Below are 144,179 nucleotides of genomic sequence, written 5' to 3'. Positions count from 1 at the left end.
AAATAAATGTAAACAAGGAAAGATGCTCCTTTTTGGCCTTATCATGTAATGTCTTCATTGTATTTTTACCTTGTATTTTGCAGTATCATAGCTAAATTTCTCTTTGTGTCAAATGTACTCCCACTCCCCCACTAATCCAATGGATTTCCCACAAATCCCAAACATTTCCCTTCACTCCAGACCAGTCTTTCAATTTATCTTTCCAGATGCCATGCTCAATTCTATTATTACTATTATTATTATTATTATTATTATTATTATTATTATTATTATTACTAGAGGCCCGGTGCATAAAATTCTTGCATGGGTAGGGTCCCTAGGCCTGGACAGCGATCAGGGCCAATCTGTGGGGTGACCAGCAGGGTGATCAGGGGCCCCCTGCTGGCACCCACCTTGGCTGGCCTAGGGCCTGCAGGCTGAGGGCAGCTCCTGCATTGAGCATCTGCCCCCTGGTGGTCAGTGCACATCATAGCTACCGGTCATTACACTGGTTTGTTGATTTGCATATTAGAAAAGCTGAAAAGTTCAGTATTACCCCCACTCATTCTTTTTCCTTGTTCTGATCCTTTTTAACTCCTCTATCATAAACAACTTTTTGGCAATTGAACCTTACTGATATCTCTCACATCTTCATTACAAAATAACACATGAAGTCACCCCTGGCAATTCAGCTCTTAATTCACTAGTATTAGTGTCCTTTTCCCAACTACACTGTGGACCTACTAAGAGCAAACACTTTGGTTCTCTCAAAACATAGCAACGTGAACTACCAAAACTTATGCATTGATTGATCCTTCACAATTGTATCTTCTATAAATCCTAGCTACAGAAATTTGTCCCACAATATACTTTAGTTGAAAAAAACAAAAAAAAAAGTAGCAGAATAGTATGTAGAATATAATTTAATATGTGTTTTTAAATATGATATGCTTTTACATGTCTCTGTAGGCTGGGAAAATTCTAAAGAAATGCACCCAAACTGTTTACACTGAAGAGCAAATAAGCAAGTAGGGCTTTTGCAAAATTGGGAGAAGTGGTGGGGGTTATAAGATACTTGAACTTTCCTTTGAAAAGATATTGTAATGTTTGTTTTTATTTTGATATAAGGAGCATTATTATTTTTATAATTTCAAAAACTTATAAATAAAAAGATAGGATTACTAGGTATTGTGTGAGTCACTTGGTTTTTATGACTATCCCATGTTTCTAGATGTGTTCCTCTGTAGTTCTTAACCACAGGGTCAGATCTGGCTCTGTGGAGGCCTCTGGAATTGACAGTTCAGCCAATTCAGTCACTACAACTCTGCACTGAGAAGCTTACCAGATCAGAGCAAACTTACCTCTTCAAAGAAAAAGTACCATATGAAGATAAATGTATTGATAACTCATAAAATTTGAATCACTTCTGTTTACTTCTTTGAATCAATACCTTATAATGCGGGGGGGGGGGGGATATAAAATTGATCCATGATACATCCTTCATCAGGTGATTTTTTGTACAATAGCCTGGGGCAATCCTTCTGAGAGACTGGCCCTGTGAATAGTCAGCCTAGGTGAGAAAAGGTCTGACTGGTACCATCTCCAGAGTCATTTGAGGTTTGTTCTATGGCGGTGGTTCTCCAACTTTGCTTAGTGTGTGTCAGAATCACCTCAGGGCTTGTTAAAACACAGACTGCTGGCCCCACTCCCAGAGTTTCTGTTACAGTAGAGGGGCCCAAGAACTTGCATTTCTTATAAGTCCACAGACGATAGTGTAGCTACCGTCAGAACCACCATCATCTGACCACTTCCCTGTGGGCACTGAGGCTAATTTTTGTCCCTTACTTTGCAAGTAGCAAGGAGTCTTTCCCAACTTGAAGCATATATTTTTTTATTCCAATGAAATTAATTTCAAGGAAACCAACCAATTAACATTTCAGTATTTACAGTAAAATCTTGGGAGCTTTGTAGTTCCTGAGATGCATTTCTTTTCTTTACCTGTTAAATTTCTCTGCCTTACCATAATGAAGATTTCCAAATTATTATTTAGGTCCTCATCATCTTCAGTTTCTTATGAATTAAACAAAAAAACAAAAATTCTTGAAATCATATAAGTAGGTTAAAAGAAAAAAGACAACTCCTAAAAACAAATCATTTGCATCCCCATCCTCACCTACTTGCAAGCACAGTTGTCTCTTGTGAATGCAAATGTTTCAAACCAATTTTCTGCACAGCTTTTAAAGACTGGCAGGTTTTATGATCCGTGATAGAACAATTCTATTATTCCAAATTAGTTGCAGCCCATTGGTTTGATGAAATAATTGGCAGTAACATGAAAATTGTGTATTCTGGCTATGTTCTTCAGAAGATTTTATTTACTGGAATATTTGCTGAGCTGGCAGTCACAAGATGCCGGGTGTCTGTGAGCTAAAAACACACCAGTTGCTCAGAACAGCCTTCCCTGGCCTCAGCTAAACAGAAACGTCTCTTTGGGGACTCATAAAGAAGACACTGATAAACAACATACTTAAGAACATCATTTCAATAAAAACTACAATCATTTCTCATGACTGCTTCTCCTCGCCTGCCTCAATGCTTACTGTGGGCGTGGTGCCAAAAGCAGTTCAGTAAAAGCAATTCCACAAGGGGCCAAAAGCAATTTGGTCAAAGTATGCACATGCTTGGTAGACTGGCAAATATTAGAAAAATTGGAGAAATGGATGGAATGCATATCCTTTGGGCATATCCTTTGCTCTCCAAATATTATTTCTTGAGACAATAACCTATGAGGCGGGTCAGAGAGCTGAAAAGGAAGAGGATAGGCCGTGATAAATACAGAGCGAGAGTGTATGGTGGCCTTCCCTCTGGTGCTGCTGGTTGTGGGTGTCGCTTGCCTTGTCACTGGAGGTGTTGCAGTGGGTGGCAGCTTGGAGTGAGAAAAGAACTCATTTCTTCCTCAACTTGTCATCATTTTGCAAATGTGCAGGGAACCCTGGCCTTGTTTGCAGGTCTTTTGGCACCAGCTGTGTCCATTCTCTCCTGGAGAACTGTTAAGTTTTCAGCCATCTTGGTGGTATTTTGGCTGATTAAATGGCCAATTTTCTGTTGACTTTATGCTAAACCCACGCCCTGCTCCTCAGGAAGTGTTTTTGCTGTGTAAACTGCATTAACTGCAAAGGCATCTTGCGATGATTGTCCAGAACACTTCCAAATCCTTTGCATTAACCTTTACAGAGGGTCCTGAAGACCTGCTCCACACACATTTGAATATGATCATATGTTTTCTGAGGAACATAAAGAGGAAAGAAGGAAATGTTATATCCACCACTGTTCACATACATTTAAAAAAATTAAATGCTGTGTATGTTGTGGAGAGTTGGAAGAATGTCCAAGAAGGACTATGTGTCTTTGTAAATCAAATATAAATAGATCCAGAAATATCAGTAAAGAGGGCCCAAGAACAAGATGCTACCAAGTGGCATTCCCTCAAAATGGAATGATCTTTTTGCCACCCTCTTCATCCCTTCCTCTCAACCACAAGCCCCCAAACAGGGAAATGGAGCTCTCAGTAAATAGGAACCTGCAGTTATCAAGAATGCCAACCTAGCCCAGCGGCGTGACTCAGTGGTTGAAGATCGACCTATGAACCAGGAGGTTCCAGTCCCCAGTGGAGGGCCCGCAGGAGCTGGCTGATCCATGATTCTCACTCATCATTGAAGTTTCTACCTCTCTCTCCCTCTTCCTCTCCCTTCCTCTCTGAAATTTAAAAAATAAAATAAAAAGAATGCCAACCTAGTCCTTTTATAGGCACATAAACAAAGGACTCAAATGCCCAAACTGGTTGCTAATGTCTTAAATATTTATTTTCCTTTGGGAAAGCTAACTAGAGAGGCTCTTTAGGATTCAATTCTTTTATCAATTTCTACTTTCTCAATAGCTACCCTTTCTTTCCAAGATAATAAAGAAATAGAAATTCCTTACTCATTTATTTGGGCAATATAAGAATCTAACTTGAGTTTGATAGTTTTCGGTTGGATTATTACTGTAGGCCAGGAAAAAAAAAAAATAATAAAGAAGAAGCAACCTACTGCTTTGGAAAGACCAAAGTAAAAGAGTAGATTTTTGTCTTTTAAAAACATAGTTCTGTGAGTACCATTTTCATTTGAAATGAAATATGCATGTTTCACACCTACTTAGTTATGAAAAATAGACACCAAAATGAGTTTTTAAACAACATTAGAAAACTTCATTCAGAAAAGGCAAACAAAAGTTAACTTCTGATTTAACTGATCATGTCAGTCTCACTACATATTGTGTGGTAAAAAATGTCAAGCAAAATAATAGAACATTTCGTATTGTTCTACTTTTTGGAGCGCATTTCTCTTAAACATTTCAAATAAAATCTTGTTAACTAGAAATTCTGTGTTAGTAGAATTAGGAAACTTACCCCATTCTTATTTGCAATTTACACAAACCTGGTACAAAACACAAGCTTTCGGGTTAAACTGCCTATGATTTATTCCTGGCTGTGCCATTCTTTTGCTGCTGGGGCAAATGAACAAAATTCTTTGGGTCTCAATAAATAAAGATTTTAATAGTGACTACCTCATAGAGGAGTCAGTGAAAGAATTAAATGTGTTAACTCATGGAAAGATATTAAAACAATGCCTACCACTTGCTCAAGAGTTTTTAAAGTAGTACTCTTTTATTTCACAAAGAAGTGCTGTATGAAATGCATATTACTTAGGCACTGCATTTGTTTGTGCTAAATACTTCCAATGAATATTTTAACCCCTCTATCTTCTTATTTTAGCCACAAAGTTTATTAAACTATCATACTTAAATCAGATGAAAAGGTATTTATCAAAACACCGTAAGTCTTAGTCTAATGGCAGCAAATCTGCATTCCCCAGAGGCCCTGACCTTCGTTCTTGGTCCCCAAATGTGTCCAAAATGAAGCTTTCATCCTTAACAAAGAAGAAGCCATATACATTTGTATAAACAGAGAAGGTATACAAATGGGCAAGCCTTTCAATAATTGTGTTCACAATTACAAAACATCCTTAAATTGGCCTCTAATCCCCCATGACCCCATCTGGTTAAGCAGAAAAGAAATGCAAAAATAAGATGAACCCCAAATGAAAACTGAAAGGAAAAGACAAGGGCTCTATTTATTACTTTCACTGCCTGGTTGTTAGACATTCATCCCAGTATTATTGCTGTTCCCCTGCTCTCCCCCCTCAACAGGGGTAAGAAAAAGTTACCACAGGTGGAAAATTGCTTCTGGCATTAATCCTTCTAGCTCAGATCAAGAATATGGCCATCAGTAATCTCTTCTGGAATAGCCATCATTATTCATTTCAGTACCATGATGGAAATGCAAGGGGGCGGAGGAGTCTTTTCAGTCTCTTTGAAGAAAAAACAAAAAACAAAAACAAAAAAAACACCCTCATAGAAGAAATAAAATGAATGAGCATCTCTGCATACTAAAATCCCAATTTCATGTGACTAGATTAGAAAGCAGAAGCAAGGCCTCTTTTTCTTCATTCCCTTGGGGGTTTTGCCAGAAGACAGACTCCTAAGTTATCAAACTCAGAATTTTCTTCAATTCCTTCTTTTTCCAGTGTGCTCCTTGTGGTTAACTCCATTACTAACTTATAGCGATAAACACCTGGAGTCTATCAAAAACAAAGAGAGGCTTATTCAGTGGGTACAGCCCTGCCTGCTGAACACCCTGAGCAGAAACAAACTACATAATATAAGACTTGAGCAGGAATATGTTTTTTATGATGTGCCAGCATCGGGGGGATCAAAGGCTAAAGCCAAATAAATAGCAACTGGGCAGCAGCAGAAGAAACATATTTAGACTTTGAAATAATCAAAAACAAACCCAAAGAACACCACCGCCCTCCACATTCAGCAGTCAGACTTCCCTCTTTTTGTACATGGCTTAAACCTGTCAAGAGTTTTTGAAGCTCATCACTGAAACTGAAGAAGAATTCTGTCTTTTACTGAGGCTGTGACAATAACCATAAAGAGTGGGCATGGATAGATAAACCCTTCCCCCACCCCCACCTCACCTCCAGCCCCCTTCGCTTCCTCTATTGGCCTGTGATTGAATTTACCTTGGCCACGTTATGGAATTTGCCGGCTGACATTAACCCATGTATTGAGCTTGACTCCTCCTTATCTAAAACATCTCTAGACAAACTGAAACAAGCTGTCTACCAACCACTGATTGGCAGGGCAAATTTTTCCAGGTGGGACAACTAGCTTCCCTCAAATGACTTGCTAGCCTTCTTTTAGTCTGGCAGAATGATCGAAAGAATACTGGAGCGACCATTGTTTGCTGCCATGTTTGGTATCTGCAATGTATTTACATAAACAATTTTGAAAAGATTAGCTGTATTGAAAAAAAGTTGAGGATGGGGGGCCTCGAGCCAAGAGGAGGCGGTAGATATGAGAGCAGAGAATTGACAGGCTCAACCCCGAGGGCAAAAAGCTACATCTGTATTTGATTTGTCAGGGATTTACATTAGTGAAACTTTAACTCTGCAGATGATACATAAGATTACACTTACAGAACAAGCTTATGCAAATACAGCTTAAACGCCATGGTATGTGGCCCAGACAGTAAATTTGGCAGATTTCATTGAGTCTGGTGGCTGGATCTAATAAATTCATTTACATGAAGGATTAGAACATCTGGAAAAGTAGCATGGTGGTTTATTGAAACATAAATAACATTAATTGAAAGGTTACAGGTATGCAAAACACTTCATGCAGGCGATGCAAAATGTTATAAAGCTGCTTCCCTATTCAACGAAGGCAAAAGAGGAAATACCTTGCTAACCTAAACAGAAAAGGTAATTTCCAGGACCTGATTTAAATGCCACTTTACATAGTAAGCGTGAGAGAGGCTGTGCCTTTCTTCATCCTGCCTTAGTAGTGAAGCCTCTTCCCAATCTGCATTATGCTGGCCTCCTGATACCCATCTCAGGCACTAATTAGCAGCAACAAGGTAGTGCCATAATTAGATTTATTTTCAGTTACAAATCCTCAAACTGTCATGCCATTTTGCAGGCAGAAAAGCATGGCCGAGGTCTCCAGCCATTTCTTCAATGAGTTTATTTTTATTTTAGTGCTGTAATGTATACTCGCTGGTAATGTGGATTGCCGGTTAATGTCTCGTGGAGTTGGTTACCATAAGCATAATAACAAATTACCCAGAGGAAAGTGAGCAAAGATTGATATCATATGATTTAAAAGCTGAGAGGAAAGCTGGGGTGGTTTACAATCATTTGAGTACCTCAACATTAATTTATAACTTGGTAACCCATTCAAATTCCCCTTCGTCATTTATCCTCAAATAAAGAGATGACTTAAGCTGCTCAGTCACCCCAAATGCCTCCTGCCTATCGCCATGGCAAGCCATTTCTTTTTAAAGGATCGTTTTCATTATGTCATTATCAAAATGCTGACTCTGGGAAGTCATGTAAATGAGGAAACAGGAAGTCTGGTGTTCTCTCAGGTATGGAGACTGTGTGGAGCCCCCTTCAGAAACTCAATGTGAATTTGACAAAGTAAAGAGTGCTTTGACCAAAACTGAAAAAGGACCCTTGACAAGTTTTTTATATATATGGAAAATACGATTTAATGGAGTTGTTGATATACTTCAGAGAATAACAATATTAAGAAAAAACTACCTTAGATGGTCTTGCTTCCCATGATAAGAAAGTAGACCATGATTTTTTCTTTCAAAGCAGATAATAGAATCAGAAAATAAATCTTTACTGATGATTCACACTTCAACCCTCACTGTCATAAGTACACAGAATATATAAAATTGTAACACTCTTCTTGATAGAATTTCTGTCAGAAATTAAACATAACAGGTAACTGAAATTGGTCAAGTGTAATTGCAACAGTAAGTTTTTTTCCCCTGTATAAATATTTTTTAAATGACTGAAAAAGCCCTCCGTGATGGCCAATTGATATTTGACAAAGGAGGCAAGAGCATACCATGGAGTAAAGACAGTCTCCTCAATAAATGGTGTTGGGAAAATTGGGCAAGTACCTGCAAAAAAATGAAACTAGACCACCAACTTACACCACACACAAGAATAAACTCAAGATGTACGCCGTAAAAATCCGGGAAGAAAACATAGACAGTAAAATCTCAGACATCTCACGCAGCAGAAATCTTGCTGATACATCTCCTAGGGCAGTGGTCGGCAAACTCATTAGTCAACACAGCCAAATATCAACAGTACAACGATTGAAATTTCTTTTGAGAGCCAAATTTTTTAAACTTAAACTACATAGGTAGGTACATTGTTATTAACTTGATTAGGGTACTCCTAAGCTGGCCTTTGCTAAAAACGTCCTCAATCTGAGGGGTCGACCTCAGCGAACATACTCCCACTTCTTCTAACGCCATTTCTTCAAAATAGACGCGCCCAGGCCGAAAACCGACTTCTGCGCATGGGCCACGAAGTTTCAGTCGCACTGTACGTGCACGCCCGCACGTGGTATTTTGTGGAAGAGCCACATTCAAGGGGCCAAAGAACCTCATGTGGCTCGCGAGCCGCAGTTTGCCGACCACTATCCTAGGGCAAGAGAAACAAGGAAAAAATGAACAAATGGGACTACATCAAACTAAAAAACTTCTGCACAGCAAAAGAAATCAACAAAATCAAGAGGTGAACATATTCGCCAATGATACATCTGATAAGGTGTTAATTTCCAAAATATATAAAGAACTCATACAACTCAACAAAAGGAAGGCAAACAATCCAATTAAAAATGGGCAGAAGACCTGAATAAACACTTCTCCAAAGAGGACATACAGATAGCCAATAGACATTTGAAAAAATGTTCAATGCCACTAATTATCAGAGAGATGAAAATTAAAACCACAATAAGGTATCACCTCACACCTGCCAGAATGGCTACTATCAATAAATCAACAAATGACAAGTACGGGCGAGCATGTGGAGAAAAGGAAACTCTAGTACATTGCTGGGAAGACAGGCTGGTGCAGCCACTGTGGAAAACTGTGCTGCTTCCTCAAAAAATTAAAAAATGGAACTGTCACTTGACCCAGAGATAATACCACTTCCAGAAATATGTCTTAAGAATCCTGAAACATGGAAACTAAAGAGAAAATAAACAAATGGGACTACATCAAAATAAAAAGCTTCTGCACAGCAAAAGAAACCATCAACAAAACAACAAGAAAGCCCACTGCATGGGAGAACATATTTGCCAATGTTATCACCGATAAGGGTTTAATCTCCAACATTTATAGGGAACTCATACAACTTAATAAAAGGAAGATAATCCAATCAAAAAATGGGCAAAGGACCTAAATAGACACTTTTCAAAAGAGGACATTCAGAAAGCCAAGAGACATATGAAAACATGCTCCAAGTCACTAATCATCCGAGAGATGCAAATCAAAACAACAATGAGGTATCATCTCACACCTGTCAGAATGGCTATCATTAACAAATCAACAAACGACAAGTGCTGGAGAGGATGCAGAGAAAAGGGAACACTCATGCACTGCTGGTGGGAATGCAGACTGGTGCAGCCACTATGGAAGACAGTATGGAGTTTCCTCAAAAAGTTAAAAATGGAACTCCCATTTGACCCAGTGATCCCACTTCTAGGAATATATCCCAAGAAACCAGAAACACCAATCAGAAAGGATATATGCATCCCTATGTTCATAGCAGCACAATTTACCATAGCGAAGATCTGGAAACAGCCTAAGTGCCCATCAGTAGATGAATGGATTAGAAAACTGTGGTACATCTACACAATGGAATACTATGCTGCTGTAAAAAAGAAGGAATTCTTACCATTTGCAACAGCATAGATGGAACTGGAGAGCATTATGCTAAGTGAAATAAGCCAGTCAATGAAAGAAAAATACCACATGATCTCACTCATTTATGGATAATAAAGACCATTATAAACTGATGAACAAAAATAGATACAGAGGCAGAGCAGCATCGAACAGACTGTCAAACTACAGTGGGAAGGCTGGGGAGGGTTGGGGGGCAGGATGGGGGGGGGGTGTAAGAGATTAACCGAAGGACTTGTATGCATGCATATAAGCATAACCAATGGACATAAGACACTGGGGGGTAGGGGAGGCCAGGGGAATGTCAAGGGGTGGGGGGGAATAAATAAGTAAATAAATAAAATAAATATTAATAATATAGAATCCTGAAACATCAATCACAAAGAATATATGCACCCCTATGTTCACAGTAGTGCTATTTACAATAGCTAAGATCTGAAAACAGTCCAAGTGCCCATCAGTAAATGTGTGGATAAAAAAGGTATGGTACATTCACACAATGAAATATTATGCAGCTATAAAAAAAGAATGATCTCTTACCATTTGCCACAGCATGGATGGACCTGGAGATTATTTTGCTAAGTAAAATAAGACAGTCAGAGAAAGACAAATATTATATGATCTCACTTATATGTGGAATCTAATGAGCAAAATAAACTGATGAACAAAATAGGTTCAGAGGTATGGATACATGGAACAGACTGACAGATCTTAGGGGAGGAGAAGGATGGGAAGAGATTAACCAAAGAATTTATATGCATATATGCATATCCCATGAACACAAACAATAGTGTGGTAAAGTCCTGGGTTGGGTTGGGGTGGGGACTGGGTGGAGAGGGGCAGAGTAGGGGGTGGGGGCGGAAATACTGTCAACAATTTTTTTAAAAAGCAAAGATTTTTCTTACATAGCAAAATACAATAGACACATTGAAAAAAAAATTAAGTCGTGGTTATGAGTTACCATGGCTCTCCAAAACCCAGAGAATTTGATAATTTCAAATTTTTATACAGAAATTTCATTTGACCACACAGTGATAGAATATGAAATATTCATCAGGGACTATATTTCATCCAATAGGATGTCTCACTGCTGCTCTTCATGTAGAACAACTAGCCAACAGTCCTGCTGAGATGCCCAGGAAACACATCTTTATGTATACTGATACTGACCACTCTGAAAATTTAAGGAAAAAATGGTACTGCTAAAAAGAGAGGTCAGGGCCTCCTGACAAAAAGTGCAATCTTCATAAAACTGACAAGGTCTCAGTGGACATAGTAACATGTTATAATCAGCAGGACCAGTTAACAGACTACCCATCGAATTAAATCCTCAGGATAATCCAGAACAGTAGTTTCCTTATATACTTTCCAAAAAAAACTAACATTAGATCTCAGAGACCAAGCATGGGTGGACAGTTCATCAGGGTTTTTTGCATATTTTTGACACCTGAAGGTAAGATTTTATAGGAAGTACTCTTTGACTTCCATTAAATCATTTCATTCACCTGCTTCAAGTCTTCCATTGACTTTCCTTTGCCTACTAGTGGAAGTTCAAACTCCTTGGTTCTTTACGGTGCCCCAGATGGGCATGGCACACACTTATGGGACCAGTGTTTTGTTATGTTAGTCTGAAATGTAGAGTGCTTTAGTTTTCTGGATCCAGGTCAGTAAGAAAAAAAAAACAGTGACAACAGAAAGAGTGCCTCACCAATCATATTGCTCCCCATTGGGTCAGTTCATTAAACTTTATCATACAACAAACCATGGATTTTTCACAACTATGGACATTTGAACATGTTTGTTCCTCTCTCTCCAATTAGCAGGTTCCCGCCTATTCATCAGATTCAGCTCAAATATCACCTGCTCTATGCATCTTTCCCCACCTTTCCAAGGCAAAGTTTATTCCTCTCCACTGCGTTCCCAATAGCACTTGTGCACCTCTTTCATGAAGTATATTTTTCATTTAAAATATCAATGGCCAGGATCTCCAGGGCCAAGCACAATTCATAGAAGGTACTTAATAAACTGTTGAACAATTGAATCTAGAGGTGTCTGAAATGACAGTTCCATCAGAAGCAGGTAACAAGACAAATGTATCAATTAAAGTAATTCCTTAAAGATGGATGGAAATCAGCTAAGCAGAAAAGGATTCCCAGTGGATATGGTTGGAAAAAAAAAAAAAAAAAAAAAAAAGTTAAAAAATGAGCTGGAAAAGTCTCAGAAGAAAAATCATTTTTATGCCAAATCATTATTTACTTGTGGTTCTAACCTTGAGAATATGTTAGCTGAATAAGTATATTCAGACTTGTGGAGGGAAATCTACGTTTTTCATTGTCTGGGATAAGCCAAGCAGTATACCAACTACTCCTATCCCCAATCACTCATTTAGCCCTCCAGCTTGTCTACAAAATGTGTTCATTGTCTAGCTTTCCATACTATTCACTGTACTTCTGAATCACCTGTGTCCACCACATTCATGGGAAATATTGGGTGGCAGTGACTACTTGGCTTTTCCACACTTCCATGGCCCAGCAGGGATATTGGGGGGCAGATACATTCTGGGCTTTGGTAATGGTTTACTTTCGCTGCTACCACACTTTACCTCTCCTGTCAATCAATTCCAGTGATTTGCTTCACCCTTTCTTACCTCAGCCTGCCCCAGCATTGTCTCTATTATGAAGGTAGGTCATACGCTGGACCTAAGAGAGCTGCTTCTAGCTAAAGCAGTGGTTCTCAACCTTCCTAATGCCGCGACCCTTTAATACAGTTCCTCATGTTGTGGTGACCCCCAACCATAAAATTATTTTTGTTGCTCCTTCATAAGTGTAATTTTGCTACTGTTATGAATCGTAATGTAAATATCTGATATGCAGGATGTATTTTCATTGTTACAAATTGAACATAATTAAAGCATAGTGATTAATCACAAAAACAATATGTAATTATATATGTGTTTTCCAATGGTCTTAGGCCACCCCTGTGAAAGGGTCGTTGGACCCCCAAAGGGGTCGCGACCCACAGATTGAGAACTGCTGTTCTAAAGAGAGCTGATTCTATCTAACGGTCCAAATAGCAATAACATATATTCTAGTTGTTTTTTTTCTTCATAAAATAGTTCTATAGCTTGACATCTGTCTAAAGACTCTGTGAGTGACCGCAAAGGAGGTTAGTAGGTCAGTTTTTAAAATTTGACCTCTAAATTCTTTACATCGTTCTATTGAGAAATGGAGTCTTTGTTCCTCCTTTTGAATCTAGGCTATGGGTCATGTCCCTAGGAAACCTAACCAGTTATCAAGCTGACAGCCAACACCAAGTTGCCAGCTAACCAAGATTCTTTGGTTGAATGAACTTTCGTCAAACTCCTGAACCTTCTCCTAGGCCAATCTCATACTTCCTGTAAAATCAATTTTAGCAAGAACTCTGCTAAGTCAGGTTAATCAGAAACCCATCCCTCCCCACCTTTAATATCTGATCATGTTCGATATCTGATTGGATTCTTCATCACCCATCATCTTCCAGGTCATGTCTGTTCACTCTGGCCTATATTCAGCAAGAAATCCTGTTAGGTCGATTTATTCAGAACCCTCCTTGACTCTGATGTTTGCCCTTAGCAATTTCCCACCCTGTTCCTTGGCTATAAATTCTCACTTGTCCATGTTGTATTCAGAGTTTAACTAAATCTCTCTCCTCAATTATAAAATCCTGTTGCAGTGATTCCTATACTTATCACTATAGTCCTGAATAAAGTCTCCCTTACCATCTTTAAAAGTGTCATTAAAAAAAATTTTTCTTCCCCCGCCGCGCGTAGGACCGGTCAGGTGCGGAGAGCCCTTGGTCCTGGGAAACGGAGTGCGGCGGAAAGGGGGCCGCCCCCACGCCCTTCATGCAACGCAGGTTTGTTTGTGGGGAACCTGGCGCTAAACCATTCCTAGGCGACCTGCTTCTGGGTCGGGGTTTCATAGGTAGCAGAGCAGCGCCCTCGCTGCGATGTATTGAAAGTCAGCCCTCGACACAAGGGCTTGTAAAGATAGAATAAAAATTTTAAAATAAAAAAAGATTAAAAATTTTTTTTTTCTTTAACAATACCAATATGAGTGAGTCATCTTGAAAGCAAACCTTCAAACCCCAGGTGAGCTTCTGCCTCACCCAAATGGCAGATTTAGGAACAAAATAAATGATTATTGTTTGGGGGTGGTTTGGCACACAATACATAACCAATAGAGCAAGTAACTGACTAAGGAATGACAAGGGATTTTTAGCCAAATCAATTTTTACCTAAGCCATTGTGGGCTTTTGTGTTATGATTGTGTGCCTGTGGCTGTTATTTGTCCAAGAACAATGTATCTTTGATCCCATTTTGCATATCTAAATTTGGGTTAGAAAAAGAATTGTGTGTAGATTAGACATTCATCCATTTTATTTTTTGTGAGTTACTTCCGAGACTACTTTTTTCCTGAGTCAAAATGGCAGAGAAGAGCAGTCCTAAAATACAAAGGTCAAAGCTTTCTGCTTCACATCATGAGATATCCAGAGCAAGGCCACCACCAGTGGGAAACGTGAGTTTTCTTGAACATGTCTGGTTGAATAGCCTGGTACAACTGAAGTAAGAATGAGTAATAATTCCTTCAGCAGCCATTCACCTCATTTGTCTGACATTTAATTTTCAAATACTTTCTCATTGTTTAAGAGCACCCAAAAACTTCCAATCTAACAAAAATATGAGACCAATAATCTCTCTTATGAAATTTGCTTCATCCTATAATTTCTATAAGAAATTGTGTTACATACATGCACTCCATAAAGACTTGTTTTTGCTCCCTAAATGTATGGTGATTTCTGGGACTATTTCCACTGCCAATTGGTGTATGAGGTGTGAATCCATGGAACCAGGAAAAATGCAAAAGGAAGTTCACAAATTTCACCATTTGGCATGGTTCGTACTGTAGTAAAATGCATTGGAAATCCGTTTGTCCTTCCTTCTGATCATCTGCTAGCAAGCATTGTGCTGTCTGAGACTTTCACTCTCTCAATTATCCATCTGTCACTGGAAAAATTTCTCTAATGTATTTCTTATCTTTGAGACATAACAAGAGAATATAATTTATGGAGAAATTGGTAGCATGATGGATGAAACTTCGGGAACTAGCTGACTGTTTAATAAAAAAAATGAAAAATAAAAACGCTTGGATCTTCCTTGCTAGATTTGAAACTTAACATGAGTTGGCCTTCAAGGAAATCTAAGTACCATTTTTTGGTATGCTTGAATTTTTACCTATATCAATTGCTCAGAAAATTTGATATTTTCTAATTGCTTACTATTGTAGAGGTTTTGTTTTTTGGTGTGTTTTTTTTAAATCCTAGAATAAAGAGAAACAAGTTTCTGAGGCTTTCATATAATACCTTTTCAAATTTAATCCATATTTAAATCATTTCTTATATATATATTTTTTAAATTTGTTTATGGTATCAAATGCTATTTCTTCATAAGCTTTTTTTAAAATATATTTTATTGCTTTCAGAGAGGAAGGGAGAGGGAGAGATAGAAACATCAATGATAAGAGAGAATCATTGATTGGCTGTCTCCTGCACAGACCCTGCTGGGGATCAAGCCTGCAACTCCAGCATGTGCCCTTGAGCGAATTGAACCGGGCCCCTTTAGTCCTCAGGCCTATGCTCTATCCACTGAGCCAAACCAGCTAGGGCTCTTCATAAGCTTTTTCAAATATATTGCAAGTATCATATTTTAATCCACCTGAAACTATCCATCTGTAACTCTATTTGGAATAACTTCTTGAACTGGTCAAAGGTGTGAAATTGAGACAACCAAAATTAAATATACTAAATAAAAATAAGTATTTCCAAATACTCATTTCCAAGTATACTTATTTCAATAAGTATTTCCAAGCAACTAAAAGACTTTCTTTTTTTAATGAACCAACCTGATGAAACAAAAGGCCTTTACTTCTATTCTCCAGATCAAGATTTTTGACCTGTGATGTAATGCTTGCTAACACAATGATAAGACCTGTGGTTTAGCCAATAATTATGGTATTATTATGGGAGCCTTAAAATGTTATATAAAATATGAATCTAGAGGGCAGGGAGGATGATCACTTAGATACAAAATCTGGGATGTAAACCAAACTTGGACATTAAGAATTCATTGCTTTTCAAAAACAAACAAATAAATAAATAAATAAAAAGAAAGAATTCATTGCTCTTCTATTTTCATCCCAAGAAACATTTGAACAATAATGCTTGTTTAGCAAACTTGTGCATTAATTCGATGTTATTTGAGTTTTACATGGTTCTACTATTCTATTTAATGCCATTTCATACACAGATCATAAGCAATTTATGTAAATAAAATTAAATTTATTCATTTTAAATTATTCATATTGGGTTCAAAATTATTAAAAATAATTAGATGATCATTCATTTTATCCAGATAAATATACCTGTGCTTTTAAAAATATTTTATTTTAATGTGAAAGATAAATGAGATTACATTAATCTCATTAGATGATAATGAATGTATTGTTCACCAACTAAGTCAACTAATTTCTGAGACATTTGTGATTTCTTTCCTGGTCAGCCTGTCATACCAAAGAGGGATTATCGTGACTGCAATTTGTTTCAGATTTACTCTGTCAGATCATTTGTTGAAGACTTGAGACCACCCCTACCTGAGGAGCTTTATGTTGAGAGGGGGAAAAAAAGTTTATTATTTTTTAAGCCATCTCATTTTTCTGTTTGAAACAAATAAGAGCAGTGGATATGATTTTAATAGACTTTAGTGTATTTTAATATACATTCATGTATTCTTGTTTTATACGTTTTTGATCCCAAGGAGTTCTGATTCCACTGTCTATATTGAAAAGGAAAGTCGAGTAAAATCCGACATACTTTAGTTCTCATTCCAAGCAGTGAAGAAAAAAATGTGAACTGATAACTGGGAAGAAATAATAAAGGAATAAAGTTTGTGGTGAAAATTCTCAAATTTTATGACTGAATCTGCTACTCAAGCATTTTGAAAATTTCCCTACTTTTAATTAAAATGTCATTTGATTTCTGAAAGTTTTATACAAAAGCACTACTTAAGTGTTTATCATGTAATGTGTTCTTCAAGTATATTTTGCCTCCTTTCATCTGATTAATAATGTCTTTCAAAATTTTAATCTGCTATAGTCCAAGTTATTGCATATTATCAATTTATGAGCTAGTATACAAGGCTTCTATACTATTCTGTAACTTCAGATATATTTGGAATTTATAAATTCCATTGAAATTCATTAATTAATTAAAATATAATGTGATTCATAACTACTGTTCATTAATGGAGGAAACTGACAAGAGGATGGGAAAGCTACCTGCATTTTACTCCCCCATTTACAACATATAAACAAGATGCAGGGCCTACAGCAGGTCACTTAACTTCTCAAAGCTTTGATTGACTCATTTGCAAAAGTGGGATATAATTTATCAGCCTCAGAGTAGAAACGAGACCAACTTTTTATATATATATGTATATATATTTCTTTATTGATTTCAGAGAGGAAGGGGGAAGGAGAGATGGAAACATCAATGATGAGAGAGAATCACCGATCCGCTGCCTCCTGCACGCCCCCTACTGGGGACCAAGCCCGCAACCCAGGCATGTGCCCTTGGCTGGAATCGAACCCAGGACCCCCCAGTCCGCAGGCTGACGCTCTATCCACTGAGCCAAGTCGGCTAGGGCAGAGACCAACTTTTTCATGGAGTTCATTTAAAGCTCTCAGGATTATTATTTTATAAATATACCTATGCTTATCACAACCATCATGAAGAAAATTAGATCATAACAGCACAAATTGAGTTTAATAAGTCTTCTCCACTAAATTTAAGAATCATTTCAAATTATTCAAACAATAGATATTGGTAAAGCTAATACCCTTTACTAAAAAATATAGTAAATAAATAGCAAACTATTGTAATTTACTCATAAATTAGGTTCCTGTTCATGTGTTCAATTACAACTATTTTTGCTTTAAAATATACATTTAAATCAGAAATAAAAAAAATTTAACAAGATCTGAGGAATCTTCATTTAATCTTAGGGTACTTTAATAATCATAATGAAATCTATCTATAATAGAAATTTTTTAAAAATTGCAAAGTATTCTTTTAGAGTGGCATTTTCAGGATCAACTTTGCAAGAAGCTTTTTAAGAATCTCCAGCCTGTAAAATAAATATGAAAGATATTCTCTCAAGTTAGGCCTAAACTCACCCATAGAATGTAGTAGAGTTTACCTTTACCTTTAATCTTCCAGTTACCTATTTCTGCATCTGGTAGGACAGAACTATAGAGTATGCTTTAAGTTGTAGGATTTTCTCCTACTTAGTACATTATACTTACAAAATAACCAGGAAAATCTGTACTTTCCCAGCCAACTAAATTTTTTTTAAATAATTTTAGGATTTGCCCTCACTCACATACACATTCATTCAGCAAACACACACACGTGTGTGAACACACACATTTTAGTTGTACTAAACTTAATGTGAAATTTTAGATTAGAGTCTCATTTATTGGCAATTCTGGGAAAGGGTTTTAACTTAATCCCCAGTTAATGAAACCCTTGCTAGTGAATTTCCTTTGTCAACACTGCATTTAATGTATAGTGCTTAGTACCTGCTAGATCACCAAAACCAACAAAGCAATCAGGCTCAATCGGAATGCAAAGGTTGGAAGGAGTTTTGTAAAATTTTTTGAAAAGATTATGCTTAGAAATTACATGGGCTGGCTCTATTTTAAAAACTTTTTTTCAGCTTCTGTGTTTTGCTGTTAAAAGTGATGAACAATTATGCTTCAAACATAACAAAGCATTTCTTAGGATCAAGGCCTGATTGATATACTGTTCCTTGAAAAAAAGTAAGCAGGTCAGACACTGACTCAGAAATATCTAGCACGGCCACTGGTCCTTCTTTTTGCTTTTGCAAGACTGAAAGATGTAGAAATCACTAGAAAAATATTACAGCAAACACCTACTCAGAAGATTTTGGAAATGTATATATGATAATCAAACATTAAGGTACCAAGCATTGAGCTATCTGTGATTCATACACTATTTTAGATTACTAATTTGCAAAAAGATGGGCTGCGCCCTAACTGGTTTGGCTGAGTGGATACAGCGTCGGCCTGCGGACTGAAAGGTCCCAGGTTCGATTCCGGTCAAAGGCATGTACCTGGGTTGTGGGCACATCCCCAGTAGAGGGTGTGCAGGAGGCAGCTGATCGATGTTTCTCTCTCATTGATGTTTCTAACTCTCTATCCCTCTCCCTTCCTCTCTGTAAAAAATCAATAAAATATGTTTTTTTAAAAAATATGGGCTGCAATAACAGCAGTAAATATAAAATACACATCACAATTTCTCTTTGGAGTTCCAGGAGGCACTTCCGGATATGGCATTGTCTTCCAACATGCTATAACCGCTCCCCTCTCCCAACCCCCAGCCCGTGGCTAAAGGAGAATTCCCACAAACAATGGTAACAATCACAAGGTGGAAAGGGGCATTATAAAGATCATTGAAACAACAACACTTGCTGTTAGTGTGAAAAATTCATGAAGAAGTTGAAATTTAATTTTATTAAATAATATAAAATGTAGCTTTTTAATAATAAAGTACAATGAGAATTCTGCCCTGACCCCTTCACCTTTGGTGTTTCTTCAAGAGAATAAATCCCGAATTATTACACAGGATCACTTTAAAATAGTAAATATAGATTCCTATCCTATATAATAAAAGCATACTATGCAAATCGACCGAACAGTGGAACAACTGGTCGCTATGACACACACTGCCCACCAGGGGGCTGATGCTCAACACAGGAGCTGCCCCCTGGTGGTCAGTGCACTCTCCCAGGGGGAGCTCCACTTACCCAGAAGCCGGGCTCACAATTGGCAAGCACAGCAACGGTGGCAGGAGCCTCTCCCACCTCCACTGCAGGTGAGTGGTAAGGAGTGAGGGGTCCCAGACTGCAAGAGCCCCGGACTGTGAGACGGATGTCTGACTACTAGGGGATCAGGCCTAAGCCAGCAGGCGGACATCCCCCGAGGGGTCCCGGACTGTGAGACTGCACAGGCTGGGCTGAGGGATCCTCCCTCTCCCCACCACCATGCACGAATCTCGTACACCAGGTTCAGAATAAAGCAAGAACCTAGCGTGGGACCCAAAGTTTATAGCAAAACAGTAAAATACTATCTCAATGTAAGGTTGGTCTGCTAAAAAGACATTTCTTCTTGTGTTTCCATAAGTAATTTTCTTAATTAAATGTGCGATAATAAAATGCAGATAGTATCTAGTTCAGCCAAGTGCTCTTCAGAAATTCTTGAGTCTTGTCAGTTTGATTGTTAACATTGTTATCATAAGAAAGGCTAAGCAGCCGAAACCGGTTTGGCTCAGTGGATAGAGCGTCGGCTTGCGGACTGAAGGGTCCCGGGTTCGATTCCGGTCAAGGGCATGTACCTGGGTTGTGGGCACATCCCCAGTAGGGGATGTGCAGGAGGCAGCTGATCGATGTTTCTCTCTCATCGATGTTTCTAACTCTCTATCTCTCTCCCTTCCTCTTTGTAAAAAATCAATAAAATATATTTAAAAAAAAAAAAGAAAGAAAGAAAGGCTAAGCAACTGAATAATTATGACCTTCATCAAAACCCTCTATATAATTTCACAGATGTAATGACTTAGAATGAACTTCTTCAAAGCTTGGCTGCCTGTGCACAAAATCTAAAGCATGCAAAGAACAAAAACTCCAAATGGAGGCCTAACCCAGGTGTAAAAGAAAAATATCTTCCAGTTCTTCACAGGAATTGGCTTACCCTTTTATGCAATGGTGTGAGGTTTGATAAGCTTATTCTGCCCTTTTAGAAATAAGACCGAATGTTTGTCTCCATGACCTCTGATCCTGGAATTTTCAGGCTGTTACTTGAGCTTGTGAAAAAACTCATCTCTTTTATTTCCTCTAGCGATAATACTTGTCAATGGAAACATTTTCTACATTCTTTATTCTCCATAAAGAGATGCCATAGTAAATATGACTTTTGCCCTGTTATAGAATACCAAGAAAAAGGACATGCACATATTTAAAGCCTATATTTCAATGATAGTATTAGCTTTTAAAGAAAACTATTCATCAAAAGAGAAAGTGGAAGGAGGAGAGAAAGAGTATACAGCCCTATCACCTGGTATATGTGTGTAAATAGTCTGTCATCACCTGTGTTGTCTGAAGGCGAAACGGTCTGAGACGTGTCAGGAGATTTGGCCCAATGTGATTAGAATATCCTTTCCTTTCATGCAGTTAAGTATGGAATCAAAACTCTTTCTTGACCTTGAATTGGGAAAAGGGGAATGCGGTGCACCCCTTCTTTACAAGAATAGCTTGGAATGTATAACAATGCGCTGATTTAAATCACTTCAATGGGTGCTGGTCTATTAAGAGCCTCTGAAGACCCTTGAGCTCTTGTGTCAGTAAAATCTCTATAAAGAGTAATGAGGTCAATTCTCTCGTATTTTGAAGGCCATGAGTAAAGATTTATAGAACGAGATGGAGCAAAGGGAGCCTAAGCCTGGATGCAGTGATTTTCAAGTGTTTACAGCACTTCTGTTTCAGTGACAGAGCAAAGCTAACCTTACAGTCTCTTTAAAATATGAGACTCAAGCTCATTATTACCACAGTGGGTATTCTCTCCATTCTTTTACTGCTCCCTGAATCCATTCCTTCAGTTTATAGGTAAGTTTGCAATATTTTAAAAAGAAAGGAAAAAGTCAGAAATAGACCAATTAGAGCAGCAATTTAAACAGGTTGCACAAACACCATTTGGATGCAAGTATGTACTTACTCCTAGAAGAAAAGTAGAGAAACTGAGCATTTTAAAAATCATTAATTGGTTGGAGACCTGAAGGCAGAAATAAATGAATTAATAAGGTTCACACACTTAGCTCTGATTTAAAAGTATAAATTCAACATAGCAAATTACAGGATTCAGTATCCATAATTTTAAAACATAACAACTATTTTTTTTAAAAAAAAAAAGCACTCTTTATAGTGAGGCTAGAGAGAAAAGTTTCCCATAGGCTCTCACAAGCAAGACGGTATATAATGTAACAAACAGCATCCTTAATGTGGATATAGCAACAAATTTAAAAAGGCAACTTTTTAATAAAGCTGATGGCCTTACACCCCAGTACAATTTCATAAAAGCAGTAGGAATGGCTTAGGGAGAAGAGAGAGGTGGTAATAAATATCTTGCAGAACTGTGGCTCTCTGTAGATAACCTTGGGATACAATTTAGAATACCTATGACTGAGTAGTTAACACCTATTTCAAGCAATATTTCATACATATTCAACTACCTTTCAAAAAGTATTGCATGATGTAAGTATATAGATTAAAATTCCTATCAAGTGCCAAGAGTTATCAAGCAAGATAAATATATAACTTTAATAAAAGATAATTCTAGAGGAGTACTAGGCTTTCAATGAAAATATCAATGTGATATTTTTATATAATAGAGGGAGAAATACAAAATATATCCAAAGGTTTATTTAACAAACAAAGCTTGTATAACAATTCAAAACATGGACAATGGAAAATGAGGATAATATAGACTTACCAAACATTAAAATCCATTACAAATCCGCAACCATTACATTTATATAAAACTGGCAAAAGATCAATGGAACAAAGAAATAGTCCTGAAACAGATACTAGTTATTTTGTATAAAAATTTAACAAATGCTGAAAAAGGTCATAGAAATAAGACTTTAGAAATAGAAATAAGTGAGAAATTGAAAAAATATTTATAAATTTGCTAGAAGAAAATAAACTATTTAGAAAGAAAAATAATCTGTGATATTCAGCAGTCACCATAACCCAAATAAATTCCAACTGGACATAAAAATTTTTTGTTAAAAGTAAAAAACTCATAGAAAATATAGGTGAAACCTATTTAATCTCTTCTTAGGAAAAGATTTTTTTAGACAATTATATTTACACATATCTATATATATAAAAGCCTAAGTGACTGTTATGACCAGTTAACTGGTCGCTGTAACGTGCACTGACCACCAGGGGGCAGATGTTCAATGCAGGAGTCCCTTTCCCCCCTGGCCGGCCGGCCCCAATTGGCCCTGATTGGGACTGGGTTAGAGGGCCCAATCAGCCCTGATTGCCAGCCAGGCCAAGGGACTACACCCATGCACAAATTCATGCACTGGGCCTCTAGTAATATATATAATTGTCATAATTTAGTATATATATAATACACTAAAAAGACATAAAATAGATTCAGCATATGAGATTTGCTTGGATTTGGGATTTAAAAAACAAATCAAAGGAAATAAAAGATATTTATTTCAAGTCTGTTTCAAGATGCAGTTTGAACTAGATATAGATGTTATGGATTTGTTGTTAATTGTCTTAAATATATTAATAGTATTGTAGTTATGTAAGAGAGTATCTTTATTGTTAAGACATACACAATGAAGAGTTTAGCAGTCAAATATCTGATGCTTATTTTCAAAGAGTTCAACCATAATAAATAAATATCTCTCTCATACACACACACACACACACACACACACACACACAATGTAACCAGGAAATGTAACAAAATATTATTAGCTGGTCAATATAAGTGAAGAGTCCACAAGACTCATTGGATTATTCTTTCATTTTTTCCTATAAGTTTGACATTTTAAAATAAAAAGTTGAAAGGGAACATTTCTAGTCAGAGCAATCAATTTAATGAGGTACAAATGTGAAGCATCTATATGTAAAATATATGGCAAGTGGTAATACACTTAAATAAAAGGTTCATAAAGGCTCTTAAGAAAAACATGCCAACCCCCCAAAGGAAAAATGAACAAAAGATGAAAATAGATGCTCCTCAGAAGAAATCCAAATGACTAAAAATATATGAGGGGAAAAAAATCAGCTCTCACTAGTTATCAAAGAAAGTAACATACTATCTTCCTCTATAAAAGTAATAGAGGGTTTTTTGTTTATTTATTTTCTTTTTAATGATCATAATTAATACCACAAGGGTGCAAATAGAGATATCTTTTCATTGTAGGACTTATAAAGCAGAACAGGTACTTTGGATAGAAAGTTGAAAATGGTTTCAAGAACATGAAAAGAATTTACAGTTATAATAAACTAAAATAAAAAACAACCTCAATGTCCACTCTTAGGGTAAAGGTAAACAAAACTTTTTACTATATAGCACATCAATTTAGGAGAACATTATGACACTATTAAAGATGTTTATGAAGAGTTTAATGACACATGAAACTTCATATAATAAAATATTAAGTGGGAAACATAGGGTACTAAGCCACATACGCAGTAAGAAAATAACTGATTAAAAAGTACAGAAAAAAACACAATGGAATATGACAAAATATGAACAATTGGTGCCTGTAGGTAATGTGATGATTTGTGGCTTTTTTTCCTATTTTTTATACTATTCCATAGTCCCCAAACTTTTCTCAGTGGGCCGTATACGCTGCTAGTGCAATACAAATAAGTCTCACTCAGAGATGCTTGAGAAAGACATGAAAAAGGAGAAAGAGGAGTCTCTCCAGAGAACTCGGGTAATAACAATAATGATAAAACACTGTAGTCCATTCAAGACGAATTTGGTAATATGAATATATTTACATTAAAATAATTAAACACAAACCATTTGGGATGAACCATATATATAAATACCCCAGGGACCAAGCATAACTTCTTTAAAAATTTCCAAGCGAGTTCTCTTTTTCTATGTTTTTATAAGGCTCTAAATATTTCCTGGAGTTTTTTAGTCTGTTTGTTTGTTCTGATTAATTTCTTTTTTTAAGTATATTTTTATTGATTTCAGAGAGGAAGGGAAAGGGAGAGAGAGATAGAAACATCAATGATGAGAGAGAATCATTGATTGGCTGCCTCCTGCATGCCCCCTACTGGGCATCGAGCCCGCAACCCCAGTATGTGTCCTTGACCAGAATCAAACCCTGGACCCTTCAGTTCACAAGCTGATGCTCTATCCATTGAGCCAAACCAGCCATGGCTGATTAATTTTTTTTTTTTTAATTTCAGATAAAAGAAGTTGAAAGTTAAGTGAGTGAGTGTTGCTGAGGTATGAGGATCAGGATGTGTGGTATTATTATTTCAAATAAAGTGCTCTGAACACCTACTTCTCTACTGCATAACTCCATACTTGTAATCTCTGAGCTAAATTAAATTTTGTAAATCATAATCAAGTCAGTCACTTTAAAATATAATTGTTTTACATCAAAAAAACAATATACTGGGAAAAACAGAAATGATTTGCTTAAAATTTTATAGATTTATTTTTAATCTCCAAATAAGTTTGAACTGGAAAAGCCAATTACTTTCCTTGCAAATTATGTCCCCAGGTTTCTTAACACTCTTTTAAAGAATCTGACTCTACCCAGTTTCAAAGTGAATGTCCCCACAGGACCTACTGAATGGGCAGCAAGACACATGACCAAAAATCCAGTCCATACATGATTGGACCAGAAGGACACCTAACCCAAGTGAGGGCTCTAAGATTCTCTTTTCTGGGAATTTACATTTAAAACAGGGAGGTTGACTTTGTTTTCTGAGAATACTCTATTTGTCAATTTACTACATTAGTGGTTGAGACTCCCAACTGAAGACTTTGTTTGTTAATGAGCCGACCAATAGAACCAGTCCATGGGGAAAACCAAGAAAATGAAGTAGAAACACAAAGCAACATAAATAAATGCATGGTGCATAGAAAAAGTAGTTGATTAAGGAGTCATGCTTTCTGAGGCTTTCTAGATCTCTGTTCCAGCACCTCTCTCAAGCCTAGCTAGCTATACATCCTATTTTTTTGTTTCATAAGATATACCTGATATCTTATTAATAACTCTCCCTTTGTTTAAATAAGCTTTAATATTATGTTGCTGCTTGCAACCAAAGCGCTCCTGGGTAAAATAAGTACTTTTCCTTTATAAATTACATTGAAGAATGGATAAGACATGTATTTTTTATCTACTTTTACTAGATCAAGAACTGAGTCAAATAATTTAGCATGACATGAACAGTCGCTAAAGCCCTGTGACTAGAATTTATATATTCTGATTCTAGTTCCTCTGCTGTTAACTCTTCTAACAGTGCTGTCTTAGTAGCCATAGAACACATCAGCAGAGGTCTGTGTACAAGGTGGTGTAACTGGATGATTGTCACATCTGGGTTCTGCCATGGTAGCACCATGGGAGGAGGCCATGGGCAAACAGTTGAGTTGAAGCATCAATATCACTTACTTGCAGTTCTACTGTACCATCAAATTTATAGAAAAACCCAAGGAAATTGTGTTTTGCTTTAGCTGTTAACCAAAATTTATCGTAGCTTCTATTTTCACTACAGCTATAGTTTCAGTGTTGAAATGCTTCTTTTCATCAAGAGAAAAGCCAAAGGGTGGGGGCAGCCAGATATAGGTCAATGGGGGGGGGGGGGGCAGGAGACTAATGTAATACTTTAAACAATAAAGAATTTCAATTTAAAAAAAAGAGAGAGAAGCCAAAGAAAACACTAATTCTAGTGCTAAGAATATTCTGTAAGCCCTATCAAGTATCTTCAATTCTACTCAATATGGAACAAAGTTGAAGTCAGCTAGAACCTACTACATGTGCTTAAACCTAAGTGTTTTTGTATAAATAAAGAAATACAGCTAACTTACTAGTAATTATTATAATAGCTATTATCGTTGCGTGCCTACATTGTGCCAGGCACTAGTCAAGATGCTTTGCATACTTCATTCATTCTTCCAACAAATATTTATTTTATTGAGTGTACTATATGATACTCACTGAGAATATAGTAATGAACAAAACAAAGTCCCTGTTCTCAAAGAATTTCTTAGGTTTTGTTTAATAATCATAATGAACTCACTGTTGTTACCATTTTTTAAAGAGAAAAATGCAGAAGAGAAGTTAAATAATTTACCCAAGGCCACACAACTGATGAGGAGTAGCCTAGACTTCTTAAAATCTCAGGCTTTTTGCATTTGTGGAAAGTGAGACATATTTATAGCCAGGAGAACACTGTTGAGAAGCTGATAATCCATGTCAAGACCTTCTCACATATATTAGTTCCTTGATGTATTTACTACAAGTTTACTTTCCATAAAATAAACTTTCAAACCAATATTTTCTAAAATACTTAAACAACCTTTGAAATTTATTATTGGATTATCACTGGATTGAAATATAAAATATTCTATGGACAATATAAACCATTTCCTAAATGTTCAATATAAGATGAATGCCAGTAATTTTATTATATCAAATTAGGCTGATTTTGTTTTTAATTTCATTTTTTCATATATATATTCAGTGCCTATTATGTGCCAGACTAGTTCTAGTACTGGAATATATCAATGAAAAAATCCCTTATTCTTATGGTATTCACATAGCAAGTGCAATGAAGAAAAATAAAGCAGGAAAGAAGGCTGAAGGTGTAAAGAGTTAGGACTTATAATTTTAAGTTGATAAATTAAGGAAGACCCCATTGAAAAGCTAAAATCTGAACAGATTCCTAAAGGAATTGAGAGAGTGAGCCACATGAAGATCCAAGCAAAGGACACATCAAGTTTAATATCCCTAACTTACTAAGTTTTCTATTTCACACATTACATAAAACAAATACTTGATAATTACAAAGGTCACAGATTATTTTCGTTTTGAATGTTTTTAACCAGAACCTTCCAGTGGAAGGTTCAAACATATATGTGTTTATATATATACATATCAATGTACATAGATACATATGTACATAGATATTAAAGCACAAGAATTCTATTTGAGGCTTTGTAAATATCTATACTAACAAAAGGGTAATATGCTCTTTATACCGGGTCAACCGCCATCTTCCAGACATCCAACTTCCTTCTGGACAAAGCCATGGTGGTGGGGGCTGAGGCAGAGGCATTTAGGGGAAATCAGGCCAGCAGAGGAGGGCAGTTGGGGGCGAGATCAGGCTGGCAGGGGAGCAGTTAGGGGCAATCAGGCAGGCAGGCAGAGGCAGTTAGGGGTGATCAGGCAGGCAGGCAGGTGAGCGGTTAGGAGCCAGCTGTCCCAGATTTCGAGAGGGATGTTCCCAATTGGAGAGGGTGCACCCCCCATGCACAAATTTCATCCACCGGGCCATTAGTATATAATAATCTTAACTTTTTAAATTAGAAAACAAATCTTGTAGCTTTAGAAAGCCAATACTTCAGGATCATATATTGTAACCTTCAAGTGTATACACTTGTCAATTAATCATTAATCTATTCACTCAGCACCTATCCTTATGTGCACTTTCATGAAATTGATGCTAAAGTGAGATTCACCATGCTATATTTTGACAATAGCAGGCATACATCAATTATTCTATATAAAAACAGAAAATGCTGCTGTAACATTTATCAAACATACATTCTTAAAAGATAATTACTAAAATTTATTCCCATTAAATAGAAGAGGTTTAATTGCAAGGATCACATAGATAGAATTTCTGGGAGTCAACTCAAGTCTGTGTGATTCCAGAAGCCAGCTGAAAACCATTACCTCACATTGTTATCTGTAACATAGTATTCCTCACTCATTCTACCAAATCAAGATATAAGTTTGACATACAGTGGGGCCTTGACTTACGAGTTTAATTCGTTCCGAGACCGAGCTTGTTAAGGAGCTCATTAAGGAGCTCGTTAACTCAAATTACTCTGTCAACTCAATGCAAAAAATCGGCAAAGAGACAGCTGGTATCTCAAAAAACTCGTTAGTCGGGATACTCGTAAGTCAAGGCCCCACTGTATTTCTCTACCTGGCAAAGTTTATCCGCAAGAGTACTACAGTTTAAATCTATTATTTCCTTATAGTAAATGTTACTCTATACAAATGTGTGGTTATGCAGAATATATTATAGACTACAAAAAAGTTAATAGATATAGTATTTTCATATGTTCATTAATTGAGGCCTTGAGATATGGATAGAGATGGTTTGATGCAACGGAGGGAAATTCTTGGTAAAATGTATTTCGAATTTTGAAGAATTAGATGGATCCACATAAGCAGAAGGGACAGGATGAGCTATTGAAACATGGGGGATAGATGGATAGATGTGAATAAAAATGTGAAATGGAAAAGAGAGGACTCAATGAAGGGCATAGGACTGGAGTTTCCTTGGTCAAAGAAATGGCAGATTTGGCTGAAAGAGTCTGAGCAGCATAGCTTCATAACCATAGAGACATATCTAATGCCATCATGTGTTTAACAGTTACTTAAGTAACACCTTTGTAAGATGGTTTTTGAGACATAAATTGCTCATACATTTTTAATTAAGTTTTATTTATGTAAGGCAATTCAGTCTATAACCTTGCTACTCAATGTATGTTCTAGCACAGTGGTTCTCAACCTTGGCTGCACATTAGAATCACCTGGGAATCTTTTTAAAATCCTGATTCTGGACCTCATCCTCCAGAAATTCTGTTTCTTTGTTACTAATGTTGTGGCCCCACCCCATAACAAAGAAACAGAATTTCCGGAGGATGAAGTCCAGAAATCAGGATTTTAAAAAGGTTTCCAGGTGATTCTAATGTGCAGTCGAAGTTGAGAACCACTGGTCTGGCAGAAACCAGCAATATATAAGAGTCACCTGGAAGTTTGTTAAGACTACAGAGTATCTATCTGGTCACACCATGGACCTAACTAAATCGGAATCAACAGGCGATTCCAAGAAGCTCTGTGTCCTGATGCTGATTTGGTTACTTCCTTAGCATGCAACTCTAGACAAATCCTTTAATCTCTACACCTAAATTGCTCATCTCTAAGGTGGGGAGGATCCGTGCCATACTAATTCAGGGGACTGATAGAAGGATCAAATGCAATGAGCTATGTGAAAGCACTCTGAGACCTAAAAAGCACTATTAGAAATCTCCCCTAAAATGGGCACCTGTGTCCAGGGGACATCCAAGAGGCCTGGGCTGGTGCCTGGAATGTCTTGGCCACTTCCCTCACAGTTGCTTCAGCCATCCCCGTGTACCCACAAAGCCTCAAGGAAACGTTTCATTTGGTAAAACAAATGCTCAGGTTTATGAAAGTGCCATGACGCTGAGCTATCTCCCAGGAGATTCATGGTGGGGACGCCAGTTGCTCTTCAAATCAAGCCAAGAGATTTGCCATAGGGTCAGCGCACCTGCTACTCCTCCTCCACTCCCTCACTACTCCCTCCACAATTCTCTCTCCTCAGCAGAGGACTGTGGGAAGGCTGAAGAAAGAAGGCAGGACAGGAGCTGGGATTTTCCGAGCCCTAGCATGGCAGGTACAGTGTTTACAGGCTCCAGGGGCTCCCCAAGAGGGAAGGCAAACTGTCACATGGGATCTTTCAGTCCCCTGAGAACCGTCACCTTGGAACTTTGTAGCCCAGCAAGCCTTCTCCAAATAAAGTTTAAAATTATTAAAAGTTAATATAGTACTTGTTTAAAATTGTGTTGCAAGCCCGACTGGTGTGGCTCAGTGGTTGAGCATCGACCTATGAACCAGGAGGTCACGGTTCGATTACCAGTCAGGGCACATACCAGAGTTGTGGGCTCCATCCCCAGTGTGGGGCATGCAGGAGGCAGCTAATCAATGATTCTCTCTCATCATTGATGTTTCTCTCTCTCGCCCTCTTCCTCCCTCTCTGAAATCAATAAAAATATATTTTTTAAAAAAATTGTGTTGCACAGGACCCTTCCCCTGGAGGTGATGAAGGAAACAAGTCCTAATCCCAAGTAAGTTTGAGGGCTGCACACCATCCCTCCTCCCGGAGGACTTTGCCTGATCATGTATTTTCCAAACCTAGTTGACTTGCAAAACATTTCTTGCAGTATTGCCTTAGTAATGGTCTGCAGTTTGAGCAATAATTGCACTAAAAACATACTTTGAAAATTACTGTCTTTTTTGTTACATAGTTGATACAATCCCAATAAGCACAGTAAACCGTAGTTCCGTGCCTTTCCGTGGAGAGAGCTATTCTAGACCAGGGGCTTTGTGACAACAGGAACTGTGTTCTCTCCCCTCCGGCATTTCGCACAGTACAAGACATGTAGCTGTTAGGTTAGATGGCTCAGGAGGCGGCATAAGAAATAAAGAGTCGAGTGAATCAGAAAAAAAAGGAAGGAAGGAAAGTTTATTCTGCGTCCCCGGGAGACCCACGTACCCCCAAGGACAGGGCACGTGGATTCACACCAACAGGGAGGAGGGCGCTTTTTTTATACTGCGGTTGGGTGAGGGGCGGGGACATGAGCTGAGGTATTCAGTTGAGGAAGTTTCAGCTGCAGGGGGTCAGCCAGGTATTCAGGAATGAGTCAGTATCTGTGTGGGAGTCGTTGTGGATTCAGGGAGAAGCCTGTATCTGTGTCTGGCACACTGATCTGTTAGAAATGCCAGGTAGAGTCCATTGTCTCGTCACATGTCTGCATGTATCCGATCCTGGGCTCTCTCCGACCTAACATCCCGGCCTTTTGGTGATAAGGAACGGCAACTCGTTCTGACTGCTTCCAGCTGGCTAAGGGCGACAAGGGGGGCATTTAAAGGCCAGGGTTAGGCAGAGGCAGATCGGAGGGCAGCCGAGCATAGGGATGGAGCAGGAGCTGATCCACAGTCACCCATGACATCTCTGCGATCCGGGGAGCAGATGAACTTGAGGAGGCAGGGGGCTAGGAGAAAGAAGACACAGATGAGAATCAGGGGCCCTACCATGGGTAGGACCCAGGTAGCTAGGGGTTTTGGAACCCGCCGGAAGGAGAGCTGTCCTGGAAGTGTCCTGCATGTAGTTCTTCACTCAGCTTAGTCAGGGTCTGTACATTTTGCTCCGCTACTCCGGACTCGTTGATGTAGTAGCAGCATTCTTCCTGAAGGAATATGCCAGTTCCTCCTTTTTCTGCAGTCAGAAGGTCTGAGACGAGCTGGTTCTGCAGGGCTACTTGGGCTACTGATGTCATTTGCCGCTGTAGGGAGGCTAAAAGAGGCGGTAGAAGACTCCAGGGCTAACTGGAGCTTGTCACTAAAGTACTGAGCAGTGACCAGACTGTTCCCGAGGGCCCCCCAGTGAGGCCTACCGAGGCAGCGATACTCACCCCTAACATGACAGGGAGGAAGGCGGCCTGGCGGGTCCGGGGTGGGATGGAGGGAGCAACCAGGCGAGCTCCGACTCTCCATACAAGGTTAATTGGGGAACTACTGTGACCACGAAGCAAGGCCCGGGGTCAGAGAAGTTCACGCAGTTACTTAAGGTGCCATTGCACCAAAAGAAGGTACCCGGGCTGGCCTTGGTGAGGCTGGATGCAGTGTAGTTCTGGGTGCAGTTCCACGTGACTCGCCCTCCGGTTACCGGATTACTGGTCTGGTAGCATATCCGTGGAGGCAGGGTGGGCTCTGGAGTTTCAGGTTCCCAAAGGGAAATGCCAGCCATGGGAGGCTGACATTCACCTTTCCCTTGGGTTCTTGGAGAAGTCGTGAGTGGACGGCAGCCAGCAAAGACCTTCGGAGAGAGGCGCATAGAAAGCAGTGGGAGACATTGGGCAGGGTGTGGGTCTCGTTGAGGAATAGTAGGGTGTGTTGAATAAGTCGGAGCCAAGAAGACAGGACTTCTACCCAGGGGGAGTCAGGCAGCTTCCCTTTAAGGGACTGTTCGGCTTGTAGGATGCTGTTGGAGACCCGAACTTGGGCCTTTTGGGTCAGAACATACGCACAGTACAAGACATGTAGCCAATTCCCAGGGGATATTTGTTACATTTTTTAAAATAAAAATAAAACCCATTTTTTGCATGAGGAAAGATATTCTCACTCTACATCACAAGAACGCAGAGTCCTTAAACAGGTTTTGTGTAATGGATACGTACATCCAAATAATTTATTTGGGTTGATTATTTGTTACTGTAAGCAATAAGTAAAGAAAGGCCATTCTAAAAAGAAATTTATACATAAGAATACTATCAATTTCATATTTTCCTCCATCAAAGTTTCTCAACATTTTGAAAATATCATGATTCAATATTTCTAAAAAACCAGAAATTACTCTTTTAAAAGGCAGGAGCCAGTGTTGTTCTCTATAAAATCCTGTAAAAAGTAAGTTGTGAACCAGATAGTCTACAGGGAATTGGAATCAACATTCAAACTTTATGGTCCTTGGTTATCAAACTGCTGGTGAAGCAGAAAAGTACATCCAAGGGGGCTCGGTTGTTCTAAATCACAGCTGGTTGTTTGGCATCGCATCCCAGGCCTCTACACTGAGTCCTGAGAGAGGCCCTTTGAGTCTGCAAAGCTACCAGAAAAACAGGAAGGGAGGGGGGAAGGGGAAGGAAAAATGCACATTCTAAACTAAAAACAGAAACATGGATGCTGATGCTAACAAGGTTTCCTCAAGGAGAGAGCCCTAGGTAAGCATGGGTAACTTTGAAGTGACCCACAAACAGTTCCCTTTAAAGAACATTCTTCATCTCACCCAGATTGTATTTCCCATAATGGGAAATAAAAGCCCTCTAGGGTTCTGCTCAAGTGAGTGATTTGCCACAGTCACAAGACCAAGTGGCTAAATATTCCTCGCAAGCTTGTGTATTTATTGAATCCTGCTTTTAGAGATTTTTCAAACCTTGGCCTCCGAAGGATGAGAGAAATATAACATGAAAGCAAAAGGCCAGTTTTCTTGGGCTCAGTACGGGATTTAGCATAAATTGCTCTATTAACAAAATGCCCCTGTTATAGCCCCAAGGAAAAAAGAAGTCATTATATGCAAAAGCATTTGCTAAAGACTGTCCCAAAGACCCTATTGACTTCTCACTACTTCTCTGGAACTGCCATTCCATTGTAATCCCTCTCCCATTTTTTAACCTATTATAATATTTTCAAATGTTTCTCTGGTGCTACTAACTGAACAAAATTACCTTAAGTTTCAAATTCAGATTTAGCATTTCTTTATTATGTGTGTGTGTGTATATGTATATATGTGTATATATATGTATATATGTGTGTGTGTGTGTGTATATATATATACACACATATATATATGCCCAAGCTACCGTCCGATCGTCCAACCAGTAGCTATGATGCACAATGACCACCAGGGGGCAGAAGCTCCGACCAGTAGCTATGACACGCACTGATCACCAGGGGGCAGATGCTCAACACAGGAGCTTCTGAGCTGCTGTGACTTGACAACTGCAGTTCTCAGCTGACGCACCCAGAACCAGAGAGCAGGGAGCCTGATTCCAGGGTGCATCACCCAAGAACCGCCCTCTCGCAATCTGGGACCTCTCAGGGGATGTCAGAGAGCTGGTTTTGGCCCCATCTCCACATGCCAGGCTGAGGGACCCCACCAGTACACGAATCCGTGTACCGGACCTCTGGTCTTTATATATTACATCAGACTTTATATACTATTTAGGTAAGTATTTGTATGGAGATATATAGAGATAGAGATATAGAGATAGAGAGGGAGATAGAAAGAGAAATATACACAAATGTTTACACAAAACCTTTCAAACATTGGTGATCAGAACTATCTTTGGGTTTATAGATATACCTATTATCACTATAATATTTATGTAAGACAAATACCAAATGGTGCGAAAAAAAATCTAAGGAGGCTCAATAAAATATGCATTAAGAGCATGGTAGATTTATGCCCAGGCAGCATGACTCTGTGGTTGAGCGTTGACCTATGAACCAGGAGGTCACAAGGATGACACAAGGCTTGAAGGGAAAGTTATTCTTACATATAAATGCTATTAGTACTTGATTGATCAACGGAGCACCACCACACATTTTCAATACAGCAGCTAATGGGAACTATAGTAGCCATATTAATGGATCATTTGTATGAAGTCAGAACCATTAGAAACAAATAAGGATAAATTTAGAAAAAACTGTGTTGCCTGCTCTCAAACAAGATTATCCTCCCCTCTGGATGCGATCTAAATATGTAATAAAATTTTGAAATAGTGTCACATTAAATTTGTACTATATTTAATTATGTCTTGTTTTAAAATTTATGTTAACTTGAAAGACATTTTAAAAGGTTTAAAAACTTTATCTAAAAACACAAAAGTAAGTTTTATATTATTGCCCCTAAAAATAATTTTTACAAAATAAGAACATTTGTTGAATGGTCACCAACCAAAATATGTTGAGTGACCGTCTAATTCAAATAAAACTGATTCTTCGCCAATGTTAAAATTACAGCCTAAATAGGTTTTGCATGGTCATTGGCTGGAAATGCATCAAATTAGAACAGAGGGTCCACCTGGGACTCTGAGTTTGGGACAGGGCCATGAAAACCAAGAGAGGCCACCCTACATTTGGCACCAGTTCCAAATGTAGGGTGGCCTCTCTTTCTAAGCAAGAGAATCACATGAGACATCTGAACCTCTAGGACAGCGGGGACCAAGAGGTGGGGGCCAGGTTCCTGGGCAATGTTTCACCAAGGGATGCCCATTTTGTGTCACATGTAGAACACAGGTAAAGAGTAGGTCCTCAGCTTCCAGTTTTTTATTTGCTTGTTTAAAAGGTTTATTTCCAGCCCTAACTGGTTTGGCTCAGTGGATAGAGCATCAGCCTGCGGACTGAAGGGTCCAAGGTTCGATTCCAATCAAGGGCAGGTACCTTGGTTGCGGGCACATCCCCAGTAGGAGGTGTGCAGGAGGCACCTGATCGATGTTTCTCTCCCATCGATGTTTCTAACTCTCTGTTCCTCCCTCTTTCTCTCTGTAAAAAATCAATAGAATATATTTTTTTATAAAAAGGTTTATTTCCAGGCATTTCCCCCAAAGTAAAAAATAAAACCTACTCAGAAGTACATTTCTATTAGAAATGGAAATTTCTGACATAAGCAGAAATGTGCAGAGTTAGATTTCTGACTATGTAATTTTATCCTCTGTTTTCAGCAAGAAATTTTAGAATTTTCCCCAAACTCATAATTTTTCTAGTACATTGTCATATCAATATGACAGCAACTTGAAGACTGAAAAAATTGAGGGAAAGGAAATTAAAACATCATTTTTAAAGAATAAGGATTGCCATGGGGTAGTCTGAGGAGCTTAGAAAAATAGTCCAATGACTAGCATTTTGCCAGATCATTTGCCAAAATGTTGACATGAGAGTTCCCTGAAAATTGTCTTAAGTTTCCAAAAATTTCACCGAGGAAATTGCTAAAAGAATAAACAATCAGTTGAATTGCATACAGTGAAGAATAAGGTCCACATCCAATGTGCATATTCTCTGTTTATAGCTGGGAAGAATTTAAATTACTTTCCTAGCATTCCTTTTTTTCTCTTCAAGTATAAACTAACTCAAAAAATGAAGTAAAAATTGATGATCTAGCAATGTTTCTCTGGCTGCCATACAGTATGGGCAGTGAGTTCTAGGCTCCAATTTATTGGTTTGTCAGAAAGTTATTTTCATCAATTTAGCTTTACATTTAACATTCCTCTGCTTAATTGAAACCATGCGGACACATTTGGTTAGCATCCACATTCCTACAGAAGTAAAAGGGGCACTTTGTTTCAAATTCTGTGCAGTTTATCAGTAAGTTCTATTTTTCTTGCATTTAAACAATTAAAAACACAGTTGGCACTTAATAGAAAACCCTTGCTAATCCTTATTATCAATGGGTACAACTCAGTTTTAACAAACATCCAGTCAGCTAGTGGAGGAAAGAGCATTATCTATAACTCTGTTTTAGTAATTGAATAAATGGTTTTCTGGGGCCTAATTTCAGGATTTTCAAAGATGGAAAATTTTAAGAGTTTTAGATGTTTATTTAACCTCCTTTCTCCACTTCTTGCCCTCCTGGGATCCTGCACCACAGTGCTGTCAGAAGAGGGAGATGTGAAGGGTAAGCTGATAAGTGCTACAGTTTATTCCTGCCTGTTCTTCCTCTTTCAATCCCATTGTGGAAAATGACTCTGGATGGGTTTACGGAGTGAGTTTACTGAGTAACAGGTTTCTAGGATTTGTACTTTCTCTGCTTTGGCAAAGTAATTCCTAATAAGCCAAAGAAGCAACAACAGGACAGTTTGTACAGCTAAAATGCAATATTTTGAGGTGGACTAACTAATAAAAAGATGATATTCCCCTTTCCTGCTAGAAAGGATGCAAAGAATTAGGCGGGAAAAAGAAAAGAAAGTATGATCAAAAGGATGAATTAAGATGACTCCCAATCAACAGTGACAAGGTGGGTCATCAAAGCTCATTCCATAGTATCCGTAGAAGTTAGAATTACCTTCTGGTATTTATAGACAGAATTCTCACTCTTTTGGCAAATGTTTACCGAGCAGTTACTGTATACTGCTCCCTCAGACACTAGTGCTATCTTTGCTGCCACTTTTGTAGCCACAGAGAGATAGACAAGGCAGTTAGAGTCTTACATTCCAGTCACCTCCACCATGTCCTCCTCTCTCAGGTCCCGTGTGGTCAAGAGCTGAGGCCTGAGCATGGTTGCTATTCTTGTCTTCCCAGAAACTGGAGCCGGGGAGACCAAACCTGAGGTGAAGAAAGACAATAGGCCTGAGTGACTGAGCCAAGAGAGTTCCAGATGTTAAGTAGTGAGGGAAGGAGCCAGGAAGAGTGCCAAGTGCAAGAGTGAGGACAGCTAACAGGCCACCAAGCAAGCAGTTCTCACCACAGAACCCACTGGCTGGCCTCCTGCCTCTGACTTGCCTGTCCTTCTTCCCTTTATGTAAAACCAGAGCTCTTCTAGTGCGTGCATCTGATCCTGTCACCCATCCTTACCATATTCTGAATGGTTTCCCACGCATTGTGTTGCAGATAAAATTTAAAAACCATGGCTTACAACACCATTATGATCTGAGCCTTTGCCAGTGCTCACTGCCTTCCATCCCTGACCTCAATACTCCATTCTGAACCTCCCTCCCTTAACTTCTGAGCTCGCCCACACTGCTCCTTCTGAGAAGAATGCTCTCCTTATTTATCCTGCTCTCCCACCTTCCCCCTTCAAGGGGCTACCAGGGGTGGGCAAACTTTTTGACTCGAGGGCCACAATGGGTTCTTAAACTGGACCGGAGGGCCGGAACAAAAGCATGGATGGAGTGTTTGTGTGAACTAATATAAATTCAAAGTAAACATCATTACATAAAAGGGTACGGTCTTTGTTTTCAATAGTTTTATTCATTTCAAACGGGCCGCATCCGGCCCGCGGGCCGTAGTTTGCCCACGGCTGCAGGCAGTGGTTCTCAACCTTCTGGCCCTTTAAATACAGTTTCTCATGTTGTGACCCAACCATAAAATTATTTTCGTTGCTACTTCATAACTGTAATGCTGCTACAGTTATGAATCGTAATGTAAATATCTGATATGCAGGATGGTCTTAGGCGACCCCTGTGAAAGGGTCGTTTGACCCCCAAAGGGGTCGCGACCCACAGGTTGGGAACCGCTGGGCTAGAGTTTTAGGTCTTGGTTCCAATGTTACTTCCTCCTGGTGATCTCCCTGAGCAGCGGTTCTCAACCTGTGGGTCGCGAACAATGAAAATACATCCTGCATATCAGACATTTACATTACGATTCATAACAGTAGCAAAATTACAGTTATGAAGTAGCAATGAAAATAATTTTATGGTTGGGGGTCACCACAACATGAGGAACTGTATTAAAGGGTCACGGCATTAGGAAGGTTGAGAACCACTGCTCCTTAGTGTCTGAGAGGGCAGACCTGCAGGGCTTGTAAAAATATTTCTGGGTTCACTTCATATTAACGGGATCAAATTCTCTGGGCCAGGGCCCAAGAAACTGCATTTTTAGTAAGAATTCCACTTATTCTAATGTAAATAATCTTTCAGGAGCAATGAGTTAGATTATGAGATAATATAAAAATAATAAACAACCCATAGAGTACAGTAACCAATCAATCAAGATGGACATAGTGCCCAATCAGGACAGATTATGATCCATCGAAGTAGACTCTGGCTATCAATCTCTCATATGTACTCACTACAATCAGCTGACCCTAGGCTGTTTCATTGTACCCCACCCTTCCTCGAGGCTGAAATATACTGGCTGATATTTATTGAGCATTTCTTTTGTGCCAGGTATTGTTCTAAATAGCTTTCTTATATCACCTCAATTACCTTTCAAGATACTGCTATAAATTAGGTGCTTTTATTATTTTTATTTACAGATGGCAGAACTGAGACACAGAGATGTTAAGTCACTTGCCCAGTGTCACACGGCCATTAAGAAAGCAGAGCTAGAGGGCAAAAATAGTCTGACTACAGAGCTCTAAATTATAATGTACCTATCAGGGTATGTTTGAGGCTTTATTCAATTGCCGTCTGGTTATTTGGCTTCCTCATTATATCAGGCAAACCTGATACAAAATAGCCTGTTAATAAACATTTGGAAGATAAATAATAACATGGTAATTCAGTTTAGGCTCAAGAGGAGTGGACCAGTAGGCTGAGCAATTGCTTGAACTGTCTCCTAGGGTTTTGAGATTTCCTTTTGAAGAACTTCAAGGAGCTGAGAGTTTGCAGGAATTAAGGTGTAGCAGCCATCTGAGGCCCCTGAGATCCATGTACCCAGGAAGCACTGGCCATAGAGTTGGCTTCCTGCTCCAAGTGCTTTCATCCAAAGTGCTGAATACCACACTGACATGCCTCATTTCGACAGGCAAAACTATGTCAGATAGACGAGAACCAACAGAGAGGCCACAGGCCTCAGTATTCCATGGAGTTAATTTCTTAGAAAAACCTTTCCAGAATGCGTATTGGTGCAGCCACTTAGCACCCATAGCCGTGGTATTGAAACTAGTCGTGTCATGTAGACCCACTCAATCTCTTTCTCCAAAAGGCATAAAGTTGGTTTCTTGCCTCGGGTTGGAGCACTGTGATTGTCATTTCCCACAGCCATGATAGTCCTTAGCTGTGGGCCCGTCTTCACTTTTCTTACCTGCTGCAGCAGGAGAGAGCGCCACCTCACTCCTCCTCTCACCCTTCTTACCTTCCCTAGGCCTTGGTCAGCCACCTGCATTTCTCCTCAATGTCTTCCCTAACTCCAGTTTTGCTAATCTCCAAACCAAACTGTATTTGTGCTGGACAAATAATCTCCCTAAAACCCTCAACAAGATACAATACTATAAACATCAGTCCTTAAATCAGCAGTTTACCATCACCCTCAGCATAAAATTTATACTCCTCAGACTGACTTTCAAAGTCCTATATAATTTTTATCCCTGTTTTAGCCAAAGTTCTTTATCATCTCCCTTAACATAACTTCCTTGCCATCAGGAACATACAAACATCCCTGTCTCTTCTCTCTGAATGCTCTAATAATGCCTAGTGATACCCTAGTGACATTTCTAACATGCAGGCCCCTTGGTTACTCAAGTCCATGTAGTTCTTCCTCTTTTCTGAACTTCCATAACACTCATCTTTTGAATCAAGCCCATTTTGACATTGATTGTATTCTGCATGGATTTGCAATTGAACCACCCACACACAGCCCACAGCACTCAGCCCAGCATTGCTCAGGGACATAACACTTGGTGGGTGTAATTTAACTTGTAATGAGTTTAAAACCATTCTCTTAGTGATCTCTTGCTACCTTAAGAAGTATTCAGATATTTGGAGGAAAATCTCATAATATTTATCTACTATAACCCTTTTAATAAAAATCGGCATCTTGGCTTTTATCTCAAGGAAGAATTTCAGAATTCAGCACCCATAATAATTCTCTGGTAGACTTCTGAGTTGCAGTGAGACGTGCAAGAAGTACTAACCGTAGACCAGCATTGAAAGTCTTTCTAATGTTTGAAGTTATTGTACATTCTTCCAACTCCAAGGGAAGCCACATTCCTTTCCTTTCAGTCCAAACGCTCCATGGTTCCCACTTCATTATCCAAGCTGAAAATTATTGGGATTAGGCCTGTCCTCTTTTCCCCCTGTTTCCTAAAGAAATGTTTGAAGGATCCAGCTCTGTCTCTGACAGGCTGATTCTGCTCTTTGCCGTAACCCTGGACAGCTCCCCACACTAGTCCTGTGAGCTCTTCCATTGTTTTCCACTTCAGGACTATATTGTCTTGTCCTTGTTTGAACTTGGTCTCACAACTGACCCTTTCCCAGGGTGGGGAAACAACTAGGAAGAGGGGAGGTTTAGGAAATAAATGTTAAAGCGTTTACTTTGACCATATTAATTTCTGGCTAACCCACATCTGAGCCTCCCTCTCCCACCACCAGTGCCCACCACCAATTCCACCACTTGCTCTTACCAAGCTTTAATGCCATGCCACCCAAACTGAGATCTAAGTCAGCGATGGAAAGGAGCATAGCCAATTTAAATAGAGAATTTGTTAGGAATAACTGAAATCAGTACAATAAACTGGCATAAGCAAATATCAAAATTATAGAAGATTTGTTTTTGTTTGCTTTCTTTTTTTTAAGTGATCATTTCTCCATAAGGTTAGGATCCAGTGATCCTACTTCTTAATCTTCCCATACTGTCCATGTGAATGTGTGTTGCTTTTTTAGAAAATGTATTTTTATTGATTTCAGAGAAGAAGAGAGAGGATTGAGAGAAAGAAACAACAATGAGAAAGAAACATTGATCAGCTGCCTCCTGCATGCCCCCTACCAGGGATGGAACCCCCAACCCAGGCATGTACCCTAATCGGGAATCCAACCATGACTTCCTGATTCATGAGTAGACACTCGAACACTGAGCCACACCAGCTAGGCTTGTTTTTGCTTTTAAGAAAGAGGTGTGATGTTTTTAGAACTAGGACGAGAGAATGTGTAGTGTTCCAAGTGAATAATTTTAATTAGATTAAAAGACTGGGGAAGACTTATAGTGACTAACTGGAAAGATTCACTTTGCTATACCCTTTTTAGTCTGATTGGAAAATACACATTTCCATTCTAATCCTAGTCGGTGTTTTTAATGAGTTAATTTCTCATAGGTAAAGCAAAGATTAAGTGAAATTTAGCCCACGTTTGAATTGCCACAGATTTTCTGTCCCTGGTCTAAATTTAAAACTTTTAGTCTATTACCCAGAGAAACCACAGAAACTATAAAACTTGTTAGAGGGACATTCAACAATAATTCCAAATGCTACTTCAGCTCTCTGGTAACTGGCCTTTCCTATAATGCCCTCTACCATCCAGAGTCCACACTTCAATTTTGCACCAGCCTACACTTAAATATTTGGTTATCTCTCTGTAAAAGACAGTCTATTTCACATGTACATAGATATGCTTTCTAAAAAGCAAATTATTATAATGAAAAACATATATACATTCAAGGTGACTCAAAGTTCATTCAGCTAGAGTTGTTGACAATGATAAACCACTCACCTTTTGCTCTTTTAGTTTACAAAGTCATTAGGCATGTTCACTGAACTACAGTCTATATGTGCACTGGGGCACATTTGAAGACTCTTGTAATTTGTCAATAATTAGATTCCTCCAAGAAATATTTTACATTTATTAAGGACTTGACTCCATGGTCTTTCTGGTTATATTTCCCACTATAAAAGTAAAATCAAGGCAGTTTATCATTGTCAGTAAGTTTTTCTCAAGAGAGTAATCTTTACAGAAAATAATATCACACATTTATGTTGGTAATTTGGTTCTATTAAGATATCAGATGAATTAGAATTTCTATGTTCTATGTTATTTATGTTAGAGGTGCAATTAAGAAAGTTTTTGCCAATTTGAAAACTCTAGAGAGAAGATGGAATAAAAAGTAAGACCACTTAAATCTAAAATAAATGTCAAATTAATTTATGACAAATATGCAGTATACATATTGCCACATCTAGTGTGCATACTGATATGGCAGGTTTTCAAAACTATTATTTCCTATATTTTTTACTTGTGTTTTTGGCCACTTTGCTCTCTATAATCAGGAAATAAGTTACAACATTTTAAAGGGTCATACATAATACATTTAGAAGTTTACTATCTCGAAAACATAATTCCCTCTGGGAAGTTTCTTGGATTCTTGCCTTTATTGATATTTCATAATGGTTATATCCATGGGTGCAGTTTTAGAAATCTGATAACCAACCAATTTTTTCATGACAGTGTAATAACTCCCTTAGCAATATGGTGTTAAAACCAGGAAAGTGAAATTCCCTCCATTGTCTTTAGCTGTAGCCAGGAATTTCCTTCCGAGGACACAACAAAACAAGAACCAACCAGTTTAATAATTGTATAGAACCAGAGTGACTAAATGTAATGAGCACAGACAGAGAGGCTGGGGAAAAGCAAAACAGTAGGGAAGGAAGTCGACACAGGAAGGCAAAGACGATCCGTCACCAGCATCAATTTTGCCCAGGTTTATAAAGCAGGATATTGGGGAGAGTGGGGGTTGAGAATAGGAGCTGGGAGGAGGGCTTGTTTTTAATATAGTGTTTTTTCTTTCAGTTTTTCCTTTTAATCCTCTGGTGTTGAAAGCACAGCTTTCTCAAAGACAATCTGACCTATAGTCAACATTATAAATCACTCTCCTAACCTCATAAGCTGAAGGTCTGCATTGAAGATTTGTAATAAATACTGTAACTCACTCTTCTAACCACAGTTCTTGCTTTTTCAAAGAATCTCTAACATCCTTATGGTCAATTCTAGAAAACAATTACCAAGACATTGTATTTTTTTCTCAGAAAAGTTTATATACATCAACACTACTTGAAATTATTATTTGTTCATTCAGGGCTCAGTATCTTAAACAGGAATCCTGACTGACATTTTCTAAAATCAATTAATGTAGGTCACAAAGTAATGAGATTCTTGTTACCAGTAGGGTTAACAATTGGGTTACCACCTCAAAATTTAAAACAGAATGAGAATTCTGCTTTTAAAATTCCAATTATTGTAATCAGAGTTTTTCCAATTATCTTGAACTATTTCTGTATGTAGCCTTCTCATCAACCTACCATCTTACTAGTAAAGAATAATATGATTTCTGCATAGCACTCATAGAACCAAACATGAATCTGTAGGACAGCACGAAAAAATTTAAGATTCAGAATAGCTAACGTGGGGTGCCAGAAAAGTGACAAAGACAGCAGCACTGAGTAAAAATAAATAAATAAATAAATAAGGAAATAAATGAAAGGTTGCACAATAACTGTATCATCCTGGATTTAGGAAACTTTTAGTGTCATTACATTCTAGATTGATAAAAACGCTGCTAGTTATTGTGACTGTATCTGGGTGTCACATTTTTAAATGGACAATACAAAATAAGAGTGTCTGATGTGAGGGTGATCTGGCTGCGATATCTGTCACCCCATTGATGGCCAGGGTTGATTTTATTCGACTGATCTGGCTGGCTAGGCAGGTGTCCCCCTCCTCCATCACGGATCCACATGTGTCCTTCCCAAAGCTGCGAAGTAGCACTCTGGGTCAAAGAGGACCTTCCCCCAGAGGAGATGACCAGTCTTCGGTCAAAGATATACAAGTAGCTGCACTCCCCTCCTAGAACCTCCAAACAAATTCACAAAATAAGAATGTCTACGGAAGATCAGTTGGTTTAGAAACCCTGAACTGGGAAGAAAAATTGCAAAAACTAACTTTTGCGACAACTTGGAAAAGAAAAGATGAGAGTGGCATACAATAGTATAAATCAAAGACTGGAAGAATAGACAAATCTCTGAAACTTCAAAAACACAACCAGGCAGTTTTGCTCATATAATATTTTACTCTATATGAAGCAAAAATAGAGTGATAAAAAGAACTAGAGGTGGTTGAGTATTACTTCAAACATCCAAGCAGAGATTGTGTGATCATATGCCAAAAGGGAGGATGAAGATTTTCACTCAACATTCTCAGATCTCCATGCATGATCCTTTGCCAGATATAATTTTCATTTAAAAATTGTAAAGATAAAAAAAACCAGAAATCACTCAAAAGCTAAAGTCCAACATATGACAAGATAAATATTCATCCTTTGATATTCACTACATTTATCCTGGGCTTATGACACAATTCAACATACATTAAATGGTGTTACAAATTATATAATTAAAATAATAAGGAAAGTCAATGGATTCAGAAGCCACTTGTATTTTTAAATATCCTGCTAACAGTTTAGTAATAATATTTCCTAGCAGGTGAAAACTATATTGAATGCAGTATAACGTGAGAAAAGTCTTACATATAAATAGTGCCACAAAATTTAAAGTTGGCAAAACTGATATCTCAACTAACATTGCATAGAAGATTTCTATATACCATTTCTTCGTGTAAAAAGAAGACTACAAATTTGCTTAGGTTGGACCACACACATAGAGGGATAATTCATATTCCTTTGCTCCTCATACTCTCTATTCCATGTCACTAACTGATCCACTTAGCCATCATTTATCTAAACATTTATTTATGTCCTTATTGTATGATATAATTTAAATCCATTACCTTGAACTTTACATGCATCTGGAGCATTAATGTCCTACTACATCAGCCCATAATTTTAATAATATTTTCCATTGTGTTTAATGAATTAGTTGGTGGGAATTAATTAGAAGTTTTAAAATTAAGTTCTTTTTTAATGATTTGTTTGCAAGAGTCCCTTTATCTTCTACCAGTAATTACATTTCCTCATCCCCACATTAGTGACTGCTCCTAGAGTTGAAGACTTGCTGAGAACCATAACGGTCATTAATGTTTAGGATATATATTATATGTTATGTATACAAAAACATATAGCATTTCCCTTATCTATTTTCTTACCTGATTTAATTTTTCTTCATAGGACTTAGCAACCCATATTACAAGTCTGCAACCCTTAGCCCAAAACCCTTGGAGCCAGTTGTGTTTCAGAATCCAATTTTTTAAAATAATTTTTATGTAGGCTTTATGGCGTATTTCTATCAGGGTCTGTGACAGCTCCCTGTACTCAAACATTAGTGTTTCTTCAATGCAGTACATGAAGATTCATAAGGAGAGTGATAAACAAAGACTACAAATAGCTTCACCTTTCTCCAGGTCATGTTCTGCTGCCAGAGAAGTTCAAGTCAGGTCAGGTTTTGCTGCCAACTCAGTTAGGAAATACCTTTCAGCTTGAAGAGCTTTTTGAATTTCAGAATTGCAGATAAAAGATCGTGGACCTGTAAATATTTACTCTTTATCTATTTTATGTTCATCCTCTTAACTAGAATTTAAGAGCTGTGGAGACCTGAATATTTTGTTTAGTTTTTCACTGTCTCAAAAATCTAAAGTAATGAAAGACACAGAATCTGAATAAATAGTATAAATAGTAGGAAGAAAAAAAGAAGGAAGGAAGGAAGGAAGGAAGGAAGGAAGGAAGGAAGGAAGGAAGGAAGGAAGGAAGAGGTGGTCTGGCACTGGATCTCTATCACAATTTACTAGTACACCAGAACCTTTCCCCTAGGGACTTAAGTAATAGAAAGAGTGGGATACAGGCTATGGAGTAATGCAGAAACTGAAAAACAAGAACAAAATATATATATATATATATATATATATATATATATATAAATATATGTATATATATACCAATTGAGAGAAAAAGCATTAAGCTAAAGCAATGAAGCAACAAAAGATGTAAGAAGAAGCCATGAGGTACAAGGAGTGAGAAAAAGGTCACTAGAGATATTAGAAATAACAGAAGTGAAAGAGGGATGCTGGAGTCCACAGAATGATAATCTTAAGACTTGGTATCAATGATACCATACAAATTCCTACAATAAATTTCCATTAACTAAATGGTCATTGTTTGACTTTGATCCTTGCAACTTGAAACAACACCTTAGATCAACCATACGACTTCTCTAAGCCTCAAATCTTCACAAATTAAAGGATGAATTTGAAGATAATGGTGCCTAAATTTCCTGCCAACTAAAATAATTGTGTATGGTGGTGATCCCCAAGCATTAGTATTCAGACTCTCATGGAGGCGTTAAGCTCAGAGCACTGGACCCCACCCACCCCCAGAGTCTTTGATTTCAGAAGACATGGATGGTGCTTGAGAATTTGCCTTTCTAAGATGAAAGTGACACTGACGTTGCTGGTCTGGGGACCAGTTTGAGAACCACCAATCTACTACATCATCAGCAATATTTCTCTTACAAGACACATGTGAGCCGTTATCCAAATTCCAGTGGCCTCTGTAAATTATTTGAGTTTGTCCATCTTTTAAGACATGTCCAACCTTTCCATGTCCAATCTACTCGATATTCAAATTTATTTCCAATCCGGAAATGCAAATGATAGAATCTCTTCTCACCATGAAGCTAACTGTTGAAATGAAATAAAACTCATGTTTAATATTGTCTCCCAGACACCCAGACACAGGCCTGACAGAAGAGAAACTTCAGCATTCCTGTTCCCTGTGGACCTACTTGTGGCGGCTGCTTATTTCCTGGCAGCCAGAGCTCTTTAATTTCCAATGACACAACACAGCCAACCAAGTTTAAGGCTCTAACAAAGTTGCTCACTTCCCTGGCGGCAAGTTTTTATGAACTGAAAACTTCACAAGATAATTTTGATTGCATTTACCAGTTCAAAAAAAGAAACTAAAGATTCAGACCAAAATATCATTAGTGGAAGAAAAAAAAACTTTTTTCATGTGGCAGTTTCAAAAGTAAACTCTCAACAAATGCATAGAATGACTCCCTTGGTTATAATTATACTTTAAGAAATTAAATGCCATTATTCATTTGCAAAGACAAAAAAAAATAGGTGTAAATCTCTATAAGGGCTTCATAGCTCACAAAAAAACAAAAAAAACTTCTTGGTAAAATATTTTATTACCAAATGACACTTTGGCAAAGGGATCCACCCAGGTTTCCTATGTGGGGAAAAAAATGTTAGTGGGGGCAGAGGTAGCCTGGGGCAGTAGTTTAGGTGATTGATCCGAAGGTGATTCATTATCACATACAAATATGGCTGTGACAAAGCATATAAATACACTCAAAAGTGCACATCTGAGTCACCTGGTGCTCTTCTAGAAATGAATGATGGATCCCTGAAGACTGAAATATGCATGGCACCATAGTCAGGAAAAAAGAAGATGGAAAAGAAAGGATTAAAAGTTTGACAGTGATTTTTTATTTTTTCTGAAGCCAATTTATTTTTCTTTGAGCTAAAAGGACTGCCTCAAGGCTGGCGGAAAGCAGCCTTTCCAGGAAGCCACATTCATCACACCAAGGAAAAGTACCACAAAGGAGACAGCATGATAAATACCTGGTTTCAGGATCCCAGGATAGAGTGTCCAGAAATGACGATAAGAATTTATTTATCTCCTTGAAGCCTGGGCTCTAGCTCAACTAATATTCTCAGCAAAGTTAGCTTCAAAACACCCAATCTGTTCATTGGTTTAAGACTTAGATATATTAATGACACGATGCTTCATCATATTCTAAAAAGGTTTATAGAGTTGTTCTCTGATCTAGGACACACATGAAAGTTATTTGTTATGGTGATGGCTTGCTTTGCAGAGTCTCTGCCCTTGACCCAGTCCCATAGATCAATGTCAGACCAAGTGAGGTCTCCAACATGGGACAGCATGAACCCACTCGTCGGGGTTAGGCTTCTGAAGCTAAAAGTTGGTCCCAGATTCTGGGCTCAGACTGACCTGAGTTTGAATTCTATCTGCAAACTTGAAGTTGTATGACCTTAAGTGACTTAACCTCTGGAAGCCTTGACTTCTACATGTGTAAAATGAAGCTAATTATACATCATGCCTCAAAGGCTGTTTGTGAGCCAAGTGTGAGCTATTATATATATATGTGACTAGGTCTGGCACATAGTGTTAAATATCAGTTACTATTGCTATTATATTATTTTTTATAATGGAGCCTCTCTTAATGACCTTCGATTAACTGATTTGCCAGATTAATTCACCATGCTCTCCATTCCTTCTGTTAAGCATAGAAACTGAAGCCCACGACATCCTAAATGCTCTCAACAGCAGATTACATCTAAGAAGGCCTGGACAATACTGCTCCTGACGTTTGAGTTTTATGCTTGACAAAAGTCAAAGAAGTTTATTTCCAAACCTGATTGTTGTAATTGTTATTGGAATTTAGTAATATAATAAATATTATGTAAACTTATGACACATAAGAGCAAAAACAAAAAGTTGTTATCTTTGTGGAAATTAAGTTAAATGCTTTGGAAAGATAAGTAGAAAAATGATTTCTGCCAAATTAAGTGACAAAACTACAGAAGTATGCATGTAGAAGTATATTTAAGATTTTTCTGCATTTTAAAGAAATGGAAGTGGAAATTGTAAAAGTGTTTTGGATGTCTCTTATGGAAGAAAGGTACTAGAGAGCTCTAATCAGCAGACCAGTATGACTTGAGGACACTTTAGCCCTACATCAAAAGATTGATAATGGCCCGGTTGGCATGGCTCACTGGTTGAATGTCAAACTATGAACCAGGAGGTCACGGTTTGATTCCAGGTCAGGGCACATGCCCGGGTTGCAGGCTCCATCCTCGGTAGGAGACCTGCAGGAGGCAGCCAAGCAATGACTCTTTCTCATCATTGATGTTTCTATCTCTCTCTCCCTCTCTTTTCTTCTCTGAAATCAATAAAAAAATATTTTTTACAAGATTGATAATGGAATGCCTGTACATATTTTTTAACTTAAAATAAAATGTTTGATATATAAATATATCATGCTCTCCCAAATGGTGTTTATTTTATATTTTATTTATTTATTTCTGAGAGGAAGGGAGGAGAGAGAAATAGAAACATCAATGATGAGAGAGAATCATTGATCAGCTGCCTCCTGCAAGTCCCACACTGGGGATCGAGCCCACAACCTGGGTTTGTGCCCAGACTGGGAATCAAACCATGACCTCCTGGCTCATAAATGGATGTTCAACCACTGAGCCACACCAGCTGGATCCAAATGGTGTTTTAAAAAATAAACACTACAAAAACTAGAGTGAACCCTAAAATAAACTATGGACTTTGGGTGATGCTGCTGTGTCAGTGTAGGTTCAGCTATTATAACAAATGTGCCAACCTGGTTGGGGGAGGCTATGCATTTCCTGGGCAGAAGGTATGTGAGAAATCTCTGTTCCTTCCTCTCAATTTTGCTGTGAACCTAAAACTGTTCTTTAAAAATTAATGTAAAAGTTCTTTTTTAAAAAAGTAAATGAGATTGCTAGGCTCAGCTGAATCAGATAAAAAGGTTCCTATAACATTATGCAAATATCCTTATTCATTAAGCTTCTTCTTAACTCTTGGCTAACTGGAAAATTTATGTTCTGTAAGGTAAGGAAATGCACATAAATATTCAAAGAAAAACAGTTGAAATGGATGTCCACATACACAAGAAGGGAGAAGTTTAGAAACTCAATTAGACAATCTGCCAGGCAATGCAGTTTTTAAGTTCACAACTAGAATGCCCACATGGGTCGTGCTTACCTTTCAGAAGCCTGTGGGACCACAGAGTATGGAATATAAATACCATTATAGAAAAAGTAAGCTGACCAGTATAAAGGCAACTTGTAGAAGCATTTCCAAATGTCTTAAAGCTGTGCACACACTTTTTGCATTTATCACACTATTATGTTAGCAAAAACACATTTTGGAGGCTGAAATAATAAGTATGAACAAAGAGCTTAACATAGAACTGATGCACATTATCCTTCGGGAATTCAATGAATGTTTTTTTAAAATATTTCAACAGTAAAATATTCTAACCAGGAATATCACAGCCCAAGATGCTGTAAATCAAACAAAATATTTGTGAAGGAAAGCCCCTTAATTCTTCACCAAACACTTGTATCAATGAAAAAACAATCAGAGTAGAACAAATTCAATGTCAGAGGTTAATGGAGATGTGTGACATATCAGATTGCAGACTTTTATTATACAGTGTTTTAAAAATTCTATAGGAGCCCAGTGTTTCATCTCAAGCCTAAAGCTGCACCTAAAATTTACATATGACTGTAACATATGAAAAACATTTTCTCATTTTCCTGTTACGTAATAACCACAGATGGCAAAATAAGCTTGTGAAACAACTATAGCAAATTGATAAAATTCTAGTAATTCAACTTAGAACAGAATTCTTTAATATTCAAATTCATAAAGATGACGGTAGTGATTCTCCATCTGAAGAGGCAGCAGAATCAGATCATGTAGGGCCTGTATGTGATTGGAAGAATGGCTTTTACTCTGAGTGAGATGGAAATCCATTAGGGAATTTGAGCAGAGTAGTAAAATGATCTAATTTAAGTTTTAAAGGGTCACTGTGGCTGCTGTTTGGGATAAAGACTAATGAGAATCAATGGTGACAATAAGGACACTGGTTAGAAAGCAACGGCAGTTATCTAAATGAGAGGTCAGAGTGACTTAAACCAGAATGGAGGTGGAGAGAAATCACCACAAGGTGACTATTTCCTTGTGAAGGTAGAAATACAAGCATCTGCTGACAGAGTTGAATGTGAGTTTATTAAGAAAAAGACAGGATGCAAAGACTCCCAAGTTTTTGACCTAAACTATTAAGAGGATAGAGTTGTCACTTACTACAACCAGGAGGAATCAGGACTGGAGTAAGTTTTTTGAGGAAAGATCAGAAATTTGGTAAGAAAAGCCTGTTAGACGTACAAATAGAGATGTCAAGTGAGCAGTTGGGTATATGCACTTGGATTTTAGGGGAAAGGTCTGTAATAGAGAGATAAATTTGGAAGCCCTCCACATACTAGTACATATGGATGAGAACTCCAAGAAAGTATGAATGGAGAAGAGATCCAGCAATAAAACCTGAGTTCTCCAATATTTAATTGAGAGACAGGCTGAAGAATTAGGAATGTACACCAAGACGGAGGAGCCAATGAAGCAGCCAAACAACAGAAGGGTAGAGTGTGCTAGAAGACAGTGAAGAAAGTATTTTGCAGATGGGGAGTGATCAATTGTCAAATGCTACTGAGCAGTCACTAATGTTAAGGATTGAGAACGGGCCATTATAGTTAACAACATGTAATTCACCAGTAACCTTGACAAAAGACTTTTCAGAGGAATTTTGTGTGTGAACACCTGGCTGAAGTGGTTTTGAGATGAACTGAAAGCAGAATTTAAGATGGGGGGGTATAAAGAACTCTTTTGGGGCCGAAACCGGTTTGGCTCAGTGGATAGAGCGTCGGCCTGCGGACTGAGGGGTTCCGGGTTCGGTTCCGGTCAGGGGCGTGTGCCTGAGTTGCAGGCACATTCCCAGTGGGAGATGTGCAGGAGGCAGCTGATTGATGTTTCTCTCTCATCGATGTTTCTGGCTCTCTGCCTCTCTCCCTTTCTCTCTGTAAAAAAAAACTCAATAAGGTATATAAAAAAAGAAAAAAAAAAGAGGAAAAGAAAAAAAAAAAAAAAAAAAAAAAAAAAACCTTAAAAAAAAAAAAGAACTCTTTTGGGGAGTTTTGCTATAAATAGAAACTAAGAGATGAGGACAGTAGCTAAAGGGGATGTGGGATCACATGCTTCACCCATTCACTCTATTACTCCCCTGGATGCCTCCTCTATCCTCAGATTTCAACATTATCACCTCCCTCATCCTGATTCTGGCTGGTGACCTTGCTTTCTTATTGCACTGAAAGAAAATAGAGACAACCAGAAAAGAGCATCTCCAAGTTGCCACCAAGACTTCTAACCTCATATCTTCCCCCTTGTATATTAACATGAAAGAGATGGTTTGTTACGGGCTTTTCTGCAATGGTTTTTGGCTGTATGGGTGCAGGAATGGGCCAGGGGAAATATTATATTAACTAGGGTTGGGAGTTTTCTAGGTGAGAATGATAAAAGATTCCGAGAATAAAGACAAAAAATATATAAAATTAAACTGTGACACATTCCATTCTTTCTGACTCCTGACAGCACAGGAACTGCCCTATTGTCAAAGCCTGGGTCCTGGCAGTCCAACAGAATGGCTCAGTTTTGGCAAAGATTCCAAGATGGTGGCAACTCATATTAGTTCTAAGGTTCAGAGATATACTGCAGCTTCCCTAACTATTCATTCATTGTACATTTTTTCTCTACATGAATCCAAACTTGCTCTTTTCAGCCTATTGGAGTAACATGCTATCTACTCAATAAGTAAAATAACTTTGTTTAATTTTTTCATAGTATAGCCTAAATTATAATGGGGGAAAATACTGCATTTGTTCAATCTGTCGCATATATGATTCCTGTCATAAATTTCAATTGTCATTTTTTCCAGAATAAAAAGCCTCTTTTTCAGCTTCATCATATTTGGCAGTGCTTGTCTCCCCAATATACAACATGTGACTGTAGATCACATTAATGTCATTAATTTTTAAGCATTGTTTGAACAAAACATATCAAACACTGTGGAAAGCATATAAGAAGGTGAGAAAGGACAGTGCACTGACAACAGTGTGTGATTGCAGGGGGGGGGAGGGTGGGGGGAGGAAGAGAGTATAGGGGAATAAATGGTGATGGAAAAAAGGAGAAGAAAAAGAGAGAGCAGGGGGAGGAGAACACAGAATAAGGGACAAAATTTTCTGACCTCATTGCTCAAAGACCTAAATTGTAATTGAAAGGAAACACCAAAGGACCCAATATCAAAGAGCTTTCAAGGCAAAAGGCCTAGATTTTGGAAATATTTTGTTTCTTAGGTAACAAAAACTCTTCCACAGAAATAAATAGTAAAATGTGTGTTAAACATCTAGTATGTAAGTAGTAAGCAAAAATGAATGTCCCGTTTGGAAGTGTTCAGAGAAACAGCTCTAAATGGCCACAACCAATGCTCGCAATAGGCAGCTACCTGTGGAGGCACAAAGCCACAGCTGCGAGCTGAAGCCAAGAGCAGGAGTCTCGACAGACATATACTCCCATCGGGCAGAAGAGTTTTCTATAATCTTTCTAAATAATCTTTAGACCAGCTTCTATGAAACCCTTAGGACCAGACACTAAGAAAGTTCATGGCTGTGAAAGCTATTTATAAAACTTTTCTGGAAAGGTTACATACATATACTGTATTAAGCACAATGTAACTAAAAGTTATAACCTATTCCTTAGAGGATATCCTAGGGTGTTATTTTTTTTACAGATTTTAAAACTATCTTTATGTAGGTTAGGGCCTTGCAAATATGACTATATATATATATATATATATATATATATATATATATATATATATATAGCATAATACGCTAATTAGACCAGACAGCCAAACAACCTTCCAGACGACCTTCTGGACAAAGCTGGGGCTGCGAGGGCCGAGCCCCTTGCACAAATTTCGTGCATCGGGCCTCTAGTATATATATAAAATTCTGCTGTGATCATTCTGTGTTGTCATAATAATAACCACCACCATTTATGTTCTGAACACTGGGCTAAGCACTTTACACATACTATATCAGTTATTCTTCACAAAAAGACTATAAGACAGTATTAGTATTCCTACTTTGCAGAAAACAAATTGGGGTTTATATAAGCTAAATTACTTCTCTAGCATCTCAGCATCACTAACTGTAACTGGCAAAGCCAGGATTCATGCCAAGTCCCTCTGACAATAAAACCTATGTGGATTGAACAATCTCTCTCTCTCTCTCACACACACACACACACACACACACACACACACACAAACACATATACATATATATTTAAGTCATTGCACATACACATATACATACATATTTATTAGTATGAATATTATAGCAACCTCTATTAACCAATCTGATACCCAGTGTTTGGTGCTACAAACACACCAAAGATCTCTCTCACATCCCATTACAAAGTCCTTAGTATGTTAAAAAGGATGAAAATTAGTTCTGGTGTCTGCATTCACAATTATTAATGAGGAGACCCAGCATATTAAAAACAAAAGGTGAAATGGGTTTTAAGATCAGATATTCCCTTTCTACTGTTTATGGAGGCCAGGATAAGCCTTTGACTGCATTATGATTACACGACTATGATTTTCATTTATTCAAACTCACACTCAAGTCATTACTTCTGATATAGTAACCCTGCCAGTGATATAAGCTGCCAACTGGTAGACTAAATTTCAGGTTCACCTTTGGGTGTCTGGTGAACCCTTAAAAGCTATATTTATGTATTTGTTAACCCAGGATTTTAATGAGAAAAAAAAGTTTGAATATTTATAAAATGTTCTGTCAAATTTATTTCATTATGGAAGATTGTTTTCTCAAAATAGGAGAAAAGGGAGAGAAAAAAGCAAACATTGTCCAAAGCAGATTATATGCAGACCTAAAGAAATTAAAGCATGCCTGGCCAGTGTGGTTCAGTGGTTGAGTGTTGACCTATGAACCAGGAGGCCATAGTTTGGTTTCTAGTCAGGGCACATGTCCAGATTGTGAGCTCAATCCCCAGTGTGGGGAGTGCAGGAGGCAGCCTATCAATGATTTTCTCTCATCATTGTTTCTATCCCTTTCTCCCTCTCCCTTCCTCTTTGAAATCAATAAAAATATATTTTTTAAAAAAGAAATTAAAGCTCAAAGTTTATTAAAAATGAACAACAGAAATTCATACTGTAAAGGTAGGATTTGGGGAAATATCTCCTAAACAATACTTCTAAGAATACAGAATCTTAAAATGAAGGGAAAGGCCGAAATACAACTTTCCAACTCAAAATAAACCTTTGAATTTTTCTTTCTTAGTTAGGGTAAAGACCTAAATATAGGTAACAAGAAAACTTTCTAGGTAGGCCTTCATTTTCTCCTCTTTTTTCTTAAACCAATACATTTTGATTCTCCAGGTACTCTTCCAATAGCTGGTTAAATTTCCTAAAGAAAGCTAAGAAAGAATAAGTTCTTAACACAAATAACATATATAAATTTATTTGCAGATATGTATTTTTAAGGCATTTCAGCAAGATATATCCAGGTTGCGTATTATGAACGGTTGGTATTTTTTTGGAGGTGCCTCCTCAAGGAGAGGTGCCAAATTGGATACTAAAAAGAAGCGGAGTCCTTGAAACCTTGAGGCCCAGGTGTTTACCAATCTAACCTTTTCTCTTCTGCACTAACATTGTAACAAAACAAATAGTAGTAGTTCAGGTGCATATTATATATTTTTTTATTGACCTGAGATCCAGCTTTATTATTCATCATTATTAAAATCTGCTTAGAACTTAGAGAAGAGCCCTAGCTGGTTTGGCTCATGGATAGAGCTTCGGCCTGCAGACTGAAGGGTCCTGGGTTCAATTCCGGTAAAGGGCATATGCCTGGGTTGCGGGCTTGTTCCCCAGTAGGGGGGGATTGTAGGAGGCAGCTGATAAATGATTCTCATCATTAGTGTTTCTATCTCTCTCTCCCTCTCCCTTCCTCTCTGAAATCAATAAAAATATATTTTTTAAAAGAAATTAGAGAAGAAATAAGGAAGATGAGTGACTAGTGTTCTTATAAAAGCACTACTCCATCGAGAGAGAGAGAGGAGGGGGGATTAAAAACCTACAGCTGTAGAGTCAAGTTTTTTGTTAGGCATGTACAGCTTTCTAAATCCCATAAAAATCTCAGCATCTGACCCATTTCATTTTTACAAGGGAAGGGGCTATTACACTGGAAAATATGCGTAGAAATCTGCAGCATTCAGAGGCATTAAACAGTTTTATTTCACATTTGTTTCCTATGTATCCTGCTTGATAGACACACACTGTAGCACCTGCTGCTATAACTCTACTCTCCATCAGCTCCCAATGTTCTCTTTTTAGAAGGGATTAGTGGAAGCTTCTTTGGAACAGCTGAAGTAATGCTGCCATCTCCTGCCCACTGCATAGATGGTAATGAAATCACCCTCTGAAGGAATGCAAAGAAGTGGAATTATATAAAACTACAAACTACAGACTGTTGGCTTTTATAAATTGTTTTAGCCAGTAGATTAAAACCAATTTTATCCAAAATGGCAATACCATAATAATTTTGTTTTAAATTTGAGGTGTTTTAGAAAGCAGTTATTTTAGGGAAGTTTTGGAGTCTTTACCTAAACATCAGATTGATAGTTATGATATTTAGGATGATTGTTTTCATATGACTTAAATCTCAATATCTATTTTGTACAGTGTAAATGTAAATGAAACACTTTAAAATATTAAACATAACAAAAATTTAAAAATTGAATTTTAATATTAGCTAAAGTGTTCTCTGGAAATTGATCTCCCTCGAACAATTCTAAATTTAGAAACACAGAGAAGAGCATACATGAGAAACAAAAGCTAACAAAAAACAGAAATTAGTCTTCCTTTGGAATTTTACCGAAGTACAGATACAAAAAAGAAATAAGAAACATTTTTAAAGTATTTTTATCTCTAAATTGCAAAATTCAAAACCCAGAAAGTTCTGTATCTTCAAAAAATAGTTTTTCCTTTGCTCTTGTTATTGCTATAAATCAATAACACTGATGTGCTACTGCAATTATCTCTCAGATATTTGTGGATAGGAATTGCATTCTAGTCTAGGATGAGAATCCAAGACTTATGCTCATTAGCCTTAAAGAGATTTTAGGAGGCAGGCTTTTTCTGCAAACATTTGCAACATTCTGTCAACTGTATCCCCGAAGAATGAGTAGCTAATCCAGGATTATTTTTAAGAAGACAAGCCCAATTATCCTACCAATCAATTATAGATGGCAACACTCCTCCCTCAAAGTTATTTATAACTGCTTCTGAAAATTACAACTAATTTATTTACTTTATTTTTTAATTTTTTAAATATATTTTTATTGACACAGACAATAGGGTGCTGAAGGACAGGGGCAGGGAATGTGGAAGGGCTGGAGGGGACCAAAGAGGGGAAAAAGGGACATATGCAATACTTTCAACAATAAAGAATTATATACTTAAAAAAAACCATGCAGAATTATTGCACCATTTTTTAAATTTAATTTCAGAGAGGGAGAGAGGGATAGAAACATCAATGATGAGAATCATAGATTAGCTGCCTCCTGCATGCCCCACACTGGGGATTGAGCCCACAACCCACGTATTCGCCCTTGACCAGAATCAAACCTGGGACCCTTCAGTCCTCAGGCCAATGCTCTATCCACTGAACCAATCCAGCTAGGGTTATTTACTTTATTTAATGGCAAAGCAAAGCAGCTAGTTGCAATCTTTTGTAAAATACACCCGCATTATATACTTCGAGACAGGTTTTCTTCAAATGACTCCTTTCTGGACTAGTAGCTCCCCTTGTCTTCCCTTTTCTTTAATGACAGACATCCTTAGACCTGATTGTTCACCTGTGTACTGAGGGCCCAACAAGGGTTCACCTGTTATAGGTCCCTAGTTCTGACAAATTCATCACACTGCATCATTGTGTTTGGCCTGGATAATCCTATATAATAAAAGCATAATATGCTAATTAGACCTGACGACCTTCCCAAAGAAGCCAGGGCAGCAAGGGAAGCCCAGGTCCCAGGTGCCAGAGGGAAGCCGGTGCCGGCAGCCAGGGGGAAGGCAGGCCTACTCTTGCATGATTTTCACGCATCGGGCCTCTAGTATGAAATAAGTGCAGATGAAGAAAACATTGCACAAACTCAAAGTGCACAGCATTGCAAAGGATGGCCTATGGAAAATTATGCTCGTACAATTTTAGTTTTGTGTAAACATTCTTCCATATCTGTACATGCCTCTTGTGGAAGCCAACTAAATTGCCATTGCTAGCTTGTTTTTCAGGCACAAAGAAGTATTTAGAGATTCATAATTTCTATATGGTCCTCATCACTAATAGAGCATCTTCACCAATATGCCCGCATCAATTTATAAAATATACTCCCACTACATGTAAAATATGGAATATTTTAATCCTCATCAGAATCCTATAATCAGTCAGTTTACCCACATGTGCAAAGACTTCTTGAGCATGTCCTGGGATTTGGGGCTCTGTCTTCTCAGTTGGAAAATGTGGGAATCAAATGAGATAACTTCTCGGATCCTTCCATCTGAAAAATTCAGATTCTAACGCAAGTAGAGTCTGCAATGGGAAAATCTTGGCATAAACTCCTGGCCAAATTCTTTCTAGACATTAAAAAAAAAAAAAAAGAGCATCTTCTCCAGAAATATAAGAAGAAAGCAGGAAGATCACATTTTGGCCAGCCCACATAGTTACTTCTTGAAAATGATACAACCAGTAATGATAATAGAGGTCAGGCACTGAGTCTCTGAAAATAATGTACCACAACTGCCATTAATGATTATTTTAGGTGACAGTATTAACCTGTGTCATTATGTAGAATGCTAAAATAGTTTTAGTTCCCTAAATTTTGTATCATTTAGCAATAAGCTAATTTTGGGAGTTGCTTGTGATAACTATTATAGAAAGATACTCCTTTTTTTTTATACTAAATACTCTTTAAAAAAAAAAAAAAAAAGATTGTTGGAGACAGAGGAAGGGAGAAAGAATAAAACATCAATCAGCTGCCTCCTACCCACAACCTAGGCATGTGCCCTGACCAGGAATTGAATTGGCAACCTTTCGGTGCACAGGACAACACCCAACCAACTGAGCCACACGGGCCAGGGCAATAGTCAGCCACAAATAGAGCCCAGATTTACAGGAGAGCCCCTTCTTGGTGGACCTTCTTCAAAGAAAGCACTAAAATCAAACATGAAGTAATATGGAAATTGCTTAAGATAGTAAAATGTTAGGATACAAGAAACATCTATTATTTCTTTGCACAATGGTTGAACTCTCATGATCAAGGTATAGGGGAGAAATGAAGGAATCATAGAATTGAACAGTGCTAAAAGGAAGATTTCACGTGCTTTTCCACTCAACTCTACCTAGGGGATTTGTTTTTGCTTACATGTGACTATATTTTGGAGAATTTTTGCTTGGTTGTTTGTTTTCCAGTTTAGATAAAGCACTATGAGTGTTATTAAGTGTTGTTTTTGTTTTTTCTTAAATAAGAGTTTGCATCTATCATCCAAACTGGCTGTTCATTTCCAAATTTGAGTGCCTTACCAGGAAGACACTGTTAAACAGTACAGGTAGATTGAAATTTATTTTGCTGCTGAGAAAATTTTTCATCACATAAGTACAAGTATGGGGACTGGCAATGATTGTGAACACTTTCACTTCAATAAATACTATTTCAGTTGAGACTGCTGTCTGTGATCACCTGGGAGAACAACTCCTGGAGTTCTACCCAATGCAATAAAAGTAGAACCAGTCAGCCAATATTCGGCTTATTTATACTTATCTTCAACTAAGGATTTATAATGTTACATGATGCTGACCTTCCAAAATTAAAGGTGAATGCTGATATTTTCTTTTTGTTTTGACTGAAGAAAATAATCAATATGGAATAAACAAGTAAAAAATCCTTTATGCTCATTTACAATAACTGGAACACATATTTCTCTCCCTTTCTTCTTCTTTCCTGTTCCCTGTGTCTCCCTCTTTCTCCCTTTTTCTGTCTCCTTTCCCTCTCTTCTCTCTTCCCTTCTCCCCAGAAATACAGCTTGCTTTTAAAATGTTACCTCCATTTGCCACAAATAACACTTACTTTCAAATTGTCATTATGCTAGAGGGCACTGGGACCACTGGCCAGGCAGGTTTCTGCTTCATCAAAGGTCCTGTTGTTGGCCACTGCTCTGACTGCAGCATAGAAGTTTCTTTGAAGACCAGCTCATTCCTTTTTTCATTTTTACTGCCACCCAACAGGATAGTTTCAAAGTGTAACTGAACGTTAGCTAAACTCACATCTGTCCTGCATTCTATTACCTAGCACTCCAGATGGCAGCAATGCAACCCGGAATGCTTTGAATAAGACTCACTTCACGTGACAACACTAGGCAAAAATAAAGGTAATAAGGAGTATGCTTTTCATGCCTTGATCACGGTTAGTTAAAAATCCACGATTTAATATCATTTTCTTTCCACATAGGGCTCTGAATTCCACTTCTGAACTTTAGCATCATTATCATTCTCATGTTTATTTTACAGTAAAATTTCTAGACTTTTTATGTGACTGAAATTTGGAACATAAATTTTTGAACTGGATGATTTTATTTCAAAATCCAGGTTATGGGTGCAGATAGAAAAGGGTTTAATTTCTTCTTTAAAATTATACATGTACCCCGTTCTGAAATAATGGCATAACTGAATCACTTTATGATCCCATGTGGGTAAATATCTCCCAGTAAGACACAACATGCACCCATTTAGCAAAACATCTGCTGACCCCTGAAAGTCAACAAGTATATCCAGCATTGAATCTAAAAGACAGGGTTTTAAATGTGTAGCATTTTATGTTAATATTTTATTTTTCCCTGATGGATCTCATAGTTATTTTTTATGTGCATTTTGCTCCCTTTAACCTGGTGGCAGCACTGTGAAATATCACAGGCCTTTTACTCAGTATTTTTCTCTAACAAGCCAACCAGGTACAAACGGGATTTTTATATTCGTTTGTAAATTTTTGTTGAGGGCAGTTGAAAGAAGGAAAAATAAAAAGACAAATACTACATTTGTGTAAGCTTTAATTCACATCACTCGTACAACGCTGTGCTGTTGGCATGTGTCTCGATAAATAGGCTTCAAAAAGAAATTATTGCAGCGTAAAAATAGTTTCCCTGAACTCACGTGCTTTTTACTATTCCCAGGTCTCAAAGTGGCTTTTAATGTTATTTTTTCAGACTTTTAGAGCTATGTACCCCATATTGTGATAGGATATGTTTCTCTGCCCTGCTCCCCAGAGTGGTGGTGGAGTGCAGGGAAGTTAAGACAGCTTGGCACCATTCTAGTCTGAAAGAGGCCCAACTTGAGAAGTTCACTTTTGCTGCCAGAAAAAAAAAAGGAACATGAGAAATTAAAGTGTCAAAAGAGGCTGGGGAGTATATGCCAGAAGAAAGCCTGCAAATTAACCAGATAGAGATAGATAGATATAGATGATAGATAGATAGATAGATAGATAGATAGATAGATAGATAGATAGATAGATAGATAGATAGATAGATGATAGATAGATGATAGATAGATAGATAGATAGATAGATAGATAGATCAAATTTATTCATCCAACCAAATATCCGAGCGCCTACCACACCAAGCTAGGCATCATGGAGCTACCCCGTGGACATGATAATCTCCAAAGCACATCTGTTGCCCTGATATTCTCCCAATTATGCCCCTTTTCCAGAATAGGCCTGCTCTGACACCTTTTGGTCCTCAGGTAGCTCCAGACAAATTTTCAATACAGTGGAAGAGAAAGAGGCCCAACAAAAACATACAATCCGCTGTTACAGACGAAAACCTTATCTTCTAGGAATATGTCAGAGTTTCCGTTTCCTAGTTGTATATACAGTAGCTGCATTACCTCAGCTGCCAACCTCCCAAAGTACATGATGAAAGGACCTCACCCTCGAGAGATGGTGGATTCTGCAGTATCAAGGCATAAAGCAAACGCAACCTGAAATAGTAAACTAAAGCCCAACTATCTTTAAAGAGTGGGAGAAGAATCTTTTCCTAAGGGCAGATAGGGTCAGCCTCTTCTTTTTTCCAAATCTTTTTAAGGACAGGCTGACCCTATCTTGCTTTTTTATGAGAAACAGTCACAATCAAGGACAGTGACCTTAGGACATCTCAATAAGGGAGTTTTTATTTTTTATGATTATTGATATGGTCAGATTTATTTTATTTTTTGTTGTTAACCCTCACCCGAGGACGTTTTTTCATTGATTTTTAGGGAGAGTGGAAGAGAGGGGAAAAGACAGAGAGGAACATCAATGTGATAGAAATACATCAATTGGTTGCCTCCTGCATGAGTCTGACCAGGGACCGGGCTGGGGAGGAGCCTCCAATCAAGGTACCTTCCCTTGAATAGAATCAAACCGGGGACCCTTTGGTCCGCAGGCCCACATTCTCCGCGCTGAGCCAAACCGGCGAGGGCAATAAGGGAGTTTTTAAACGGGGGATAGTTTGATGGAAAAACAATGTTCTAAAAATAGATCCAGAGCTACAGAAGCATTCAACATGGGGAGTGAGGGCATGTGCTGGGGGGGTGAGGAAGGGGGAGTGGCTGGGGAGAGGTCAATGGGGAAAAAGGAGACATCCGTAATACTTTAAACGATAAAGAATTTAAATTAAAAATAAATAAATAAGAAAAAGAAAAACAATGTTCTGCTTGGAAGACATGCTGGAGAACTAGAATGGGTTTTCACCTTTTTATCCAGTAAAAGAGTAGAAGCACAGTGTTCTGAATTATTTTTCAGGGAGAGAAAATGTAAGACTGTGAGACAGAGAGAGAAGCAGAATTCAGAATATTGTGTTTCATTATTACAAAGCAATACATGCATAAGATGGAAAATTAGAAAATACTGATAAAGAAAAAATTAAAATATGTAACTGTCACTGAGTAATACATACCATTATTACCTTGGTGTACACCATTCTATACATGTTCTTTCAAAATCAAATCATGTTGTACAGCCTGTTTTGTTATCTGAGTATATATTTTTTTAAAGGTTAAAAGCATTTATTTTTGTTCTTTGGGCATAAGTGGAGCTAAGAAATGTCAGTACAATTGTGTATATCTGTGAGACTTTTTTACTACCTCCAGTGCTGCTTAGCTCGTTTTCCACTGATAAGTCCCTCACAGGGACCAGCTTCTTACTGCCCTCTGCTGGTTAGGTCTGAATTCAGCTGTTTTGTTTTTTACAATTTAATTTTACTAGACAAGTAAATTCACTTGTTCACACAACATAAAATTTTTAAAAACTTTTATATTAATGGTACTAAAAATGAACTTCGATGATATCCTGTAGCATAATTTCATTTCTTTAATTTAAAATATTTTCTTATGACAAAAGCTATACATGTTGATTAAAGGAGAAAAACAAGCAAAAGGTAAACCAAAATACCCACCTTTCCAGAAACAACCATTAAAATCTGATGTGCCCCTGGCCAGTGTGGCTCAGTTAGTTGGGTGTTGTCCTGTGCACCAAAAGGTTACTGGTTTGATTCCTAGTCAGGGCACATGCCGGGGTTGCAGCTCGATCTCCAGTAGGAGGCAGGCAGGAAGCAGCGATTGATGTAAGCTCTCACATCGATGTTGCTCTCTCTCTCCCTTCCTCTAAAAACCAATAAAAATATTTAAAAAAAAAACAAAACCCGATGCGTATCCTTCCCCTATTCTCCTCTGCCAGCATGAACCTTTATGTTCCTTTATTTTTTAAATAAAATATGGTCCTATTGTACATGTTATGAATATTGCTTTAAAAAGATTTATATTAACAAATGTCCTTGCATACTGTCCATTTTTATGGCGCCATAATATCCCATTATGTACTTGTACCACATTTTACATATTCTCCTTCAACAAACAAAAGTTTCACTAACAGTTCTGTGATAAATACACTTACAGCTATAAGCAATCTTTCACCTGTAATTAGTAATAAATGTGTTCTCTTAAGTAAAGGCATCCTGAATTGATGCTTTTCAATTTTCCTCTCCTTTACCAAAAAATGCAAGGTAACAGAACCTCCTGGGTTGGCAGGACAGAATGATCACCAGGGCCTCCAACTTTGTTCCACAAGTCAGTTTAGTTCATAAAGACAAAACTTGAAAGAGACTGAGTTTCTACCCATAAAAGCACTTCTCTGGCACATTCTCTTTCCAAAGCCAATTTGCTGCAGAAACCAAAATAGGAGTGTAAATGGGGTAATGAAGATGGTCAGCGAAAGTGGAGCAAAGGGAAAAAAAATTAGAGGAATACTCTTAGGGATGCTTCATGCTAACTAGGCCAGAATTTGGAAAATTGCCCCTTTAGTGTAGGTAAAGAATCCTTAAGGTCACTCTCCTCCCTGGTTTCCAAGCCTTTCCAAACAAAAGCCAAATTGTAATGCAACTTGAACCAGTCAGATTGTGATTAGGCTCTAAAGGTTTAGATAAAAGCTGATCAAAACATCTGGCTTGTGCACAGCTGGTGTGGATGAGTGTCTGCCCATGCACCAAGAGTCAGGGCACATGCCTGGGTTGCCAGCTCAGTCCCCAGTATATGCATGCAGGAGGCACTGACCAACGTTTCTCTGTCATCAATGTTTCTCTTTCCCTTCTTCCTCTCTCTAAAAATCAATAAAAACATTTTAGTTGCTTGTAATAAATAAGTTTCATTTTAGGTATGCTTATGCTACTTGAAGTGTAACCCATGTTTTTATTAAGTATTAATGATTAATTTTGCCTGCAGAGCTCAAGTCCTGGTCCTTCTGATGTGTCAATACAGGCAAGGCTAAAGGAGCCATTTTTGCAACAGGCTCAGATGACATTTTTTAGCAGTTTTTTCAATTACAGTTTACATTCAATATTATTTTGTATTAGTTTCAAGTTTACAAAGTGGTACCCTGATATTTCAAGTACTCACCTGGTACCATAGTTACATTATTGACTATGTTCCCTATGCTGTACATCTCCATGACTATTTTGTGACTATCAATTTGTACTTAATCCCTCACCTTTCTCACCCAGCACCCCAAAGCTATAAATTATTTTTAATTAAGGCATGTACAATGGTGTTTTGGGGTTTTTTTTTTTTTAGACAATGGTACTTACTGCACACTTAATACACAGTATTGTGTAAACATAACAACTATATGCACTGGGAAAGCAAATATTCATGTGATTTGCGTTACTGCAGTTGTCTGGAACCAAACCGCTGTCTGAGATACGCCTGTACTTACGTGGTGCAAGTCCTATAAAGCGATCACCCTCTGTAAGATTAATCTTCAACTTCGACTTCGATGACCCTTCTGCCCCCAGCACTTGGCCACCAACAAGTCAGACTTCACCCAATGGGTTCTCCATGGAAGAATGGGAAAGCCTAGCAGCCTTTCTCTTGGCTATCTTAGACCAGCCATGATGCCGCCATTGCTCTTGCAGGAAGTTATTACTGCAAAGTTCTGGTCTTCTGGCTTGTGATTGAGCAGAGGATCTTGGCTGGGAAGACAATGCCTACCCCTCTCAGCCATCAGCCTGCCCCATCCTCAGCCCAGAAGCAAAGTTGTGATCTTATTTCTCCTCTTTGGCTAAGTATCCTTCCTTTTTGAGGATCAAGAGGCATCACAAGCTTGCTAGTGCTCAACATATTCCTTGAGCCCAACTCTATGTATTCATCTAAAAGGGAGTAAGGGGAGAAATCAAGCTCCATTTTAAAGGTTAGATTAGTAAGACTAATACATGCTTCTACACTCTTCTAGTTTATAACCTCTGAACACTTACTGCTTCAGCTGCCTCAGCAAGCTAGTTGCAGACAGACAAGTCTTGTTTTAAGACACCACTATTAACTGCCGGTTTGTAATTTTTCTATGGGTGCCCTAGCTCATTTTAAAGCATTAAAGTGGTTTATCAGTAGTACATATAATAGAAATCTCACGACAGGGCCAAAAAAAAAAAAGTTAACCAATAGAAAATGGAGTATTTGGCTTGGAGCACAAGTCTCCTTATCCATGGGAGTAAGAAGAGCATTATCAAGTTTTTGGCTGTTTTATCTAATTTTGGGCACATGGGGATGTCCTCAACAAGATTCTCAGTGCACAGAGCAACTGGTTTCATAAAACTGTTTTCCCCAATAAAAGATGAAAACATTTGTTTCTGCCCTGGTGCTTTAGCTTGGATGGGTTTCTTTGTGAACCCTACCTAAACTATAGAAATCCTGACTATATATTTCAGCTGGACTTTCAAGGATGGGGAGACTGCCAGATAAAAAGGTTCTTTAGCCCTAACCAGTTTGGCTCAGTGGATAGAGTGTCCACCTGCGGACTGAAGTCCCAAGTTCGATTCCAGTCAAGGGCATGTACCTTGCTTGTGGGCACATCCCCAGTGGGGGGTGCAGGAGGTAGCTGATCGATGTTTCTAACTCTCTATCCCTCTCCCTTCCTCTGTAAAAAATCAATAAAATATATTTAAAAATAAATAATTTTTAAAAAGGTTAAGGGGAAGCAGAAGCTAACAGGTTAAGTCAGAGACAGGTGTGACTTTATTTACTACAATGGAAGTGTGGATAGAGTAGCGACTCAGCATGAATATCACTTGGGAAGCTGTTGTAGTTATCTGGATTACAACATGTCAGGTAAGATTAAGGAAGAGTTGAGGGTGGCCAACGCCTCTGGTTTGGGAAATTATAAGTAACACATATTGGATGTAAGCACTTGGTGCAAAGACTATGTGTACACTATGTCCAACAGCTCTTTCCTCGAACTAAAAACGTTTTTAAGGGGAAGATAACCTTTCCTTTGAGACAAGGGAGAGGGATAGAGTTAGAAACATCGATCAGCTACCTCCTGCACCCCCCACTGGGGATGTGCCCGTAAGCAAGGTACATGCCCTTGACTGGAATCGAAAATTTGAGGTGCAAGTGGATGTTTACAGAGCAGAGCCATCTCGAGTGGAAGCGACAGAACAATGTCCCACGAAGGCTGTAGAGCAGTGGTTCTCAACCTTCTGGCCCTTTAAATACAGTCCCTCATGTTGTGACCCAACCATTAAATTATTTTCGTTGCTACTTCATAACTGTAATGTTGCTACAGTTATGAATCGTAATGTAACTATCTGATACGCAGGATGGTCTTAGGCGGCCCCTGTGAAAGGCTCGTTTGACCCCCAAAGGGGTCGCGACCCACAGGTTGAGAACCACTGCTGTAGAGAAACAGAACAGCCTGAACTCTGAACTATTACAATGGAAAAGGACAGGGGAATGAAGATGAAATGTAGCAGAGACCAGCGTGAAGAAAAAAATTTAAAATGCTGACAGAGATCAAAAGGAAAAGGCTGTGTACTATCTATTGCATTTTGACCATGAAGATCTTGGTGACCATATTTTGGCAGAGGACAAAAGCCAAATTAAAAGTGAGAGGAAGACTATATAGCAGACTGATTTTTAAATATAATTAACTTCAGAAAGAGTAGAAACATCAATGATTAAAATCACTGATTGGCTGCCTCCTGCATGCCCCACTGGGACTTGAGCCCAAAACCCAGGCATGTGCCCTAATCAGAAATCAAACCGACCTCCTGGTTCATATGTAGACACTCCACCACTGAGCCAAGCTGACTGGGCTCATGCAGACTGACATTGAGGCATAAACACAGCAAGTAGCACTTAGGGAGTCAAAGGTGGAAAATTCCTTTGACATGCCAAAAATGTGTAACTGAAAATCATTTGGAAGAGTACTTACTACTCAGCCTCTTGTCCCAATCTCAAAAAGGAGCAAGTGAAAAAAATGGAAATATACTCTAAGTACCAATAAAAAGTTTTCCCTACCCAGCCTAAATTATGTCCTATAAAAGGTAAAAAAAAACTGTTTTAAAACGTATACGGTTCTTTTGTTACTAAATCAACATCTCAGTCCCAGATATAGACTCAAATGTTTGCACAGATGCTGAAGGAAACTAGAATTTATCATTTTCCTTAAACATCTAATGGTAGCAGCTAAACCCAAACTATGTCACCTAAAGGACCTATCCTTGTTTTAGAAACATTAACTCTAGCCCTAGGCGGTTTGGCTCACTGGATAGAGCGTCGGCCTGCAGACCGAAAGGTCCCAGGTTCAATTCCGGTCAAGGGCATGTACCTTGGTTGCGGGCACATCCCCAGTAGGGAGTGTGCAGGAGGCAGCTGGTCGATGTTTCTCTCTCTCTATCCCTCTCCCTTCCTCTCTGTAAAAAAATCAATAAAATATATTTAAAAAAAATAAAAAAGAAACATTAACTCTAGAGCTTATATCTGAGGCCTCCCCACCAGTGGGTATCATGCGAGGACAATCAGCTATTAGTGATATTACAGGTTACTATGTATTCAAAAGTCAGATTTTGGAAAAGGGTTTTAAACCTGTAAATTCCCAAGATGCGCATTCAAAACCTAGGCTGGCTCAAGTTCAGCTTCACAATGTGCTGTCTAGCAAGATTAGCCAACCAGGGGAAATCACAAATACTAGTGACTTACCAGAAATTCCAATTAACCAGATGTCCATTAGCCTTACTTGGTTCAACAGTTTACTCCTAACCAACCCACCCAACTCGATTTTGAAATATATAGGTCATCACTTATGATTCTTAGGGACTCGAGTCCATTGAAGCATTATCATTTAAGTCAATGAAAACAATGGACAACCTGACCTTTCCTCATGGGAATGCCCATAAGCACCTCTGGACACAATATACTTCCTGGTGTCCCATGGCCTAAATACAACCCTGCCCACCTTTTGTCTTAGTACACTCACTGTCCAGCTGCAAGACTCTAATTCATTAACAATCACATTTGACTGGCTTCAGACCATTTCTCCAGGCTCTAGGCTGGCCAAATCAGTCATGATAAATGACACCCCCACCCCAAGGTACCCTAGTGAGAATCAATACATCAATACAACAGTCTTTGCTTAGACTGTTCCCCTTCAACTGCCAACCTTGAAGTTACTTACTGGTTAGGAAAGTAGGCTTTCATTTAGAAACCCGAGGAAACAAATAGCAAGCTTCCAGTTATTTTGCAACAATTACCTTTATCTTTTGTCCTTCACTAATAGGGACCTATTTTACTGCCGGCCCTCCCCCCTCCACACACACACACACAAGCCAGACATGATAAACAAAAGCCAAGTTTATTTGTTCATTTCTTGCATTTGAAGTATTCCTCGATGACATCCTTTGCCTGAGACTCTTTGCCATAGTCCTAAAAAAAGTCATATGGGATTTTCATTTTAGTAACACTTAGAAATTCCAGCAAGCCATCAATACTAGTTACAGTAAAGCTTTAAAATTAGCTTGTGTCTTATGAAAATTTTTCATTAAAATTTCTTATAGCCATTTTCAGGGACCTTAACGACTTCAATGTCTTTAAGGCTCGTAACATGGCTTTACTATTGCCAGCCTTCTCTAAATTTCTGCAGAACACATTCAGGTAAGCAGACTTATTGGCTGGCTTGCATTATGGACTATTTTTACTTTTTTTGTAAAAGGCAGAAAACATACCGTAAACCAGCACAACCTTCATCCCACAGATAGATACAGACTTACCTTAACCACCACGCAACTGCAACCAACCACTTTACGGGGTTTTCCCTCTCTGTCGATTTTACAGAGGCCTACCCATTCCCCTAGTTTCTTGTTGTCGTCAACCTATTTGGGGGGAATTTAAAATATCACAATATTAGTGGGCATTAATGCTGCTGTACCTACAATAAATCAAACCCAAAAGGTACTGTAGTCAGATAGGGTGACAGGCAGTTTCCTCACACCAATTCAGTAGAGGGAGCCAGTTGTCATCATGTACAGCACCAAGATCACTACAGGCATTGTTTTGTTCCATACCAACATCAAAATTAGCATTTAGTACTGCAGGAATAATAGTTGCTTCTATAACCACCTTTGACATAGCCAACATCAAGTGTATGGGATGATTTTCATATCTGCAGGAAGCATTAAGCTGGACACCACAAAATTTGCTGTGGTGTGACAAAAACCACTACAGATAGCATTATTCCTAACGTGTTGGTCCAACTTTCTTTGAGCAAAAGTATCTCTTAACAGTTGAGGTAAATCAAATTAGATAGGTAATGTACCTTAATTAGGTTGATTTGGTGTTCAGCACAAAGAGCCTCCACCAACTTGACGTACATAGGCTCATCACAGTTGGATGCAAGTACACAAAGGTGGGCTTGGCGCCTGAAATGCAAAATACAACAATTAAAGCTAAAATTCAGATCTACATCCACTACAATTGCACTTTATAAGGGAGTTGTCTGCACTGGCTACAATGGCAAAACAAAAGCAGCATATGCATTGGTGATAACTGCTTTAGTTTGATGAGCCTGTTATAGGTTACACATCATTCATTCAATTCACCTACAGAAACCTCAAGTGTTCAGTAACCCCGAAAACGAACAAATTTATGCAGGGGAACTGTTTACTAATCTGTGGTGAAAACAGAAGCATACAGACATATGCAAAGATGCTCAAAGTCAGTAATCATCAGAGATGCAAATTAAAACCACAATGAGGTTATCACCTTACACCTGTCAGAATGGCTATCAGCAAACAGACAAGCAAGTGCTGGCCAAGATGTGGAGAAATGGGAACTCTCCTGCACTTTCGGTGGGAATGCAGATTGGTGTAGGCGCTGTGGAAAACAGTATGGAGGTACCTCAAAACATTAAAAAATGGAACCTTATGACCCAAGTTTTCCACTTCTGGGGGTATATCTGAAAAAATTCAAAACACTTCATTCCAAAGAATGTATGCACCCCTATGTTCACTGCGGAGTTATTCACAATAGCCAAGATTTGGAAGCAGCCCAGGTGCCCATCAGTAGATTGAGTGAATAAAAAAGCCGAGATACACTTACACACTACTTGGCCATAAAAGGGGAAATCTTACCCATCAAGACTGTGTAAGCCAAAGACAAATGCCATGCATATGTGAAATCGAATGAATAAAAAATAAACTAACAAAGAAGAAACCAGCATGGATCCATGAAACTGACAGGAGAGGGGGGCTGGGGGAGCAAAGATGAAGGGATTAAGCAAAAACACACACAAAAAAATCCAGAAAACAGTATGGCGATTACCAGAGGGAAGGAGGGAGGTAGAAAAGGGTAAGGGGGGATAAATGGCGATGGAAGGAGACTGGGGGTGGGGGGTTAACAACGGGACACAATACATACAATACAGATGCTGTATAGTGTTGTACACCTGAAATCTATGACTTTAACCAATGTCACCCTAATAAATTCAATAAAATTAAACAACAACAACAGATACACAAAGACTGTTACATGCAACAAACTACTAGATCAGCGCTGTTGTCTGCTGTTACTGGCCCAGAATCCTGCAGCTCCGCCAAGACAAGCAGTGCAGGGATTCACACCAAGACCAGAGAAGTGTTTCCACCTGTTATTGGACAGATTTAAATATACCTGTCTTAGACCCTTATATTTCCCAATAGTTAACACATGCAGTTTTTCCAGTGTAACCAGCCCTGAAACTAAGCTGAATATATATGAACAATTCTATATTCACGTTTCTGAAACAGCTACTCCACTTACTACATTCATGTACAAGTCCAGATGCTTCTGCAACTTATTTGCCATCTCATCAGGGTGGGTTGGTTTAACTTTAAGAAACCAAGTGAAAGTTTATCTGTCCTGTAACGTGAAATTAGCCCCACAACTACAGGTTTGTCAGACTGTTAGGTTTCACTCATGAAAGGAGTGAAGGGGTATCCGACAATTTAAGTCATCATTCAAAACTGTAGTTTCACTTTACGAACCAAGTGTTCATCCCCACTCCACACAGAAACCCAGACTAAGTGGGCCATGTAAACGTGAGTTTGGTACCTTTTCCTAGGTTTCCTGTGGAACGGATGCCATTCAGAACTTTTGTGCTAACACCGTGAACTCCACGCTTTCTTCCCTCGGCTGCAGTTTTGTTCCAGTTCCAACCCACAGTATTGAGACTGAGACACGTACTTGTCTAAGGCTTTGGCAGCTTCGCGAATTCCACGCGCGAGGCCATCGTGGATGAGGGCGGTCTTCAGCACCTCTTGCAAAGCAGTATTAACGTCCATTACACCTCCAGCAGCAATGCTGCAATGCAACAAACCAAGACGGTTAGTCAATTCCCCGCACACCGCCTAACGCCTGGGACTCAGCAGTGACCGGCCAGGCACGCGTAAGGCGCCAGGACGGACCCAGAGCCCGCGCCGCGGGCCCGCGACCTGCGCCTTCCCGCACCACCATCCCGGCCCGGGCTCACCCTTCCTCGGCCATGGCGGTGGGTTATGGGTGGAGCCGAATCTTGAACGCACTGTAACACCAAGACAGAAAAAGAAAAGGACATCGGTTAACTAAAGGATTAAGTTTGGGCCCTGCTACCTCTCGCCAAACCCAGCAAAAAAGAAAAAGATGCCTGATCGTGCACCATAATCACCACCCTCGTCTCGCTCAACTCACCCCAAGCCTCCGCCTCCGCGCAACTCCGCGGCGGCAGGGAAAGAGACCGTGTGCGCCCGCTTGGCGGTATTTAAGGGCTGCCCAGGACCCCTGTGCGCATGCGCACTGCGGTCTTTGAAAGAGGTGACTCTGGAGGTGCCGGGCCTTGAGAATTTCTGTTTCCGGATTGATGAGATCTGAGACTAGGTCGCTGCTGCTCTGCCCATCACTGGGACGCGAGACAGGCAGCAACGCGGGCAGCCTCACATCGATCTTCCCCCGCCGGGGCGGGGCCTGCGGAGGCCCAGGGAGCACATTCTACGGAGCGCGAGGAGGGCCAAGCGCGCATGTGGGCTCGGCCTTGTGAGACCAAGACCCCCGGTTCCCTGGCTCGCTCACAACACCCGTTTTAACCCTTACCTCGTCGTATGGTGACTCCTGCCCGGCCGCGCAGCTGTGCCTTCCTTAGTGGGAACGCTCTCTGTTCGCCCGGCAGTCCCTCTGAACGTCCGTGAGCGTGCCGTTCCGTGGGCGATCGCCATCCGTGTGCGTGCGTGTGCGTAACACGAGCCAACACGTTTTCGCGACTTCTAAGCACATGGCAGATTGCACGCTCCCCGCGATCGTTAGTGAAGTGTAACCTTCCGCCAGGAGGCCGCTTTTGGCGGAAGGTTACACGAGAGGATGAGGGGAAAGGAAAGGTTTCTCGGTGTAGCTGGTCCTCCATGAAGTTCTTTTCTTCATTTACTTTTTTAACGCTGAATTGTCCCCTGAGCCCGTTGTCCCGCGCAGACAGGGATTGAGTAGGTGCCTTGCAAACACCTCCAATGTGGCAGCCGGGGCAGGGCCTGTGATGGCGCGGAAAGCGCAGCCGGAGAGCCCGGCATCCGTTTCCCGGCCCGACCGCCGCCGTCGGGAGGGGACTCCCGGGTCCCTCAACTCCGACTTTCCCCGGAGGCAGCAGTTGGAATTTTGCAAAGACAGGCCGTTCTCCTACCCACATTTTCCATGCAAATACCTGAAATACAGGCTAATTTAATCAGTACAGTCTTTTTTTTTTTTTCCTTTTGTTTTAAAGTCCTCTCCTGACCCGTCGCCAAGCCAGTCAGCAGCTGTTCGGCGACCGGTAGGTGCCAGCACCGCTGACACTGAGCAGCGTGCAGTTCCCGTCGGGCCGAGTGCCCGGCAGGGACAATGGTAACAGGATAAGGGTGCCAGGTCGAGTTAACCAGAATAGAGCATTTTGATAAGTTGTTATAACTCATTTTTAGCTTTTTGAAAGCTCTCAGATGTTCATTTTGCAAAGTGTCGCCCAGCCGGCGTGGCCTGGGTTGTGGGCTCGATCCCCGGCAGGGGGCGTGCAGGAGGCAGCCGGTCAGGGGTTCTCGTGTCTCCCTATTGTAGGTGTTGAATCTGCTCTGGCCGGTGGCGCAGTGGTTAGAGCCTCTGCCTGCGGGCGGAAGGGTGGCGTTAGATTCCAGTCAAGGGCTCTGACCTTGGTTTCAGGCTCAGCCTTGGTCCTGGCGGGTCCAGGGCTCATGCTGGAGGCAGCCAGTCCATGTGTCTCTTTCCCATCCATGTTTCTCTCTCTGTCTGACTCTCTCCCTCCCTTCCATTCTCTCTAAAAAAAAAAGTCGATGGAAAAAATATTCTGGGGTGAGGATTAACAACAACAAAAAAAGTATTGCACCTGCTTCCCATTCATAACTCATCCTAAAAAGGTGTCCACTTAATTCGTTGTTCATTTTTTTTTAAAGCTGCAGAGTTTATACAAATGATAAGATTTCTGCCACTGTGATGCTTGGGGTAGGATTAAGATTTGAGCCAGATATTAGTCTATGTAAAGGCCACAGGGGAGGCACAAAGTAGCATGGGGGTTGGGGAGAGGGGGTGATGGGGAAAGGTAGGAGAAAGAAAGACTTTTGACTTGCGGCAACATTTGAAAATAGGCTCAAAAGACAGAAACCTGAGAGGATCCCCACGGGAGGATGAGAGAAAAGGACGGTATTCCAAGTGGAGGAGGGACAGGGCAGAAGCGCTGACGCCGCCTCGGCCTGTTTGTAAGTTACCCGAACACATTTGTGTTTTTGAAAGTGGATGTGGCAAGGAGTATGCCAACAAGTTTTCCATTATCTAAAGCTCATACAAGTGAATATGCTAAACATATTAGTAGACTTCTCCCCCGCATCACCACCCTGCCCCTAAAACATATTATGGAGGAGGCGGGGAATTTGGTAAAGACTCGGGAAACATAAACGAGGAAAGCAGCCATTGCCAAAGAACATATTTATATAGGGGGGAAATGAATAAGTACCTTTCAGCTCATTCTGTGGTTGGGTTCTATCTTCTGGCAGCTCGTAATCTACTGAGACTCAGGTATCATAGGCCTATGCCTTGACATTTCACCTTATAAATATCTTTTCTATCAGTTGTAAACCTCCCTTCTTAGAACTGGAGCTACACTTTCCTTCCTTCCTTCCTTCCTTCCTTCCTTTCTTCTTTCTTTTTTTAAATCCTAGTTATAAAATGGGTTCTATTCCCAGAAATGAAGATAAAGGGCACTCTGGTGGTTTGAGGCTTCTTCTTTAATATAGATTCTCCTAGTTCGTGTTTAAGGTTACCTCTTCTCAATTTTAGATATAGCCAAAGGTGGAACACTACTAAATAGAAACTAATGACTAGTCAGTCTTATACCAGCAGATTATAATACCTACATAATGTGCACAAATGTGCATCTGAAATACATATGAAAAAATAAATTCTAAGGTTTGTTTTAGGAACAATAAATCATAGTAAATAATGTTGTTTAGCACTTTCTATGCACCAGTTAATGTGCTAAATTATTGTCATAGCTTTTCTTCCTTGATCATCTTTGAGACCTTATGTGGTAGTGTTGGTATTAGTCCCCTTTAACAAGTAAAGAAACCAAGGCCTAGAGAGTTGCCCAAAGTCTCATAGCCAGTAAATGTGGAAGCTGGTATTTGAGCCCAGTGGCCATCAAAGATCATGCTTCTAACCCTTCATATATTTGGACTAGAGGCCCAGTGCAAGAAATTCGTGCACGGGTAGGGTCCCTAGGCCTGGCCAGAGATCAGGGCCAATGGGGCCTTCCTTCATTCCACACCACCCCCTGGTGGTCAGCACACATTATAGCGAGCAATCACATTCCTGGTCTCCCTGTCGAACTCCCGAGGGACACTTTGCATATTAGCCGTGTGTGTGTGTGTGTGTGTGTGTGTGTGTGTGTGTGTGTGTATACACTGAGTCGCCAGATCATTATGACCGGCCAGATTATTATGACCACCCCATCAGGACTTCGTTGGGCCACCTTTTGCCTTCAATACTGCGGCGATTCTTCTTGGCATTGATTCCATGAGATGTTGAAAGGTGATGCGAGGAATCTGACACCATGCCTGATGAATAGCACTGTCCAGTTCTGTGAGATTTGATGGTTGTGGAACCAGCTGCCTGATGGCTCTTTTAACTTTGTCCCACAAATGCTCAATGGGATTGAAATCTGGTGATTGTGGGGGCCACCTAAGCAAGGTAAAGTCTCCCTCATGTTCTTGAAAGCACTCCTGCCCAATATGAGCACCATGGCATAGTGCATTGTGTTGTTGGAAGAAGCCATCTCCATTGGGATATGCCAGAGGTCCTCAAACTACGGCCCGCGGGTCACATGTGGCTCGCCGAAAACATTTATCTGGCCCGCCGGGTGTTTTTGCCGCTGCTGCCTGTCCTGCTTAGCAGCCAACTCATCCCAGGCCTGCAGTGCACATGTGTGGAATGTCTGAGGGACAGTGAACTGGCCCCCCGGTTTAAAAAGTTTGAGGACCTCTGGGATATTCCATCAACATCATAGATGAACTTGATCAGCAACCATACTTAGGTATGTTGTGCTATTCAGACGTTTATAATGATCTGGCCCTCTAGCAACTTCAGCGCGAAATGATAGCTAATTTGCCTACAAACATCAGGTGGTCATAGTAATCTGGCCACTCAGTGTGTGTATGTGTCTGTGTGTGTGTGTATATATATATGATTACCCAAATGTTAGAAAGAGAGCACTGAGAATTCAAGGAAAACTCAACATCTGATGTTGGTCAGTACATCTGGTTCTACCTTATTGTGCTAAAAAAAAGTTGTATAGGTGGAGAAAGGGAATATTGCAGTGTTAAGCAGAAAAAGAGGGAACAGTTGAAATTTGGTTTTCTCATCTAAGTATGCATGTTGTATTAGTTTGCTGGGCTTGCCATAAGGATCAAAAATTGGGTGGATTAAACAACAGAGATGTATTGTCTCTCAGTTCTGAAGGCAAGAAACCTATCATTAAGGTGTCAGCAGGATTACCCAAGAATATTTTTAAAAATTCTCAGTGAATGAATAGGAAAAATAGAAACTGTAAAAGAGGATACAAGATGAATATAAAATTAGTTTACTTTTATATACAACTAGAGGCCCGATGCACGAAATTCGTGCACTTGAGGGAGCCCTCAGCCTGGCCCGCACCCTCTTGCAGTCCGGGAGCCCTCAGGGGATGTCTGACTGACGGCTTAGGCCAGTGATGGCGAACCTATGACACACGTGTCAGAGGTGACACGCGAACTCATTTTTTTGGTTGATTTTTCTTTGTTAAATGGCATTTAAATATATAAAATAAATACCAAAAATATGTCTTTGTTTTACTATGGTTGCAAATATCAAAAAATTTCTATATGTGACACAGCACCAGAGTTAAGTTAGGGTTTTTCAAAATCCTGACACGCCGAGCTCAAAAGGTGTGCCATCACTGACTTAGGCCTACTCCCCCTGGGCAGGACATCCTTAGCACTGCTGCAGAGGCAGAAGAGGCTCCCACCACCACCATTGCGCTTGCCAGCCGTGAGCCTCGCTCAGGGCTTCTGGCTGAGCGGCGCTCCCCCATGGGAGTGCACTGACCACCAGGGGGCAGCTCCTGCATTGAGGATATCCCCCCTGGTGGTCAGTGTGCATCATAGTGACCGGTCGTTCCGCTATTCAGTTGATATGCATATTAGGCTTTTATTATATAGGATCAGCAAGTGATTTAAAAATTTAAATGTCAAAATTCCATTTTAATGGATTCTAAAACCAAGATATTTAGGAATAAATTTGACATGAAGCGTGTAATACATCTACAATGAAAACTGTAAAACATTTCTGAAAGAAATTAAAGAATATCAACATACATGGAGAGATAGATCATGTTCATTGATTTAAAAACTCAATATTGACTGGATGTCAGTTCTCCCTCAGTTGATCTATAGAGTCAACGAAATCGCAATAAGAATCCCACCAGGTATCTTGGATAAATTGAGAGATGATTCCAGCATTTCTACAGAAATTCAAAGGACCCAGAATATTCAGACTGCTTTTGAAAAAAGAACAAAGTTGGAGAATGTTCGCTACCTGACTTATGTGATGAATGCAAGTGAATGGAAGAAGCTGGTACTAATTAAAATCCCTCTGGTGGGGGGGGGCAGCATTCCAGTGAAGTGGGAAAAAGGTTCTAACTACAATGTCTTGTGCTTAACTCCACTGGCCTCACAGGCTGCAGATGGATGTCCAGTGATGGGGCCCAGGTATGAGTACTGGACCACTTCTGCGGTGTGATTTTAGGCATGTAGCCTCTTTGTGGTGTGTATAGTCCTCCTGATGATTCTATGTGCTACCAAATAATCAATGATAAATTTATTTTCTGCTTAAAATTGGCAAAAGTTGTTTCTTTTATTAGCAACAGGAATTTTATTAGCAACAGGCTGATACAAATACTAGGAAGAAAAATAAAGAAGGATGAAGGGACAAAGGGTGACTGAGGCTATATTTTGGATAAAGGGAAAAGAATGAACTTCTCTGAGGAAGTGCCATTTAAACAGAGACCATATTATTCCATTTTAGTTTGGAAAAAGAAAAGTGTTCCATATGTGTATATATGTCTTAGATGATGATAGAACAATGTGAATAGATCATCATGTCAGGATGATCATAGCTCCCAAAGATACGTCCACATCCCAATCTCTGGAACATGCAAATGTTAGCTTTTTTAGAAAAAGGATCCATGCAAATGTGATTAAATTAGAGATATTGAGATGAGAACTTCATTTTGGATTTTGGCTCAGTGAAATTAATATTGAACTTCTAGCCTTCAGTTCTGTATTATTTTAATCTACCAAGTTTGTGGTAAATTATTACAGCAGCCACAGAAAACTAATGCAATAATATATTCAACTATAACCCTCATCATCTGGAGGGAGGGACGGAAGTAGAGATTAGAAGTGGAGGGAGAGATAGGGATATGTATATATATGTCAATATTCTTTATGTAAATTAAAAATAAATGGACAGAAAACAAGAATGTAAATTTTATAAAAATATATACAAACAAAAAGATTTGTATTAAACATGCAAGAATGATTGCTGATGAAAATGGAGGTAGAGGGGAAGAGATGTCAATGGAAATGAAAAATTCAATTGAAAATTTGGATGATAAAGTTGGGGAAACTTCCTATAAGATAGAGCTAAATGAGAAAGAGATGAAAAGTAGACTAGAAAACAGTAATAAATTAGAGGGCCAGTCTAGGTGACCCCAACACCGCATAAGAAATAGTCCAGAACAAGAGAAAAAAAAAGGGAATCTAGACATCAAAGAAATTATTCAAGGAAATTCTCCTGTACAGTTTGATTTTAGATTGGAGAGAGAAGGTAGAGTAAAATGAAAATGGAGAACTTTACATAAAGATTCTGGAAGGTCACATTTGCTAGAGCTAATCCTTCTTTTTAGATAAAGATTCTGGAAGGTCACATTTGCTAGAGCTAATCCTTCTGTTTAGAATGGCTGTAAAGGCTCTTTTGACCAGCCCAGGAATCCTATATAATAAAAGCCTAATATGCTAAGTGTCCCGTCATTGGTCGTCCATTCAACCAATCAAAATGTAATATGCTAATGATATGCTAAGGCAGCTCAACTGCTCGCTATGATGTGCACTGACCACCAAGGGGCAGATGCTCTGACCGTTAGGTTATGAGAGGGGCTGGACACGCTCAGGAGCCCTCCTGCAGTCCCTCCCTGGCTGGCCAACCTTCCATGTCCCTTCCCGGCCCCAGTCATGCACCAGTGGGGTCCCTTGGCCTGGCCTGTGCCCTCTCGAAACCCGGGCTGAGGGACTTGGCCCCCTCCCCCCAGTGCACAACACCGGGCCTCTAGTTTTTACATAATCTTCAAGACCCAAGGTATCATCACAGCTTCAGGAAGCCATCCTGGACTCATTTAACCAAAGTAAACAGTTCTTCCAACATACATCATAGAACTCATTGCATTAGAATAAATTATTAATTAGTGTCTGTTTTATCTCCTAGAACAGCGGTTCTCAACCTGTGGGTCTCGACCCCTTTGACGGTCGAATGACCCTTTCACAGGGGTCACCTAAGACCATCCTGCATTTCAGATATTTACATTACGATTCATAACAGTAGCAAAATTACAGTTATGAAGTAGCAACGGAAATAATTTTATAGTTGGGGTCACAACATGAGGAACTGTATTTAAAGGGCCAGAAGGTTGAGAACCACTGTCCTAGAAAGAGGGATGCTATTTGAGGGCAGAAGCCAGTTGGGGCTCATTCATCTTTAAAGTCACAGTGGTGGTAACTCAATAGTCTTTTGTTTTATCTTGGAACAGTGGGTAAAGTGAAAACATTGGACACCTCTATTTTTGTGCCAGAAAGTTGAGGGCGAGTATAAGGTAACAACCATCACATTCATGTAGCAAACACTCCACACCTTATCACCAGTGCTCACAGCCGCCCTACAAGATAAGTATTATAATCCCAACTGTACAGGTGGAGAAACTGACCTTGCCACCCAGTCGCAAACAGCTAGTAAGTGCCCTGGATTGAAACGGGCATTTGGCCCCAAGTTCTTATTCCCAGGCACTCCACCCTGATTCCTCGACATTCATTACGGCTTTTGCAAACATTTTTTCCACTCTTTGTACTTCACATCAGTTCATTTATTTCCAGTTTACTAATCTCTGGCTTTCGTGATTATATCACTACACCATTTACCCATTGTGTAAAATAACCCACTACTTTTAAAAAGAGTCCGGCATGGCCTGCATGGTTCAGTGGTTGAGCGTGCACCTATGAAGGAGGTAAGGATTGGATTCCTGGTCAGGGCGCATGCCTGGGTGGGGCTCTGATCCCCAGTAGGGGGACTGCAGGAGGCAGAGGATTAATGCTTCTCTCTCTGTCTCCCTTCCTCTCTAAAACCAATAAAAATATATTTTTTAAAATAATAAATAAATAAATAAAAAGAGTCCGCATGAGCCCAATTTTCTAATTCACATTTGTGTCTTTCAGTTGAGGAACTCCGTCTTCTGTGTCCACATAAGCGTCCTTTCTTACTTTTAGTAGGAATACATTTTACTGATTGTAAAGTAGGGGGTTCTGCTATATGGACTATAGACTCGTCCTCCTTGTCTTATTTTTATTTGTATTTTTTCTTACACAGAACGAGAAAGTGCAGCATATCCCAGATGGTGGAGCGTGATAATAGCCTGTGTCTTTAAATAAAAAGAAAGGCCCTGCCCCGCCTCCAGGAGAGGCTGCTAGGAACTGCGGCGAGGCTGCTGGCGGACGATCGGGATGCCCGGCACCGCCGAGCAGTCTCCGCCCGCCTCCCGGGCGTCCGCTGGTCCTCTCCCGGGAGCCGGAGTCGCAGCGCTGGGACCCGGGAGCGGCGGCGCCGGAGTCCGCGCACCGCCCATGGACGCGCCCGGGGACCCGGAGGGCCCACCGCCCCCAGCAGGTGACGGAGAGCAGCGCGGCCCGGACGCGCCTCGGAGGCTTGGGGCTTGTGTCTTTCACTTGAATTAGCTGCGTTTGTTGCCGAGACAGTGGGGAAAGCTGGGACCTGGCTGTAGGGTTCGGACAGCGAACTTTAGCCCGCTTGGAAGGGGTTCCAGTTCGGGCACTGGAGCTGGTGTGGTCTCTGCTTTCTTCTCTAGCTCTGCGTTTACCGGCCGCGTTCACGATGCATTCTGCTAAGAAAGCATTACGTGTGGAGGCCCCACTGTTCCCAACTTCTTAACTTTCTCTCGGTTCCCTTTCTCAGCCACTACAAACATTTTACAAAGATTCCTAAGACTTCCTCATGCGGCACAGATTTTTTCCTCCTGCGCCGCAAAGACACACTGAAAAACTGAGCAAGCCAAACATGTTTTTCTTACTTAAGTTTCTTCTTCCTTTTTTCCTCCAAACCATTTAATTTAAAAATGGCTGCTAGATTTGCTGGGTGGGTATTTGAAATTGAGTAATTGACCTGGTGTCTTTAAGTCGAATGAAAATTTAGTCCTTGGAGTAAGTATTAAATTAATCACTGTGAAAGGTCAGTAATTGGTGTGAAAAAACAGTAGTGAGTTACAGATCTGTGGGATTTGGCTTATCCAGGAATGTCCCATTGTAATTTGCCAATTGAATTTTTTCGTTTGTTTTCTCCTTACTCTTCACTTAACGTCAGTACTGCCCTACAATGAATGCTTAATAAACAGCTAACTTGACACGCCTGGAACATTGAGTTCGTGTAACAAGTAAAGCTAGGAGCTAGAGAAATCACATTATACTTGAGAGCAGTACCCTTTGAAGGGTACCTTGTTCCCTGATCCTTCTTGAATTTATTTGAGGTGAAAGAAATAGGCCTTATGGTGAAGGCAAAACAGAGCAGATGGTTTGATAAATTCTATACTGAAATTCTAACAGGGAATACTGTGTCAATGAAAGTGATATGTTTTCAAAATTGCAGTAATGTACAAGGATTGTGTTACATGTGGTCACATGGGCTATATTGAAAATAGCCCTTAGCTCAGTAACTATTATCTTCAGAGTACATAGTCTGTGCACGGAAGTGCACATGTGTGTACATGTGTGTACATTAATCAGTAGTACATGCCTGTAATTGCAGTGTGTTTGCATTTAAGGTGATGACCCTGCAGCAAGTGCAAGAGAGACATCCAGCCGGCTTTCGAGAGAACAGCTTTTTGTCCTGATATCGGCAGCTTCCATGAACTTCGGCTGTATGATGTCCTATTCCATCCTTGGACCCTTTTTCCCTAAGGAGGTGAGACATTTTTATATCCTTATGAATTCTTCATTTTAAAAAGCCTTTTGAATTATTTAATTTTACAATATATAAAATGTAAAGATTTGCATATAGCAAAGATGAAGTAGAGAACTTTAGCCAACAGAAGACTTCTTATAGACTATTTGATGCCAGAAAAAGAAGATCCAGTCAAAAAGAACATCATCTTGGGAGGTAACTCACCTAAACATAATTGACCTTCTTTGCTTACTAGGTAGTTTAATTAACCTTTATTTGGTTTCTGCAGTTGAAAAAAAAAGGCTGCACTGCATAACTGAGATTTTAATGTTACTGTAAAAGGTCCTTGTTAAGACAGTAAAGGAAACCGTGGTCCATTTAAATTCCCTTTTCTGACTTGAATTTCTTGTGGCATCTAGAGGCAGTGTTTGCGCCATGGAAAAATTCTGATTAATCTTGACTAGGTCCTTCTAATCATAGCCTGTTCCATGGTGTTAGAGTCAATAGATCAGTGGTCGCCAACTTTTTGGACCTCACGGACCACCGGTTGGCAATTGCTGCATAGATAATGGCACAGACTCAAAATGAAAAACCCCTACAGCAGTAGTCCTCAACCTTCCTATTGCCACGACCCTTTAATACAGTTCCTCATGTTGTGGTGGCCCCCAATTTCATTGTTACAAATTGAACATAATTAAAGTATAGTGATTAATCACAAAAACATATGTAATTATATATGTGTTTTCCAATGGTCTTAGGCGACCCCTGTGAAAGGGTCGTTTGACCCCCAAAGGCGTCGCGACCCACAGGTTGAGAACCACTGCCCTAAAGGATCCACCTGGAATCTGGAGGTTGATTGGACAGAGTGTGACAGGAGTGGCCCTGGCTTGGCTGAGTGGAGATAACATGTCCACGTGTTTGACTTGGTGTTCTTTGCCCAAGCCTCAGTGCTCTGGCCCCTCTCAGCCCTCCAACTGCCTTGATAACATGTAGAATGATAACTTCATTCTGTGTATCACAAAAGGGGATAAAAATGGATTCTCTGCTAAAGAACAATAACACTTTGTACCCAGGCAGTGCTGTTTCATTTCCAGTGTACTTTCCCACACATTTAGCCCAGTTGCTCTCCACAGCTGCTCCGTAAGGTGGGCAGAGGAGTGAGAATCTCATCATGTTGTAAATGAAGAAACGGACTCAGAAGTTAAGCATTTGACTCAGTCTGCTTCTGTTCACTGAATGGGAGTGGAAGGCTTCAGGACTTCCCACTCTAGAGTGTGCTAGGCTTTGGATGCGAGGACAGGAAAAAGATCAGGAAAACTCTTTTCTGTCCATTGGGAGTGAAAACATATTTTTTATTTTTTAAAATATATTTTATTGATTTTTTACAGAGAGTAAGGGAGAGGGATAGAGAGTTAGAAACGTCAATGAGAGAGAAACATCCATCAGCTGCCTCCTGCACACTCCCCACTGGGGATGTGCCCTCAACCAAGATACATGTCCTTGACCAGAATCGAACCTGGGACCCTTCTGTCTGCAGGCCGACGCTCTATCCACTGAGCCAAACCGGTTAGGGTGTATTTTTTAAAAAGTTGCAGGGTATTTGGACATCTTTTAAGAAAAGGGTGTACAAAATGTTATGAGACTTTAGAAGAAGAATTGGTTAATTTTACCATGGGTGAGGGTAGGGGCTGGAGAGGGAGGGTCAAGAAGGGTTGGCACTGAAAGTGACTTCACAGGATAAATCTAAGGCGGGTCTTGAGAAATGTTAGTTCCCCAGGTGAAAAACAGAGGCGTGGTGTCCTGGGAAACAGCTTGAGAGAGTCATAGGATTAGCAAAGTAAATCGCCTGTTCTTGGGGAACAGCAGACAACCTGGTGTAGCTGGTGCCTGGAGCAGAGCGAGGTCTGATTGGAGGCAGAGGATCTGAGGAGGCAGGTTGGAAGTAGAATGCAAGGGTTCTCACATGCATGCCAAAAATTTAGTCAGTGAGATGTCATTAGAGGCATTTGAGCAACACAGAGTAGCCTGGCCAAATTTGGGTTCTGGAAAAAACCCAGAGCCATCTGCTCTGACCAGAGCCCATGGAATTAAGATGCAGAAGAACTGAAGTAAGTGGACCAACAAGTTAGAAGGGCATTTCCTGGATCAGGTGGAACTCAGTGAAATTAATGTTAATATCTTCTTAATGGAATACAGACAAAGGAAAACCAGGAGCTGTGTGTGTGTGTGTGTGTGTGTGTGTGTGTGTGTGACATTTTTTATTTAGTTTCTTGCTTGCAGAAGGGAAGGCTGAAGAAACAAAGACAGAGGTAGGAGAGAGAGCATTATAACTTAAAAAGGTGTAGATATGAAGAGTGAGCTCTTCCTTTTCATTTCATACTGAAGCCTTGTGCCCTGCCCAAACTTACCCTTCCTCCTGTAGGGTCTGTCATCTCTCCTATTAGCCAGAGCTAATTAGGCAAAGGGAAAGCAGGCCCTTCTTAAATTCTGGTACAGGATTCTTGCTTCTACTCCTTTTTCTGGCACCCTCCTCCTTTGTCTGAGGATTACATGTGAACCAAAAATTGCTTTGAATAGCTGTTCTTGCTTTCCTAATGTGAAGCAGGACTCATGCTCTAAAAGTGGTACTCAGCTGCTGCTGTGGTGGTTCTAGGACATCCTGTCACCACCGTCCTGTTTCCACAGGGAATGTGGAAACATGCACATGGTAGAAACTGTCATGATTGCGGTGACCGGAAACTTTGAAAGTCTGTATCCTCATCTAGTAAATGGGGCTAAAAATACATCCCTTATTTAATTTTTCTTAGATATCATGTAAAACAGCCCTTAATAGGATTCTGGCTCATAGTAAGGGTCCAATAAATTTTAGTTGCCATAACCATTACATATTTTCTTCCAGACTCCAGAACTAAATACTTAGAACTATTAAGCAAAAAAACATGATACTGTAACTTGGCCCATGAATGTTCTTTCTACATCTTCATTGACTCCTTTGGTAATACCTTCCTTATGAGATAGCTTTTTTTTTTTTTTAAATATATTTTATTGATCTTTTACAGAGAGGAAGGGAGAGAGATAGAGAGTTAGAAACATCGATGAGAGAGAAACATCGATCAGCTGCCTCCTGCACATCTCCTACTGGGGATGTGCCTGCAACCCAGATACATGCCCTTGACCGGAATCGAACCTGGGACCTCTCAGTCCACAGGCCGACGCTCTATCCACTGAGCCAAACCGGTTTTGGCTCTTATGAGATAGCTTTTTTAGTTCACTGAGGTTGTCATAATAAAGTACCACAAAGTGTGTAACTTAAACATCAGGAATTTATTGTCTCACAGTTCTAGAGACTAGGAGTCCAGGATCAAGGGGCTGGCAGGGTTGGGTCCTTCTGATGGCTGTGAGGGAAGGGCCTATTCCAGGTCTCTCTCCTTGGCTGTGTCTCTTCACATAGTCTTCCCTCTATGGGTGTCCCTGTGCCCAAATTTCCCCTTTTTATAATGATACAAGTTTTTTTGTATTACAGCCAACCCACTGACCTAGTTTTAACTTGATTACCTCTGTAAAGGCTCTATTTCCAAATAAGGTCACTTCTGAGGTATTGGGAGTTCGGACTTCAAAATATATGAAGTTTGAGGAACACAATTCAACTCATATACTACCTGACCTTTGTGTAGTAGACATGTCGACTTCATGTTCCAGTCTACATAGAGCACAACCTTTTGCTAGGATGTCATCAGTGGTATCTTTTACAATGATATCTCGCTTGTCTCCACACCATTATCTCATGTAGTTATTAGTAATGGAAGAGGAATGGCTGATTTTGATGCTTTAGATCAGCGGTTCTCAACCTGTGGGTCGAGACCCCTCTGTGGGTCGAACGACCCTTTCACAGGGGTCGCCTAAGACCATCGGAAAACACATATATAATTACATATTGTTTTTGTGATTAATCACTATGCTTTAATTATGTTCAATTTGTAACAGTGAAATTGGGGGTCACCACAACATGAGGAACTGTATGAAAGGGTCGCGGCATTAGGAAGGTTGAGAACCACTGCTTTAGATTCAACCTCTCCACTCTCTCCTGCCACCAGGTACTAGGGACCAGGGTGAAAAAAACCAAATATTAGAACAAAAGATGCTTCTAGTGCTTTTATCACTTGGAAAATTACAAGGGTTTTAGAAGTTCTGTACCAGGAACAGGGGCAAAGGCGAACATATATATATATGTGTATATATATATATATATTCATTACAGATAACATAAAGGAAGTATGTCAAGATTAGCTATTCACTCAGTCCCATGGATGAAGTAGAGCCCACATTTCCTCAGCGAAGATGTTTTGTTTCAGTTTATACTTTTTTATCCTTTCTAATTCTGATTTTTTTGTCAGCTAAAGCAAACAAATCTTTTTTCAGGGGGGAGAGGCTTTATTATTGAGGTATAATCAATATACAAAAAATTGTACACATTTAATATATCTATCTTGATGAGTTTGGACATATGCATATGTCTGTGATGTCATCACCACAATCAAGATACTAAATATATTTATCACATACAAATATTCCCTTGTGTTCTTTTTTTTTTTTTTCTTTTTTTCTTAAAGCCAGTCAAGTTTAGCAGTGGGGGGTCCCTTGTGTTCTTTTGTGAGATTTTTTATGTTTATTTTTCTTGTTTTTTTTTATGTGATAACAATACAATATGAGCTTATCTTGCTTAACAGAAACTTTATACCTGATGAATAATAACTTCTCACTTTCCCCTTCCTGAAGCCCCTGACAACCATTTTATTTTCTGCTTCTGACTATTTTAGATTCCTCAGATAAGTGGAATCATGCAGTATTTGTTCGCCTGTGTCTGGCTTTTTTCACTTAGCATAATTTCCTCAACGTTTATCCATGTTGTTGCAAATGCCAGGATTTTCTTATTTTTTAAGGCTGAATAAATATTCCACTGAATGTATATACTACATTTTTTTATCCATTCATTTGTTGATAGACTTTTGGGTTGTTTCTATATCTTAGCTATTGTGAAAAATGCTGTAAATATCTCTTTCAGATACCACTTTCAATTCTTTTGCTATAAACTCAGAAGACAGATTGCTGAATTATATGATAGTTCTATTTTAATGTTTGAGCATGATGAGTGAATTATTTTCATGTCAGACTAGGTTTTAGTATAGTTTCCCTTACTTCTCCATCCTGTTTATTTTATAATAATAATTTTTAAAATTGCTGTACAGAAAAAGATTACAAGATGATGCTCATATCTAATAGCTCCATTTTTTTACACTGATGTGAATTTGTCTTTCAAACTTGTTTCCTTTTCAATTTTTTTTAAAGGCTGAAAAGAAAGGAGCCAGCAATACAGTTATTGGGATGATCTTTGGATGCTATGCTTTGTTTGAACTGCTGGCCTCTTTGTTCTTTGGAAAATATGTAAGTATTGAAGTTCATATGAACATTTCAATTTTAAAAATATTCTAATTTATCAGTCTACAATTTCCATTGATGCAGAAATAACCACCATTATACTTTATGAATTGTGCCACTGTTGACAGTTCCATTCTTAGAGTTAATTGATTTTTAACTTCTTTCATGGTTTAAGAAATGTATGTTTTTATTCTATTAAAGAATTATTATAGTAACTGCTTTTATCTTTCCCAAATGGTATATTTTCTGATAAAGTATATTTGTTTATGTCAGTATAGACTTGTAGTAGTCATCAATTTACCACTTTCTTTGACATTTATTATAGCTTGTACAGATTGGAGCAAAATTTATGTTTGTATCAGGAATGTTTGTCTCAGGAGGAGTCACAATTCTCTTTGGGTAAGTCATGTTTTGATATGTTTGGGAGCTTGAACATGTTTCATAATCTATCTTCAGTTTAAAATGTTAATGGATCCTTTACATCACTCAGTACCACTGATTGTTGAGTGCTCTGCATGTGACTAATGGTGAAGGGAGTTGGGTGATGTAGAAAACAGGATGAGTGGCATTGGTCTTAAGAAAAGAATCATCTAGGGCAGCAGTTCTCAACCTGTCGGTCGCGACCCTTTTGGGGGTTAAACGACCCTTTGACAGGGGTCGCCTAAGACCATCGGAAAACACATATATAATTATATATTGTTTTTGTGATTAATCACTATGCTTTAATTATGTTCAATTTGTAACAATGAAATTGGCGGTCACCACAACATGAGGAACTGTATTAAAGGGTCGCGGCATTAGGAAGGTTGAGAACCACTGCTCTAGGGGATGGATCGCCCATAAACTGACTATTGAATGTATTCATTAGGACTCCTGTGACTGTGAGTGACAGAAACTTAGCTCACTTTTCTGAGTCACAGAAAATTTTTGGCTCCAGCAAGAGAATGAGTTTCTTACCTAGAAAATCAGCTAAAGAAAATCAGAATCCATATGATAAAATAATTTTATCAAGCATCTTTCTTAATTTCCTGGTTTTGTGTTCCTCTTCTTGTGCTTTGTTGTTGGATAGACTCTACCCTTGTGATGGCAAGATGGCCCCAGCAGCCACTTTCCTAATAGCTTCTAGTAGAGTTACAGAATGGAGTTCCACTGGCCTGATCTTTGTTAATGACCCATCACTGCATCAAGGTCACTGTAGCCAGGGAAGAGAATGCACTGATTAGCCGGGCCTAGTCCTGTGCTCACTTCTGAACATGGGAGCAGAATGGTTTCACCTATTGCTATTTGGAGAAAAGGGAAAATAAATCCAGAGGCAAAACTTTGAAAGTTCTTAAGTTTATACAATCATAGTGGCAAATAATATGGAGGAGTTTAAACAAGTTCTTGGGGAACATAGATGAGTGATAAGAGTTTGGTGAGATTGAAATGAAATAAGCTAAAGAAAACCATATTAAATTAAGTGTTTTTTAAATTGTTCTTTTTATGTGGGGTGGTCTTCTGTTTTCTGTATTCACTGTATTTGAAGGTTTGAGCCCCACTATGGCTCAAACCTGAAACTAAGAATCTTCTATATTGGTTGTCAGAGTGATGCTTTATATTTTAAAAGGCCTATTTAGTATTATTTAGGGAGCCAATTATGTCAGCAGAAGAGGGCAACTAAATTCTCATTGTGCTTCCAATTGGTACCCCCCAAAAGAAGGTAATTCTTTTACTCAAAGTATAACAAAGCAACTTTTTAAAAAGTTTATGTTCTAAAGAGATTTATTCTAATAACTCTAGGTAAGCTACTGCTCTTTTCAGTGAGTACAGTTAAGAAGGAAATGAATAGAAACCAGCTTGGCCCTACTGGTTTGGCTCAGTAGATAGAGCATCAGCCTGCAGACTGAAGCGTCCCAGGTTCTATTCCAGTCAAGGGCACATTCCCGGGTTGCATGCTTGACCCCCAATAGGGGGGTGTGCAGGAGGCAGCTGATCAATGATTGTTTCACATCATTGATGTTTCTATGTCTCCCCTCTCCCTTCCTCTCTGAAATCAATAAAAATATATTTTTTAAAAAAGAAAGAAACCAGCTTGGCATTTGAGACTTGTTTTATTCTCTTTTAGTTTATTGGACCAAGTTCCCGACGGACCGGTGTTTATTGCTCTGTGTTTTCTAGTGAGAATAACAGATGCCATAAGCTTTGCTGCAGCAATAACTGCATCTTTTTCTATCCTCGCAAAGGCTTTCCCACATCATGTGGCCACAGTCTTGGTATGTATTTTATATTTTTTTTCCTATTTTACCTTTAGTGTAGGCTAAAATATTTGTTTCACCTTCCAAGTTAAAACTGGGGTCCATTCTACTAGACATGCTTTTTTTTTTTACAATCTGTGTGTGTTACCTTTTACCTTAGTTTGTACTTCCAGCAGCAGGCTGTCAATAAATGTATCATCAATCTTACTTAGGTCTCTTCCTGGCCTTAGAATCCTCTGAATGGGCAGTTTGACAGGTAAATGTGGTCCAAGCCAAATATTCTTTTTGCCACTTTTATATTATTATTTTTTAAATGCCTTCCTAGTAGGATTTTGCTCTCTCTCTGTAGCTGAGCTCGGCTGCCTGAAGTGTTCCTCTGGGTTAGAAAAGACTCAATCTGTAGAGTCCTTCCTCCACTTTTCCAAGATTCATGGGAGAGATGTTAGCAATAAGTTTGTAAGTGCTTCTGTGCTGTCTGAGGAGTACCCTCTTATTTTGCCATAATAACCCAGACCCTGGTAGCATTGTATTGAGGTATGTCTCATACATTGCCTAGGTACCTGGACATCTAGTATTAGTGACACCAGATTCCTGTTGGCTGCTGCCTCCCTGACCCCAGATGGGCTTTCCCATAGGTCTCTCCTTGGACTCATGCATCTCTGAAGGACCCGGTGTGTACAGAGACCAAATGTCACCACAGAGCCTATAATTTAGTACCAAGGATTCTTTCATTTACCCATATAAAATAATATGTCTGGATAGGCTTATTTTAGGATAGGCTCATTCTGTAGTCATTGCCACACAGTGCTGGCCATTATGGCAGGTACACTGTTTACATCTCCCAGGAATATATTTCTCAAAAGGGATTCAGAAGACTAGTCTGTTGGCATGCTCTGCAAAACAAGGTTTTGTGGCTAAACATGTTTGGAGTGTACATATGCTGTCCAGTTCACGTTAGTGTGTTAAGACTCTGAGAAATTCTATAGTAGAGATAGTTTATTTAATGTTCCACAACTCGATTTGACTATGGAACCACTTTTGACTCTTAAAGAATTGGTGCTTTGTGGAACACTCTGGAAAATGTTGCCCAAGAAATTCCTATAATGCCACAGTCCTTTGGATTTTTTGATCAGCAGGGCATGCCAAGTTTCTATGTAAAATTGCAGCCAAAAGGTAATGGCCTAACATGGTAGTTGATCTGGATAACATTATTGTGAGAAAATGTAGGATTTCTGTATTTGTTATGAGAAGTTGAAAGTTATTAGTGGACTACTTTTGAGTCTTCTGTGAGGTCTGAGGATTTTAGGTTGCAAGCCACGGGTCTCTGTTTAAAGCCCCTAAATTAGATTGATTTAAAATGGTGCAATTTCTGTAAGAGTTCTGTGATAGCGAACTATTTTTCCCATAGCACTGTTTTGTTTAACTTTAACAAAACAAAATAATTTTACATGGTACAAAATTCAAAAGTTGCAAAGGGAAATATAGCATATAGTGAATATATTCTTTTTTTGGTCATTTATTTCAGCTCTGGTGAATATATTCTATATATTACTATTGCTCAGTTCCCATAGACACTCCTGTTGTCTGGGCACCCAGCCCAACATCACTCCCCCAGAAGGCAACAGATACTACAGGTTTCTTCCCAAGCAATTTCATGTATTCATACACACACACACACACACACACACACACACTGAGAGAGCATGATTCCCTATGGTAACATACTCTGTCTTACTTATTACACAAACATTGAAATTAGCTTGGAGCCTGGCTGGCATGGCTCAGTGGTTGAGCATCCACCCAGGAGGTCACAGGTTCGATTCCCGGTCAGGGCACAAGCCCGGGTTGCAGGCTTGATCCCCAGTGTGGGGGTATGCAGGAGGCAGCCGATCAATGATTCTCTCTCATCATTGATGTTTCTATCTCTCTCTCCCTCTCCTTTCCTCTCTGAAATCAATAAATAAAAAAATAGAAATTAGCTTGTAGATCTTTCTATATCTATATATGAAAAGTTCCTCATTCTTTGCTTCTCTTTAATGACTGTAGTACTTAGAAATTAGAAATTAGAAAACCATAATTAGAAATTAGAAAGCCATAATTAGAAAACCTTCCCTACCATAACCTACAGTCATTTAATGACTGTATGTATAACCTAGTTTATTTAAATTGATGAAAATTTCATTGTTTACATCTTTTGCTGTTGTAAATAGTGCTACAAATATAAGCTTGCACATACACCATATCACATCTTTATGACTATATCTGTAAGTTTGATTCCCAGAAGTGGCATTCTTGGTCAGAGAATGTGTGTATTTGTAATGGTTGATTTGCCAAGTTGCCCTGTGGTGTACACTCACCAGCAATGTCCAAAGATGCTCTTTCCTCAAATTCTTGGAAGTATGGAGAGCTTGACAGGCGATAGGGAAACATTGGCATCTTTAAATGTTCATGTCTTTAAAAAGTGAAGGTGAGCTTCTTTTTACATGCCTAAGAGCTTTGCATATCATTTGTGTCAACAGTCTCTTTATAGCCTTTTCCCATTTTCCTATTAGGTTTTTTTCTTTCTTTCCCCTCTTTGAATTGAAGTAACTCTCTTGATATATTTGGGAAATTAGTCCTTTGTCAGTATTTTTTCTCTATTCTTTGTCTTTTGTTGTGTTTTTCCTGTTTTCATATAATCAGATTTATTAATCTTTTCTTTTGTGTTTTCTGAGCTTTTGTGCCAAAATTAGAAAACCTTCCCTACCATAAAGACTAAAGAACAAAAAACTCCCATATTTTATTTTTTAGTGCTTTTATGATTTCAAAATATATATTTAAATTTTGGTCCATCTTGAGTTTGTGTGTATGTGTGTGTAAATTGTGAAGTGGATAGAATTTTTTCAGATAGTGCCCACTAAACCTTTATTTGTTAACTTTTCAATCAAAATATATTAACTTATTTTTTTTCCTCAATTTTAGGGAAGTCTTGAGGTTTTTTCTGGACTGGGACTAGTTTTAGGGCCTCCTTTAGGTGGCTTCTTGTATCAATCCTTTGGCTATGAGGTGCCTTTTATTTTGCTTGGATGCATAATTTTGCTGATGGTACCACTCACCATGTACATTTTACCTAGTTATGGTAAGACTATATTTGTTACTCACTTTAAGAATCTTTCAGTATTTGCATGCCTTTGTAGATCAATTTAATGTATACTCACTTTTATTTTATGTAATCAATGGTAGATTTTTAGAGTACCCTGAAGTAACTAATTCTTTTCAGAAAAATCCTGTAGGCAATCAGTTGATATAAATGTCTATACATCAGCAATTTTTCTGACCTTTAGAACTAGCAAATATTTAATTTTTGATCATAAAACAGAGCCATATGCAATGCCCACCAAAGGTCATCTTGGACTTAATTAAAGATTCAGAATGACACGTTACATGCACCACACATGGCACCATCTTCTTAGAAGGCCACAGAGATAGGAGGGCAAGCCCACACCTTCCTTCCCAGCGGTCCTTGCAGCTATCTGTGCAGCACAGCCAGGTGCGAGGACACCAGGCCACAGCAGGCAGGAATGGGAGTCATCCTGGCTTCAGAGCTTCGTGCCCATAGGAGTTAGCATATCCTTTAGCAACTCCATGGCACCGCCTCCAGGGTCTCCACAATCACACTCAGGGAGGCACAGATACCTCACCAGGTACTTATTAGTTTGTTTAGAATTCCTTCCGTTCAAATGAAATTTGCCAGGCCAGGGTAATTTGTATTGTGAGCAAGATTGCCTCGTAACACAGTTGTCATTTTACCCTTGTCAGATTACTAGGGGAACAGAGCAAGAGTTCACGTGGGAGCTGGAGAGACAGAGCTAGAGACCATTGCTAGAGAGGCACCATCATTCACCCTGAAACATACGGTGGGGTCTGTCCTCTTTCTAACACCAGTAACACGGCAGCCAGGGTGGTATCTATAGACCAGCGTCTAGGTTGTGCTCCCACTTGGGTGTCAGATGAACACTCAACTGATAACTAAGCAACTGACACCAAGTCAGATTCTCATGCAGCAGGGAAAGAGTTTTATTGACCCTTTATCACACTAAGGAAAAAAAAGACCTTGCTTACTAGTTAAAGGTAGGACATGGCATTGAAAACTTCTGTGATTAGGTGCTGGACTGGCCCCAACATCTGTTACTCCTTGAGTCCCAGCCTGCTCTCCTCATTTCCTCCCCCCATGCCCAATCTTGGTATCCTTTGCAGCCCCCTCTAACCACCACCAGCCTAGTTGGTTGGTACTTGTTTCTCTCATTTTTTGTCATTCCTCAATTAAAATTTCCCTGCATCTTCATTGAACTTTACAAAGCCCCAGCTAGCTGTATTTTTATGAACAAATTGGCTTGACAAACTTTCTCTTTATCTACAGAAGGACCTTTTAGTTAGATTGAATGGGGGGAAATGATATAACAATTTCTAAGACTGGTAACATTAAGGCTGTAAGTATTGCCATTGAGTGCTTTTTAGAACTATTGCTTTAGGAGAGCTTAAAGATGGAAGCTAGAAAATTAACTCTTTTTTTTTATTTTGTTGACATTGGCAGACTTTTGTGTTCTACTCTACTCATTTATCTCCTTCTAGACCCCTGGACAATGTGGCTTTAGTTTTGGATACCTAAGAGTCAGCTGTGGTTCCTAACCTCTCCCTCATCTTTTATATCTGTTCATCAAGTCCTCTCTTCTGTACTGCTCTAAAGAAATATTTCTAACACAGTCATGGACATGTCAATCTTCCTATTAAAAATTCATAAATCTATAAAATGTGAGCTTTACCCTGAAAGCCATGAAGAGCTGTTGTTAGATTTCAGCAGGGGAGTCATGTGCGCTGGAGTATCTCTCCCTCCCATGCTACCTACCCTTATTTATCCTTCAAAACTCAATTTGTTACCTCTTTTGGCAAGTTTTTCTGAACCTTCTCAATTACTGGATTAATGCTGAGTAAGTACTGCCACAGTGCTCAATATTTTTTCTGCTCCCTCACACCTGAGGGGTACCCCACCTCCCGATCTCTACAGGTAGCTTGCTGCGGCAGGTGTTGCCAAGCAGGGAGTCACACCCCTTTAAGAAGAATATATCAGAATTGGGGAGAGCAGAGAGAGTACCGAGCAGCTAGGCAGAGCTCCCCAGGTAATTCTGCCATGTGCCTTTTGAAGCAGTTATCACTCTAAGTTTTCATTATTTGAGCTTCTTCAACAGCTAAATTAAATTCTTTATATGTCTGTTTTCACAGACATTCTTAGTATTTTGGTAACCCGTTTCACAATTTGGATTTAGAGAAGGGACCAATTATGCCATAACAGTTTGTCTTATACCATAACTTCATTATACCTTTTATATGCATCATAAATTTAACCGATTGAAGTTGGTATTTTACCATTTATATCTTTTTTTTTTTGTACAGTAATGCACTATAATTTATTAGCTGATTTTTCATTTTAGACATGTGTGTTCTACATGTCTAAATTTTTTTTTAATATATTTTTTATTGATTAAGATATTACATATGTGTCCTTGTCCCCACGTTACCCTCTACCCCCCCGCCCCCCTCATGCCCTCACCCCCCCGTTGTCCGTGTCCATTGGTTAGGCCTATATACTTGCATATAAGTCCTTTGGTTGATCTTTTCCCCTTACCCCCACCCTCCCCTACCTTCCCTCCAAGGCCCGACAGTCCAATCAATGCCTCTCCATCTCTGGATCAGTCCTTGTTCATGAGTTTATGTTGTTCATTATATTCCACAAATGAGTGAGATCCTGTGGTATTTATCCGCTCTCAAGTTCCATCCATGCTGTGGCAAATGGTAAGAGTTCCTTTTTCTTCTTCCTCTTCTTAAAGAATACCTTTCAGCATTTCATATAATGCTGGTTTGGTGGTGATGAACTCCTTTAGCTTTTTCTTATCCGTGAAGCTCTTTATCTGACCTTCTATTCTGAATGATAGCTTTGCTGGATAAAGTAATCTTGGTTGCAGGTTCTTGCTATTCATCACTTTGAATATTTCTTGCCACTCTCTTCTGGCCTGCATGGTTTCTGTTGAGAAATCAGCTGACAGTCGTATGGGTACTCCCTTGTAGGTAACTGACTGTCTTTCTCTTGCTGCTTTTAAGATTCTCTCTTTGTCTTTTGCTCTTGGCATTTTAATTATGATGTGTCTTGGTGTGGTCCTCTTTGGATTCCTTTTGTTTGGGGTTCTCTGCGCTTCCTGGACTTGTAAGTCCATTTCTTTCACCAGGTAGGGGAAGTTTTCTGTCATTATTTCTTCAAAAAGGTTTTCAATATCTTGCCCTCTCTCTCCTTCTGGTACCCCTATAATTCTGATGTTGGTATGCTTGAAGTTGTCCCAGAGGTTCCTTACACTATCTTCATATTTTTGGAATCTCTTTTCTTTTTTCTTTTTCGGTTGGGTATTTTTTGTTTCTTTGTATTTCAAATCTTTGACTTGATTCTTGGGATCCTCTTGTCTGCTGTTGGATCTCTGTAAATTATTCTTTATTTCAGTCAGTGTATGCTTAATTTCTAGTTGGTCCTTTTTCATGTCCTCCATGGTCTCACTATACTTATTGAGGGATTCATTAAATTTATCGGCGGTTTCCATAAAACTCTTGAAAAACCTTATAAACGTAGCCTTGAACTCTATATCCAGTCGTTTGCTTTCCTCCATTTCTGCCATTTGTGACCTGTTTCTTTGTCTCCGCATTTTGGCTGCTTCCCTGTGTTGATAGAGTGGCTTTGTGTGCTAGGTGTCCTGTAGGGCCCAGTGGCTCAGCCTCCTCAGTTACCTGGGGTGGACACTCTTGGTGCACTCTTGGTGCCTTGGTTGTTGTAGGATCACTGCGAGGAATTGACCTCCAGGCCAATTGGCAGTGAGAATCAGCTGTGTCTGAAGTGGGAGAACTTCTGTGCTGAAGACACCCTTCTGGGGCAAGACTTGCTTCAGTGGGGCTTTGGTGCTCACTGAGTCTGCTCCCTGAGTGTGTCCCTTATGGATCTGAGGAGTTGTGTTCTGGATGGTCCCCCTCTGACCACTGGGTACAGTGGCTCCTGGATCTAAGGAGGTGCTAATTCAGCCTCTGCCTGAGGCCACACAGCAGGAGCCACGAAGAGGCTCAGCTGTGAAGCAATGCAAGCCGCTGCGGGGCCTTGGGCCTTCTCTTGGAAGTTCCGGGTCTGCCTGGCTTGGCTGCAGTTAGGTACATTCACATGCAAAAGCCTCTGCCGAAGCCTGGGTGGGGCGGGGTCTCAGGGAATCAAAGGGCGGAGCAAGCAGCTATGGCTGATTCTCCGCCCGGAGTCGCGCGTCTCAGTGTCCAGGTAACGGCTGCAAGCACCTATGAGGGAAAGCCGCCCTCAAGTTCGCCCGCTGCCCGACAGACCAGCTTCTCCCTGTATGAGTCCTGGGTCCCCAGAGACTTGCCAGAACTGGAGTTCAGAGCAGTCGGGAGCTTGTGATTCAAAAAGACAGCCACGTCCTCAGGTGCCACCCCGTTTCTGCGCGAGCCGTACCTCTGCACTTCACCTCCGCAGCGCCTCTGGCTCTCAGCGTGCTTTTCTTTCCTTCTAGTTGTAGAATTTACACTCAGCCAGCCTTCCTGTTGTTCTGAATGATGTCTGCTCTGTCCTTTGCGGTATTTTTCAATTGTTGTGGGAGGCGGCAATTTCCCGGTGTTTATCTATGCCGCCATCTTAGTTTCTCCCTTACCATTTATATCTTAAGGTGACCAAAATACCTTTAATATACAATTCGAAGTCCACACCAAGTAGTCTGCCTGCTGGCACTACCACACGGAGCCACACGGTGGTGCTCAACCTCTTTCTAATCTAGACTGACTGCAGGCTCCCTTAGTTGAGTGGCCTGGGCTGTGCTCAGATTTGGTTTATGGTGAATATTTGGCTAATAATTAAGATACTAACACCACGATTTAACTTTATCTCTCATATTCTGGCAAAGTCTAAATGTAGCACTTAAAATAGCTGAACCGCTCTCTGCTTTTTTCGTACTTTGCTCTATACTGGATCATTATTCAACAAGAATGTATTGAGTAATGAACCATGGTGGGTGCTTTTGGAGAAATGAGGATATGCAAGTGCTGATCCTGGCTCTCAAAGGCCATGCTCATCCAACCTCAGCCAGGATCACCTGTGGCCCGGATCACTGAAAAAGGCTCTAACTGGTGCCCCCGTCTCCATTCTCCTCGAGGCCATGGAGAGGCCTCTTTCCAACACAGATCTGAGTCTCATCCTTGTTTGAAATCCATAGAGATTTCTTAGGGTTCTTAGCATATTTTACAAAGTTCTGCATAATCTTATCTCCACATTCTTCTGCAGTATGATCTCTCCCCATTGCATAGGTATCCCTGACTCTAATATGCCCGGATTAGTCTTTCCTCCTCTTTGCTTGATCATCTCAAACTCATCCTTTAGGCACCAACTTAGGTATTACTTTTGGCAATCCTTTTCTATATATATATTGTTCCCTGGTGCTGTGTGTGTGTGTGTGTGTGTGTTTTAAGGAAATGCTCGTATGTGGTGTTTTAAGGAAATGCTCGTATGTGCTCCAATAGATACCCTCTTAACTCCATCCTACCTTTCTTCACTTTTCTCTCAGGATAGAGTTTGTCCTCTTTGCCTTTGTCTGCCCAGCATTTTGCATGGAACCTGGCTCAGCAAAGATTTTCTTTAGTAAATTAATGGGAAGATAGGAAAGCCATCACACAATACAAAACAATGATGAACATGAATTATAGCTTAAGTGTTAAAATATAATGGCATCGACTTGAAGTGCAGCAGGAAACTAGAGAAAGGTAAAATTTGTGGAATAATCAGGGCCATTGCCAGACCTTGCAAAGTGAATAGATTTGAAAAATTAGTAAGGGAAAAAAGAAAGGAGTCATAGAATATGAATGGAGGCTTGGGAACAACTGTGCCTGGTACTAAGAACTGGTAAATAGTGTAGGGAATGGTGGGAAAAGGAAGGTTGGCAGTCAACTGACCTTGAAAGTCAAATGTACTTTACACATGATTCAGTAGCACTGCATTCAATCCAGTGTTTTCTTTGCCAGCAGAAAATAAAGTGCTGCATTCTTTGATGAACTCCAATTCCTCCTCAGCACACACACATTGTTCCTTGATGAAGGATCTGCATTTTCCCATGAACAAAGTTAAACCTTACAGATTCTTTATTCCACCTGGGAAAGGCCACACTTACCTCTAGGTTATAACCTATAACCCCTTCTTCTCCTCACACACTCTGATTCCTTTTGAATCTGAGACATTATTTTTAGGAAAACTATGTGGCCTCTAGGTTTGAATAACTTCTGCAAACGTAGCTAATAAGCAACTTTAGGCAAAATCAGAGGTGCAGTTATTTTAATGACCAGATGATGATGGCCTCACCAATGTTACTTTTCATATTAGGTTAAATGATAATTAAGTTATTTTAATTACTCAAATTTCTCTTTTCATTTTACTCAGAGGAGTCTAATCCAGGTCAACACTCATTCTGGAAACTCATCAGTTTACCCAAGGTTGCACTCCTAACCTTCATCATCACCTCGCTCAGCGCCTGCTTCGGCTTCCTTGACCCGACTCTGTCTCTCTTTATTTTGAAGAAGGTAAGCAGCCTGATTGCTGAAGAGCTCCACGTTGTAGCAAGGCTTACGCAGAATGAGAACTGCACACTGAGGTAGCCTGTACCTTTGATGTCCCTGTAACTAGGGGTCTGATTCTGTGTAAATGAAGGAAGCCTTTCACTAAGTGGGTCAAACATTTGTCTTCTTTCCGAGGCCAAGCTCGAGTCATCATAGGTCTGGCTTGTGTATCATCCTGGCTCCTTAATAAGGACACCTTTCCTTTGTCTGTTGGAATTTCAGTGGGGAACTTTCTTTGGGGTACCCATTGGCTCATTTAATGTGAGATGTCCTCCCTGAATCCACTGGCTTTTCAAGCGATCGCATAGAATTGAATGTCTCTAGGCTATATTATATGTAGGATAGGAGGGAGGGCCCCAGAGCCTCTCCATCTTTTCAGTGCTGAGGGATTAATACTGAATTCTAAAAGTTTGATATCATAGAAATTTGTTTTTAGATATTTTTGAAAAAGATTATTAATAATGCAGTAAAGTATATTACCAAGCCTGTTAGTTAACGATACTGGAGAATTAACGTGTCAACACTGACTTTATGTGAAGCCCTAGAATTAAAAAAGCACAGTTACCAGAAACACCACCCTGTGAAGTCACTGAAGCCAGTTTTGGGTGTGTAAACTACCCAAAAAGATAAACCTGGGGCTATAATTATAATGCATGGCCCAAGGTTTAGAGAATTGAATACCAGACTTAAGCAGGGAGCATCTAGGAAGTAACACATAAGAAAACTGTTTTATGTTTGTGGTGACACATCCCATTCACATCAACAGTGTGTTCTTTAAGAATCTTTTTCCTGTTCCAGGAAGTTGTGTCTAAAAGTTTGTAACCATTTTCTGGTAAACCTAAGTCACTATTGTCTATCTTATAAGAAATCTTTAGAAATGTATTTCTATGATTTTTTTTTAACCTTTCTTCTGACTTCTTATCAGTTGTTTGAATAGGTGGTTTGCTGCCAATCCTGGTTTCCCAGCCTTTAGGGTAGGAGGGCTCCACCCTGTCTCCTCCCACTTGTAATATCAGAAGAGGGCATATCTGACTTTACATATCTTGCTTTTGTATCTTTTATCTTTAAAACACTAATTCTTAGCATGAGTTAATATTTGTCATAAACATTGTTAAAATATAAGCTGGCTCATAATTAAATCTCCTGGGTCTAAGTTAGAAAATTAGTTAAGGAAATTGAGGAGAATGAGAACAACTCAGATAACCAAAAAAAAAAAAAAAGGCATTTGTATCATATTGGTAATAATAACAGTATCAGAGTTACATGGTAGCTCACTGTTTCAAAGCCTTTTAAAATGTGTCATACCATTGAAGTATTTATTTAAATATTGCTATCCCTTTGAGATGGGTAGAATAGATAATATCATCAATGATTTTTACATCAGTGACTCAGTCTGTGGACAGTCACATCACCTGATTGCTTGTTAGAAATGCAAATTCCCAGACTTTTTGAAAAAGGCTTAGGGCCTAAGAACCTCTCGATAAATTCTCCAGGTAAATTTTATGTACCTAAAGTTTGCAAAGTATTCATTTATATGTAAAAACTGATTCATAGAAGCAAAATTATATGTTCATTGTCAAGTGCTACAAAGCAAAAATCTAGGACATCTGAATGCTGGTTAGGTGTTTGTTTTTTCCCCCTCATAGAGAAAAAGTAATCCATTGACCAATAGACAAACCTTAGGAAGGATACTGAGTGTTATTAATAAACTGATGGTAGATAACAAGAGCTGAAGAAATTGTAAAATAGATGTTTATTTTAAAAATGACTTAATCATGTACCTTTAATACAAGATTTCTTTTACAGTTTAACTTACCAGCTGGACACGTAGGACTGGTATTCCTGGGTTTGGCACTATCCTACACCATTTCTTCACCACTCTGTGGTCTACTAAGCGATAAAATTCCAGTATGTACACTTAATTTATATTTAAGAATTGCTTTTGTATGTTTAGACCAGTAGTTTTCCAACTGTACCTCTAGAGCTCTAGAGGTCCATTGATTAGGATTGATATATTCTTTTATTTTTAAACTAGAGGCCCTGTGCACGGCATTTGTGCACTGGGGGGGGGGAGGGGTGTCCCTCAGCCTGGCCTGCACCCTCTCACAACCCAGAACCCCTGGGGGGATGTCCGCCTATTGGCTTAGGTCCTTAGCTCTGTCACAGAGGTGGGAGAGCCTCCCGCCACCACCACTGCGCTCGCCAGCCGTGAGCCCAGCTTCTGGCTGAATGGCACTCCCCTGTGGGAGCACACTGACCACCAGGGGGCAGTTCCTGCATTGAGCATCTTCCCCCTGGTGGTCAGTGCGCGTCATAGCAACCAGTGATTCCGCCATTTGGTCAATTTGCATATTAGCTTTTTATTATATAGGATTTCCACTTCATTAAGGTGTAATTGACAAAATGATAATATATTTAAAGTTTACATCGTGGTGAATTATTATGTATATATAGTATATTGTGTAAGGAGTTCCTCCATCTAGTTAATTAGCACATCCATCACCTCACCTATTTATCTTTTTTGGGGAAGGTGAGAACATTTGCATTCTAACATATTCAATTTTTTGAGCTGATGGAGAGGTTCCAGTGTGAGGTTCCACTGACTTACAACCTGAGCAAGTTCACTTTGCATTAGACTTTGTAAAGATTAAAAGCTACCTTAATACAAAAAAATGGATTGACTTTAATAATTAGGCCAGAATTCCAGAGGTGTTCGGTCTTGATCCAACAGAGAGGAGATAATTTGGTTTTCCTGTGGGAGTGAAGAGCTTGGCCACATCAGTATGCATTAGTTATTCCCCTGACAGAAAGTTCCTTCTATTCTCCTTAACTAGGTCTAAACCATTCAGTCCAGATAACTACTATAAAGAAATAGTGCTGTTAGCCAACTTTTAAGCTTCTATAGCATTAGTGCTTATTTGTCAAGATGTAAATTACATGGAGATTACTAAGAAAAGCAAGTGTCTTAAACAGTGTTTTAAGACATAGTCTTACATATAACTGAGCAGCTATTCTACCCCTATAATTTGTAGCCTGAATTCAAGTAGTATATAAGGAATAATTTTAGTGGGTACTTTTTTAATAATGTAAAATTTCCAGATGTTTTACCTGCTTGTTCCCTGTAGTGACTGCTTTTTAAATTGTTAGATTTGAACTATTTCGTCATGTACAAAATCTTCCATCCATTTCCTTTGTCAGGAATCCTTGTTTTTGCATATTCCCTGTGTTTGGGTATGTTGTCCGTGCTTCTGTGTTTACTGCCTACCTATTTTCTCTTAAATGTAGAATTTTATTTTCTTCAATATATTTGGACTTTTTAATACCGTGACTTATGCTCATCAGTGATTTTTTAAAAATATTCCTTGATCATGGAAGGTTTTAAGAGTTTCTTTGGTCCCTTTCTTTATCAGCATCTAAGGAAATGGTTTCTGGTTTTTGGAAACATAATCACAGCAGGATGCTACATGCTGTTAGGACCAGTCCCAGTCTTGCACATTCAAAGGTAATTTTTTCTTCTCTGTAATTTTGGTCAAATAGCATTAAGAATTTTTTTTTTAATTTGGTGTGATATTAGTATCTCTTAGTATTTCAAGCCTTATTATTGAAATAATTACCTTGGCTTATGACAGTATTGGATTGTTTGTTAGACTGACAGTATTTATCTTACTAGAAGCTAGCAGTGGTACAAGCAAACAGGAATGCATAAGATCTGTATCAAATGAGAAATATGCTTGTTCTTCCTTTGTGTTTCAATATCATACTTTTTTGTTGACACTTGTCTTTAGTTGATACTTAAAATGTTTTTTGTTTTAAGGAAGGCGGGGACCAAATGTGTTTGTTTGTTTGTTTGTTTGTGTCATCCTTACTCTGTAGTAGCTGCTCGGCAAAGCTTGTTTTTTTGTTGCTTTTTAACATTTTTATTGATTTCAGCGAAGAAGGGGGAGGGAGAGAGATACAAACATCAATGATGAGAAAGAATCATCAATTGGCTGCCTCCTGCATGCCCCCTACTGGGGATCCAGCCAGAAATACAGGCTAGCCAGTCAGCCAATCCCCAAACACCAGATAGGGTTGACTATGCTGCCCCAATCAGATACTTTTTAGTTTTCTCTTCCTTTTTTTTTTTTATTGTTTATCCTATCAAAGCTTCTGGCCTTCTGTCCCATTTTGCAGTTCTCAGAAAGGAGACTGTTTTTATCACCTAAATTGTCTTCATTTGGAAATAGTACTAATATCACAGGGATGCTGCAACATTCAGTGAGGTAATGGGTGCTAAGTAACTGGCATAGTGCTCCGTGTGGTACAAATACTAGTTTCCTGTCACTTTACCACCTCCCTTCTCTGACATTTTTTAGCCAAATGAATTTCAAAGCCAAGCAATTGAAAGAAAAACATTAGCATTGGTGCTTTCACCAATTTTGAAAGGATTGTGCAGGTGATATAAGGCAAGTTGACTCCAGACATGTGATCTATGTGACAAAAGACATTGAGATATCAGGATGAATTGACCCCCACCCCCAAGTATAAGGAGCTAAAGGATGCGGTCACTGAATGAAATGTGACCAGATGGGAATGAGGACAAGACCAGGCCTGGAATCTGTGAAAGGAACTTCTCTCTGGGCCCCCCTTATTATGAAGCTTTGTGTCTCTTCAAAGGCTAATTTTTGTTTTTCTCCGAAACTCTTTTGCAGTCAACTGTGGCTGCTGGTGCTGATGTTAGTCGTCATTGGCATTTCCTCTGGAATGAGTATAATCCCAACTTTCCCGGAGATTATCAGTTGCGCCCAGTAAGTTACTTTCATTCTGTATTTTTTTTTAAATATATTTTTATTGATTTCAGGGAGGAAGGGAGAGGGAGAGAGAAATAGAAACATCAATGATGAGAGGGAATCATTGATCGGCTGCCTCCTGCAAACCCCACACTGGGGATCAAGCCCACGAACTATTACATCCTGGTTCAGTGGTTGACGCTCAACCACTGAACCACGCTGGCCAGGCAAGAGCTGTATTTTAAACAGGCTTTTGTGAATTTCTCAATTTTGTGAGATTTTGGAAGTGTTTTTTTTTTTCCACAATAGTATATCTTTATGATATCATGTCACACACTATTGTGATATAAACAGTATATGCAATAATGCAGTAGTATAAATGATAATGTATACAGTAATAGTTAAACTGGGTTGTGGATAGAGGCGTAGCTTGGTTTATGTATAGATGCACATTTAAGCAACCAAAGCAAAATGGAAAAGCCTCAGCATTATTCCTCTCTCGTGGAGGAGGTCCAGCCAAGAGCATAGAGTGACCAGGCAAAATGGTTCTAGTACCAAGTCCAATGCGTGAGGGGTTTGCCAAGCCATTCTCTCACACCAGCTGGGTGGCCTACAATTCAACTCAGTTCTGACACTGACCACCCACAGACAGCATCAGATTTCACAGGCTTAGGGCTCAGTCCCACAAGACTGTCCCCACTTCAGATGCCAGTCACAAGCTCAGGGTATCACCTGTACTCCTGACTGACTGGCTGTCAATCAGATGTCCCCATGACCCCCTCCTTGGATTTGATTCATTTGCTAGAGCCGCTCACCAAACTCCAGAAACCAATTTACTCCCTAGATTATGTTTATTAACAAAGGATAGTAAAGGGTAGGAATCAACAGCCAGATGAAGAGATACACGTGGCGGGGCCCTAAACAAAGGAGCTCCTATACTCATATAGTCTGGGCCCTGCACATTGGCAGGTGTAAGGGTTCCGGTTCACCAACGAGGAAGTTCTCTGAACCCTGTCCTTTTGGTTTTTTATGAGAGTTTTATTACTCCGGCATGGTTGATTAAATCGTCGATCACTGGCAATTGATTCAACCTCCAGCCCAGAGGTGAATGGTGTGGAGGGATGAGGGTGGGGGGACTACAAGTTTCAACCCTCTAATCACAGGAACAGCTCTCCTGGCAGCCGGCCACCATCCTTAGGTGTTTTCCAAAAGTCACCTCATTAATATAACAAAGACTTTTATTGCTTTCAATCAGTTAGGACATTTCAAGGATTTTAGGAGCTGTGTGTGCCAGAAATGAACCAAGACCAAACATGTACTTCTACAATAAATCACAGTATCACACCAGGCATTTGTCACTTGTTCAGCAGTCTCCCATTTAGCAGGCTTGATGATGGAGAACACAGAGTGAACTTGGGGGAGTTTATCCCTTCAGGGAGAATATTGGCCTTTAGGCTATGTCAACAACATCTCCCACAGGAAGAAGGAGCTTCTCTGCATTTTCTAAAAACTGCCTTTACATTCCCATCCCATTTTAAGAATTTCTTCATTATATATTTTTCTGAGCATTTAGTGCAAATGGGTTGTGATTCTTAATGTTGTATCATATATGCAACAAGATTATTTTTTAGAAAACCAGGAAGTAGACATTAGTATGAAAATTCCTTCAACTTAGATTAGCTTTTTATCTTAGAAATGGAGTAAGATATTGGTTTTGTTTTTGGTTTTGTTCAGATTCCTCCTGGCTTGCTTTGTCCATTATGCACAGTTCTTGTCTACCGCACAGCGTCCCTTGCAGTCACTGACACACTCTTGTCTCTCTGCAGTGAGAATGGGTTTGAAGAAGGATTAAGTACACTGGCCCTCGTGTCAGGTCTCTTCAGTGCAATGTGGTCCGTGGGGTGAGTAGCCACTGAATTCCAGTCACCCTGGCAGATGGAAAATACTGTCCCTCAGTTACAGATGAACAAATGGAGATACCAGATGAGTTAGCCAAGGGAACACAATTTATTTAGGGCAGAACCAGAGTTTTACCTGTACCCTCTGACTCTAAGATCATTGGTTATGCCAGCAGTTTTATATACCTAACCAAATAAAAATGATATTTTTAAGTTCACTTATCAGGACCATATCTCCATTTTTAAAATTTATTTACTTATTTATTTTGTTACTCTATACCATGCCAAAGGTATAACTGTATGCTGGCAATGTAGATATCATCCATAAATATGTACTGAATTAAATTATCTTTAATACAAACACTGAGTAGAGAGAATAGTATAAAAATTATTTTGAATGCCTGTCTTTTTTAAATTTTATTTTCGTGTAAGGCATCAACTTTTCAGAAGCACTTATAATTATACAGTTGTTTAAAAGATTTAAGCATCATCATTTTTCAGGTAGCACCATTTTCTTATACCCAATGCTAGGTCCAGAAATCACCTTTTTTCTTTAGAACTTATAGTTCCAATTTAATGAAAACCTGTAACTGAAGGAGCATGCAACCTTAGGAAGGATCTCTCTCGCCCCCTCCTCCCCATCTCTCTCTCTCTCTCTCTCTCTCTCTCTCTCTCTCTCTCTCTCTCTCTCTCTATTATTTAATACCCCTTCTTTTCATTGTTAGTGCTTTTATGGGACCAACACTGGGTGGATTTCTGTATGAGAAAATTGGTTTTGAATGGGCAGCAGCTGTACAAGGTCTGTGGGCTCTGACAAGTGTGAGTAATCAGTCTTTTATTTTCATTTTATTTGTGTGGAGAAACATGACTTTGAGAATTGATATTAACTAGTAACTTCGATTGTGTTAAAGGGACTGTCGATGGGCTTGTTTTATCTATTGGAGTACTCAAGGAGAAGAAGAAGGTATGGTCAACTCTTGAACTTCTTTCTCCCTTTAAAGTTGGTTTGTGGCCCAACCTGGTTTGGCTCAGTGGATAGAGCATTGTCCTACAGACTGAAGGGTTCTGGGTTCAATTCGTCAAGGGCACATGCCCGTGTTGTGGGCTTGATCCCCAGTATGGGGCATGCAGGAGGCAGCTGATCAATGATTCTCTCTCCTCATTGATGTTTCTACCTCTCTCTCCCTCTCCCTTTCTCTCTGAAATCAATAATAATAATAATAATAATAATAATAATAATAATAAAAGTTGGCTTGTGGAGACTGTGTATGCATATATGCATAACCCATGGACACAGACAATAGGGCGGTGAAGACCTGGGGTGGGGGGTGGGGACAGGCTGGAGGGGGTCAATGGGGGAAAAAATGGACATATGTAATGCTTTCAACAATAAAGGATTATTAAGGGAAAAAATAAATAATGAAAGTTGGCTTGTGGAAATGAAAAAGAAACACCATTCTACCTTCGTTCTGACAGTCAGCAGATTTCTAGGTGTTCTAAGCCTCAGGACTTGGCAGATACCTTTGAGAAGGTAGTTGGGTAGAGACATAGGTACTGAATTTTTTTAAGATGAGAAATACTACGATTCTTCTTTTCTTTCCTTCAATGTAGATCAAAACTTCACAATATCCTTGGTACAGAGGAGGAACAACGTGCTCTCTTGCCTGATGAAAACCAGCCTTGAGAACCTTGGGAGACACAGGGTTGGGAGATGGATGTTCCTGGCCTTGAATATTAAAGTTGGAAAGTTTGAAAAGTGTTCTTAATTTTACGCACAGAACTCCATGAACCCACACCAGCATCCTGGAAGTGTCCATATATTTTTGGATGATCGGTGGTGGCTGGCTACACATACTGTTGTCCTGCAAGGCTGGCCTGCTGAGCCCTGGCCAGTTTGGCTCAGTGGATGGAGTGTCTGCGTGCAGACTGAGGGGTCCCGGGTTTGAGTCTGGCCAAGGACACATGCCTGCGTTGTGGGCTCGATCCCCAGTGGGGGGTGTGCAGGAGGCAGCTGATCGGTGATTCTCATCATTGATGTTTCTATCTCCCTCTCCCTCTCTGAAATCCATAAAGATATATATATATATATATATTTTTTTTTAAATAAAAAAGCTGGCCTGCTGAACCAGCCATATTTAAAGCATTACATCTGAGAAAAATAGTTGAAAATCAACAAAACTTTGTGTTTCTAGATGATCAAACTTGGACTTGAAGATGTTATTGACCCTAGGTCTCCTGTTTCCTCTGTTTACTTTTTATTCAAAATGCACTGATTCTGTGAATGTACCTTTGTATATTAACAAGGAAAGAAAGTATGTGAATTGACATTAACTAGTAACTTTGATTGTGTTAAAGGGATTATCTATGGGCTTAAGGGAAAGAATTGATATGCTTAAAGATAATAAAAGTGACTCAATATTTGTAGAACAGTTACGATGAAATCAGTTTTAAAAAGATATGCTTGATCTTTGTCCTGAGATTTCTGTTTTTGTTGAAAGGCAAATTTCCTGCCTATTATACAAAAACTGTAACATTTCCTGGCCCTTAGTTCTTTTAAAAAATATGTGTGGAAGGTAGAATAGCATTACTTAAGATTTCCATTTGTGCAATGTATTTTCAGTTATTATCAGGATTTATAAGCAATGCTTGATATAACATTCATTTCCCATAAGCTCTGTTTCAATTCTGCCATCTTTAAAAAAACAACAACACATATTTCTAGTAGATATATCCATTCCTAGAACAGGCGATTCCACAGGGATGCTTGTATGTTAGTGAAGAGATTCCTCCGCCTTCATGTAAAATCCATGCTGTTGTTTGAAGTGAGAGTCCCTATTGTGCAACTATCAAACCTCCTGATCCATTTCCGTGGTGTAACAGCCACATTTACCTGTTTTAAACAGAAGAAATGGCTTTAGCTATTTAGCTGTACAAACATATTTATTGAATGTGTTTTCTGAACGGATCCTGTGATAATGTGCTAGAGATTTCACTGTGATCAAGATAAACACAGTCTCTGCCCATATCCAACTTATATTTTAGAGGAAGATAATAGATAAATACCAGAATCTCTATTTTACAGAGAGGCTAGGAAGGAAAACAATATGGTGATGTGAGGGAGTAATTGATGGCTTGATTGGGTGTGGGGTCCTAATTTAGACAAGGCTTCTCTGTGGGGGTGGGGCTTTTGAACTGAGAATGAGAGGAAAGCAGACGACAGCATGTGCAAAGGGGCTGGAGGTGGTCAGAGATGAGACCGTGGCCTGCACACTGAAGTCTAGTAAAGAGAGGAGGTTGGAGAAGTGTGGAGGGGCCAGCGTTTAGGTGGGGATGCTAGATCCGATGCACATTTCAGGAAGGCTGTTGTCAGGGCATGTGGATGTGAGCGGGATGTGATTTAGCAGAGTTGGAGGGAGATCTTCGGAAGCTTTGAGAGAAATTTTAGTGATTTGGATCAGGGATGTGGTGATAGAAAGGGAGAGGAAAGGGCGTGTTTGGAAGTGGAACCAACAACACCTGCTGATGTGGAGGGAAAGGGAAGAGGAATTTAGGATGACCCCCAGGTTTTGGCAGGAGGGTGAGGGAAGAATAGTAACAAAACAGATCCTGAAGGGCCAAATTAAACCATAATGTGATGCCCTTTCACACCACCAAGACGAAAAGAAAAAAAACAAAAACGTAAAGGATGACAAAACCAAGACTGGGGATGATGGAGAGCGACTTGAAGTACGACAGTGTTGGAATACTTTTTGACATTAATTGCCCAAATCGGATATCCACAAATTCTATGCACTCTTCATTCTCCCTCTCCCCCAAATTCCCTTCGCCTTAAGACCACCAGAGGGTGGTCCAGTGCTCGGAGTACATGGTGGGGGGCGGGGGGAGGGATGTCACAGATTCCCCGGTTTCCCAGAACGACCCCCGGAAGGAGTGTGACCCTGGCCCGCTGCATTGTATGGGGTGCAGAGCAGGTGCAGGCCTCGGTCACCCTCGCCCAGCTTCAATGCTTAAATCGCCCTGGTCCCACTTCAGTGCTTTTCTTGGCAGAGCACAGGCTGGGGCAAGGTCGCCCCTCCTCCTCCCAGTGGCCTAGAATATGCGGAGCGCCTGCAGTTTCCGACGCTGCCGCGCGGGGCCGCTATTGCACCCAGCGAGCAGCCGGCAGCTTCCTGCGGGGCGGCGGCTGGGCTCCCACCTCCACCACCCGGCGTCCGGGCACCCCCCCAGGACCCAGGACCGACCGCCTAGTACCGTTAGCAGCGCTATTGACTGTTGAGAGTTCAAAGTCAACACAAAGATTCCAAGCTTTCTGGTGAGAGAACTTTCTGTTTCCATTCCCAACAGGCTGTTGTCAACACATGCTGCCGCGGATACCAGTGTATTTAAAGACACTTTGTATGAAACTAACCTTGTAGCTTCCTCATTTTATGATTTTGCAAGTCATATTAAAATAAATGGCCAAAAAGAAAAAACGTTAAAAAATAGAGGAACTTTGAGCAATGAAACCAAAAGACAGGGTGGAACTACCAAAGGAAATCGTGTTCATTTATCTTTTTATATGTTTATATTCTTCTAAATGTAACAAAGGTGCCTAGCTTAAAAGAATCCTTTAACAAAAGGAGACTATTTTATGTGGGTAAATGTAGCATGTAATAGTAATCAAGAAAATGTATCTTTTGTGTTAAGACCATGTTGCAACCTGTGCATATGTGATATATAAATTAATCAAAGGAAAAAGAAAAAGGACAAATAAATCACAAATTATATTTTTAATTAAACTTTATAAGTTTGGGGATCATTTTTTATTCACATGCAGTTGTAAGAACTAATACAAAGCCCTGGCCATTGTGGCTTAATTGGCTGAGCAGTTGGTTGAGTGTTGTCTCATGCACCAAAAAGTGGCAGGTTGGATTCCCGGTTGGTGCACATGCAAGTACATGCCAGGAGGGGGCATGCGATGGATGTTTCTCTTTCTCCCTTTCCCTCTCCCTCTCCCTCTTCAAAAATCAATCAAAACATTTTTATTTTTTATTTTTTTATTTTATTATTTTTTTAATTAAATCTTTATTGTTCAGATTATTACAGTTGTTCCTCTTTCCCCCCCACCCATAGCTCTCCTCCACCCAGTTCCCACCCCACCCTCTGCCCTTACCCCTCCCCCTGTCCTCATCCATAGGTGTATGATTTTTGTCCAGTCTGTTCCTGCACCCCCACACCCTTTTCCCCCCAAGAATTGTCAGTCCGCTCCCTTTCCATGCCCCTGGTTCTATTATATTCACCAGTTTACTCTGTTCATCAGATTTTGTATTCACTTGGTTTTTAGATTCACTTGTTGATAGATATGTATTTGCTGTTCATAATTTTTATCTTTACCTTTTTCTTCTTCCTCTTCTTAAAGAATACCTTTCAGCATTTCATATAATGCTGGTTTGGTGGTGATGAACTCCTTTAGCTTTTTCTTATCTGTGAAGCTCTTTATCTGACCTTCAATTCTGAATGATAGCTTTGCTGGATAAAGTAATCTTGGTTGTAGGTTCTTGCTATTCATCACTTTGAATATTTCTTAAAAAGAAATTAATAGCTCTGACTGGTTTGGCTCAGTGGGTAGAGCATCAGCCTAAGGACTCAAGGACCCCAGGTTCGATTCTGGTCAAGGGCATGTACCTTGGTTGCGGGCACATCTCCAATATGGGGTGTGCAGGAGGCAGCTGATCGATGTTTCTATCTCATCGATGTTTCTAACTCTGTATCCCTCTCCCTTCCTCTCTGTAAAAGAAATCAATAAAATATATATTTTTAAAAAGGAATTAATATACAGAGGTTATATATACTCTTTACCAAGTTTCCTCAATGAAAACATCTTGCAACATTATAGTACAAAATCATAGCCAGGATATATTGATGGAATCAGGGTGGCTCAGTGGTTGAGCCTCGACCTATGAACCAGGAGGTCTCTGTTCAATTCCTGGTCAGGGCACAGCCCGGGTTGAGACTCAATACCCAGTAAGGGGTGAGCAGGAGGCAGCTGATAGATGATTCTCTCTCATCACTGATGTTTTTCTCTCTCCCTTCCTCTCTAAAATCAATATATATTTTAAAAGATACAGAACATTCTTCATCCTTCATGTTGCCTCTTTATAGAACATCCAGTTCCCTCTCACAGTCACACCTTCCTTAATCTCTGGAAACCACTAATCTGTTTTCTATTTCTATAGTTTTGTCATTTCAAGAATGTTGTATAAGTGGAATCACATAGTATGTTACTAACTTTGGGGATTGGGCTTTTTTCATTCAGCACATTGCTCTTAAGATTCATCTACATTGTTGCATGTACCTATCGTTCATTTTTTTATATTGCTGAGGAATATTCCATGGTGTGGGTCTACAGCTTGCCTTATCATTCATTGAAGGACACCTGGATTATTTCCAGCTTATGTTTATTACAAATAACACTATTATGAACATTAATGTTCAGATTTTTGTGTGAACATGTCTTCATAATTTGGGATAACTGCCTGGGAATGATACAGCTGTTGGATGGTATGGTTGTTGCATGATTAGTTTTCCCCTCAAATAACCCATTATTTTACATAGGAAATTTGATTTGGACAATAGATATTAAATATCATACATTAATGAAATATTCTATTTACTTATTTATTAAGTTGTGAGGATTTAAATATGATAAATATACCTCCTCAAATCTAGCTGGTAAAAGAGGTGGATAATAAATACCGACATAATTTTCTAACTGATTTTCACTAAGTACAATTACTAGTAAATGAAAGTAAAGAAACACATATCTGTTTATATACAATCTTATAAAAAAGGAATGACCCAAAGTTTAGTCCTATGATAGTTATCTTTCCTTTGGTATCAATATCACATGTCCTCTATTTATGAAAAACTCATAGGAGTGTAAGACTCAAATAGCATATTCAGACAAAGAAAAACACATCTACAGTATTAACAAAGGGAACTAAGTAAAGCCTGCTTATTCAGACTTTTTTAAGAACAACTTACAAATCTTAAACAGTTGCACTAGTTTTCTCAGAAAATCCACAGCCTGTTCTACTCCCAGCCTGTTTGTAGTTGAGAGTTATAGGTGACAATCTAGGAAGGCTTGGGGTTCAGCACAACTTCTGAGTTTAGTGCAATTTTGTCATCAGTACTAAAACAAATCATTCAAAGTCCGTTTCTTCTTGACAAAAAGCATGACAAATACAAAAAGTAGTACATTATTATTTCATTTTTAATTTTTTGTCATTCCAGACAAGTTTGAATACCAAATCAGTTGTCACATTATTCTATACTAGAGGCTCAGTGCAGAAATTCATGCACAGGTAGAGTCCCTAAGCCTGGCTGGCGATCAGAACTGATCAGGTTCTCCGCCTCTCTGCCTCATCCTTCCCTCACTCCCTCAGCAGCGCCCAGTCACCACCGCTGCCACTGGTCACCCGCCATGTTCCATGACACCCACTGGTGGTCAGCGCACATCATAGCAAGTGATCCAAGTCTCCCGGTTGAACTCCTGAGGGAACACTTTGCATATTAGCCTTTTATATATATGGATTTTGAAAATGTCCACCATGAAATCAATTGTTGGATGAATTCTGATAGAGTTGTTTTCCTTTAAAAAATTAAAATCAGTGTACATAAATATTTGGACATAATATTAATTAATTTTTCTTCATATACTTTCAGCATTTGGGCTGTATTCATTTTCTGTATTGTTTTCTGTTTTATCACTATTACTGGGTCCTTTTACCTCTTATTTACTTAGCCGATGAAGATCAGTCACTCAGTTGTTGGTGAGTCCATTCCCAAGAGCCAGGTCCTGTCTCTAGATGTGGAACACGAATAGTGGGAGGACAGGGCTATGCATTAGGAAGTGGCACTATCAAATCATAGTAAGAAAGCAACAGCATTGGACTATATACATGCCATTGCATCTTCTGAAAGAAAAAATATCTTAAGAAAAAGCAACAATATTGGGGGGAAATGCATAGGGAAGGAAGACCTGCCCATGACTTCTTTCATTTTTGTTGTTGGGGAATTTGTCTTAACACAGCTCTCAGGACCTTGGTGAGCTGATTTAGAGGAGCGAGCACTCCCACGTATATACTGTGCATTAATTGATCATTGATCTTCCATAGAAATGAATTCCACTTAGCAGCACTATGGCCTGTGACTCTGATTCTGGGTGTTCAAAGCAGACAAATGCAAGATGTCAGCTTTTCTTCTCTGTCTTTGCATGTAGTCACTTCGGTTAATGGCTCAGCCTATCAGAAGTAACAGCTCATAAAGAAATTCTTGCCCTGACTGGTTTGGCTCAATGGATAGAGCGTCAGCCTGCAGACTGAAGGGTCCCAGGTTCGATTCTCGTCAAGGGCATAGACCTTGGTTGCGGGCACATCCCCAGTGGGGAGTGATCGATGTTTCTCTCTCATCGATGTTTCTAACTCTCTATCCCTCTCCCTTCCTCTCTTTAAAAAATCAATAGAATATATTTAAAAAGAAATTCTTCCTGCCCTGGGGCCTCTCAGCTCTCCACCAACACTGTCCTGTCCTCTTCCAGAACAGGGAACAGGATGTAGGAGGCACTGGGATTCTGCCCTACCTCCCTGTTTACTGTTCCACCCAGGATGGGGTGGGGCCATTAGTAGCTTTTTCAGAAACTGCCACGCTTGTTTTCCAGGGTGGCTGGCTGTGCCATTCCGCATTCCCAACAGTAATGAATGAGTAATAGTTTCTCGGTAAGTTGTGTGCATGTGTGTGTTGTGTGTGTATCTGTTTTTAAAAAAAAATCTGTGATGAATGAATTAAGGAGTTCGAATTATTGATCAGAGAGAAAATCTGTGGTACAGTTGGAGAGAAAACATTCAAAAGTAGCTGGTAGAAAAGGACTTTCAGTTCATAATTTCAGGATAAACCAGTCAGGGCAGATTGACACAGAAGGCTTTGTGGAAAGAGAGAGAACAATGAGAAAACAGAGACAATGGACTGGTTGAAGTTTTTTTAAACAAATTAGTAGCCAAGAACATGTGGGCACAGGGGCAGAGAGAATTAAAGCCCTGGGTCAAAGCTGCCCTGGGCATTGTCCTCCAATAGAACCACCGTCTTCTGGGCTTGAGGCAAAAATAACAGCAAAAATTATTCAGCACATACTACCACCTTTGGCAGATGAGGAAAACTGTGGTACTGAGAGGTCACATTACTTACTCATAGTCAGCCAGCTGGGAAGTGATTCAAACCTAGGCATTCTGGCTTCGGGGCCCATGCCATTAACCTTCACTCCATACCATCCTGACTCTTATAACTAAAGTGAGAAAAATTCCTGCCATGTGAGTTATCAGTAATTAGATGCAGCGCCATACAGGAATTTAGTCATGTCCACATGGGGGAAAGTTCTAGAGTGGATTTGCATTACAATAAAAGAACACTGGGCTAAAGAGAAGGAATAGAATGTGAGTGTAAGAGTCAACGTAGGTCTTAGGGCTAGAAAATGGCTAACTTCTCTGGCTCTGTTACTTCCCCTGGCCATTTGGACATTGCTCAGTAGCAATCATGTAATTCCACCTGGCCTGTGTTACCGAGCCCCTACGACTGCTTGACAGAAAAGCCCAGAAATCAGGGTTGCCAGGCTAGGATAAAACAAATCCTCCCTCTCCTGGTGCCTAAGGGAGCAGAACCCTCAGGCCAGCTGCTGGCCACCCAGAAACTAAACCAAAACAGGAAGTCAGGGGTGATAGGAGGAGCCACCGGCCTTGGAAAGAGGACAGCAGATAGGATCCAGGGATGTAAGGCCTCACCTAGACAGACCTGTAAGTAGTGACCTATCTTAGGTCACATGCTTTTTTACATCCTTGCCCATTGAACATGAACAAGGTGAATAATCGGTGAATTACTGTGATGCTCTGATGAATGAAAACAGGGCTACCCGGCAGATCTAACACACTCAAGAACCGAAAGTAACCACACAGGATATTCCATTCATACAAATTCCTAACTGCGTAGGTTATCATGGGAAGTCATGTCCTAAGGCCTATATGATAGATTAATCTTTACATTGAACAAGCCTTTTCCATTGTTTTTGTGCTTCTAGGATAATAAGCTTAGAAGTACCGGGGCCAGACCACCCCAACATTTACCTGCATACCTCTATACAGTTGTTATCATTTACCTGCATACCTCTATACAGTTACTTGTATGTTAAGTGTTAACTATCCAGCATCAATGTAAAAGAAGTATGCATCGCTCCATTTTTTTTTTTTTCATTCAGTCCTAGAGATTTCCCTGCTTTGCGGTCTCCCACTTCCTTATCTACCACCAATGGATTTCAGAACCTTCCTTCCATATAGACTTTTTTTTTTTTTTAATTTTGTCCTTTTTTCTTTTTTTAATCTTTTTTTTTTTAAATATATTTTATTGATTTTTTTACAGGGAGGAAGGGAGAGGGATAGAGAGTTAGAAACATCGATGAGAGAGAAACATCGATCAGCTGCCTCCTGCACACCCCACACTGGGGATGTGCCCGCAACCAAGGTACATGCCCTTGACTGGAATCGAACTTGGGACCCTTGAGTCCCAGGCTGACGCTCTATCCACTGAGCCAAACCGGTCAGGGCCTTTCATATAGACTTTTGATTTTACTAATATATAAACTAAACCACAAAACTGTTACTCCTTGGAGCATTTTCTCAATCCTTTGAAATTTTTGATTGCAGGTCTGGCCCTCAGCTTTGACTCAAACTCTTTGAACTTTTCTTTATGTTTGAACATCCTCATATTGTTTGATAAAAACAAAAATGTCCCACAGCTTGACACTTTTCTACTTTTAATCTATCTTTTCATTTTTCTCCTTCTGGAGTACCTGGGATTTCAGCTTTATTGTTTTATCCTTTCAAGTGCTTGTTTCTATAACTGCCAACACAAATGAACAAGTGGCTTTGATCTGCTCCTTTGGATTCATTCCTGTTGTCCTGAAAATAAGGCGCTCATCCTTATTTTGCCACAATCTTTGAATGCAGCTGTCTTAATCCAGGTGGGCTGCTGTAATGGAATACTACAAACTGGGCATCTAATAAACAATGGAAATTTATTTCTCATAGTTCTGGAGGCTGGGATGTCCAAGATCAAGGTTCAGATTCAGTATCTGGTGAGGACCTGATTCCTACTTCACACTGTGTTCTCACATAGAAGAAGGGGCAAAGGAGTTCCATAGAGATTCTTTTATAAGGGCAGAATCCCATTCTTTTCTTTTTTATTTTAAATATATTTTTGTATTGATTTCAGAGAGGAAGGGAGATGGGGAGAGAGATAGAAATATCAATGATGAGAGAGAATCATTGGTTGGCTGTCTCCTACATGCCTCCTACTGGGGATCAAGCCTGCAACCCAGGCATGTGCCCTGCCTGACCAGGAATTGAACCGTGACCTCCTGGTTCATTGGTGAATGCTCAACCATTGAGCCACACCTGCCGGGAAGGAGTCCCATTCTTTTTGTTTTTGTTTTTAGGAGTCATATTTATTGCAAATCCAGGACTATGAAGGGCCATTCCCCAAATCTCATAGTAATAAGATGGTCGCAAAACCAGACTTATACAGGCAAAAATCACAAAGGTATTGATTACATCCCAAGGTTTGGAATGAGGAACCTGATTTGCAAAAAGCAGTTTACAGAAGCAGAAGCAGCATGTTATCTGAATTACAGTTTTGGGTCTCTTGGATCACTGAATTGACAGAAACACATTATCTGGAGCCCTCGGGTCTGGAATGAGGAACTTGGTCAGACTTAAGCATGTTATCTAAATTATAGTTTTGGGTCCCCGGAACACTGAGTCAACAGGGACACGTTAACTGGAGCCCTCTGACCTTGGGATAAGTGTGCTGTCCTTTCTAGGTAAAGGAAAATGTGCTTTCTAAGACCAGTATGACCACAACCCATGGGATACTCACATTACAATCAAAAGGGTATTTAATCGAATGGGATGATTTATATAATTCAGAAAATCAAAATAACTTAAAAGCAAATAAGTACAGAAGCTAAACAGCAGGGTTAAAGTTAAACTATAGTTTCTACTGGAGATGATTGCTACCATACTTCATTCCCCACTGGTTTTATGTGCATGAGTCAAATCATGGAGGAGTCCCATTCTTGAGGGCTCCTCCCTCATGACATAAACATTTTGCAAAGGCCCCACTTCCTGATACTGTTATGGGTTCAATCAGCGAGATAGACCACCGACTCGGAATTTAAATTTAGGAGCCTTTATTAAGCTGGCCAGGTGACTACAGCGCGTCCCTCCCCACTCTGGAAGCCTTCCAGCTTGTAGTGCCGACCGAGGGTACAGCAAAGCCTTTTATCTGCAACACTAAAAAGCATTTGGGGAGGTAAATGGAGTCACACCTGGCTGGGTTGAATCATAATACATTGTTTTTCTAAGACAATCTAGCAATTTTTCTCTGCCACGATCCCGGACCCTAATACAATCGGTAACCTTTCCATGCCTCAGTCACTCCCCTAGCACATTCCATAACCCTTCCATGCTGCAGTCCCTCACCCTAGCACAATACATCACACTAAGAATTAGGTTTGGACATATGAGTTTGGGGGGTGGAGGGGCACACAGACATTCAGTCTGTAGCACCGACCAAAACAATTTTTAAAAGTTCCTTTTGGTGAATGCAATGAACTTTGGGCATAGTTGAATGGGAACTAAAGTTAATGGTTTGCAAGCAAAGTCAGCAAGAGGGTTGGTTACTGTTTTCCCTTTGAAGAATCGGGAGCATGCTACCAGTTCAAAGGGACTTTTGCAGCTCCTCAACTTCTGAGAGCTGAAAGCAGAGGGTAGTTTGAACCACGTGAAATCACAGAGGCCATAGGTCAAAAACAGTTGGCTACTGGCAACTTCCTGTGGCTCAACCCTTTCCATTCAGTGGGGCATGACATTTCATAACTCTCCGATTTCCTCTTGGTTTTAGTTGCATTAGCTGTCCTGTCCAAGCAGTTGAACGCGCATCCAAGTCTCACTTGCATGAGACCAGACACCAAAGAATAAAGTTCAGGCTGGTTCTGCTCAAGCAGACATTTCCTTCCAAAAAGGCAGATTCAAACAAGCTTTTGAAGACATATGGAAGCCTCCAAAAGGGACAGGGACAAAAACATTGTTTCTTACCACTATGTCCTTTTTGGAGATATAGTATCATCTTTCTTTCTTTCTTTCTTTCTTTCTTTCTTTCTTTCTTTCTTTCTTTCTTTCTTTCTTTCTTTCTTTCTTTCTTTCTTTCTTTCTTTCTCTCTCTCCCTTTCTTTCTTTCCTTTTTTCTTCTTTCCTTTTTTGTTTTTTTGTATACAATTATCAAGAGAATAGTTTGAAAAGAAGAACCTGGTTTTTCTTGCTTCTTATTCTGATGTGTCATCCTTGCTGCCATGAGGAAATGCTATCAGTGCTGTACACGCTATTTCCAACTCTTTACTTCTCAGCTCACTTAATGTCATTTCATTTCTGGGAGAGAGGCCAGACGAGGACGTCCTTCAGGCTGAGGCAGGGCTCGAAGCGGCTCCGCACTATCCTGAGTTCCTTGGTGTTTTTGTTGTATCTCCACCTCGTGGTTGATGGGCACCTGCCACGTCCTGCTTGGCAAGATCCAGGAGTTGATCTCAGGTACTCTGCCCCCATTTCATCCCCAGGACCCCAAAGAGACTAGATTTGTTTACTCAAATAAGAGTTGTTCTGTGGGCCTAACAACTAAAGCACACGAAACATTTGGGATCATTACATGACTAAATTGTCACTGTTTGAGTTAATAATTGTCATCCCATCATAATCTTACAGAGAGCCTTCATGTATCTTGGACTCTCAGACTAACCTTGGGAAAGAGAGCGCGCAGGTATGTTGTATTATTATTTTTTACATCAGAGTTACTTTAATTTTCTCTCTCTTAAAGGGTGTAATTGTACTATATTTCAATTTTGTTTTTATTGAAATTTGACATCAAATTTTATCAATAGTAGATGTACAATCTTTGTAATGCTTTTTTATTGTATTCATTTAATGGCAATATTTTCCTCTCAAAAGTGGGTTGGGTATAATATTCATAAGATTATAAAATAAGCACTCGTGCACCGCCCTTTATAAATGCTACAGGAATTTTACTTGCACTTTCAGAAATCTCTAGACCTTGGCCATGATCACTTCCTCCTTTCAAGCCTCTGTGGCAGTTTTTGCCCTGGTTACCCTGCATGTCAGTGCCCGGGATACATTTATAGCTGCCGTGTATGAACATGCTGTCCTAAGGCCAAAGGGCACAGAAACACCTGTTTCTCGGGACGATGCCTTGCTCCTTATGAACAAGAATATAGATATTCTGGAGAAAGCGATAAAGCAGGCAGCTGAGCAGGTATTCTTTTATATCTACTAATCTTAACCCATGGCAGGGACATGAAATCTGGTGGAAGGTTGCAGTGTTGCATTGTCTGTGTTACACGTGGAGACATACTTTTGATTGGACTTGTTTTGAATAGGGTGCTCAAATTATTGTGACTCCAGAAGATGCACTTTATGGATGGAAATTTACCAGGGAAACCATTTTCCCTTATCTGGAGGATATCCCAGACCCTCAGGTGGACTGGATTCCATGTCGAGACCCCCAAAGGTATTGTCTCTATCCTAGTTGTTTGTGCAAAAGTGCGGCAATTCTCTAAAATGCACATGTTCACCACAACAACATGATAAATCCTGAATTATCATGTATCTGGTGGTATGTTATTGGTATATTTATCTTGGCATTTGTTAGATTTAAAAAATTGCGCTTAGATACCATTTAATATCTTTATTTAATTTAGAGAAAATTTAGGACATTTCTAAGTAGGACTGCTGATAAAGGGGGAGAGGATCTCATGGATACAAGTAGTAAATTAATTTATGAAGTGGGCAGTGGGTTGTGTTTAGAAAATATTTCCATGTCTCTATTTAAAGGTACCATGTTGCATTTGTATTGGAATCTGCTTCTCAGGCAGAAAGACCTCACTGTGTACTCTCAAGTGCAGCGGTTCTCAACCTGTGGGTCGCGACCCCTTTGGCAGTCGAACGACACTTTCACAGGGGTCGCCTAAGACCATCCTGCATATCAGATATTTACATTACAATTCATAACAGTAGCAACATTACAGTTATGAAGTAGCAACAAAAATAATTTTATGGTTGGGTCACAACATGAGGAACTGTATTTAAAGGGCCAGAAGGTTGAGAACCACTGCTCTAGTGAATCATAAGACTTATGCTATGAAACTTTGCATGTTCCTAGGCTCATAAAGGTAATTTTCCTGAGAAGAAGTAATCTAGGAATGTAATCTAGGAATCTAATGCAATATATTTAATAGACATGGATGTATGTTTAATATACAAATCCTACTTCCTAATAAGACTTAGAGGTTATTGAGGTACAGATTGTACACTTCAAACCTTTCAGGGAAAGGTCTCTCACTCTATCCCACTTATTCTTACTCATCTCTCAGATCCTCTCACTCTGTTGCCCTCTCATACTCTCTCATTCTTTTACCTCAAATGAAGTTTATGTAACATTCCTCGGCCATATTTTTGCTGGAGGATTATAGCTACCAAACTTCTTTAGGCACTCCTGGTTATTCTGACATTTATATAAGGACTACCAGGAAAGGGCTTTTCTTTGCTCTAGGGAGATTAACTACACACACACACAAAAAAAAAAAAAAAAAAAAGAAAAGAAAGAAAGAAAAAGAAAAAAGAAAAGAGAGAGAGAGAGAGAGAATATTGGGTTACATGACCTCGGACAATTTCCTCTTCCCACCCTTCCTGTCCTGAGCTGATTTCTCTATGGTGTTTGTAAGAAATTTTATTTCATGTAAAAAAGAGGCCAATAGATGGACAGTCTTTCTGCATAGAAGTTTTGGGAATTGGGATGGCCCATTTATTTTTAATCTCATAGTATGATTGAGTTCTGGATTTCCTGTTAAAAACAACATATGATGCAAATGTATGGATGAGTCAAAGGTCACAGTAACTATGGGAACTAGTAAATGTTGGGGGACAGGTTCTTCCATATGGTTAGTAAGTGCCTCTTTCATAGCCCTACAGTAGAAGAAAAACATTTTGACAGAAAATTGGCTTGCATTATCATCAGATATAGTCAAATTTAAGTAATTAATCTTTTCATTCATTCAACCATTTTTTAAAAATATTTTTTTATTGATTTCAGAGAAGAAGGGAGAGGGAGAGAGAGATGGAAACATCAATGATGAGAGAGAATCATTGATCATTGGCTGCCTCCTGCCCAGCTCCCACCAGGGATTGAGCCCGCAACCTGGGTACATGCCCTTGACCAGAATTGAACTCAGGAATTTAACCCAGGAATCAAACCCAGGACCCTTTGAGTCTGCAGGCCTGCACCCTATTTACTGAGCCAAACCAGCTAGGGCAGATTTCCCTCTTTTTAAGGCCATGTACTATTCCATTGTATAAATGTACCCTAGCTTTTTTATCCAGTCATCCACTGATGGGCACTTGGGCTGTTTCCAGATCTTGGTAATTGTAAATAATGCTGCTATAAACAGAGGAGTGCATGTATTCTTTAGAATTGGTGTTTTGGGATTCTTAGGATCTATTCCCAGAAGTGGGATCACTGGATCAAAAGGAAGTTTTATTTTTAATTTTTTGAGGAATCTCCATACTGTTGCCCACAGTGGCTACCCCAGTCTGCATTCCCACCAGCAGTGCGCAAGGATTCCCCTTTCTCCATATGCTCGCCAGCAGTGGTTGCTTATTGACTTATTGATGGTAGCCATTCTGGCAGGTGTGAAGTGAATCTCATTGTGGTGTTAATTCTCTGATGATTAGTGATGTTGAGCATTTTTTCATATATCTATCGACCATCTATCTGTCCTATTGTTATTATTGTTTATATATGAAGTAACTAAATACTTTTTAAAGTTGAAATGCCTTTTTTATTGCGATATAATTGGCATATAACATTGTGTAAATTTAAGGTGTATCATGTGTTAAATTGATATGTTTATATATTGCAATATGATTACCACCATAGCTCCAGTTAATCCCTCTATCATGTCATATAACTATCATTTCTTGTTGTGGTAAGGACAATTAAAATCTAGTCTCACCCTGACCGGTTTGGCTCAGTGGATAGAGCGTCAGCCTGTGGACTGAAGGATCCTGGGACCTTGGTTGCGGGCACAACCCCAGTAGGGGGTGTGCAGGAGGCAGCTGATCAATGCTTCTCTCTCATCGATGTTTCTAACTCTCTATCCCTCTCCCTTCCTTTCTGTAAAAAATCAATAAAATGTATAGTTTTTTAAAAAAAGATCTAGTCTCTAAGCAACTTTAAAAGTCTATACTACAATATTATTATCTGTATGCTGTGCATTAGACCTTCAAGACTTATTTACCTAGTAGTTGCAAGTTTGTACTCTTAAACCACATATTCTCAATTCCCCTATCTTCTGGCCCCTGGTAACCACTATTCTACTCTTTTTCTTTGAATTCAGTCTTTTTATATTCCACAAATAAGTGATATTATACAGTATTTGTCTTTCTCTGTCTGACTTATTAAAATCTCTTCATTAAAATTTGATTTAGATTTGGTCACACACCCATACAAACAAGACTCAGCTGCCTGGCCAAGAACAACTCTATCTATGTCTTGGCAAATATTGGGGACAAAAAGCGATGTAATTCTCAGGACTCCACATGTCCTCCTAATGGCTATTATCAGTACAATACCAACGTGGTGTATGATGCAAAGGGACAGTTGGTGGCACGTTACCACAAGGTAAGAGAGGGTGGGTATGTAGAATGATGACTGTTATGAGGGGGATGGATGCTGTGTTAAGTATTTTGAGCTTTATTCCCCATATATGATGTTACTAGAGATTTTTTGTTAAGGCAAATACTAAAGAAAGTCACATTTTAGAAAAAACTAATCTGGGAAAAAACTGTAGGCAAAGAGCTATGAGAAAGATGTTGCAATAGTCCATGATTGAGATAAATCATTCTGGGTATAAAAACGTAATTTTAATATTAGTTCAAAGGATACCAAGGTGACTGCGGTCTGGATACCATTTAATACTGAATGATATAAAGATGTTTCCAAATTGCATGAATGAGTTTTACAGAAGTTAATTTTCCTGTTTTCTCTCAAATTACAAAAACTATCTTTCCCTTTATTTTTCATACCAGTTAACTGAATTACCCTCTTATGAATTTAAGGTTAGATCAGAAAATTTTTACTTTAAACTCTGAATTAAAAGAGCAGAATAACCTTTAGCCACAATTTTATACCAAATTGGCAGGGAGAGAGCCAGCCTTCTAAGTGGATATGGGATATGCATGTCAGTGTGTACATCCTCTTCCACACCCACCCACACTTTTTCTAAGCATCTTAAATTGTATCTTTTAACAATTTCGCCACCCAGAATCTTTTGAGTGGAGAAATAATCTGCTGGAAGTCCCAGTTGAAATGTAAGGAGTGATATTAACCCAATTGTTTTTCAATGCTTTTGATCACATACGGCTACAGAAAAAAAATTGTATATTTATTTTTCTATTTCTAAATAAAACACAGTCCTAGTGGTTTGGCTCAGTAGATGGAGCGTTGGCCTGCAGACCGAAGGGTCCCAGGTTCAATTCTGGTCAAGGGTATGTCCCTCGGTTGCAGGCTCTTCCCTGGTCCAGGCCGTGGTGGGGGCTCCTGCAGAAGGCAACCCATTGACGTGTTTCTCTCACATCGATATTTCTCTCTGTCTTTCCCATTCTTTTTCGTAATCCCTAAAAATCAATGGAAAAATATCCTTGGGTGAGGATTAAAAAAACAAAACAAAAATAAGTAAGTAAGTAAATAAATAAATATATAAAACAATCACATAACTTTCAAACAGCTTCCTTACAGTTTCCTTCATTTTGTGGGTTTTGACAACTTCTTTTCATTTATAATTTCAGCAATTTTGAAAGTTCTGAAATTATTTTGGATGGGACACTATAAAGAGGGAGGTAGCATCCCTCATCCACTGAACAGATGCTTATTGTGCATCTATTATGTTTCTAGGGGTCAGGGCTTCAATAATAGCATTCTTCTTTGGATCCCTGACACCTAAAAACGTTAAAAAAGCTTCTTCAGCTTTTAAGAAAGTCATAACCTATAATTTATGGAAAGCTATCTGTTTTCTAATTTGGGCAGGCTGGGGTTGGGGAGGGGATATTGTATTCCTTTACCTTGGCCTTTTACTTCCAATAACCAGTCTCATTCACTGCCTATAGAGTCTCAGTTGTTGACCATAACCAAATCTATTACTAACTTTGGAGGGTTTTTTTTTTTTTTTTAACAAGTCATCTCTTCAGTAAAGAAGCTTTTCCTGGTTTTGTCTTATGCATTTGTTACAGTACCACCTCTACTCTGAGCCTCAGTTTGATGTCCCTGAAAAGCCAGAGCTGGTGACTTTCGACACCACCTTCGGAAGGTTTGGCATTTTCACATGCTTCGATATACTCTTCCACGACCCTGCTGTGGCCCTGGTGAAAGACTTCCATGTGGACACCATACTGTATCCCACAGCGTGGATGAATGTTTTGCCCCTATTGACAGCTATTGAATTCCACTCAGCTTGGGCTATGGGCATGAGAGTTAATCTTCTTGCGGCAAATATACACCATGTGCAACAAAATATGACAGGTAATTTATGACCAGATGAGGTTTGCAGATAATACTTCTAAATGCAGAGAAGCTAATGCCTCAGATGTGAGCTGTCATAACTTTTTGCTGCTTTATGGGGCTAACCACTATATTTTTCAACTTTTCACACATACACTCAAAGCCTAGTGACTGATTTTTAAAAAACATATTTTTGGGAGAGATCAACCAAAGAACTTGTATGCATGCATATAAGCCTAACCAATGGACACAGATACCAGGAGAGTGAAGGCATGAGTGGGAGGATGGGGGGGCAATGGGGGGATAAGGACACATATGTAATATCTTAATCAATAAAGAAAAAATATTTTTTTAAAATTTATTTCAGAAAGGAAGGGAGAGAGAGAGATAAAAACATCAATGATGAGAGAGAATCACCGATTGGCTGCCTCCTGCATACCCCCAACACCCCCAACTGGAGATCAAGCCTACAACCCAGGCATGTGCCCTTGACTAGAATCGAACCCGGGACCCTTCAGTCCGCAGGCTGATGCTACCCACTAAGCCAAACAGTCTAGGGCCCTAGTGACTGATTTGAGCAGCTATGGTTACATTAAGACCTTTCTGTGCATTATTTCTTTATCCTCACAACAACTCTGAGAGATGAGTACTACCATCCACTTTTATAGATTAGAAGCCTGAGACACAGAGCATGCAAGTAGCTTGCCAAAGGCTACCAGCTAGTGCAGGGGTCCTCAAACTACGGCCCGTGGGACACATGCGGCCTGCCGAAAACATTTGTTTTTTTTTTACTTCAAAATAAGGTATGTGCAGTGTGCATAGGAATTTGTTCATAGTTTTTCTTTTAAACTATAGTCCGGCCCTCCAATGGTCTGAGGGACAGTGAACTGGCCCCCTGTTAAAAAGTTTGAGGACCCATGAGCTAGTGAGTGGCAAAGCATGGAAGTAAACATGATTTGCTCAAACATTGGCAAAGGACAGAGGAGCGTATTAATTGGTATGTTGTTTGGAACAATTTACCTTCACAGTAAAAAGTAGCTTAAAACGACAAACATTTATTATCTCACCTTTGGACTAGCTTAACTGGGGGATCCTGGCTCAGACTATCTCCTTGGGTTACGTCAAGCCCTTAGCTGGGCTAATGGTCATCTGAAGCCTTGAGTGGGGCTGGCAGGCCTGTTTCCAGGAGGGCTGCCTCACGTGGCTGTATAGGCAGGATCCCTTAGTTCAGCGGTTCTCAACCTGTGGGTCGCGACCCCTTTGGCGATCGAGCAACCCTTTCACAGGGGTCTCCTAAGACCATCCTGCATATCAGATATTTACATTACGATTCATAACAGTAGCAACATTACAGTTATGAAGTAGCAACGAAAATAATTTTATGGTTGGGTCACAACATGAGGAACTGTATTTAAAGGGCCAGAAGGTTGAGAACCACTGCCTTAGTTCCTCAGGGAATATGGGCAGGAGACCTTCATTACTTGCCACTTGGGCCTTTCCATAGGCTTTGTGATGTATCCTCATGACATGGCAGCTGACTTTCTTTAGATCGATGATAGATAGATAGATAGATAGATAGATAGATAGATAGATAGATAGATAGATAGATAGATAGATAGATAGATAGATAGATAGAGAAAGAGTGAGTGAGAGAGAGCGGGAGCTGCACTGCTGTTTTTATTAATCACCGTCACTTCTGCCGTGTTCCATTCATTAGAAGTGAGTTGCAAAGTCCAGCCTGCACTCAAAGGGAAAGGAGTTAGACCTACCCATTGGAGAGAAGAGTGTTGAAAAATTTGGGAGTGATATGGAAACACCAGCATAGTGGGGACCGGGAGAGAATTTTGTATTACCGTTCCCTACCTTTCATGTACTCCCAAATACAAAGACTTTTATATTGCTTTTCATTTTCCACAATGCTCATAAACATTCCTGTTACAGTCAAAGTTTATTTGACACCAGACATCAAACGTCTATTATACTCCCTCAGTAGAGAACAGGAGAAGCGCTTGGGTGTTCCCTGTAACTAGAAGCCTGTGTGCTGTCTCGTTGGGACCAACGTGGTGATGTGACCATGTGCTCAGTTCTGATGGGGAAACTGGCAGTGTTGGTTTTGTATTAAAAACACTCTTTTTCCATTCGCAGGCAGTGGTATTTATGCACCACATTCGCCCCGAGCATACCATTATGATATGGAAACAGACTCGGGAAGGCTCCTTCTTTCAGAAGCAGATTCGCGTCCCCGAACCTCTCCTGCCTACCCCACAGCTGTGGACTGGAGTGCCTATGCCACAAACATCAAACCATTCCCAGTCCAGAAAAATACTTTCAGTGGGTTTATTTCCCGAGATGCATTCAACTTCACAGCACTTTTTGAAAATGCAGGAAATCTTACAGTCTGTCACAAAGATCTCTGCTGTCATTTAAGCTACAGAATGTTAAGAAAAGAAGAGAATGAAGTGTATGTTCTAGGAGCTTTCACAGGACTTCACGGCCGAAGGAGAAGAGAGTACTGGCAGGTAATCTCAGCTCAGGTGAAAGGGAGCACTTAGGTATCAGTAAGTTATAGGGTTCGCCTTCCATGTTTGCCCCAGGGAGCCAAGTGCTTTTTCTCTGCATGACTCCACACATTGCCAATACAGTATTACACATGCGCGCAAACACACACACACACACACACACACACACATGCTAGGAGTAAAAATGATATTTGCAATAGAAGTTAACTGTAATTGGATTGCTTGCTTAAAGTACATCCTATCTAATAATAGACAAACACGGTAATTGACCGTACCTGCGCTACGCTTCCCATTGGCTAATCAGCATGATGTGCAAATTAACCGCCAACAAAGATGGTGGCTAATTTGCATGTACTGGCTGGGAGTGAAGACTGAAGACACCGTAGAAGGAAGCCAAGCAAAGGAGCTGAGGTAGCAGAGACGGGCGGGAGAGAAGCGGCAGAGATGGGCGGGGTAGGAGCCGCAGAGATGGGAGCGAAGCCCTATTCTTGCAGGAATCCTCCTGCAACGGGCCTCTAGTTCAGGGGTGGGCAAACTTTTTGACTCGAGGGCCACAATGGGTTCTTAAACTGGACCGGAGGGCCGGAACAAAAGCATGGATGGAGTGTTTGTGTGAACTAATATAAATTCAAAGTAAACATCATTACATAAAAGGGTACGGTGCCAGGAGCTGGTCCATCCTTGCTGTTTCAAGGGACCTGGCATATATGGCATACTGTTCTTAAAATGTTTGCTCACCTTCTTGGCACTATGTGTTTTAACCAAGGTCTCCTCTCTGAGAAAGGTTGTTTCCCCAGGTAGGGATTTTCCCCTGAAGTTAGGGAGGGAATAAAACCTCTTAACTAAGTGCCAGGCGGGTAATTAATCACTTTAACTACGAACAATCATGCTTAAGCTACATAATCTTTACTCCCTGGAATGGAGATAAGAAACGCCCTAACCTTTGTAATAGAGATTGATAGGATTGAATCAACTGGTATAAATACAGATGTAACTAGACAGCAAGAGACAGAACTTAGAATACAGAACTTAGAACACAGAACTTAGAATACAGAGCTTAGAACACAGAACTAGAGACAGAAGAACTTCGCTGGAGAGAACATGGCAAAAGATCCTGGACTGAACCTGACTACAGAAATGGGCAAGAGAACCTGACTAGAACCTGATGACTGAACCTGGCTGGAGAGCCTGGACAGAACCTGGCTGAAGAACCTAGTGAAGGAACATGGCTACAGAACCTGGCTGGAGAACCTAGCAAGAGAATATGGACACAGAACCTGGCTGGAGATCCTGAGCAGAACCTCTCTGGAGATCCTGACCAGAACTTGGCTAGAGATCCTAGCTAGGCCGCTGATGAACTGAATGCTGCCTCTATGTCATTCCTTCTTCGCCGACTCCGTCCACACCTTTGGGGACCCCTGGACCTGCTGGGGTTGGACCCCAGCAAATGGCGCCCGAACAGGGACCCCTAGGTAAGCCCTACTCTCGGGATGGATAGGACTCCACCGTAGGAAGAGGGTGGATAGTCTTCGCCGACTCCGTCCACACCTTTGGGAACCCCTGGAACAGGATTCCCCTAGGTAAGCCCTCCCCATTGAGAACCCCACACTCGGGACGGATAGGACTCCACCAGGGTACTGCAGACCCCCCTATAGAGGATAAGTAGGGTAAGAAGGTGGATAGTACAGAACTTAGATTGAGAAGATGTGCCATACTGAGTCCAAAGAAAGAAGACTCTGTATTGATCTTTAGATTAAGAAGATGTGCCATACTGAGTCTAAAGAAATAAGACTCTGTATTGATCTTTTAACACATATGCTTGGTAGCAGAGGAATTAAGGTTACTCCTAGTCAGAACGTTTTATGCAAGAAGTATGTCCATGCTTTTCTGAGGAAGGAAAGGTAAATGTAATGGCATGGGAGAAGGTAGGCCCAAGGAGCCTTATCCTTAACCCCACTGCAGCCTTTCCACCCCGGGAAAGTGCAGGATTGGCAAGCTCTCCCTGGGGTGATAGATCAGGATTCAGGTAATAGCGGAAAGCGCCAATCCTACTCTTAAAATGGATACAAGAGAGCATTTGGGGTTTTTCTTTTTAATGCCTGCTTTTAAAAAATAAAAAAGGGGGAATTTGCCGGGAGCTGGTCCATCCTTGCTGTTTCAAGGGACCTGGCATATATGGCATACTGTTCTTAAAATGTTTGCTCACCTTCTTGGCACTATGTGTTTTAACCAAGGTCTCCTCTCTGAGAAAGGTTGTTTCCCCAGGTAGGGATTTTCCCCTGAAGTTAGGGAGGGAATAAAACCTCTTAACTAAGTGCCAGGCGGGTAATTAATCACTTTAACTACGAACAATCATGCTTAAGCTACATAATCTTTACTCCCTGGAATGGAGATAAGAAACGCCCTAACCTTTGTAATAGAGATTGATAGGATTGAATCAACTGGTATAAATACAGATGTAACTAGACAGCAAGAGACAGAACTTAGAATACAGAACTTAGAACACAGAACTTAGAATACAGAGCTTAGAACACAGAACTAGAGACAGAAGAACTTCGCTGGAGAGAACATGGCAAAAGATCCTGGACTGAACCTGACTACAGAAATGGGCAAGAGAACCTGGTGACTGAACCTGGCTGGAGAACCTAGCAAGAGAACATGGACACAGAACCTGGCTGGAGATCCTAACCAGAACTTCGCTGGAGATCCAGACCAGAACTTGGCTGGAGATCCTGGCTAGAGATCCTGGCTAGGCTGCTGATCAACTGAACGCTGCCTCCATGTCATTCCTTCTTCGCCGACTCCGTCCACACCTTTGGGGACCCCTGGACCCGCTGGGGCTGGACCCCAGCAGTACGGTCTTTTTTTTTTCAGTTTTATTCATTTCAAACGGGCCGAATCTGGCCCGCGGGCCATAGTTTGCCCATGGCTACTCTAGTTTAAGAGAATATTTATTAACCTGACCATGATGATTTTCTATTTGACTAATGAACTAGTTTACATATTATAGTGAACCTCAATAAAGCTTTCTTATGTAGTTTTTCCAATGTATTTGAATATAAACAGTTTTGTTTTAACTTTTAAAGTCAACATTGAGTAGGGATATCACTTTGATCTTAGTCTCTCTTGTTATCAGATGTTTTTTCATTTTATTTCTTTCCAATGACAAATATTTAAAATTCAAACTTTCATATAGTATTGCCTATGCATTTGTTTCTCATTATACTCTGTATCCCACTGCCCTCTCTTATACAAAAGATATGGAGGAAAAGGGATGGTCAAAATTTTAAACATCATATTAGCTTTAGTACTACTGTTGCAGAGAGATCTCTACTCTCTTGGGCCAACTAATAATCTGATGCGCCAAACTAATGGTTTAGGTCTAATTCTAAACTGACTTCTTTCTTTCCATCCATTTGTTGCCCAGGCTTGGCTCTCAAATCATTGGCCCTTTCCAATAAAGCTGTTAATAATAAGAAACATGATCCAAATCTTTTATCAAATGAGGAAATAGTTACTTTGCTATAGTTATAAACTGAGTCAACCATTCTAGTACAAGTAAGATGTAAGGCATTGCATTTTATCTACATCTGTTCTACATAGGTATGCACCATGCTGAAATGCAAAACGACTAATCTGACAACTTGTGGACAACCGGTAGAAACAGCTTTGACAAGGTTTGACATATTCTCCCTAAGTGGTACATTCAGAACAGAGTATGTTTTTCCTGAAGTGCTACTTACTAAAGTTCAACTGTCACCTGGAAAATTTGAGGTAGGAGGACTTGAAGAATATTTTTATTTTATCTGTTCTCTGAAGCCAAGCAAAATAGGTTATGGCAACTGTATCACTTAAATTTTACTGTGTAGCCAACTTCCTCAGACCTTAATGGCTTTAGATAATAACCATTTTTTAGCTGGTACTTTGTGGTTGACTCTGTGAACTGACTGTAGCTAGGCTGTTCTGGTTTGGAACAGGCTTTGCTGATCTTGGCTGGGCTCATTCATGCATCTGCCACTAGCTGGTGATTGGGCTGGTTTGTGATGCCCTTGTCTTAGACAGCTGGAATGATTGGGGTCACTCTCTCCCTGTGTTCTCTCCTCTTCCAGCAAGCTTGGACTTGAAGGAGTCCAAGAGCATCAAGAGGGAAAGCCACAATGGGCAAGTTTTCCTCAAGTCTCTGCTTACACCATGTTTGTGAATGTCTCATTAGCTAAAGCAAGTCACATGCCCAAAGTAGTTTCAAAGGTTAGAGAAATAAATGATACAGATCTCTCAATGGATAGAGCTGTAAAATCACATTGCAGAAGGGCATGCATAAAGGAGGAGGAAATATCTGGGCCATTTTTACATTTACAGCAAGTAATTCTAAAGTGATGACACTTGGTTGGAATAACATGATAAGATACCTAGAACCTGTGAGCTCAAGGCCCCATTTGTTGAAAAATATTTGTTTACAGATTTTCAATGTCCTTTTGTTCCATGTGGAAACAAATGTAAAATCAGATATTTATTTTACAAATTATAGTGGCTATAACCAAATTAATTTATAAATTAAGCTGGTCTCAAATTAGAATTAAGACTGTAGGTTTTTATCTGCTAGTCCACACACACTCAACCAGTTTGAACCTTCATGTCTTCTCTGAGTTGTGGCAAACAGAGGCAGGATTACAGTAACTAGGGTACAGTCACTGCATTTTTTTATAAGAAAAATAAGATCTACATTAATTCACCTAAAGCATTAAGCAAGAAAGTCTTTAAAATGCAGATTGCTGATGGTCATGCCTGCCTGTATTATCAGATTTGGATATATCATATTTATAAAAATATTTAATTCTATGAAACCAACAGAATGGTTTCTCTTAAAGCTGAGAAACCCAGGGAACGGGAATCCTTGGTTGCCTTACAACCTGGTTAGGTAGAATCTCATAAGCAAATGAAGCTGGAATAAAAGCTTAAATGCCAAGTACAGAAAATTATAATCAGATATGAAGTGAGGGCTCTGGAACTGTAATCTAGCAGTTCAAAGGTGGCCAGGCTGGCACAAATAAGTATAGATGAATTGAAAATATGTGAGGCCACTTCAAGTGAGAGAAAGGAGAGCAGGGTTCATACAGATCAGGGGTCAGGTAGTATGGGGGCCCTGTATTCTCATAATCCCTGCCATGTAAACTGAACACACAATCTAATCTCTAGTATTCTGGGTAGTACTTTGATATTATCCACCTCCCCGCTTGTGATGTACTTGTAGAAATGTATCTGTCTCATTGAGAAATTACCCTAGAGTGAGACTGAGCACTTAGGTCACAAAAGCATCACATTTACGGAGAAAGACAAAAAACTTATGGAGTTTTCCAGACCAGATTACAAGTCCAGAACCAGAGCCCTGACTGGTGGTCCAATTGGAGCATTGTCTGGTACACCAAAAGGTGGTGGGCGGATTTGGTATCCAGAGTGTGAGTTTGATCCCCAGCCAGAGCATGTGTGGGAGGCAACCAATCGATGTTTCTTTCTCACATTGATATCTATCCTCCCTCCCTCCTTCCCTCCCTCCCTCCCTCCCTCCCTCCCTATCTCTAAAAATCATTTTTAAAATAAGTCCTGAGCCAGAAATGCCATTTTACTTTCACTCTGAACCATGTTGGTATTTGGAGAAGTTGGATAGTGGTAGTTGATGAGGGGGTGGAGAGCATGAAGAAACTAGGACATAGTTATTTACTTTGTTTGTCTTACTTTAAAAAAAAAAAAGACCCCAAATGGTTTTAGGTAGCTGGGAACAACAATTAGAGAGTGATACAAGAGAGCAAATAGTTAAATGCTTAACAGTATATTATTTGTAGGTCTCAACTCAACAATTCTCAGAACTTGTCACACTGTCTCCCATGCCTGGGCACTGGCCCTTCATTCTTTCATGGAAGCGTGTAAGGAAGGGAGGGAGGGAGGGAGGGAGGGAGGGAGGAAGGAAGGAAGGAAGGAAGGAAGGAAGGAAGGAAGGAAGGAAGGAAGGAAGGAAGGAAGGAAGGAAGGAAGGAAGAAAGGGAGGGAGGGAAGGAGAGAGGGAGGGAGGAAGGAAGGAGTTGCACTATCCTTTAAGTTGGGTACTTTATGGTACATTTATCATTTGGATCATGTCTCATCTTCTCCAGCTTATTTGTTGAAAGAAGAAATAAGATATAGTTTACATCAAAAAGATATAAAAGATGCACTTGCCAGCTGGGAGGCAGGGTTTTGGTGTAACAATGCTTGGAGGGAGCTCCATGGCCAGAGTACTGGTCTTCATTTCTCAAGTAGAGATTCGCTATGGCATTACTTACCCTGAAGTTCATCATATTCTAATGAGCAGACACTAACCAAACTCACAAGATGACAACAGAGAGGACCAATTTATTACTTTTAAAAATAGATTCACTTACCTGGAGAAAAATAACTTTTGCCTCAAGAAGGCTATCCATTGGCAAGTCCTCTCAAACACTGAAGCTATGGATCAGAAGTTTGTTTTGTGAGCACAGGATTAAAACAAAAGGGATTGGGTATTCATGGAACAGATTATCATAAAGCTTTGCAAGCCTAAGATAAGGTGCTTCTCCTCTGCAGGGCTGGTTATCTGAGACCACATTGAATCTGGGTGCTTACTTTCTTCAAAAAGGCCAAATAAACCAAAATCAAATCTTGATTAAAAAAAATTATTTTCCTAGAGACCTTTCAAGTCATGGCCCTTCTGTTAACATTGTTTTTAGAGTGATCAGAAGATAGGTTTGCATATATATATATATATATATATATATATATATATATATATATATATATTTTATATATATATTTCAGAGAGGAAGAAAGAGGGAGAGAGAGATAGAAACATCAATCATGAGAGAGAATCATTGATCAGCTGTCTCCTGCACACCCCACACTGGGGATTGAGCCTGCAACCCAGGCATATGCCCTGACTGAGAATCAAACTGTGATCTCCTGGTCATAGGTTGACGCTCAACCACTAAGCCATGCTGGCCAGGCAGAAGACAGGTTTTTTATATGAGTCACGCTGGCCATGTCTGCTGGAGTACTACTATTTCCTTGACTGATGCACTCTCCTCAGAAAATATTTACACATTATCTTATAGGATCACTTCTGCAGGGATTTCAACACATTTGCTGTGTGTCTTTCCCCACCCCTAGTTTTATGCTAAAAATGTGAAATGTCATTGACCATAACCACAAATGTAGGAAATATCTTGCTGTAATGTTTTAGGGAACTTCATGCAAGTCAGTTAAATTTAACCTCTGAATTTCCTATCCATAAAAGGCATAGAATATCTTTTTCACTGATTTGGTGAGGTTCAAATGTGATAATTCATGTGAAAGCATTTAGTGAACAGGGAAGCATTATACAAATATCAGGATGCATTTTTAAGTTCTTAGTATTAAAGGTTTATCTTAACCAAGTTCATTAACCACTGGGAGGAAAAGCTTGCCAGAAATAGGCCACAGGATTGGAAGAATAGGTCAATGTACCAATGGGCTGGAGATCAGGACCCTTTTCAGATCCAGTAAATCAGAATCTCGTGAAGGTGGGACCTGTACTTTTTCAGATTTCCACAGGTGATTTTGATGGGTAAGAACTACCAGTGTAAGGGACTAATCAAATATATTTAGTATACAGTGCTTAAGTGGCTAGTGAATTGTGTAGTGTATTTTAGGAAAAAGCCTATATAATAAAAGGCTTATATGCAAATTGACCGAATGGCAGAACGACCGGTTGCTATGACATGCGCTGACCACCAGGGAGGCAGATGCTCAATGCAGGAGCTGTCTCCTGGTGGCCAGTGTGCTCCCACAGGGGGAGTGCCACTCAGCCAGAAGCCCTGAGCCAGGCTCATGGCTGGCGAGCACAGCGGCATTGGCAGGAACCTCTCCCACCTCCGCAGCAGTGCTAAAGATGTCTGACTGACAGCTTAGGCCCGCTCCCCGCGGGGGTGGGGGAGTGGGCCTAAGCTGTCAGTCAGACATCTCCTGAGGGCTCCCAGACTGTGAGAGGGTGCAGGCCAGGCTGAGGGAACCCCCCAACTGCACAAATTTTATGCACCAGGTGTCTAGTGTCTCATAAGAAACCAATAGAAAAGCTAGAACTACTGAATCAAAATAGGACTATTTAAAAAATATTATTCTGCTTGTAATGCATATTTTCATGAAACTGACTACCCTTTTTCCACTGTTTCTTTAGGTACTAAAAGATGGGCGTTTGGTAAACAAGAATGGACCCTCTGAACCTATTCTGACAGTGTCACTCTTTGGGAGATGGTACACTAAGGACTCACATTCCAGCTCAGGAGGGATCAGCAATTTGGAAACAACTAACTTGCTAATAGCCACTTTTTTAATGATCATAACTTTGCAAATATTATGATGGTATAGGACATCACTTTTTCATATTTATTTTTGCAGCATATATTTTGCTAAATGTGTTTATCGGCTTTTCAAGTTTACTAAGAAACTTTGAAGGACAATCTCAATGGTATAGACCAGTGATGGCGAACCTATGACACGCGTGTCAGAGGTGACACGCGAACTCATTTTTTTGGTTGATTTTTCTTTGTTAAATGGCATTTAAATGTATAAAATAAGTATCAAAAATATAAATCTTTGTTTTACTATGGTTTCAAATATAAAAAAAATTCTATATGTGACACGGCACCAGAGTTAAGTTAGGGTTTTTCAAAATGCTGACACGCCGAGCTCAAAAGGTTTGCCATTACTGGTATAGACCAATGATTTCCAAATATGTACATTTCTCATCTTGAATTATTTTTAAGTATTATGGTAATTTTGCCCCCTGGTACTTAGGTCAGATAAAGGAGGATCAAATCTTAGCTCTAACCGTATTTGCTGTGACCTTGTGTGTGCTAGTGTGCATGAGGGGCAGAGTGAGAGCTTCAGGGTCATTGTAAGCAGAGTTGTGGCCTTTGATAACAGAGAGTCTTATGACTGAATTCCATTTAACATTAAAGACAATTTGCATTCACCTACTTTTCTGTGCTAATGATTAGGGGGAAATTTGCTTCCCAATCAGATGGTAATATTGAAGTTTATCTTCACAATGAAAGTTGTTTTGAGATGTTCTAGAAGCAATGAGAGCTAGTTCAGGTTCATATCAAAGGAGACCTGACTCAGGGCATTCATAGCCTTGAACTATCTCACCTGAAGGCTGTGGTATAATTTAACAGGCTCCAAATCCCATAAGACAAAGGTCATGACTGTTAATAGTAACACTGTTTTCAGCATTGGGTAGTCTGCTTTAAAAAATTATATATATATATATATATATATATATATATATATATATATATATATTGCTACTCCAAATACAGTGTATTTGTTACAGATCATTTAATGCAAATATTCTTAAAATTAAGGAAATAAACTTTCAGAATTTTTTAGATTTCATATCTCCAAAATTATTTTAAGCCTAATACTTGCACATTAAAATATCACAATTGAGGCGTTTATGCTTTGTTTTTATATATTGTATATATACTCCTTATAGATTAAACTTGAATCTTCTATTAAAATGCAATAGGCAGCCCTAGCCGGCTTGGCTCAGTGGATAGAGCATCAGCCTGTGGACTGAAGGGTCCCAGGTTCAATTCCAGCCAAGGACACATGCCTGGGTTGCGGGCTCGATCCCCAGTGGGGGGCATGCAGGAGGCAGCCGATCAATGATTCTCTCTCATCATTGATGTTTCTGTTTCTCTCTCCTTCTCCTTTCCTCTCTGATATCAACAAAGAAATATATTTTTTTAAAAAATAAAATGCAGTAGGCAATGAACCTAAAAAACAGTGGGTGGCAGTTGCTCCATAGAAGACAATGTCAAGTGGAGGAAAAAGAGAGGAGGCAAGCCATGCTGGGCTCAAAGAGAGAGCCTGCCTGGGGCTTAGAAATTGCAAAGCCCTATGGAGTTTCCTTATGAAACAGAACTTATTAAAAAAACAAATGCATATTCAAAATTATTTTTAAATTATTATGAAAATGTTCCCCACATACAGATATGTGTAAAGGATTGCATATTAGTCATCTGTGTACCCACTGCTCAGTTGTACAATAACAGGTTATGAATAGAGTGGCATCTTTTGTATCGTCCTCTGATCACATTCTCCTCCTTTCCCTGTTTTCTTCCACCAGAGGAAATCAACATCCTAATATTTTTCTAGATCATTCCCAGGATGTCTTGGTAGTTTATTACATATGTACATAGCCCTACTTATTACTATTTTGTTTTTGTGTGTATATATATGGTATCAAATTATACATAACATTCTGCATAGTTCTTATTTTTATATTGAACACTGCAAACTTAATCCATGTAAATAAGCATTGCTCTATTTCATGCATTTTCACTGCTATATGATGTACAATTATATGAATGTGTCAGTTATTAAGCTATTAAGAAGCCAACCCACCCTTCTGTATTCTTTGTGATTCTGGGGCTGGGTTTAGGCAAACATACTTCTTTGCCAGATGACTCCCTGTCAGTTCTCCAATAGGGGAGCGCCAGAGGAATACGGAAGAATAGAAGAAGAGAGAAAAGGCTTACTCCTTTCTGCTTGCTCACCTATCAGTGTTGTCTCCTCAGCAGTGTTTGTACCTAATAGCACTATTTTGGTCCAGTAGCACTTGGTTCTAGTTTTCCGTTTTTCCCATACTCTCACAGCCAAAGTCATTGTCCTCCTTCAAACATACCAGCACCAGCACGTGCCTCCTCAAGAGATTTGAGTCCCAGCTACATGGGTCCTCTTCTGAGGACTTGGTTCATCAGCACCAGCTGGAGAGGGCCCTCTCCTCAGGGGGCTGAGCCTTAGCTCCCCAGGGTCCTCTGGAAAGCTGGCTTCTAACACCCTCCTCTTCCTTTTGTTTACAAATACCAGAAATGGTAGCTGCTTTCTGTAGTTGCTGTGTTAACCCAGTGTTCCTTTTAGTTTTTAGTTTTTTTTGTCTTTCATTCATCAAATACCTGTGTAACCAAAACCCAGTATTACATTCTCTTAAAATAACCAGTGTGGATTCTATTTTTCTGGTTGCGCATTGCCTGATACAATGGATAAAACAATAGTTATCTGTCCTTTCTTTTATTGATGAATATGGTGAGCATGGCCCAGCCTGCTGCACTGAAATCATCTTAAGTGAACCTGATGATGTAATTCATAAACAAAAGGTGGAAGCATTCAACGGTAGTATAGTGACAGTCCCAGGCACGTTGTCATGACCTCTCACCCAGTCATCAGTAAAAAAGCAGCAGTCCCGTTGTCTGGCTTTCTCTGACCTGCCAGGTTCTTCACTCCATGAGGGCAGCTAAAATCATGATCTTTGGGTGCACCTCTGTGAGAACATGGGCTTTGTGGCCACTTATATCCTCGATCTCAAGGGTTCATGTTAGAAGTAACAGGAGGCTGGATCATAGTGAGTCTTGTAGGTACTGCAAGAACTTGGCTTTTTATTCTAAGTGAAGTAGGATGCCATTGAAAAGTTTTGAGCAGTGACACAATTAATTTTACATTTTAATAGGCTCACTCTGACTGTGTTGAGCAAAAGTAGAAGTAGTGGTTCAAAAACCAAGCAAGGAGGTATTGAAATAATCCAGGCCATAAAGACTTACAGGCTATAAAGATCACCTGAGTGAACTGTGTGTAGGGTGAAAGGCAAAGATAGAAGTAAGGATAATATCAAGGGCTTTCACATAAAAAGCTGGAAGAGTAAATAAGTCATTAACTTAGATCTGAAAAACTGTGGGAGTGTTGGGAGGGGAAGGTCAAAAGTTCAGTTTTGTTTATTTTGATCTGATCTGTCCTTATCTATCCAAGTGGGGATTTTGAACAGACTGTTGTTGGAAATAGTCTGGAGTTCAGGAGGAGAGTCTGACCTAGAGGCACAAATCTGTGAGTCATTGATACCTAGGTGGTATTTAAAGCCATGAAATGAATGAAATCACCTAGGGAGTGAGGTAGATAGGAAAACATTTCAAAGAATCCGGCTCCAGGATATACCAATGTTAAGAGGTTAGGGGTGATAAGAAGGAACCAGGGGATAAAAACCCCCACACACAAAAGAACCCACTAAAACAAAGCAGGAAAGATGAATACTAAGAGACTGTGAAGGAGGAAAGCACCCCAAGAATGAGACAGCAGTGGCTATGTAAATGCTGTCAACATGTCAAGTAAGATGAGACTGAAAATTGAATAATGGATATAGAATGTGGAGGTCATTGGTGACCTTTACAGGACGGTGAAATCATGGTGTCAAAATCCTGATGGGAGTAAAGGAATTAAGACAGAGAGTATACACAGCCCTGTAATGGAGTTTTGGTATAAAATGGAGTAGAGGAATTGTACAGGAAATGGAAGGGGATGCCAGATCAAGAGAGTTGTTTATTTTTTAAGGTAGAAGACAGAACAAGATAGTTGTATGCTAATGATAATAACCTAATAGACAAAAATAAATTGATGGTAAAGATTAGGAGAGAAGAATTGCTAGAATAATGTCTTTGGGAATCCAGTTATAAGGACAGATGATGAACTTAGAGGGTCATGTACAGTCATTATAATGAGAGGAGGGGAGGCAGAGTTGATAGGTACGGATGCTAGCAGGTAGGCTGATGCTTGGTGGGAGCCATCTGGTTGGATAGACAGGCTTGGATTTCAAGAGAGAAGTTTGAGCTAAAGATAGAGAGACACAGTAGTTTTTAGTTCATAGAAGGTAGTTGAAGGTATGAAGTAGAAAAGGATCCATTATGTAGGCAAGACAGTAGAAAAGGAATAAAAACCAATGAACAGCAATGTGGCTACTGACCACAAGTGCTTAGAGAAGAGAGCAGCAATAAGGATTGGAGAGGTGGGGGATTTGAGTTGGAGGGGCAGGAGTTATTGAGGAATCATTCCAGGATCAGAGCAGTATTAAGCATACCCGATATAATAAAAAGCTAATATGCAAATAGACCAAATGGCAGAACAACTGAACAACCAAACAACCAGTCGCTATGATGTTCACTGACCACCAGGGGGCGCATGCGGAACATGGCGGGCGTTGGCCATGGCGGGATGGTGGAGCAGAAGAGCGGGGGCACCAGACTAAGGCAGGGTGCTGGTCACTGTCATCGGGGTGAGCCTCTGGTGGTTACTGAAAATTCTTTGCTCCTGCACGCCACAGTCCCACCTGGCACTCACACCTGCTACCGGCACCAGCCCCATTCGCACCCGCTGCCAGCAGGTCCCAATCGCTTGGTGCTGTCAGTGGGTGCAAGCAGCGGCTGCCAGCCCTGATTGCCTGATTCTCCACCTCACCCTGCTCCTGAGGGGCGCTTGGGGCTCACACCTGCTGCTGGCACCTGCCCCAATAGCTCCGCACTGTCAGCGCATGGGAGTGGTGGTAGGAGCGGGACTGCTGGCAGAAAGGGGACAGGAGGCCACAGCAGGAGGGGCCAGGTTGGGGCATGGAGGATGGGCTGAGACCCGCCCCTGTGCCCACCACAGCCTCATGGCCCACAGTTCCTTTCAAGGTGCACAAATCCATGCACTGGGCCCCTAGTTTATATATATATATAAAAGCCTAAGCCACCATCCAACCATTCAACTGTTTGCCCAGTTGCTATGATGCGCAATCATCCTTAGTCGAGGTGTGCAGGAGGCAGCCAATCAATGATTCCCATTGTTGATGTTTCAATCTCTCTCTCCATCTCCCTTCTTCTCTCTGAAATCAATAAAAATATATTTAAAAAATAATAAAATTTGAAAAAAAGGTTTCTTTTCTGATTCCTCTGAGTGCTCGACTGTTCGTTCTCCAGTGCCATCTGAATATTGCTGCTATAACACTTCTCTTGAAAATGTGTGCCTTATACATTTTAAAGTAGAATTGTATTTATTTTAATATAAAACTTTAGATTCTGAACTTCTTAATCCCACAATAATTTCAAACTGTCATTCAAGTGATGTACAAATACCTAATTTACGTAACATGCACAATCCCTATTCCTGATACACATATGAAGCAAAGGCATTAGTAACCACACTGGAAATAAAATAGTTAATCTAAGTTTCTATTGATTTCAAAATAATAAAAAGTTGCTACATTTCCTGGTATTGGGGACTGGGAGAATATGGGGAATTTCCCATATGTTTTCTTTTGATTCTATTCAGACAGAAAGGCAAGTGATTAAGACAAGAGTGAGAATTTCAGCCTGAAATATTAAAAGCAATCCATCTGTTTTACACAGTTTCCATCATGTCCTTAGATATTTTTCTAAAATGAATTTGCCTCTGATGGGTATCATTGCAGGATATAAGGACACATGGAAACCCACCGGCAGGCCTGGGAGAAGGCACAAGATTTAGTTAGTGGGAAAAGATTATTGGAATCTAAGCATTTTCAATTACTGAACCAAACCAGACAAACAAACAAAATACATAAATCTCCAAAACTTACCAGTTTCCCTACATCAGAAGAGGATTAGAAAGGAGACAGAATGAAAGACAGAGACAGTAAGAGAGAGAGTAATAATGACTCTAGAATCAGGGATTTAGCCTTGAAAGAAACGCTTTACATTTTAAAAGAACTCACATTCAAACAAAGGGATTCATTCCAAAACTGGGCAAATAATTGAGATATCATTAGATCTTAGCATGGTACAAAATTCCACAAAAGCAACAGAGAATCATAATGTGGCCTTTATACTAAGGAATTTATAAGGATGACATTTATAAGAATTAAGAGAGAATTTAGAACTCTTTGAATTATCTAATAGAAGCAGAGAGCAGGGTTGGAATCTATCGGTTTACACTGTAGAAGATAAACAAAATAAACTGCGTCTCAGTGCAAGAGAAAAAGTTCTAAAAATTTGCAACATTTGAACATGGAATAGATGGGACTTTCAGGTAGCTGGATCCTTCATTCACCATTTATTCATGTATTGGGCTCACAACCTGTCACACATGTGCTGGGGTGATGAGGTTTAGAAATAGGTAAGACACTTCCTTGTCCTCCAGGGGCCACACCCTGGGATGCGTCATTCCTCAAAGATTATTTTACATGGATGT

General features: G+C 39.7%; 4 protein-coding genes, 1 long non-coding RNA gene, 3 other non-coding genes and 1 pseudogene across 10 annotated transcripts; 3 read left to right on the top strand and 6 right to left on the bottom strand.

Annotated features, from left to right (window-relative positions):
* Window positions 1-31,289: 31,289 nt before the first annotated feature.
* Window positions 31,290-41,220, bottom strand: LOC118660167. Its single transcript, XM_036317282.1, has 3 exons — window positions 41,163-41,220; window positions 37,309-37,667; window positions 31,290-32,426 (listed from the first exon to the last, which is right to left on the bottom strand). The coding sequence occupies exons 1-3, from the start codon at window positions 41,218-41,220 to the stop codon at window positions 32,025-32,027; spliced, it is 819 nt and encodes a 272-aa protein (XP_036173175.1). The 3' UTR covers window positions 31,290-32,024.
* A 28,197-nt stretch (window positions 41,221-69,417) lies between these two features.
* RPS12 (ribosomal protein S12) lies at window positions 69,418-72,934 on the bottom strand. Its single transcript, XM_036316400.1, has 6 exons — window positions 72,784-72,934; window positions 72,587-72,637; window positions 72,301-72,417; window positions 70,397-70,499; window positions 69,852-69,953; window positions 69,418-69,507 (listed from the first exon to the last, which is right to left on the bottom strand). The coding sequence occupies exons 2-6, from the start codon at window positions 72,598-72,600 to the stop codon at window positions 69,445-69,447; spliced, it is 399 nt and encodes a 132-aa protein (XP_036172293.1). The 5' UTR covers window positions 72,601-72,637; window positions 72,784-72,934; the 3' UTR covers window positions 69,418-69,444.
* LOC118660886 lies at window positions 69,631-69,759 on the bottom strand. Its single transcript, XR_004969076.1, has one exon. It is a non-coding gene; the product is annotated as a small nucleolar RNA SNORA33 (small nucleolar RNA).
* LOC118660899 lies at window positions 70,035-70,110 on the bottom strand. Its single transcript, XR_004969082.1, has one exon. It is a non-coding gene; the product is annotated as a small nucleolar RNA SNORD100 (small nucleolar RNA).
* On the bottom strand, window positions 72,008-72,081 carry LOC118660861. Its single transcript, XR_004969056.1, has one exon. It is a non-coding gene; the product is annotated as a small nucleolar RNA SNORD101 (small nucleolar RNA).
* A 111-nt stretch (window positions 72,935-73,045) lies between the features above and the next one.
* On the top strand, window positions 73,046-78,827 carry LOC118659854. The gene is made up of 3 exons (XR_004968725.1): window positions 73,046-73,888; window positions 74,712-74,822; window positions 78,037-78,827. It is a non-coding gene; the product is annotated as an uncharacterized LOC118659854 (long non-coding RNA).
* A 2,540-nt stretch (window positions 78,828-81,367) lies between these two features.
* Window positions 81,368-108,640, top strand: SLC18B1 (solute carrier family 18 member B1). 2 transcript variants are annotated; one of them, XM_036316398.1, is made up of 14 exons: window positions 81,369-81,585; window positions 82,754-82,893; window positions 88,219-88,314; window positions 88,634-88,707; window positions 90,413-90,560; window positions 93,504-93,660; window positions 100,042-100,181; window positions 102,024-102,125; window positions 103,628-103,719; window positions 104,909-105,004; window positions 106,813-106,887; window positions 107,610-107,703; window positions 107,796-107,848; window positions 108,496-108,640. In XM_036316398.1, exons 1-14 carry the CDS (start codon window positions 81,423-81,425, stop codon window positions 108,566-108,568), a joined length of 1,503 nt encoding a protein of 500 aa, XP_036172291.1. In that variant the 5' UTR covers window positions 81,369-81,422; the 3' UTR covers window positions 108,569-108,640. The 2 variants fall into 2 exon arrangements, with proteins under 2 accessions (XP_036172292.1, XP_036172291.1); XM_036316399.1 differs by lacking the exons at window positions 106,813-106,887; window positions 107,610-107,703; window positions 107,796-107,848 and having other exon boundaries at window positions 81,368-81,585.
* Window positions 108,641-108,879: 239 nt separating this feature from the next.
* On the top strand, window positions 108,880-137,707 carry LOC118659851 (vascular non-inflammatory molecule 2-like). 2 transcript variants are annotated; one of them, XM_036316396.1, is made up of 10 exons: window positions 108,880-111,196; window positions 120,402-120,551; window positions 120,723-120,777; window positions 121,056-121,287; window positions 121,412-121,542; window positions 124,518-124,710; window positions 126,318-126,606; window positions 128,731-129,104; window positions 132,708-132,878; window positions 137,323-137,707. In XM_036316396.1, the coding sequence occupies exons 4-10, from the start codon at window positions 121,075-121,077 to the stop codon at window positions 137,503-137,505; spliced, it is 1,554 nt and encodes a 517-aa protein (XP_036172289.1). In that variant the 5' UTR covers window positions 108,880-111,196; window positions 120,402-120,551; window positions 120,723-120,777; window positions 121,056-121,074; the 3' UTR covers window positions 137,506-137,707. The 2 variants fall into 2 exon arrangements, with proteins under 2 accessions (XP_036172289.1, XP_036172290.1); XM_036316397.1 differs by lacking the exon at window positions 120,402-120,551.
* Window positions 114,664-117,041, bottom strand: LOC118660165 (annotated as a pseudogene).
* Window positions 137,708-144,179: the final 6,472 nt, after the last annotated feature.

Source organism: Myotis myotis, unplaced genomic scaffold, assembly GCF_014108235.1.
Source record: "Myotis myotis isolate mMyoMyo1 unplaced genomic scaffold, mMyoMyo1.p scaffold_m19_p_7, whole genome shotgun sequence".
Taxonomy (NCBI): domain Eukaryota; kingdom Metazoa; phylum Chordata; class Mammalia; order Chiroptera; family Vespertilionidae; genus Myotis; species Myotis myotis.
This window is presented reverse-complemented; position numbering and strand designations above follow the sequence as displayed.

Coding starts and splice junctions, on each gene's coding strand:
- SLC18B1 (XM_036316398.1), top strand. CDS start 81,423: ATGCCCGGCACCGCCGAGCAGTCTCCGCCCGCCTCCCGGGCGTCCGCT. Junction 100,182..102,023: donor CTCTCTTTATTTTGAAGAAG/GTAAGCAGCCTG, acceptor TTTCTTTTACAG/TTTAACTTACCAGCTGGACA. Junction 106,888..107,609: donor AGTGCAATGTGGTCCGTGGG/GTGAGTAGCCAC, acceptor TTTCATTGTTAG/TGCTTTTATGGGACCAACAC.
- RPS12 (XM_036316400.1), bottom strand. Junction 70,500..72,300: donor GCTGCCAAAGCCTTAGACAA/GTACGTGTCTCA, acceptor TTTGCATTTCAG/GCGCCAAGCCCACCTTTGTG. Junction 69,508..69,851: donor GCAGTTGCGTGGTGGTTAAG/GTAAGTCTGTAT, acceptor GACTTTTTTTAG/GACTATGGCAAAGAGTCTCA.
- LOC118659851 (XM_036316397.1), top strand. CDS start 121,075: ATGATCACTTCCTCCTTTCAAGCCTCTGTGGCAGTTTTTGCCCTGGTT. Junction 121,288..121,411: donor TAAAGCAGGCAGCTGAGCAG/GTATTCTTTTAT, acceptor TGTTTTGAATAG/GGTGCTCAAATTATTGTGAC. Junction 132,879..137,322: donor TGTCACCTGGAAAATTTGAG/GTAGGAGGACTT, acceptor CTGTTTCTTTAG/GTACTAAAAGATGGGCGTTT.
- LOC118660167 (XM_036317282.1), bottom strand. CDS start 41,220: ATGCTCCTTTCCATCGCTGACTTAGATCTCAGTTTGGGTGGCATGGCA. Junction 37,668..41,162: donor TGGCATGGCATTAAAGCTTG/GTAAGAGCAAGT, acceptor GAATATGGTAAG/GATGGGTGACAGGATCAGAT. Junction 32,427..37,308: donor ATGGTGGAGGTGACTGGAAT/GTAAGACTCTAA, acceptor CTCTCTCCGAAG/GTCTTTGCTGGCTGCCGTCC.